The 144,179-nt window shown below is 36.4% G+C and overlaps 2 long non-coding RNA genes across 2 annotated transcripts; one reads left to right on the top strand and one right to left on the bottom strand.

Moving 5' to 3' along the window:
• Window positions 1-42,377: 42,377 nt before the first annotated feature.
• Window positions 42,378-89,003, top strand: LOC133251028 (uncharacterized). The gene is made up of 4 exons (XR_009737491.1): window positions 42,378-42,522; window positions 46,743-46,882; window positions 63,475-63,539; window positions 88,863-89,003. It is a non-coding gene; the product is annotated as an uncharacterized LOC133251028 (long non-coding RNA).
• On the bottom strand, window positions 46,002-141,863 carry LOC133251029 (uncharacterized). Its single transcript, XR_009737492.1, has 5 exons — window positions 141,226-141,863; window positions 128,947-129,108; window positions 52,944-53,030; window positions 49,015-49,087; window positions 46,002-46,300 (listed from the first exon to the last, which is right to left on the bottom strand). It is a non-coding gene; the product is annotated as an uncharacterized LOC133251029 (long non-coding RNA).
• Window positions 141,864-144,179: the final 2,316 nt, after the last annotated feature.

The raw sequence follows: 144,179 nt of genomic DNA, 5'->3' as shown, positions 1-144,179 counted from the left end.
TCCATATGGGAAAAGAAAAAGTAAAGTTCTCAATTTTGCAGATGACATGATACTTTACATAGAAAACCCTAAAGACAGTATCTGAAAATTACTAGAGCTAATCAGTGAATTTAGCAAAGTCACAGGATACAAAATCAATACACAGGAATCACTTGCATTCCTATAAACAATGAAAAATCAGAGAAATTAAGAAATCAATCCTATTCACCATTGCAACAAAAAGAATAAAATATCTAGGAATAAACTTACCTAAGGAGACAAAGGAACTGTATACAGAAAATTATAAGACACTGATAAAAGAAATCAAAGATGACATTAACAGGTGGAGAGATATACCATGTTCTTGAGGAATGGTTTATCTTTTTTATATTAAAAAAAAAAAACTAGTCGTAGTTTAATTGATCTTTGCTAATGTTATTCTGGTCTATATTTCAATTATTTCTACTCTGATCTTTATTTTCTTTCCTTTTACTCATATGAGGCTTAGTTAGTTCTTCTCTTGCTAATTTCTTGAGGTATAAAATTAGGTTCATTTCAGTTCTTTCTTTTTTACTTATTGTCAGCATTTATGGCTAAAAATCTTCCTCTTAGCAGTGCTTTTGTTGCCCTCTGTGAGTTTGATATATTGGGTTTCCATTTTTATTTGTTTCAAGATATTTTGATTTCTTTTTTGAAACACTGATGGTTTAGAAGCATGTTGTTTATCTCCACATATTGGTGAGTTTTCCAGCTTTCCTCTTGTTACTGATTTTTACTTTCATATGATTGAATTTTGGAAAAGATGCTTAGTTATGATTTCAATATTCTTATAGTTTATAAAACTTGATTTGTAATCTATCATGTGATTTATCCTGGAGAATATTCCATATGTAATTTAAAAGAATTTGTGTTCTGTTACTGTTGGATGGAAGGTTCTACAAATGTATGTTAGTTCCGTTTGGTCTAAAATTTGGTACAAGTCCAGTGTTTTCTCATTGGTTTTCTGTCTGGAGGGTCTGTTTTGGGAAGTGATATTTTGAATCTCCCTGCTGTTATTCTGTTGTTGTCTATTTGTCCTTTCAGATTGGTTATTATTTGTTTGGCTTATTTGAGTGCTCTAGTCTTGGGTACTACATACACATTAATAATTTTAGCCTCCTAATGAATTGACCCTTTTAAAATTATATCATGATCTCATTTGTCTCTTGTTATAACTTTTGGCTTAAATTCTTCTTTTTTCCCCTGATATAACTGTAGCTACCCCTGTGCTCTTTGTGTTTTCACTAAGGAATATTGTTCCATCTTACAGCAGTCTAGTTTATGTTGATAACAACTTCAAATCCATAAAAAACTATTCTTCTGCTCCCTCCTTTTTTGATGTTATAATTCAATTCTTTTCATATTGTTTATTCACTAACATATTACTGTAGTTAAGGTATTTTAATACTCTTGTTCTTTGATCATTTCACTATAGTTAAGTGTTTAACACTATCACATCATAGTATTAGAGTTCTGAATTGAGTGTATCCTTAGCTTTATCATTGTGTTGCATGTTTTTATATGATTTCATGTTACTAATTAGTATTCTTTCATTTCAACTAAAAGAACTCTTTCAGTATTTCTTGTAATACAAGTCTGGTGTGATAGACTTCCTCAAGTTTCATTTTTCTGCGAGAGATTTTGTCTCTCCTTTATTCCTGAAATACAGCTTTGCTGGGAAAAATATTCTTGGTTGGCAGTTTTTTCTTTAAGGACTTTCAATAGATAATTTACTTTCTCCTGCTCTATAAGTGTTCTGCTAGAAATCTGCTGACACCCTATGGGAGGTCCTTTGTAAGTTATAAGCTTCTTGTCTTTTGCATCTTTTAAGATCCTCTCTTTGTCTTTGATTTTTAATAGTTTTGTTACAATGTGTTTTGGAAAGGAATCTCTGTAAGTTGGTTTTGTTTTGTGACCTATGAGCTTCATGAACTTGGATATTCAGATCTCTTCCCACATTGGGAAGTTTTCAGTCATCATTTCTTTAAATAAGCTTTCTGACCTTCTCCCTGTCTTTTCATGGAACTCAAATTATTTAAATATTTTTTCTTTTAATGATACCCCATAGATGAAGCAAGCTTTCTTTAATTAAAAAAAATTATTTTTATTCTCCTCTGACTAAATAATTTCAAAGGCCTTTCTTCAGTCTCACAGATTTTTCTCTTTACTTGGTCAGTTCTATTGTTGATGTTCTTTTTTTTTTTTTTTTGCATTTTCATTTAATTCATATTTCCTTCAACTGCATGTTTTTTATTTGATTATTTTTTATGATTTCTATCTTAAAAACTTCTCATTTTGTTTGTATATTTTTCTTTTGATACTGCTGAATTCTCCTTCTGTATTTTCTTGGAACTCCCTGAGCTTTATTGAAACAGCTATTTTTGTTGTTGTTGTTGTTTTGTTTTGTTTTTTTCTGGTGCACTGAAACAACTATTTTGAATTTTTTACTTGGTATATTACAGATTTTCATGTCTTTGTGTGTGGCTATTGTGATCCTTTGATTGTGTTATTGTACTTTGATTTTTCATATAAGTTTTGCATTGCTGTCTTTGTACTTGAAGTGGCAGTCACTTCCTTGAGTCTTTACTAACTGTCTTTGGGGTGAGAAATAACCTCCTTCAGCCCTGCTAGTGATTCTGAGGCTTTCTTCAGTTCAGTTCAGTCATTCAGTCATGTCCGACTCTTTCCCACCCCATTTCAGTTTCAGTTCAGTCTCTCAGTCGTGTCCGACTCCATGGACTGCAGCATACCAGGCTTCCCTGTCCGTCACCAACTTCCAGAACTTACTCAAAGTCATGTCCCTTGAATCGGTAATGCCATCCAACCATCTCATCCCTTGTCATCCGCCTTCTCCTCCCACCTTCAATCTTTCCCAGCATCAGAGTCTTTTCCAGTGAGTCAGTTCTTTGCATAAGGTGGCCAAAGTATTGCAATTTCAGCTTCAGCATCAGTCCTTCCAATGAATATTCAAGACTGATTTCCTTTAGGACTGACTGGTTGGATCTCCTTGCAGTCCAAAGGAATCTTCAAGAGTCTTCTCCAACACCACAGTTCAAAAGCACCAATTCCTCAGCTTTCAGCTTTCTTTATAGTTCAACTCTCAGATGTATACATGACTACTGGAAAAATCATAGCTTTGACTAGACAGACTTTTTTAGACCTTCTACAGATACAACTGCTCCACACCTCTTGCTTTTTCTTGTTTCAAGATTCATAAGCTCATATCCTGCAATATACCAGGCTGAGGGCTGACAGCCTCTCTTCTTGTTTTCCCAAAACTCAAGTTTGTGATCTCTCCTTAGCCTGCAGATTTGGCCAGCTTTTTACATGCATTCACTAGCTGTCTTCCAAAGTTTACTGTTACAACTGCCATCTGAAGCAAACACAGGGAGCTAGCTATAGGGTGGGATGTGTGTAGATGAGGAACTTGGAGCACTGGTGGTACTCATAAGCCAGTTGAGGGGATTAATGGGTAAGGCATTCTCAGTGCCTCATGAACAAGTTTATTCTTGATAGAATCAGTGACAAAAAATATCTACATTCTTTTAATATTCCCTGAGAATTCTATCTTCTCTTCCCCCTTTTATTTCTTGCACACTACTCATTTAGCTCATGATCAGTGCTCTGAATGGGACTAGAGAGAAATAAGCCCATTTGGCAATCTGCAATGCAGCTAGGGAAGCTGGGCACTTACTTGCTATTTCTCCTTTCCACCTGTAGGATAAACCATGAGCCAAAGATAATTTCTCCTGGTACTAAACTGTGCAACCTTGGGGGAGATATGATCTAGCAAAGTCAGACTCTCCCTTACCTACTCCAACACATGCAATTTTATTTATTTATTTATTTTTGACCCAAGAGAGTGCTGATACTTCTCCTCCAGAAATATGGACTCCCTCAAAAGCTGTGTTACCTGTGGGTAATTAAATTAGTTGTCTCCAGAGATTCCCAGACCACAGCTTGCAGTAACTGAAGTTGGCTCATGGGCTACTACAAGATCCATAGCCAGGACCAAATCCTGTCTGCTTATTTCCCAATGCACTGTTGGGCAAGATTTCTGCTGGGTCCCTTGGCAAATGGTGCTGGATCCCACTGTCCCCTCAAAGGCACTTTTGTTTTTAGATAGATGCTGAATTTTTGTTTGAGATAAGGGATACATTTTGCCATGTGATGCTCTTGTCACTCTGAAAAGCTTTTTCTGAGTGTTAAAAACTTCATTGGTTATGAAAGTAATTATTAAAGTATTATAAAAGATGTTATAAAAGCAAACATATTCTTTGTTCATTCAGCAGCAGTAATTGTTGTAACATTTGAGTCAACAGCAGAACTCAGAATGCTTAGACACCAGTTTATAAGATTTATTCCCTAGAGCTCCTAAAGTCTCAGTTTGATTTTAATTCTTGAATTCTCTAATCATCATCTTGTAAATCCCTTAAGTAGTTAATACTCTAATAGTCACAATCTCTTGTTTTCCTGTCTTATATGAAAGGGATTACTTAGAATACTGTACTTTCTCACATAATTTACATACTCATATGCCTTCTAATTGAATCTTTAAAACTGCCTCTTTAAAGCTTAATTATATTCCATAATATAGTATATCTGAATTGTTTTTAAATTGTTCTGGGTCAATTTTAAGGTACTAAAGTTTGTAATGGAACACAACTAAGCTATATTCTTGACTTAAAAGCATAATTTCAACTATTTCAATTTGTCGGTTATACACATCCAAAATCTTTAACTGTGTTCATGTTTGTTTAGCCTATCATCATGGATTTAGTTGTACATTAAATTTGTAGATCTCTGTTGTTTAATTAAGGGCTACCATTAAGTGCACTGTTTTCATTTAAATTGTAAGAATAATATTTATCTTTACATTGCCTTGAGCTATCCCTCCATTTGCTTGTTTTTTATTAATAGGCATTATGTTTTAGAATACTTTAATATTTATAGGGCTTCCCTGGTAGCTCAGCTGGTAAAGAATATACCTGCAATGTGGGAGACTTGAGTTTGAATCCTGGGTTGGGAAGATCCCCTGGAGAAGGGAAAGGCTACCCACTCCAGTATTATGACCTGGATATTCCATTACATGCATTGTTTTCATTTAAATTGTAAGAAAAATATTTATCTTTACATTGCCTTGAGCTATTCCTCATTTATTTATTTATTAATAGACATTATTTTTTAGAATAGTCTAATATTTAGAGAGAAATTAAGTAATGATAAAATTCCCATATATTACCCTCTTACAGTTTTCACTTCTATTGTCTTACATTGGTAAAATTATAACAGTTAAAAAATATTGATACATTATTGCTAGCTGAAGTCTGTAGATGATTCAGTCCTTAATTTTTACCTAATACCCATTTGTATTCCAGAATTCTATCCATGATATCACACTGCAGTTAATGATAATCTTCCCTTAGATTCCTCTTGGGTATAACAGCTTTTCAGATTTCCTTGTTTTTGAAAACCTTGACAATTTTGAGGAGTATCAATCAAGTATGTTGTAGGATATCCTTTCATTGGAATCTGTTTGATACTTTTTCACATTAGACTGAGATTATGAATTTTGGAAAGCAAAGTCACCAGGGTAAAGTGCCATTTCAGCATATATCAACATAATTTATGACCTTTGACATTGACTTTGATCACATGGCTAAAGTATTGATGGTTTTGTCAGGTTTCTGCACTATAGAGTTACACTTTTATTTTCTCCTTTTTATACTGCACTCTTTAGAAAGAAGTCACTTTTAAAGTGAAATATCTATATAATTTACTTGAAATTCTTCTACACGGAAAACTTTTTCTTCTCATTTGTTATTATTTCTATATATCAGCATGGATGTGTAACATTTTTTTATATATAGGATTATAATGCCTAAGTGAGTGAAGTCACTCAGTCGTGTCCAACTCTTTGCGACCCCATGGACTGTAGCCTACCAGGCTCCTCCCACCATGGGATTCTCCAGGCAAGAGTACTGGAATGGGTTGCCATTTCCTTCTCTAGGGGATCTTCCCAACCCAGGGATCCAACCCAGATCTCCCACATTCCAGGCAGACGCTTTAACCTCTGAGCCACCAGGGAAGCCCCCAATATATAATGCCTACTTTATTAATGCTATTGCTCAATGTTTCCCATCTGGGCTATTGGGAATCTTTCAGTTGTCTCTTATTCCCCTTTGACATACTTCACTTTTTTGTGTATGGGTGCATATTTGATTACTTCATTGTTTTATGACATTATTGGCTTTATAAAATGCTCCAGGCTCTTGAATATTTTTAGGCCTAGTTCTAGAATCAGACAGTTCTCAAGGATCTCTTATTTTGTTATTTATAAGGATTTATTAAAATTAGAGAATGGTATCAGGCACCAAGATCTGGATACTACATATGTTTGTTACTATTGGGTGTCATTTCTTCTAAACTCTTTCAGCTCAGCAGATAGAGCAAAGAAAGATGTTTGTGTGTTAACCGATGTATATATTTACATATATCAGTGAATATTTCTACATGTAAAGCCATTCTTAACTATATTAAGATAAATATGAAGTTTGCTGGGGCTTCCCTGGTGGTCAAGTGGTTAAGACTCTGCACTTCCACTATAGGAAGTGCAGGGTTGATCCCTGGATGAGGAACTAAGATCCCACATGCCACACGATGTGGCCAAAATAAAAATAAAAACTAAAACAATCTAAAATAAAATATCTTCAACAAATGGATATGAAGTCTGCTGATATTCCCAATTCTAGTATGTTACCATATTGTTATTCTGGCCTCATTTCTTGCTTATCTGTAAATTCCCACTCCAACAATGAGAAACTTGGATCCTGTTATCTGTCATCTATTTTCTTAATTGTTCAATTCCAGTGTTTATGAATAACAATATCAGAATTTTTCATCTGTACTTCTGTAGTAAACAACCTTTTGAAAAGAGTACAGTGCTTATACACAGTTCCTTTTGCCTTTGGTCTTATATACTCTACACATTTCCAAATTTACTCAGGTTACCACCTTTCCTATATTGCCTTCAGTGAGATTGTACTAGTATATTGATTCTTTTGTTGCATTCTGCATGCTTTGCTAGTATTTATCAAACATCCCAAGTGGCTTTTTAATATTTGCATAAGCTAAGGTTCATTCTGCTATTAAAGTTCCATGTGTTTCGACAAATGCATAAGGTCTGTGTTCACTACAAAACACACAGAACAGTTTCATTGCCCTAAAAATAACTGTGCTTTGCCTGTTCTCCCTCTCTCTTCTCTCTGAACCCATGACAATCACTGATCTTTGCACTATCTTTATGGTTTTATCTTTTCCACAATATTATGTAATTTGAATCATAAATAAGGTAGCTTTTCAGAGATTTCTTTCATTTTGTTGTTCAGTCACAACTGAATTTTTTGCGATCTCGTGGGCTGCAGCATGACAGGCTTCCCTGTCCTTCAACATCTGCTAAAGCTTGCTTAACCTTGTGTCTGTTGAGTCGGTGAAGCCATCCAACCATCTTGTTCTCTGTCATCCCCTTCTAATCCTGCCTTCAATCTTTCCCAGCATCAGGGTATTTTCTAATGAGTCAGCTCTTCACATCAGGTAGCCAAAGTATTGGAGCTTCAGCATCAGTCCTTCCTATTCAGGACTATTGACTGGTTGGATCTCCCTACAGTCTAAGGGACTCTTCAAGAATCTTCTCCAACACAACAGGTCAAATGCAACAATTCTTCAGTGCTCAGCTTTCTTTATGGTCCAGCTCTCACATCCATACATGATTATGGGAAAAATCATAGCTTTGACTAGACAAACTTTGGTGGAAAAGTAATGTCTCTGCTTTTCAATATTCTGTCTAGGTTGGTCATAGCTTTTCTTCCAAGGAGCAAGTGTCCTTTTTTTTTTAGCTTCCATTAAGTATGTTTTTTCTTCTTTTTTTGAGCAAGTGTCTTTTAATTTCATGGCTGCAGTCACCATCTGCAGTGATTTTGGAGCCCAAGAAAATAAAATCTGTCACTATTCCAATTGTTTCCCCATCTATTTGCCATGAAGTGATGGGACTGGATGCCATGATCTTTGTTTTTTGAATGTTGGGTTTTAAGCCAGATTTTTTTCTCTCCTCTTTCACTTTCATCAAGAGGCTCTTTAGTTTCTCTTCACTTTCTGCCATCAGGGTGGTGTCATCTGCATATCTGAGGTTACTAATATTTCTCTTGCAATCTTGATTCCAGCTTGTGCTTCATCTAACCTGTAATTTCACATGATGTACCCTGCATATAAGTTAAATAAGCAGGGTGCAAAATATACAGCCTTGACATGCTCCATTCCCAACTTGGAACCAGTCCATTGTTTCATGTCTAGTTCTAACACTTGCTTCTTGACCTGCATACAGATTTCTCAGGAGGCAGGTCAGGTGGTCTGGTATTCCCATCTCTTTAAGAATTTTCCACAGTTTGTTCTGATCCACACAGTCAAAGGCTTTAGCGTGGTCAATGAAGCAGAAGTAGAGGATTTTCTGGAACTTTCTTGCTTTTTCTATGATCCAACTGATGTTAGCATTTTGATCTCTGGTTTCTCTGGCTTGTCTAAATCCAGCTTCAACAATGCAAGTTCTCCATTTACATAATGTTGAAGCCTGGTTTAGAGAATTTTGAGCATTACTTTGAAAGTGGACATTTTGAGTGTAGCACTTTCACAGCATCATCTTTTAGGATTTGAAATAGTTCAACTGGAATTCCATCACCTCTACTAGCTTTGTTCCTAGTGCTGCTTCCTAAGGCCCACTGACTTCACATTCCAGGATGTCTGGCTCTAGGTGAGTGTGAGTGGTCACGCCTTTGTGATTATCTGGGTTGTGAAGATCTTTTTGTACAGTTCTTCTGTGTATTCTTGCCACCTCTTTGATTAATATCTTCTGCTTCTGTTAAGTCCATACCATTTCTGTCCTTTATTGAGCTGATCTTTACATGAAATGTTCCCTTGGTATCTCTAATTTTCTTGAAGAGATCTCTAGTCTTTCCCATTATGTTGTTTTCCTCTATTTCTTTGCAATGATCTCTGAGGAATGCTTTCTTATCTCTCCTTGCTATTCTTTGGAACTCTGCATTCAAATGGGTATATCTTTCTTTTTCTCTTTTGCCTTTTGCATCTCTTCTTTTCACAGCTATATGTAAAGGCCTCCTCAGACAGCCATTTTTCCTTTTTGCATGTCTTTTTCTTGGGGATGGTGTTGCTACCTGTCACCTGTACAATGTCACGAACCTGCGGCTATAGTTCATCAGGCACTCTATCAGATCCAGTCCCTTAAATCTATTTATCACTTCCACTGTATAGTCATAAGGGATTTGATTTAAGTCATACCTGAATGGTATAGTGGTTTTCTCCACTTTCTTCAATTTAAGTCTGAATTTGCCAATAAAGAGTTCATGATCTGAGCCACAGTCAACTCCCAGTCTTGTTTTTGCTGAGCGTCTAGAGCATCTCCATCTTTGGCTGCAAAGGATATAATCAATCTGATTTTGGTGTTGACTATCTGGTGATGCCCAAGTGTGGAGTCTTCTCTTGTGTTATTGGAAGAGGGTGTTTGCTATGACCAGTGCGTTCTCTTGGCAGAACTCTATTAGCCTTTGCCCTGCTTCATTCTGTACTTCAAGGCCAAATTTGCCTGTTACTCCAGGTGTTTCTTGACTTCCTACTTTTGCATTCCAGTTCCCTATAATGAAAAGGACATCTTTTGGGGTGTTAGTTCTAGAAGATCTTGTAGGTCTTCAAAGAACCATCAAATTTCAGCTTCTTCAGCATTACTAGTTGGGGCATTGACTTGGATTACCGTGACATTGAATGGTTTGCCATGGAAACGAACAGAGATCGTTCTGTCATTTTTGAGATTGCATCCAAGTACTGTATTTCGGACTCTTTTGTTGACTATGATGGCTACTCCTTTTCTTCTAAAGGATTCCTGCCCACAGTAGTAGATATAATGGTTATCTGAGTTAAATTCACCCATTCCAGTTCATCTTAGTTCGCTGTTTCCTAGAATGTCGATGCTCACTCTTGCCATCTCCTGTTTGACCACTTCCAATTTGCTTTGATTCATGGACCTAACGTTCCAGGTTCCAATGCAATATGGCTCTTTACAGCATTGAATCATGCTTCTATCATGAGTCCCATCCACAACTGGATGTTGTTTTTGCTTTGACTCCATCCCTTCATTCTTTCTGGAGTTATTTCTCCACTGGTCTCCAGTAGCATATTCGGCACCTACCAAACTGGGGAGTTCACCTTTCAGTGTTCTATTTTTTGCCTTTTCATGCTCTTCATGGGGTTCTCGAGGCAAGAATACTGATGTGGTTTGCCATTCCCTTCTCCAGTGGACCACATTCTGTCAGACCTCTCCACCATCACCTGTCTGTCTTGGGTGGCCCCACAGGGCATGGCTTAGTTTCACTGAGTTAGACAAGGCTGTGGTCTGTGTGATCAGACTGGCTGGTTGTCTGTGATTGTGATTTCAGTATAAGATTCATACTATAATACATACAGATAAGTTCACATATATATACACATACAGATAAGTATCATACTAGATCAAAATTAGAAAAGGTCAGTTTCCAGAAAAAACCTGGAAAAGGTCAATTTTCATTCCAATCCCAAAGAAAGGCAATGCCAAAGAATGCTCAAACTACTGCACAATTGCACTCATCTCACACGCTAGTGAAGTAATGCTCAAAATTCTCCAAGCCAGGCTTCAGAAATATGTGAACTGTGAACTTCCAGATATTCAAGCTGGTTTTAGAAAAGGCAGAGGAACCAGAGAGCAAATTGCCAACATCCACTGGATCATGGAAAAAGCAAGAGTGTTCCAGATAACCATCTATTTCTGCTTTATTGACTATGCCAAAGTCTTTGACTATGTGGATCACAATAAACTGTGGAAAATTCTGAAAGAGATGGGAATACCAGACCTTCTAACCTGCCTCTTGAGAAACCTGTATGCAAGTCAGGAAGCAATAGTTAGAACTGGACATGGATTAATAGATTCATTCCAAATAGGAAAAGGAGTATGTCAAGGCTGTATATTGTTACCATGCTTATTTAACTTATATGCAGAGTACATCATGAGAAATACTGGGCTGCAGGAAGCACAAGCTGGAATCAAGATTGCCGGGAGAAATATCAGTAACCTCAGATATGCAGATGACACCACCCTTATGGCAGAAAGTGAAAAACTAAAAAGCCTCTTGATGAAAGTGAAAGACGAGACTGAAAAGTTGGCTTAAAGCTCAACATTCAGAAAACGAAGATCATGGCATCTGGTCCCATCACTTCATGTCAAATATATGGGGAAACAGTAGAAACAGTGTCAGACTTTATTTTTTTGGGTTCCAAAATCACTGCAGATGGTGACTGCAGCCATGAAATTAAAAGACGCTTACTCCTTGGAAGGAAAGTTATGACCAACCTAGACAGCATATTAAAGAGCAGAGACATTACTTTGCCAACAAAGGTCTGTCTCATTAAGGCTATGTTAGTCATCTATGGATGTGAGAGTTTGACTATAAAGAAAGCTGAATGCTGAAGATTTGATGCTTTTGAACTGTGGTATTGGAGAAGACTCTTGAGAGTCCCATGGACTGCAAGGAGATCTAACCAGTCCATTCTAAATGAGATAAGTCCTGGGTATTGATTGGAAGGACTGATGTTGAAGCTGAAACGCCAATACTTTGGCCACCTGATGCGAAGAGCTGACTCATTTGAAAAGACCCTGATGCTGGGAAAGATTGAGGGCAGCAGGAGAAGAGGCTGACAAAGGATGAAATGGTTGGATGGCATCACTGACACAATGGACATGGCTTTGGGTGGACTCCGGGAGTTGGTGATGGACAGGGAGGCATGACGTGCTGCGGTTCATGGGGTTGCAAAGAGTCAGATAAGACTGAGCGACTGAACTGATCTGAACTTTGCTAGCATGCTGTCATCTTCATATCTGAGGTTATTAACATTTCTCCCAGCAATCTTGATTACAACTTGTGTTTCGTCCAGCTCAGCATTTCTCATGATATAGTCTGCATAGAAATTAAATAAGCAAAGTGACAATACACAGCCTTGACATATTCCTTTCCCTATTTGGAACCAGTCTTTTGTTCCATGTCCACTTCTAATTGTTGCTTCCTGACCTGCATACAGATTTCTCAAGAAGAAGGTCAGGTGGAATTGTATTCCCATCCCTTTAAGAATTTTCCAGTTTTTTTCTGATCCACACAGTCAAAGGCTTTGGCATAGTCAATAATGCTGAAGTAGATGTTCTTCTGGAACTCTCTTGCATTTTTGATGATTCAATGGATGTTGCCAATTTCATTTCTGGTTCCTCTGCCTTTTCTAAATCCACCTTGGACATCTGGAAATTCACAGTTCATGTACTGTTGAAGCCTGGCTTGGAGAATTTTGAGCATTATTTTACTAGTGTGTGAGATGAGTGCGACTGTGCGGTAGTTTGAGCATTCTTTGGCATTGCCTTTCTTTGGGATTGGAATGAAAGATGACCTTTTCCAGCCCTGTGGCCACTGCTGAGTTTTCCAAATTTGCTGACATATTGAGTGCAGTACTTTCATAGCATCATCTTTCAGGATCTGAAATAGCTCCACTGGAATTCCATCACCTCCACTAGCTTTGTTCATAGAGATGCTTCCTAAGGCCCAGTTGATTTCCCATTCCAGGATGTCTGCCTATAGGTGAGTGATCACACCACAGTGATTATCTGGGTTGTGAAGATCTTTTTTTGGATAGTTCTTCTGTGTATTCTTGCCACCTCTTCTTAATATCTTCTGTTAGGTCCATACCATTTCTGTCCTTTATTGTGCCCATCTTTCCATGAAATGTTCCTTTGGTATCTCTAACTTTCTTGAAGAGATCTCTAGTCTTTGCCATTCTATTGTTTTCTCTATTTCTTTGCACTGATCACTGAGGTAGGGTTTCTTATCTCTCCTATTCTTTGGAACTATGCATTCAAATGGGTATATCTTTCCACTTCTCCTTTGCCTTTTGCTTCTCTTCTCTTCACAGCTATTTGAAGGCCTCCTCAGACAACCATTTTGCCTTGTTGCATTTCTTTTTCTTGGGGTTAGTCTTGATCCCAGCCTCTTGTGCAATGTCATGAACCTCCATCTGTAGTTCTTCAGGCACTCTCTATCAGATCTAATCCCCTGAATCTGTTTCTCACTTCCACTGTATAATCATAAGGGATTTGATTTAGGTCATAACTAAATGGTCTAATGGTTTTCCTTACTTGCCTCAGTTTAAGTCTGAATTTGGCAATAAGGCATTCATGATCTGACCCTTATGGCAGAAAGTGAAGAACTAAAGAGTCTCTTGATGAAAGTGAAAGAGGAGAGTGAAAAAGTTGGCTTAAACTCAACATTCAGAAAACTGAGATCATGGCATCTGGTCCCATCACTTCATGGCAAATAGATAGGGAACAATGGAAACCATGACAGACTTTATTTTCTTGGGCTCCAAAATCACTGCAGATGGTGACTGCAGCCATGAAATTAAAAGACACTTGCTCCTTGGAAGAAAAGCTACGACCAACCTAGACAGCATGTTAAAAAGCAGAGACATTACTTTGCCAACAAGGTCCGTCTAGTCAAAGCTATGGTTTTTCCAGTAGTCATGTATGAGATGTGAGTGTTGGACTATAAAGAAAGCTGAGCTGAAGAATTGATGGTCTTTTGAACTGTGGTGTTGGAGAAGAGTCTTGAGAGTCCCTTGGACTTCAAGGAGATCCAACCAGTCCATCTTAAAGGAAATCAGTCCTGAATATTCATTAGAAGGACTGATGATGAAGTTGAAATTCCAATACTTAGGCCACCTGATTCGAAGAAGTGACTCATTGGAAAAGACCCTGATGCTGGGAAAGATTGAAGCCAGGCTGAGAAGGGGATCACGGATGCAATGGTTGGATGGCATCACTGACTCAATGGACATGATTTTGAGTAAACCCTGGGAGTTGGTGATAGGGAAGCCTGGCATGCTGTAGTGCATGGGGTTGCAGAGAGTCAGACACAACTGAGCGACTGAAATGAACTTGCTAGCATGTGAGATGAGTGCAACTGTGTGATAGTTTGGACATTCTTTGACATTGCCTTTCTTTGGGATTGGAATGAAAACTGACTTTTGCAGTCCTGTGGCCACTGCTGAGTTTTCCAAATTTGCTGGCATATTGAGTGCAGCACTTTCACTGAATCATCTTTTAGGATTTGGAATAGCTCAGCTGGAATTCCATCACCTCCTTCTTTTACTTAGATATGTTTAAGTTTCTATTATTATCATTTTTTTTTTTTTGTAATCTGATAGATCGTTTCTTTATTTACAGTGTAATATTTCATTTTCCAGATGTATTGCACGTTGTTTATCCATTCACCTATTGAAAGATATCTTGGTTCCTTCTGCTTTTTGGCCATATGAATAAAGCTGATATAAGTATTCTTGTACAGGTTATTGTATGTACATGAGTTTTAAACTCAGTTGAGTAAAAACATTGGGTCATGATTAGTGAATTGTGTGGATGACTATGTTTGGTTTTCTAAGATGTTGCTAAACTATTTTGATACTTTTAGTTCAAATATAGCCTTACTGATTTTCTTCCTACTGGATCTGCTAATAACTGAAAGAGGAGTGTTAAAGTCTCTAATTATAACAGTGGAGGCCTTTCCTTGTATATATTTGATATATGTTTTAAATAGGCAAGTTACAATTGCATATTGGTTTTGTTTTTTTATGCGTTCTGGCAGTCTCTGACTTTTAATTGGTATATTTAGACTATTGACATTTAAAGTGATTGTTTTATGTTAATATCAACAACATTTGTGACTAATTTCTATTCACAGCATTTGTTCTCTTTATTTTTTATGTTACATTCTTTTTCTGCTTTCTCCAGTTTGATTTGAGCATTTTATGATTCTGTTTTCTCTCCTCTCTCAGCTTATCAATTAAGCTTCATTTTGGTTGTTGTAATGATGGCTTTAGAGCTTTTAGTGTACCTTTATAACTAGTGTAATTCAGTTTCAACCAACACTATACTGTTTCACTGATAGTGCAGGTTTTTTCTAACTGAGTGTTTCCAGCTTCTCCTCCCTGTCCCTTATAATACTACAGTCAGACACTAAACCATATAACCACCCATTACTTTGGTACTATTATTCATTTGGACAAATTGTTGTATATTAGATCAATTAATAAGAATACAAAAAAATTTGATTTTGCCTCATTGAGCTGTTCTCTGACACTTTTCCTTTCTTTATGTAGATCTGAGTTTTGACCTATGCCATTTTCCTACTCTCTGAAAAATGTCTTCTTAACATTTATTGCAAGCTTGTTTGCTAGAGACGCAACCCCTCTGTTATTTTTTTATCTTAGAACATCTTTATTTCTCCTTTATTGCACTTTTGAAGTATATTTTTAGTAGGTATAGAATTCTGGGTTGGTGCATTTTTTTTCTTTCAAAAGTTTAAATATTTCACTCTCTACTTGTTTTCATGCTCTGAAATGGGAATTTTGATGTAGCTATTATTTTTGTCCCTCTATAGGTAAAGTGTTTCTCACCCCTTGGAATTCTTTTGAGATTTGCTCTTTGTCTTTGGATTGGTTTTCTGTAATTCAAATATGGTTTGATGTAAATTTTTTCAATATCCATTTGTCTGAATGTTCTCTAAGCTTCCTTGATATATGTTTTATATGTCATTAATTTTAGAAAATTTTCAGTTATTACTACTTCCAGTATTTCTTCTACCTCTTCCTTTATTTATCATATTATTTCTGTCACTTTGAATTTTAGTTTGAGAATTTTCTATTGACATATCTTAAAACTTAATGATTATTTCTTCAGTCATGTCCAACTTACTGATGTACCCATCCAATATGCATTCTTTAGTGCTGATTCTAACATTTAATTTTGTTTGTTTTTCCTTTTTTTTTCCTCTCCTTATACTGCCCATCTACTCTTGCATGTTGTCTAATTTTTCCATTAGAAACTTTAACATATTTAAATAACATAATCATAGTTATTTTACAATCCCTATTTGATAATTCCAAAATTGTCAGCTTCTAACACTTCCTTTGTCTCTTTACACTGTCTTTTTTTTTTTTTTTTAAATAACATTTAGCCTGCTTATTATTTTGTTGCAAGCCAGGTGTTCTATCAGGTAATGAAACCTGAGACACATGGGCAATTCATGTGAGGTTTACATTAACCTCGTTTGGAATTTGCTTGTGTTTAATGTTTGCTGTAGCTGAAGGTACCAGAGGCTTCGGATTCCTCCAGTGTCCTTGTTATCCCTCTTGACTTCAGACCCACTAAGATCTAAATCTAAATAGGTTATGTTTTACATTTATTTCAGATATAAACCACTGTTGTTGCATGGATCCTGTTATGTCATGATGGTAAAGTGTGGGAGAAGGGAAAAAGTCTTCAGGTATCTTTTAGTGGGCTTGAATTACTGTGTTGTGACTTTCACAAGTGTTTCTCAGCATTTTCCACCACCTAGGTGAAGCATGAAATTAGAGGGGGCTTGAGTTGGCTAGTTGCTCATCCTCCACAGTGGATGAGGTTCTGATAAAGTCTTTTCCTTTGAAAAGTAGGCTTTTGTTTTGGAGAACATTCTGGGCATCTTTCACAATGGCTGTTTTTGCCCTCTCTTTGCCAGAAGGGCAAAGCAATTTTTCTTGACTCTTTAACATTAAGAATTTGTGAGATTTATAGAGGTAAAAACCCATGAAAGTGAGGGTTGTATGATTCTGACATGGCACAGAAGCTGCTGAATTTTTATACTGTAAAAACACTTGATGAATTACAAAGGCTGAATGTGTAGTAGCTTGAGAGAGTGCAACTCCTCAACCTAATTTCTGCTTTTTAAGACTGAAGTGAAGGGAACCATAGTGTGAATGGATTTACCATCCTAGCTCAAAGAATATATCAGAGTGCTAGGAACATTGAAGATGCTTGTTAATACATGTATCTGCACATACTGTGCTTCCAATCACTAAGCACCAAGATTTAAATATTTAAAGTAATTTGTTGATCTGCATAATCTAGAGATAGATATATACCGTAGAATGGCTCTACTGGGATTTCACAGTGGGAAAAACAGTTAGATTGAGAAAACTTGTTTCCAGTAGTCTCAATGCATTTCTCGTTGAGAAGAAATGAAGTATTGGTGGTCATACAGACACCTGGTGTTTTGGGTCAAGGCAACTGACAGATGTATTTGGGAATCTCAGTCAAACATATAACAGGAAGGTGGCACTAGATGTCAGAGTCCATGTCAATAGAGTGGGAGAATTTCAAGGAGAAAGTTCATAAGGAGAGTATTATAGATTGAGAAACCCTGAAGCAGTTATATACTATGAGAAGTTGGAGATTAGAGACAGGGGATTTTTATTCTGGGGGTCTTTGAATATATCAACACATGCAGTCTGGTCCACATGAGCATCTGGCCTATATTTGGCTTACAAAAAGAAGTAGAAGGATCAAAAAATTTTGCCTGCATGTGGCATAGTAGAATAAATAAGCACAAATAAAAATATATCCTATGAAATATTTTAAATCAAAAAGTATGGAAAAATACATTTTAAGAACACCTGGAGCTGTTATCAAGATATTAAAATACCAAAATTTTAAATGTTAAAAATAGATTTCAAAATGTTTATAATAATATAGTTGCCCCTAGAGTTTCTATAATCATCCATCAGATGAGCAATCACTTGCAGAAACATCATTATCTATCATTATCATGGAAAATTATGTTAAGTTGTATTATAACCAGCTCTTTGGTCAAATATACTGATTTCTAGGTTTGGAAAATTGAAAAAAATTAAATTACTGTGCAAAGAGTAATATTCATAGTTTGTAGATATACATATTCAGATAATCTTTAGACATCACTTCATTAGTTTATTCTATCTTGAGCTTTAAAAAAATTTCTGTGTAAAGAATAAGACCAACTTTTCAAGAATATCACAATGTTTGTCAATAGACTCTAGGGTCTGAAAGAGAAAATGTTTACTCTCTGACTTTTTAGAGACCTAAATGCCAATCTTCAAAATTTGGTGTTGTGATGTGGTACCACAGTTTATTGGATCTTAATATTTTTATTACATGTTTGAAAAGCTTACATTTTAAAAGTTATCAGCAATTTTTGCCTTTAAAGTAGAAAATTAAATAGTAAATTCCTTTAGGGGCATACTCTGTTTCTTAGTGTAGAAAGGAATTTCAATTTTGAAGTGATAGACTTCTTAGGTTTGTCTATCAACAAATTGGTCTTAATAGGATAAGAGAATTGTCACTGGGGTCAAAAGCAATGTGGGCCTCTAGTTCTAGGGATTCTGAAGCTGAGTGTACTAAACTCTGAATAACTGTTTCTAATAATATTTGGTGAATCTATCCATCTCTCAGGTAAGAGAATTGACAGAAACCATCCTGAAAGGACAGCTCCATCTAACAGAACAGAGAGCCAATAACTAAGACAGTGGCTGAGTAGCAGATGATGCCATACAATCTTAGACAAAGAGTCATCTGCTCATGAATCAAGGTACCTGATGAACTGTAGTATAAAGGAGTTTCTTACTGTTATTCATAAAATATTTACCAGTGACCAACTTCACAATCCTCATCATCACTGGCTGTCATCCACAGCTCACAGCAGTGCATCATACACCCAAAGGCTAGAGAAACCTCTAAAGTCATGATTGTGTCATGTAGACATTTGAGGTTGACATTTTTTTTCTATATTTGGCCCTCTCTTCATTCAGTGATACAGCAACAGTTTTCATTATAATTACAGAACATTATTATCATATCATATTATCATGCAAAAACACCTTGCAATCTACTGTCATACTTACATATCAATCCAAGCTCCCATTTCTCTACCTCCTCTCCATGTATGCCAGTTCAGAGTATGGGACCTCAGCAAAATTGCTTAAATTCAGTTGTACCTACCACATGGGATTCTTATGAGTATCGTAAGAAACATCATTTCCTTTCATCCTGCCAGGTGCACCAAGTCAAGTACTATCATCTCCATTTAAATTCTACCAAATTCTTTGCCTCTGGGTAGAATTTATGTTTCATTTATGAATTCCCTAGTACTTTTGGAAACCACCATAGCTTATCATACATAATTACTTACTTCCTCATCTTGTTCAATTAACTATGATTTAATTACTTGCCAACATCCCTTGGATCATAGAAAAAGCAAGAGAATTCCAGAAAAACACCTACTTCCGCTTCATTAGCTACACTAAAGCCTTTGACTGTGTGGATCACAACAAACTGGAAAATTTTAAGGAGGTGGGAATACGAGGCCACCTTTCCTGCCTCTTGGGAAATCTGTATGCAGGTCAAGAAGCAACTGTTAGAACCAGACATGGAACAATGGACTGGTTCCCAATTAGGAAAGGAGAACATCAAGGCTGTATATTGTCACCCTGCTTATTTAACTTATATGCAGAGTACATTATGCAAAATGTCAGGGTGGATGAAGCATAAGCTGGAATCAAGATTGCCAGGAGAAATATCATAACCACATATATGCAGATTACACTACCCTTATGGCAGAAAGTGAAGAGGAAGTAAAGAGCCTCTTTATGAAAGTGAAAGATGAAAGTGAATAAATAGGCTTAAAACTCAACATTCAAAAACAAAGATCATGGCATCTGGTCCCATCACTTCATGGCAAATAGATGGCGAAACAATGAAAATAGTGACAGACTTGATTTTCTTGGGCTCTAAAATCACTGCAGATGGTGACTGAAGCCATGAAATTAAAAGATGCTTGTACCTTGGAAGAAAAGCTATGACCAACCTAGACAGCATATTAAAAAGCAAAGACATTACTTTGCCCACAAAGCTCTGTCTAGTCAAAACTATAGTTTTTCCAGTAGTCATGTATGGATATGAGAGTTGGACTATAAAGAAAGCTGAGCACTGAAGAACTGATGCTTTTGAACTGTGGTGTTGGAGAAGAGTCTTGAGAGTCCCTTGGACTGCAAGGAGAACCAACCAGTCCATCCTAAAGGAGATCAGTCCTGAGTGTTCTGATCAGTGGAAGGACTGTTGCTGAAGCTGAAGCTCCAATATTGTGGCCATCCGATACAAAGAGCTGACTCGTTGGAAAAGACCCTGATGCTGGGAAAGATTGAAGGCAGGAGGAGAAGGGGACGACAGAGACTGAGATGGTTGGATGGCAACACCAACTCAATGGACATGAGTTTGAGTAAACTCTGGGAGATGGTAAAGAACAGGGAAGCCTAGTGTGTTGCAGTCCATGGGGTCGCAAAGAGTCAGACACGTCTGAACAACTGAACAACAACAGTATGATTTCCTTAAAGAGAGTGATCATAACTTTTTCATGTTTATGTGCCTAATATCTAGCACAATACATGGCATATAGGAGATTTTCTTTAACTATTTGTACCTTGAATGAATTATAATATTGGAATAGTGTTTTGCAATTTAAAGAAGCTATTTTCCTTTCATTGCCATAGCTGCTATTTCCTGATTGAAGTTCTTAATATAAAAGAAAGTTCTAGGAAATAAAGAAGTAGATGTTTTACACAAGGGATAAAATATTAACAACAGGCGATGGAGTGATGATCAGAATGTAGGTTTATGGTGTTAAAGAAAACTGTATTAAATTTAGTTATTAAGTACATACAGTATTTCTTAAAAATACTATATATTATATTTGGAAAAGTATATGTTAGCAGAAATAATAGATTCTAAGTTGATATAAAATGCTATAACTTGGCCCATTTGAGAAATAAAGATTATGGTGATTTGAATCAAGGAAATAGTAGGTTGTATCCATTTAAGTATCCATAAAGTCAAGGTAAATAAAAGACAAATGGTGATCAATAGATTTAGCAGGGGTTCCAGTTGAGCCTCACCCTTTTAGTCAGCATTCCTGAGATTCCATGTTATGAGTTCTCCCATCATGTTACTGTAATTTAGTAGGTACAGATCAGATCAGATCAGATCAATCACTAAGTCGTGTCCGACTCTTTGAGACCCCATGAATCACAGCATGCCAGGCCTCCCTGTCCATCACCAACTCCCGCAGTTCATTCAGACTCACGTCCGTCGAGTCAATGATGCCATCCAGCCATCTCATCCTCTGTTGTCCCCTTCTCCTCTTGCCCCCAATCCCTCCCAGCATCAGAGTCTTTCCCAATGAGTCAACTCTTCGCATGAGGTGACCAAAGTACTGGAGTTTCAGCTTTAGCATCATTCGTTCCAAAGAAATCCCAGGGCTGATCTCCTTCAGAATGGACTGGTTGGATCTCCTTGCAGTCCAAGGGACTCTCAAGAGTCTTCTCCAACACCACAGTTCAAAAGCATCAATTCTTCAGTGCTCAGACTTCTTCACAGTTCAACTCTCACATCCATACATGACCACAGGAAAAACCACAGCCTTGACTAGATGAACCTTTGTTGGCAAAGTAATGTCTCTGCTTTTGAATATGCTATCTAGGTTGGTCATAACTTTCCTTCCAAGGAGTAAGCATCTTTTAATTTCATGGCTGCAGTCACCATCTGTAGTGATTTTGGAGCCCAGAAAAAGAAAGTCTGCCACTGTTTCCACTGTTTCCCCATCTATTTCCCATGAAGTGATGGGACCAGATGCCATGATCTTCATTTTCTGAATGTTGAGCTTTAAGCCAACTTTTTCACTCTCCTCTTTCACTTTCATCAAGAGGCTTTTTAGTTCCTCTTCACTTTCTGCCATAAGTGTGGTGTCATCTGCATATCTGAGGTTATTGATATTTCTCCCGGCAATCTTGATTCCAGTTTGTGTTTCTTCCAGTCCAGCGTTTCTCATGATGTACTCTGCATATAAGTTAAATAAACAGGGTGACAATATACAGCCTTGACGAACTCCTTTTCCTATTTGGAACCAGTCTGTTGTTCCATATCCAGTTCTAACTGTTGCTTCCTGATCTGCATACATATTTCTCAAGAGGCAGATCAGGTGGTCTGGTATTCCCGGTATCACACAGAATTGTAGGACTCTCATATTGGAGGAATGAGGTTCAGTTCAGTTCAGTCACTCAGTCATGTCCGACCCTTTGTGACTCCATGGACTGCAGCACACCAGGCTTCCCTGTCCATCGCCAACTCCCAGAATTTACTCAAACTCATGTCCATTGAGAAGGTGATGCCATCCAACCATCTCATCCTCTGTTGTCTGTTTTCCCTCCTGCCTTCAATCTTTTCCAGCATGAGGGTCTTTTCAAATGTGTCCGTTCTTCACATCAGGTGGTCAAAGTATTGGAGTTTCAGCTTCAGCATCAGTCCTTCCAATGAATATTCAGGATTGATTTCCTTTAGGATTGACTTTTTGGATCTCCTTGCAGCCTAAGGAATACTCAAGAACTTATCCATCACCACAGTTCAAAAGCGTCAATTCTTTGGCGCTCAGCTTTCCTTATAGTCCAACTCTCACATTCATACATGACTACTGGAAAAACCATAGCTTTGACTAGACTGACCTTTGTTGAAAAAGTACTGTCTCTGCTTTTTAATATGCTCTCTAGGTTGGTCATAACTTTTATTCCAAGGAACAAGCATCTTTTAATTTCATGGCTGCAGTCACCATCTGCAGTGATTTCGGAGCTCTCCACCCAAAAAATGTCTGATACTTTTTCCACTGTTTCCCCATTATTTACCATGAAGTGATGGGACCAGATGCCATAATTTTAGTTTACTGAATGTTGAGTTTTAAGCCAACCTTTTCACTCTCCTCTTTCACTTTCATCAAGAGGCTTTTTAGTTCTTCTTCACTTTCAGCCATATGGGTGGTGTCATCTGCATATCTTAGGTTATTAATATTTCTCCCGGCAATCTTGATTCCAGCTTGTGCCTCATCCAGTCCAGCATTTCTCATGATGTTATTCTGCATATAAGTTAAATAAGCATGGTGACAATACACAGACTTGACGTATGTCAACTCCTTTCCCAATTTGGTACCAGTCTATTGTTCCCTGTCTGGTTCTAAGTGTTGCTTCTTTACCTGCATACAGATTTCTCAGGAGGCAGGTCGGGTGGTCTGGTATTCCCATCTCTTTCAGAATTTTCCACACTTTATTGTTTTCCACACAGTCAAAGACTTTGGCATAGTCAATAAAGCTGAAGTAGATGTTTTTCTGGAACTCTGTCACTTTTTTGATGATCCAACAGATGTTGGCAATTTGATCTCTGGTTCCTCTTCCTTTTCCAAAACCAGCTTGAACATCTGGAAGTTCATGGTTCACGTACTGTTGAAACCTGGCTTGGAGAATTTTGAGCATTACTTTGCTAGCGTGTGAGATGAGTGTAATTGTGCAGTAGTTTGAGCATTCTTTTGCATTGCCTTTCTATAGGATTAGAATGAAAACTGACCTTTTCCAGTCCTGTGGAGGAATGACATAGCACCCTCATATTTTAGGAGAGATGGAATGACTGGCAAGTTGTTCCAATAAAGTGAGAAAAAGTGAAACATCATACAGAGAGGCACTTGGATGGTTATAGGAATAAAAGGGAAGGACATGCTTGCAGGCCTTAAAACATCCTGAATATAGTTATTTGTTACGTCCAATGACATAGTTAGACAGCGGAAAGAAATCATGATTCCACATACCTTTCCCTGTCCAGCTTTACACCATCACTACTTGGAGGAAGCCCCTCAGAAGAGTGGGATAGAGAACTAAATGGACACCTATATGACCCCACACCATATTATTAACTAGTTCACAATTTTTCTTCCTACTTCTCCCCAGCTATCAGTCTCCCATAATCTACTAGTCTTTCTAAAGACTACTCTGCTTTTTAACATTTATTATTCAGATCATACACTATGCATTTGAATTATAGTCAACCTCACAAATATTTAAAAATTTTTACTACCATTTTTCAGATAGTAAAATTGAGGATGAGATATCAAGTAACTTGTCCCTTGTTAAACAGTATGTAAGTTGAGAAGTCACAATTTACAGGTCTAGGAAACTCAGCAAGCTCTGCTTCTTATAGTACTGAGTGCTATATCCCAATAAAGCACTCTCTGGTTCATTTCTCTAAATTCTTCAAATATCTAGTGTAGTATTTCAATATAATATGTTTTAAATTACTTTTTAAAATGAGACAGCAAAATGTTCTACGTTCTTTGTAAAATAACAATTGTTTGATTGGGTTTCTTTGGTGGCTCAGTGGTAAAGAATCCACTGGCCAATGCAGGAAATGCAGGTTTGATCCCTGGGTCTGGAAGATCCCTTGGAGAAGGTGATCACAACCTACTCCAGTATTCTTTCCTGGGAGATCCCATGGACAGAGAAGCTGGTGGGCTCACAAAGAATCAGACATAACTTAGTGACTGCAGTAACAATTGTTCAATCAAAATAACTCTTCTGATTTTTTAAAGGGTACTATTTGTTCACTGTGCTATAATCATACTCTAATTTTTTTAACTAGTGTAAAATACAGAAGTCAGAATTGTGCTAAATTACTATTTCTGAATGTTAACATGGAAAAATTTTTGAAGTCATTAATTTAAAGGCAATTCTTTTTGGGCCAAAACTTTCAAGGAGATTTCTGTGATTGGCATAAGAAAATATATCAATGAGATGACATATTTCTTGTCCAAATAATAGTATACTTTCATTGTCAAAAAATTAGTCACTCTGAGATCACCAGTCTATACATTGTGAAGAATGACGAAGTCTTGAGTACCATGTGGCAAACAATCCTGATATATTTGATCATCTGCATGAATATGTGTCCAAAGAGGCAATACAAACAGTAGTTGGACCTGCAAGTACCGCTGGCTTATGACCATTTAAGTGACTGATTTAACTGCTGTCTGGTTTATCACACTACTACCACTGTGCAATGGCACCCCACTCCAGTACTCTTGCCTGGAGAACCCCATGGATGGAGGAGCCTGGTAGGCTGCAGTCCATGGGGTCGCTAGAGTTGGACACGACTGAGCGACTTCACTTTCACTTTTCACTTTCACGCATTGGAGAAGGAAATGGCAACCCACTCCAGTGTTCTTGCCTGGAGAATCCCAGGGACAGGGGAGCCTGGTGGGCTGCCGTCTATAGGGTCGCACAGAGTCAGACACGACTGAAGCGACTTAGCAGCAGTAGCAGCAGAACCACTGTGTGAACTAACAATAGTTCAAATAGAAACTGGATATTTCAACCTCGACATGTATAGAAAGCCTTTCAGTACTTTATAAGTGAGTAAATGGCAAATTTGTTTTTATTCGGCCACTATATTGATTAAGTAATTAGGAAGTTTCCTCATATATTTTTGGATATTGGCTGTTACCATGATTTGAAATAACAACATTTATGTAAATAGCATAATCTCGGAGGCTTATTTTCAGTTAAGTAGGATCTAAGCTATGGGAAAATAAAGACTATTGTGGGAACTACTGATCTATTCATCACAATGTGGCATTTAAAAATGCAATCTTGTTGAAAGGATAACCTGGGGGAGCTATTTTGTGTATTTAGAGATTTGTTTGGAAATAATAAATTTCCAAAATTTACTACCTTAATTGTTCTTTTTTCTAAATTAATATTGTTTTACTTATTAAAATGACTCTGTTGCAGCTAAATACCAAAACCTTAATAATGACTCCTGTTTACAGTTTATAATACTGTGAAGTGATCATAGGGTTGCTTAAAAAGTGAAATGATACTAATTATATGATCATATCTGATATATTGCCATATCTAAACTTCTTTAGCTCAAAATGGATTTATCACTTTTATAGAAACTATAAAAGTGAGGGACAGTGTAAAGAAAAAAAGATCAGTTTTACTTCCACTAATCATTAGAATAATTAACTATAAGTGTGTTAAAATAGGGGAATTAAACACAGTTCTGCCAAAACTGGAGACAATAATGTTTTTGCATGGTTGTGTAAGGTTAATTATCTTTCAACTGTAAATACAGTAGAATTTTTTCTACATAGGACAAATTACTTTTGGGAAAGTTACTGCATTCTAAGGGGCCAATATTTTTTATGTTTAACTATAACAATTTATAATTGATTCAGATGCTTGAATAATTCATTAGAATACATGGGACAGTATGGATATTTCAAAGATTAACTTTCAGGACCCAGAATCTTATATGACTAAAGGAAAATAGATAATTTCCATTTCTGAGCCATAACAGCAATAAAATCTTTTTTAATAACTAAAGTGTTATAATGGTGGCCCATTAATGAAAATAAAATTAGATTTCATATGATTATTGGGTCCGACACAAAATGTTTCAAACGTAGATAAAAGTATTTATGGAAAAAACATTGATAATGATTGAAAATAGATTTAAAATTAACTTAAAAATTTAAATGAGTACAGTAATTTTAGTACAAGGTTTTAAATTAAATTTTTACTAGTTTATTTTATAATTACCATGTTCATTGTAGACAGAGAAGAAAATAGAAAAAAAAAATCATCATTTATTATCAGATCTCTGCCATCTTGTCCTTCCATCTCTTCCACTGCCTCCTTTAAATTGACCAACAATGGCCAATCTAGACACCCAAATTCTGCTCTCAGAATCCCAATTCTGTATATTTACCTGCTTATTAAAGAGCACTAGAACATATCCCAAATTTGTGCAGAGAATGTCAGTAAGACATACACTGGAAAGGGACAGTTTTTAAAGAAATTCAAACACGACTCCATCAACATGGAATGTACCCTATAATGTAACCAACAACTTAGATTTTTTAAAGGTACCTAACAGATTAAAAAATTTCATAAAGGTATGCAAACTTTCTTCCACTGAATTTTACCTTCTCTTATCTAGAATCAAGGTATTTCCCATTTTGAAATAAGTGACAAGATGGCAAAAGTGAAGCTAGTAAATACTTCCTGTGTGTACATGCTCTGTCGTTCAGTTGCATGTCTGACTCCTTACAACCCCATGGACTGTGCCCTCTGGGCACAACTGTCCATGGAATTTTCCAGGCAAGTATACTAGAGTAGGTTGCCATTTCCTTCTCCAGGGAAATATTTCCCAAGGAGATAAATTTGTTTCATTTTTTAATTTTTAAAGACACTGGCTTAAGGATCTCTCTCTTGGTTTATATTTAGTTATCAAATATAACTAAAAGGTAGAACTCAGATATTTTCTTTAAAAACCTGTATAGCTTAGTTTATTTCTATCAAGGACATTTTTGCTTATAGAACTTCTTATCAGATCAGATCAGATGAGTCGCTCAGTCGTGTCCGACTCTTTGCGACCCCATGAATCGCAGCACGCCAGGCCTCCCTGTCCATCACCAACTCCCGGAGTTCACTCAGACTCATGTCCATCGAGTCAGTGATGCCATCCAGCCATCTCATCCTCTGTCGTCCCCTTCTCCTCCTGCCCCCAATCCCTCCCAGCATCAGAGTCTTTTCCAATGAGTCAACTCTTCGCATGAGGTGACCAAAGTACTGGAGTTTCAGCTTTAGCATCATTCCCTCCAAAGAAATCCCAGGGCTGATCTCCTTCAGAATGGACTGGTTGGATCTCCTTGCAGTCCAAGGGACTCTCAAGAGTCTTCTCCAACACCACAGTTCAAAAGCATCAATTCTTCCGCGCTCAGACTTCTTCACAGTCCAACTCTCACATCCATCCATGACCACTGGAAAAACCATAGCCTTGACTAGACGAACCTTTGTTGGCAAAGTAATGTCTCTGCTTCTGAATATGCTACCTAGGTTGGTCATAACTTTCCTTCCAAGGAGTAAGCGTCTTTTAATTTCATGGCTGCAATCACCATATGAACTTCTTATGGGTGTACTCAAAATTTTCTATCAAGTAGAAAAACTATTTTTCCCTCAGTTTTCAAGCAGTGTGATCTCCAGAGTAGAGTTTGTGAACTAGTCAAGTCCTTGAAGTACCAAAACTTATTTATTTTTATCTCATTTATAATTTTGTTTTACAATGTAGATATTACAGAAAAGTGTTAATGCCACACTGGTTAACACTTTAAAAATATATGCCTGTGATAAATTGAATATATTTTAAATAGTAGAGATAAGCATTACCAGAATTGAGTTTGATAACAGATAAATATAGACAGAGACTATTGCATAGTGATGTCCCTGAATATGGTGGCTGCATTTTTTTTCAAGGTGTATGTTTTTAAATTTGTTTTTGTTGCTTAGAATGTTTTTTTAGAGAAGTAGTGAGACCACATACTTTCATCAGCTGTAGTTTTGAACTGCTGGTAATGTAATGGCTGCTGAGCAAGTAGGAGGAGGCACTGAATAGCTACTCAAATTAGGGTCTGAGAGAAAATACAGATTTACAAATACTGCTTCTTATTAGAATGTGCTGCCAATCTGGTAATACAGATTTAAAATTTTGCTTGCTGTGCTTAATTAGTTAATTTCAATAATGAGTAATAGTGTTTATCTTCTCCAATGAGTGGCCTACAGCTTTATTCAGCTGAGGACTGAGTACAGCACAGAGCAATAGTAACATATGTTTATCTACCCAGAACAGACTAATAAGTCAGTTGGCATCATGGGATGATGAATATTACCTCCTACCATCATCAAAGCAAGTTTTTTCCCCCCCCTGAGGTTTAGAGAGTAGATTTTTAAAATTTATTTATTTTTTAATTGAAGGATAATTGCTTTACAGAATTTTTTTTTTTTTTCTGTCAAACCTCAGCAAGAATCAGCCATAGGTATACATATATCCCCCTCCCTTTTGAAACTCCCTCCTATCTCCCTCCCCATCCCATCCCTCTAATCCAATACAGAGCCCCTGTTTGAGTTTCCTGAGCCATAGAGCAAATTCCCTTTGGCTATCTATTTTACATATGGTAATGTAAGTTTCCATGTTACTCTTTCCATACATCTCACCCTCTCCTCCCAGCTCCCCATGCCCATAAGTCTATTCTCTATGTCTGTTTTTCCACTGCTGCCCTGTAAATAAATTCTCCAGTACCATTTTTATAGATTCTGTATATATTCATTAGAATATGATATTTATCTTCCTCTTTCTGACTTAACTTCACTCTGTATAATAGGTTCTATGTTCATCCACCTTGTTAGAACTGACTCATATACATTCCTTTTATGGCTGAGTAATATTTGTGTATATATACCACAACTTCTTTAGCCATTCATCTGTCGATGTACATCTAGGTTGCTTCCAGGTCCTAGCTATTGTAAATAGTGCTGCAATAAACAATGGAATACATGTGTCTTTTTCAGTTTTGGTTTCCTCAGAGTATATGCCTAGGAGTGGGATTTCTGGGTCAAATGGTGGTTTTATTCTTAGTTTTTTAAGGAATCACCATACTGTCTTCCATAGTGACTGAATCAATTTACATTCCCATTAACAGTGCAAAAGCATTCCCTTTTCTCCACACCCTCTCCAGCATTTATTGTTTGTAGACTTTTTGATGATGGCCATTCTGACTGGTATGAGGTGATATCTCATTGTAGTTTTGATTTGCATTTCTCTAAAAATGAGCAATATTGAGTATCTTTTCATGTGTTTGTTGCCCATCTGTATGTCTTCTTTGAAGAAATGTCTGAGTCTTTTTCCAACCTTTTTATTGAGTTGTTTATTTTTCTGGTATTGAGTTGTATGAACTGCTTGTACATCTTGGAAATCGATCCTTTGTCAGTTGTTTCATTTGATATTATTTTCTCCCATTCTGAGGGCTGTCTTTTCACCTTGCTTATAGTTTCCTTTGCTGTGCAAAAGCTTTTAAATTTAATTAGGTCCTACTTGCTTACTTTTGTTTTTATTTCCATTACTCTAGGAGGTGGGTCATAGAGGATCTTGCTTTGATTTATGTCGAGTGTTCTACCTATGTTTCTACCTAAGAGTTTTATGTTCTGCCTAAGAGTTTTATAGTTTCTGGTCTTACATTTAGGTCTTTAATCCATTTTGAGTTTATCTTTGTGTATGGTGTTAGGAAGCGTTCTAATTTCATTCTTTTACATGTAGCTGTCCAGTTTTCCCAGCATCATTTATTGAAGAGGTTGTCTTTGCCCCATTGTATATTCTTGCCTCCTTTGTAAAAAAATAAGGTACCCATAGGTACATGGGTTTATCTCTGGGCTTTCTATCTTGTTTCATTGGTCTATATTTCTGTTTTTGTGCCAGTACCATACTGTCTTGATGACTATAGCTTTGTAGTATAATCTGAAGTCGGGAAGGTTGATTCCTCCAGCTCCATTCTTCTTTATCAAGACAGCTTTGGCTATTTGGGGTCTTTTGCATTTCCATATGGATTGTGAACATTTTTCTAGTTCTGTGAAAAATGCCATTGGTAATTTGATAGGGATTGCATTGAATGTAGTTTGCATTTTGTAGTATAGTCATTTTCACAATAATGATTCTTCCTACCCAGGAAGATGGACTATCTTCCATCTGTTTATGTCATCTTCAATTTCTTTCATTGGAGTCTTATAATTTTCTGTGTACATTTCTTTAGTCTCCTTAGGTAAGTTTGTTAGATATTTAATTCTTTTTGTTGCAATGGTGAATGGGATTGATACCTTAATTTCTCTCTCTGATTTTTCATTGTAAGTATATAGAAATGAAAGTGATTTCTGTGTATTGATTTTGTATCCTGCAACAAGGCTAAATTCACTGGTTAGCTGTAGTTATTTTCTGACACTATCTTTAGTGTTTTCTACGTACAGTATCATGTCATCTGCAAACAGTGAGAGCTTTAATTCTTTTCCAATCTGGATTCCTTTTATTTCTTTTTCTTCTCTGATTGCTGTAGCTAGGACTTCCAAAACTATGTTGAATAATAGTGGTGAAAGTGAACACCCTTGTCTTGTTCCTGATCTTAGGGGGAATGCTTTAAGTTTTTCACCACTGAGAATAATGTTTGCTGTAGGCTTATCATATGTGGTCTTTACTATGTTGAGGTAGGTTCCTTCTATACCTATTTTTGGGAGAGTTTTAATCATAAATGGGTGCTGAATTTTGTCAAAGGCTTTTTCTGCATGTGTTGAGATGATCATATAGTTTTTATCTTTCAATTTATTAATATGGTATATCACATTGATTTGTGTATATTGAAGAATCCTTGCCTCCTTGGAATAAACTCAACTTGATCATGGTGTATGAGCTTTTTGATGTGTTGCTGAATTCTGTTTGCTACAATTGTGTTGAGGATTTTTGCATCTGTGTTCATTAGTGATATTGGCCTGTAGTTTTTTGTGTTGTCTTTGTCTGGTTTTGGTGTCAGGGTGATGGTGGCCTCGTAGAATGAGTTTGGAAGTGTTCCTTCCTCTGTAATTTTTGGAAAGAGTTTTAGAAAGATAGGCATTAGCTCTTCTCTAATTGTTAGACAGATTTCTCCTATGAACCCATGGTCCTGGGCTTTTTTGGGGGGAGATTTTTGATCACAGCTTCAATTTCAGTGCTTATGATTGGGTTGTTCATAATTTCTATTTCTTTCTGGTTCACTCTTGAAAGATTGAACTTTTCTAAGAATCTGTCCATTTTTTCCAGGTTATACATTTTATTGCCATATAGTTGTTCATAATAGTCTCTTATAATCCTTTGTATTTCTACATTGTCTGTTGTAACCTCTCCTTTTTCATTTCTAATTTTGTTGATTTGATTCTTCTTTTTTTCTTGATGAGTCTGGCTAAAGATTTATCAATTTTGTTTATCTTCTCAAAGAACCAACTTTTAGCTTTATTAAACTTTACTGAATAGATACAAAAACAAGATCCATATATATGCTGTCTACAAGAATCCCACTTCAGACCTAAAGACACGTATAGACTGAAAGTGAGAGGATGAAAAAATAAATTTGCTTCCATGCAAATGGGAAGCAAAAGAAAGCTGAAGTAGCAATCTTCATAACAGACAAAATAGACTTTAAAGTAAAGAAGATTATAAGAGATAAGGAAGGACACTACTTAATCAAGGGATCAATCCAAGAGGGAGACATAACAACTGTAAATATCTATGCACCCAGCACAGGAGCACCTCAATACATAAGACAAACACTAACAAATATAAAAGGAGAAATTGACAGTAAGACAATAATAGTAGGAGACTTTAACACCCCACTTCAACCAATGGACAGATTATCAAGACATAATATTAATAATGAAGCACAAGTCTTAAATGATACATTAGATGAAATGGATCTCATTGATACCTTCAGGGCATTCCATCCAAATCCAGAAGAATACACCTTTTTCTCAAGTACACATGGAACATTTTCCAAAATAGACCACATCTTGGGTCACAAATCAAACCTCAATAAATTTAAGAAAATTGAAATCATATCAGGCATCTTCTCTGACCACAATGCTATGAAACTAGATATCAATTACAAGAAAAAAAAAACTGTAAGAAACACAAACACGTGGAGATTAAACAGAATGTTTCTGAATAACCAACAGATGCCTGAAGAAATCAAAAGGGAAATAAAAAAATTTCTAGAAACAAATGACAATGAAAAGACAACTCAAAACCTATGGGACATAGCAAAAGCAGTTCTAAGAGGGAATTTTATAGCAATACAATCCTACCTCAAGAAACAAGAAAAACATTGAATAGACAACCTAACTTTATACCTAAAACAACTGGAAAAAGAGGAACAAAAATCCCCCAAATTACTTAAAGAAATCATAAAGATTAGAGCAGAAATAAATGAAAAAGGAAGAATCAAAACAAGTTCTTTTAAAAATAAATCAAGCTAGATTTGGAGTAACCATTGAGTGGCTCCTTAATCTCACATAAACACAAGTAAAACACATGTACAAGAATTATGGCCTGAGTATTTCCGATTGCCACTTTTTGCATTTCACTGTACACTTGGGTAGGATTTCTCTTGAAGAGCTACAGCTGTGGGCTCTACCTGGAATCCTGGGGGTTGTGGCTTTTACATTTGCAGTTATACTGGATACTATCTGTTTACAGGATAGACTGCTAACTGACTCTGCATTCTCAAACCAAAGCTATTGGGTAGTATGCCACCATCATTCTTCTCTTAAAAGCTCTGAGAAACTTAACAGAAAGGACCAGCAATTTTATGTTAATTAATCTATTCAAATTTTCCATTGGGGGGGATTTTCAATTTGGTAACATATTTTTATAAGGAAATCTCTCATTTTTTAGAACTTTTCAAATGCATTGCCATAGAGTTGCAAGTATTACTTTAATCATCTTTTCTCTATCTCTTTTCTCTTAATGTTATGTGTTACTTTCTGTCTCTCTTCCCTTCTTTCCTCCCTTTTAACTCCTTTTCATTAACAAGAAGTTTAACGATTTTATTCTTTATTACCAAACAATTCAGGTTTTAAATTTATTCTTTCTAATTTGGGTTATGAATTGCTTCATTAATTTCAGCTTTTATCTTCATTAATGTCATTTCTTTCAATGTATTACTTGTTTTGCTTATATGTAAATTAATTTTTTTTCATTTATAGTCTTTCTTCTTTAATATTGAAAGAATTAAATGTACATTTTCCAGCATAGTTTTTACTGTGTCTCATGGGTTTTCAGTATGAAGAATTCTATTTTCAATGACTTTGAGATGATCTGCAATTTTCTATTGATTTCCTCTTTGATCTGTGGGTTATCTAAGGGTCTGTTTCTTAATTTTTGATAGATTAAGATGATTTGTCACTTTATTCTTTAGTCCTAAATTTATTAGATTCCGATCAGATTATCTAGTGTATGATTTCACTTTTCAATTTGTATAGTTTCTATATGCCAAGGAAAACGATTTCATGTTCTGTGTTTTATGAATGTAACAAAAAAATCTTTATTCTCCATTTGAGGGATTTAAAGTTTTATATTTGCATGTGTGTGCATGTTCAAGATTATAGGTTTTTTAAATTAATTTCTTACATACTCTTCTCTTCCTCTATCCCAGCTGTTATAACAAAATACTATGGACTCAGTCGCTTATTAACAGTAAAAATTTATTTCTCACATTTCTTGAGTTTGGAAGTCCTACGTCAAGGTGTCAGCATGGTCAAGTGAGGGTAATAGAGTGCAGATTGCTCTCTTCTCTCTGTATTCTTATAAAGTGGAAGAGGAGAGGGAGATCTCTTGGCCTCTTTTATAAAAACATTAATCTTATTAATACGGGCTTTTGCCTTCATGACCTAATCCCACTTCAAAGCCTCCACCTACTAGTACTACCACATTAGACGTAGGATTTCAACGTGTGATTTTCAGAGAGACATAAACACTTAGATCATAGCAATCTTTACTGATTTTTGCCTTCTAGATATGTACAAGAAAAGAAGAGGGTTATTCTAGTTTCATACTCAAATTTTAATCGAGGTTTATGTTTTTTTGTTTTTAGTTTTGTTAGCGTTTGCCTCACATATGATCTGCTATTTTGTGTGGCACAGAGTTTTGGATTGGGTTTTTTCATAAATTGTAAATTTTATTGTTAAATATTTTGCAATTTCATCATCAATTCTCTGAACCTTAACTTTCACCTTGTCTGATGCTGTTTTATTACTGTTTGCATTTTCTCTTTATCTCCTTATTTTTAATGTTTCTTTCAAGCATCAAATAGCTGTGTGTTTATTTTTTTAACATAATCTGATGATCTCTATATTTTAATGAGGAATTCAAATGCTTCACTTTCAAGATAATGATTAATATGCCTTATATCCTCTTCCTTATTGTAAGTCTGCTATTTATTTTACATTGTAGTTTTTTGTTCATTTTTCTTACTATTGTTAATTTCATTATGTATTTAATTTCTTTTGTTAATTTCAAAGTTCTCCATATTTTTTAATGCAATATTTACTTTCCTTCCATTGTTCTCTAGATCTTCTGGACTTACTCTCTCAACTATTTATCTTTTCCCTGTTGTTCATTATATCATGTGTTTTTCTCTTTGCTATAAATTATTATTTTTTACACTTGGTTATTCAAATTTTTCATTGTTATTATGCTGCTTTTTCTTAAAATTTATTGAATCATTTGGAAACCCAATTCTTTTAAGATCCAGAAAAATTTTCCCCCATGTTTGATATAGTATACTTGAACTTCCTTAAATGTGCTCTTCCCCAGTCTTAAATAGTAAAATTTTTGTCTGGATTGTCCACAAGCTCTATTTTGTGGTCTGATTTATCTTCCTCAAAAAGCTCCTGGGAGCCTAGATATAAAATGCTATTTTTCTTAGTTGCCTTCTTGGGACTCTGATTCACTTGTGTGAGTAGCTTAAGAGGTGGCAACCTAACCAGTGGTGAAAGATAATTTTGTCATGACCAGCTATAGCTGAAGAAGCAGATAGGTTCCCAGGTGTTTGCTGAGGCACTTAGTGGAGACTTTCCTGCTTTTCCATCTATTTACATTCTTTCTGTATATAGAGAAGTCATCTTTCACTTCATTCTTGGCACCTTCTGAATAACAGAAGATCAGAAATACTGGAGGGAGAGGAGGCAGTGTTGACTTTCATTAAAGAATATCACAGATTTCTTCAAGCCACTGCTTTCTACTCCTCAGCCTAGGGCTCCCCAAAGCTGGTCTTCAGACACTCATCCAGCCACTGGGGTGGAACCACTCCTAAATCTTCTCAGCTTGAACACTGAACTTCTTTTGAACCAAGAAGTTATAGGGGAATGGTAGGGAATTTGTTCCCTTTCAATCTCCCCACCAAAAATGATTAGATTTATTGCTAGCTTTAGGGTCTTGAACTTGGGTGAAATGTGCAGAAACATTTGTTTCATCCAGCTTTTATATATGCAGTGAGCTGATTTTGTTTTTCCCCCTAGCTTGGTGATTACCTGTGCTCCAATTCTGAAGCAGAATCTGTCTGTGTTTGGCTTTATAAATGCTCAGTATTTCACAAACTCATTCTAACAGTATCAGTCACTTTATAGCAAAACCTTTACAAGTTATATATTAAGTTTGATTTTTTAAGTGAAAATATAATTTTTATATAATTTTATAGGTCATAAAGACCATCCAAAGTTTAGATCTAATTAGTTAAACTTACCTTTCATAGTGTTATAGAAAAAATTAATTTTTCTCATTAGTATTCATGATTTATAATAAATAAAAGGAGAGAAGTGGCTGCATGAAAATATAATCTCTGTCAGCTCAGTGGCTGGACTTTTAATTATGAAACATCCTCCTCTGTGTCAAAGAATATTGTCCTCCTTCACATTGTTAGACTGTTAATTATTATTATTATTATTAGATTCTCTTCATTATTTTCTTTTGACTTTCTCCCTCTAATCAAAGTTTGTCATTGTGAGAATAAGAATATGCTTTGGAATATTTATGATGATATTAAAAAAATCATCTAGCTAATTTAGAACTTTGAATAGCAAGAAAGTTTAGTTATATCATTGAGAAAATAAAAGTCCACTGGAAAAAATAATATCTCAGAAACATTAATGATGTTTTTATATAGCACTTGATGTTTCTTTCCAGTACAGTATTGATATTTTAAAAATCCACCACACCAGAATCAAAGAGAAGAAATCATCCCCTTTGTTCTTTTAACTCAAGTTTTGCTGTATTTATTTCTTTAGTAAAAATGTCCTTAACCCTTTCTTCTGGAATATTCCTAGTTATTCCAAAGGGTAAACTCTGGGAGTTGTTGATGGATAGGGAGGACTGGCATGCTGCAGTCCATGGGGTCACAAAGAGTTGGACACGACTGAGCAACTGAACTGAACTGATTCCAAAGGTACGCTCCTATTTTCAAACCTCCATCTGATTTTTCTTATGTTATTTTGTACAAGATTAATCTAAAAATAACCCTTTAATCAACTTCCCATAGAGCTCCCCTAACTTCAAGAGACAGCAATTTTTTAAAAAAAATTATATGAAGAAATAAAAGTATATTTAGGAGAATCTTAGAGTTTGTGGAAGCCTAAGTTTGTAGTTAGGGTGGGCTACATCATGACTTGATATATGTGCTGTTGATAGAAGTATTAAAATAATTATAATAACAATAATTTGTTAATAGCTATATTATATAAAATATATAAATTATGACATCAAAAACCAAAATATCTATAGGAGTGTAAAAATATTGAGCATTTACATGTGTTCAAAGTTAAGTTGTTATAAGCTTAAAATAGATTGTTATAACTATAAGTGGTTTTACATAAGTTTTTGGATTGGCCAAAAAGTTAGTTCATTTCTTTCTATAACATCTTGTGAAGGAACCTAACCTAGTATGAGGTAACCACAAAATAAAAAATTATAGTAGATACACAAAAGATAAAGAAAATGGAATCAAAACATATTACTACAGAGAATCAAGAAAGAGATCAAGAGATGAAGACAGGAACAAAGGACCTACAAAGCAGCCAGAAAACAATTGACAAAATGACAATAATAAGTTCATACCTATCAGTAAGAGATATAGAGTGGCTGAATGAATTACAAATAAGACCCCAGTTATATACATACAACAGACTTACTCCAACCTTAAGGACACATTATGCTAAAACTGAAAAGATGGAAAAAGATATTCCAAGCAAATAGAAAACAAAAGAAAGCAGAGGTAGCTATTCTATCAGACAACAGGGATTTTAAGCCAGTTACTGTAACAAGAGACAAAGAAAGTCATTATATAATATAAAGACATCATCAATTCATCAGGAAGAATATCACTAGTATTTATGACTTCCACATAGAAACACCTACATATAATATATAAAGCAAATATTAATATACTGAAAGGGGGAAATACTGTAATAGAGTAATAGCAGAAAATTTCAATACCCCACTTTCAACAGTGGATAGATTATCCAGATAGAAAATCAATAAGAAAATATTGACAAACTATTAGGTTTGATGGACATTGGCTCAGATGGACTTAACAGACAATTACATAACATTTCATCCAACAGTAGCAGAATATATATTCTTATCAAGAACATATGGAGCATTTTCCAAGATAATTAACATGCTAGATGACAAAACAATTCTTAGCAAATATAAGAAGATTGAAATTGTATCAACTGTCTTTCCAACCACTGTAGTATGAACCTAGGAATCAGTAATAGAAAAAAGAAAAACTAGAAATTGACTACTCTGTGGAAAATAACATACTCCTAAAAAACCAATGACTCAAAGAAGAAATTTAAAAAATCTTCAAACAAATGAAAATGGAGACACAACATACCCAAACTTATGGAACAGAGAAGAATCAGGATTAAGAGGGAATTTTATAGCTATAAATGTCTATAGACATTAGATTAAGAAAGAAAGAGTGAGGATTCAAATACAATTAGAAATGAAAGAAGAGACATTACTATTAATACCACAGAAATACAAAAATGCATGAGAGATTATTATGAAAAAGTTGTATACCACAGAATTGGATAATCTAGAAGGAAGAGATGTATTGTAGATATATAAAACCTACCAATACTGAATGATGAAGAAATTGAATATCGGAACAGATAAATTATAAGTAAGGAGACTGAATCAGTAATCAAATATATCCCAACAAACAAAAGCCCAGGACAAGATGGTTTCCCTGTGAACTCTAATGAACTTTTATAGAATTTATGCCAATTCTTCTCAAACTCTTCCAGAAAATTGCAAACTAGGGAAGATTCTCAAACTCATTTTATGAGACCAGTATTACTGTAATATCAAAGCTAGATAAAGACTTCAAGAAAGAAAATGATAGGCCAATATTCCAGATAACTATAGATGCAAATTTTTTTAAGACAATAGTAACAAATCACATTTGACAGTATATTAAAAAATATCATGCACCATCATCAAGTGGCATTTATCCCTGGGTTGCCAGGGTGGTTCAGCATACACAAATCGATAAGTGTTATACATCATGTTAATAGAATGAAAGATAAAAATCACATGATCATCTCATTGAAAGTGAAAGTGGAAATCGCTCAGCCATGTCGTACTCTTTGCAGCTTTATGAACTGTAGCCTGCCAGGTTTCTTTGTCCATGGAATTCTCCAGGCAGCTCTACTGGAGTGGGTAGCCATTGCCTTCTCCAGGGGATCTTCCCAAACCAGGGATTGAACCCAGGTCTCCGGTATTGCAGGTGGATTCTTTGCCATCTGGGCCATCAGGGAAGCCCAAGAATACTGGAGGCTCTAACCTATCCCTTCTCCGGGGGATCTTCCCAACCCAGGAATTGAACCAGGGTCTCTTACATTGCATAAAGATTATTTACCAGCTGAGCTATGAGGAAAACTTGATCTTCTCATTAGATGCAGAAATATGTATCTGAAAAAATTCAACATCCTTCCAAAATAAAAATTATCAACAAATTGGGTATCGAAGGAATGTACCTCAACATATTAAATTTATATCTTACAAGCCCATATTAACATCATAGTAGTTAAAGGGTGAAAGCTTTCCTGCTAAAATTAGAAACAAGAAAATGAGGCCCATTGCCAGCACTCATTTTTACTAGGTACTAGAAGTTTTAGCCTGAGTAAGTAGACAAGAAAGAGAAATAAAAGGCATTGAATACAAAAAAATTAAAGCTATTAGTATTTGCAAGTGCTATGATCTTATGTAGAGAGAACCCCAGTCTCCCGAATTGGAGGCAGATGCTTTAATCTCTGAGCCACCAGGGAAGCCCTAGAGAACCTTGCTGCTGCTGCTGCTATAAGTCGCTTCAGTCGTGTCTGACTCTGTGATATCCCATAGATGGCAGCCCACCATTGCCTGGGATTCTCCAGGCAAGGACACTGGAGTGGGTTGCCATTTCCTTAGATTCCATTAAAAAAAAAAAAAAACAACTCTTAGAACTAATAAATAAATTCAGTGCAGTTGCAAGATCAAAATTGAACATGCATAAGTTTGTTCTGTAAGTCTGTCAAACTGTTTCTGTTTTGTAAGTTCATTTGTATCATTTCTTTTTAGATTACACATATAAAGGATGTCACATGATATTTTTCCTACTCTGACTTATTTCAGATTGTCAGTATGACAATATCTAGGTTCATGCATGTTGATGTAAATAGCATTATTTCATTCTTTTTAATGACTGAGTAATATTCCATTATATGTATGTTCCATATCTTCTTTATCCATTTTTCTGCTACTGGATATTTAACTTATTTCGGTGTCTTGTCTATTGTAAACAGTGTTGTGATGAACAGTGGGGTGCCTGTATCCTTTTAGATCTATGCCCAGGAGTGGGATTGCAGGGTCATTTGATAACTTTATTTCTAGTTTCTAAAGGAACTTTCATTCTGTGCTCCATAGTGACATTGTACAGGAGACAGGGATCAAGATCATCCCTATGGGAAAGAAATGCAAAAAAGCAAAATGGCTGTCTGGAGAGGCCATATAAATAGCTGTGAAAAGAAGAGAAGCAAAAAGCAAAGGAGAAAAGGAAAGATATAAACATCTGAATGCAGAGTTCCAAAGAATAGCAAGAAGAGATAAGAAAGCCTTCTTTAGCGATCAATGCAAAGAAATAGACGAAAACAACAGAATGGGAAAGACTAGGGATCTCTTCAAGAAAATCAGAGATACCAAAGGAACATTTCATGCAAAAATGGGCTCGAAAAAGGACAGAAATGATATGGACCTAACAGAAGCAGAAGATATTAAGAAGAGATGGCAAGAATACACAGAAGAACTGTACAAAAAAGATCTTCAAGACACAGATAATCACGATGATGTGATCACTGACCTAGAGCCAGACATCCTGGAATGTGAAGTCAAGTGGGCCTTAGAAAGCATCACTACAAACAACGCTAGTGGAGGTGATGGAATTCCAGTGGAGCTGTTCCAAATCCTGAAAGATGATACTGTGAAAGTGCTGCACTCAATATGCCAGCACATTTGGAAACCTCAGCAGTGGCCACAGGACTGGAAAAGGTCAGTTTTCATTCCAATCCCAAAGAAAGGCAATGCCAAAGAATGCTCAAACTACTGCACAATTGCACTCATCTCACACACTAGTAAAGTAGTGTTCAAAATTCTCCAAGCCAGGCTTCAGAAATATGTGAACTTCCAGATGTTCAAGCTGGTTTTAGAAAAGGCAGAGGAACCAAAGATCAAATTGCCAACATCCGCTGGATCATGGAAAAAGCAAGAGAGTTCCAGAAAAACATCTATTTCTGCTTTATTGACTATGCCAAAGCCTTTGACCGTGTGGATCACAATAAACTGTGGAGAATTCCTAAGGAGATGGAAATACCAGACCACCTGATCTGCCTCTTGAGAAATTTGTATGCAGGTCAGGAAGCAACAGTTAAAACTGGACATGGAACAACAGACTGGTTCCAAATAGGAAAAGGAGTATGTCAAGGCTGTATATTGTCACCCTGTTTGTTTAACTTATATGCAGAGTACATCATGAGAAACGCTGGACTGGAAGAAGCACAAGCTGGAATCAAGGTTGCCGGGAGAAATATCAATAACCTCAGATATGCAGATGACACCACCCTTATGGCAGAAAGTGAAGAGGAACTCAAAAGCCTCTTGATGAAAGTGAAAGTGGAGAGTGAAAAAGCTGGCTTAAAGCTCAACATTCAGAAAACGAAGATCATGGCATCCGGTCCCATCACTTCATGGCAAATAGATGGGGAAACAGTGGAAACAGTGTCAGACTTTATTTTTCTGGGCTCCAAAATCACTACAGATGGTGACTGCAGCCATGAAATTAAAAGATGCTTACTCCTGGGAAGGAAAGTTATAACCAACCTAGATAGCATATTCAAAAGCAGAGACATTACTTTGCCAACAAAGGTTCATCTAGTCAAGGCTATGGTTTTTCCTGTGGTCATGCATGGATGTGAGATTTGGACTGTGAAGAAGGCTGAGTGCTGAAGAATTGATGCTTTTGAACTGTGGTGTTGGAGAAGACTCTTGAGAGTCCCTTGGACTGCAAGGAGATCCAACCAGTCCATTCTGAAGGAGATCAACCCTGGGACATCTTTGGAAGGAATGATGCTAAAGCTGAAACTCCAGTACTTTGGCCACCTCATGCGAAGAGTTGACTCATTGGAAAAGACCCTGATGCCGAGAGGGATAGGGGGCAGGAGGAGAAGGGGACGATAGAGGATGAGATAGCTGGATGGCATCACTGACTCGATGGATGTGAGTCTGAGTGAACTCCGGGAGTTGGTGATGGACTGGGAGGCCTGGCATGCTGCAATTCATGGGGTCACAAAGAGTTGGACAGGACTGAGCGACTGATCTGATCTGATCTGATCTGATTGTTCATATGAATACAGACAGTCTTTGGTGCCTCAGAAAAGCCTCAAATACCTGAAAGCGAAAGTGTTAGTCTCTGAGTGGTGTCCAGATCTTTGTGACCCCATGGACTGTAGCCGGGCTCCTCTGTCCATGGAATTTACCAGGCTCAAGTATACTGAAATGGGTAGCCATTCTTGTCTCCAGGGTATCTTCCCAACCCAGGGATGGAATTCAGGTCTTCCTGCATTGTGAGCAGATTCTTCACCATGGAGCAAGCAGGGTACCTAATTAATAGTTAAACCTTTTAAGCATGTCAGTCTTTTCTCTTCTCTTTATAATAATCCGTAAGTAATTAGTTTCTGTGATTAAATTATTGATTAAATTAACTAATTATTACTGACAAAGAGGAGCAATTTAGAAATTTCAGATAAACATGTTTCTATGACAAATAAAATGAGAGGTACAATTAGCCCTCATTGTTCTGACAGGTAAACTCTCTTACGTAGCTTTTTTTTTTTTTAATTAACATTTCTTTTTTATAATATAAACCAAAATAATATCACATGCAATCTTTATAAATGTCTGTACATTACATTTTATCACTAAGATCATTGCATTTGTCTTTTAACTTTGTCTAGATTTCTCAATATATTCCAGATAAATTATTCCTTAATTTAAGATTAAATTCCTTAATAAATCCTCATTAAATGCTAGTGCTTAACTGGAATTCCTGATTTTGTGCTTGTCAAAAACTTCAGAAAAGTATATTTATATTCTAAAGGAATTAAGTTACAGTGAGGAATGTATATTCATTTAAGAATTTTAATTCTGTGATGCAAAAATAACATTTCAATCTCTATATAATACAGGCCAAAGAATCTGAACACATTCCCTGGTAATGCAGCCACCTTGATGAATAAATTCATGGGATTGTTCTTCTGCCCTTTTGAGTAGTTCTCTAGCTCAATAAAACCCTAATCATACCATACACTCTCTATAGGCCAATCCAGAGCCCTGCTGAACTTACTATAAGCAGTTATCTGAGCTTTTGTCATCAGTAGGATCAGATAGGTGATGCATGAAAAGAACAGTGACTAGCGATGCCCATGACCTTGAGGTTTAGATTAGCTATCGATTGCCATATAAGTTTAGTCTATGCTTTGTTTTTTAGATGTTGCACCAACTGCATTGCTTCACTCATTAAAATTTATCATTTATTATAGTACATTTATCCCAAGATGACTAGGTTTATGTGAAACTTAAACACTCTCCCACAAACTTTCTATCATTTTTATGAGTACTGATTAAATTTGAATTTTTAATGTTATGCTATTTTCTAAGCATTAAATAATCTAAAATATATTGCTTCACTTCATGTTATGAGAATATCATGCAGAACAATGTGTTTTTGACCGATTAGTACTTTTTCACAGGAGCATTGTGACTTAACTAATATTTGGGGGGTTTTGCCTAATGAAATGGAAAAAAAGATTATAGTCGCAAATATAAGCAGTTATTTAACTACTTGGTACAGATTCTAAGGGGGTTTCCCTAGTGGCTCAAATGGTAAACAGTGCCCCTGCAGTTCAGGAGACCTGGGTTCTATCCCTGGTTCACAAAGATCCTCTGGAAAACAAACGGCTACCCACTCCAGTATTTTTGCATGGGATCCTCTGTCCATGCGATGACCAAAGTGACCAAGCATGCATAGATGCTAAACAGGCTTAGTACAGTCTCTTTTTAGCAAGTGATAGACAATTATAGTATTTTTCCAATAGTTAAGTTCAACAAGATGAGGCAGATTTATATGAAAAACAAAATCTTTTAAGCAGTCAGAATTTTAGGAATCCCACTTTATCATACTAAAAGAACATAAATCCCCCAGATAAAGCTTGTGTTTTGATTGTCCTATTTAGAGAGAGAGAGAGAAGAGACGGGGGAGAGGAGGGAGGGATAAGGAAAGGAAGAAAGGAAAGAAGGGTGAAAGAGGAACAGAAGGAATCATAAATCAAGCGGGAAAGCTGGGGAAAATGGACTAGTTAAGAGTAGACAGTTTTTAAGGCACAGTTAATAATTGAGAATTCTGATTTTCCAATTTCACTGTAAGTTCATTGGAATACTACCATCTGAGAGATTTGAATCAAAAGGCTTCTAATATCACAATGTGACATTTTTAGACACAAAAAAATTGGAAACAAAGCAGAATTCTTACAGAGTCAAACAGTTTCACATTCTGTTGTTCCTTTTAGTTTTGCCTATTTTTGTATGGAAATTAACTCCAACAAACTAAAGCTATGTCTAGAAGGGGTCTGGGAACATCATATCAGAACCTGATAAATTCACCCAAAGTTCAGCTTTACAGTGAGGCTGTGTTTAATCAGTGCTTCCTAACTAGTCAAGGAGCTATTTCATTCCAATGTATTCCATTTTGGTAAGAAGTATATATAAAAGGAAAACCATTGTTTATTATGATGATGCATTCACATTTTAAAAAATGTTACTTTCTAGTTTATTTTTCTCTTAATGAATTGCTGTTGAATTTTGTGTCTAGGAAGGTGTAACTGCATTTAGGTGGGAAATCTGTTATCTACATGGAATAACTCTTCTCTGCAAACACTGTATTTTTTACACCTTCTACATAAGAAACGTCTGAAACTTTTATACAGACACACACATATCTTATAGATTTATATGCATATGCACATATACATATATATTTATAGATGATGAAACACATCTTATGAGTTAGAGTCAATAAAATGATTAAGATTTTATAGGTAAAATATTTTCTTCACTTCTTCACTATTTGGAGTCTGAGGCAGATGTTCCATGGAAGCAGATTTTAAGCAGAATATAAGGCAGAACTTTCTAACAATAGAGGGGTGAAATTCTATTTAAACCATGCCTGGGGATAAAAAGTGTGGAGGGAAATAGAATGAAGGTGAATAGAATAATTTAGTAAAATTTACTGTTTTAACCTTAGTGAGATTTCCTCAGTTTTCACTATGGATTATGACCCTCTTTTATTTTGCCATTGGGTAAGTAATTCAGGCTATAGATGCAGACATAGCCTTTTTAATATAACTACTTGGTTTGCCTTTGAGGAAAGTGGTAATTCTCCCTGACCTGATAACCCCCTACTAAATGCTGTTTTAAATAGCCCACGTCCATGAACAAGAGAATTAGCTTCATTGGGTCAAAACACATTTAAATTCATTGAAATAGAATATCCTTTCAAGTTTATAAATGAGAAATGTTAACTAATTAAGGGATATCATTGCCGTGTCATCCTTCACTGTTTGAAAATGACAACTAGCGAAGTTAATCATAATGCAATCAGTGATGGTTGGTTTCATCTTCTATTAGTGAGATATAATGAAAATCAGTGAGGATCCAGGAGTTAATGAAAGGATTCCACTTAACAAGGAAAAGAAATGAAAGATGGCTTCTTAATATTCATTCTAAAATAACTAAGCTGAAAACTACTCTTGCTACTTTAGCTCAAAATATCCATAATAATTACTATTTATTCTCAACTTCTTATGTGTTAGACAAGTGTGTGTTAGTTGCTCAGTCATGTCCAACTCTTTGCAACCCCATGGACTGTAGCCCATCAGGCTCCTCTATCCATGGAATTCTCCAGGCAAGTATACTAGAGTGGGTTGCCATTCCCTTCTCCAGGCAATCTCCCTGACTCAGGGCTCAGACTCTGGTTTCCTGCATTGTGGTCAGATTCTTTAACATCTGAACTACCAGGGAAGCCCCTTATGTTAGACAAAGTGCAAGGCAGTGATGATGTTATTACATTTAATCTTCACAGCAATCGTATAAGTTTAATATTATTATCACTATTTTCAGATGAGGAAAATAAGTCTTGAGGAGCTGAATTACTTGACCAAGATCACCAAATATAAAGTGGCAGAGAGAGAAGTGAGAATCAGATCTCTGACATTCAACAGATACCCTGTGACCTTATTGTATACTGCTCCTGTTGGTCATCTTCCTTTTGTTCTTATTCTCTCATCTCCTCATTTTTCAGTTGTAGGTCTAAAAATCAACAGTGTGGAAGACTTGTCCAACATGGTATTTTCTGCTAATGGCTATTACCTACAGAATTTATTTCTTAAAATACAAAGAGAGTTATAGCAATTCATTAATTTATGCAAGAATCATATGTCAGACATCTCATATGTGCTGAGTTTAAGTTCTAGTGATTAAATGATGGATAAGTTACTATAGAATAAGAAATAACAATGTTAATTCAAAAACATGTTTATATTATAAAAATAATGTTCTTGTATGCTTTTCTCTAAGTATCATTATCATGGAAATATTTGTATTTAAATATTTTAGCAGCTCTTTGAACTAAAAGATATTTCTTCAAAGTATTTTCATTCCAGTGATCTTATGTTTTAGCTATAAGATATTGTCAGATCATTTTCATTCAATGTCACCCTGTATTAATTACTTGAATTAATCACTATCCTGATCCATTAGTATTTCTCCTAAGACTGAACTTGCTAGAAATAATTACAAATGTTATTTGTCAAACTTGTGTTCTCAGATCCTTGACTTTAAGAGAAAAAAGAAAGAAATGACTGTTAGTCATTGCTCTGGTATATACTCCTGAATTGCTCTGAGAGAAAAGCACAAGACAAAGAGTGGGGGAAAAAAAATGCATACTCATCCAACCAGTATGCAGAGGTTAGTATACTGGTAGGATCTTAAAAATAATGATCAAATTAAAGCCTGTTAAAGAATATCATCCTTACATCATTTTCTAATTTAAAATCATTATCTTTAAGTGAATGGACCTTCTTTTTCAAAGTAATTCCACATTGATGGGCTATGTTCTTGCCTCTTGCCAATTTGTACTTTTCACAAACATTTTTAATGATGGATTCAGGCATATTGAACATACTTCTGATAAGAACACAATAAGATGTCTTTAGGCTATCATCAAATATGAGATATCATTGGATTAGAAGTGTGTATTCTAAATTATGTTTTCTAAGTCTGTAAAGAGGTGGGAAAAAATGTTTTGCAGCTTCTTGAGTTGAATGATACAGTTATTCAATGATAGGATGCAATGACATTTGGAAAATTTTATCACACGTTGGGTCTGTTAATCAAATAACATACTCATATATTCATCATTTTATGAGCAGTTATTTTATTTGCTTTACAATCTCAGAATAATTCTTCTACATCTTAAGAATTACAAATTGGAAAATAAATTAGTTATAGTGTCTGCTTATTTTAATTATCTCCTTTTAAATTTTGTATCAAAGAAATTTTTACTTTCTACATTTTATCTATATTTCATTCATTGAAGCAAAAACATAGTCTTTCACTTACTAGTTTAGATGGTCAGAAGTATGTAATCAGCAGCAAGAGATCATTGAATAATTTTCATAATTTTAGAAAAAATTAAGAAATATCAAGAATATTCTAATTTCAAGTTTCTAGTGTTAATCTAGCCTGTAAATTAAAACTTTACAATTGATATTATCTTTTTATTTAAAAACTTGGGAAGTTTTACTCTACTATAATATTTGTTCTAGATCATCTGTGATTTTATAAAATTAGGTAGTTCTAAATCTGATGAACTTTAGATTTTAAAATTCAGTGGTCTGCCTGAATTTATACACCTTATTTTGTTGTTTTAAATTATATTAGTTTTCAATTGCTGCTGTTACTGATTATTACAAACTTAGTGATTTAAAGCAACACACGTTTATTTTCTCTCAATTCTGTTGGTCAGGACTCTGGAGGGGTTTAGGCATTGTCTTTGATCTAGGACTTACATGGCCAGTCAAGGCAGTTGCTAGCCTGGACTCTTATCTAGATGCTGTGGGAGACACAGATTGTTGGACGACTTCAGATGTATGCATTTAGAAAACTGCAATCCTTAGTTCCTTGTGGGCTGTCAGCTGTAATGGATCCCTTCCCTCCCAGAGGTCTCTCTCTTATTATTGCACATAGGCTCAGTATGCCACTAATGGCACAGCAAATTTGTCTCACTGCTGTACTCTTTCCAACCTCCTTACTGCCACATATTATTATTCCCAACAAGAAAATTTCTTTTTTGCTTTTAAGGGTTAATATGATTAATTTAGGCCTGTGTTTTAAGTTCAGTAGTCTTAATTATATGTGCAAAATCCCTTTTTCCTGGTAACATAACATATTTGCAATTTCTAGGGTAAGAACCTGGTCATCTTTGAAGGTCGTCTAGCACAACAAGCACAGGTTTTCTGTTTGTTTGTTTTGCACAATTTAACATCTCTGATGAATTTTAAATTCAATTGAGTGTTATAATTTAATTATTTCTGCTATTCATATTATACATAATACAGTGTATACACTGTGATGTTGTGCTTAGTCACTCAGTCATGTATGACTCTTTGAGACCCCATGGACTGTAGCCCATCAGGCTTCTCTGTCCATGGGGATTCTCCAGGCAAGAATGCTAGAGTGGGTTTCCATGCTCTCCTCCAGGGTATATTCCAACCCAGGGATCAAACCAGAATCTCCTGTACTGCAGGCAGATTCTTTACCAACTGAGCAAGCAGGGGATCCCATAATGTATACATTACTGCTTCTTATATATAGTATAATGATATGTGTTACCATGATATATTAGAATCTGTGAAAAAATAATTTTATGTTACCCTTAAATAACATGTAAACATATGAAGAACTGTCAGAAATTGTAAAAGACAAATGTTCCAGTAGAAAATTAGACAGCTGAAATTAACAAACAACTCACAAGAGAAATAAAAAAGAAAATATTCTGTGCAAAAACTTCATCTATACTAGAAATCAGGGAAGCATACCTTAAAAGAAGTCCAAATTTTCATCCATCAAATTGTCAAAACTTTCAGGAGATAATACCTATTGTTCATGAGACTAGAAGGTAATAAGTTGGAAACAATTTTGCAGGTCAGTTTTGCAATATGTATCATGACTTCAAAGTCTTTAAGAACATCAACTGTAGTTTTTTTCCATTGAGATATTCTAAAACTTGCATAAAGATTTATATATTTATTCCATATATATATACATATATATATTTATATATATATATAAAGGTGCTCAGCTTTCTTCACAGTCCAACTCTCACATCCATACATGACCACTGGAAAAACCATAGCCTTGACTAGATGAACCTTTGTTGGCAAAGTAATGTCTCTTCTTTTGAATATGCTATCTAGGTTGGTCATAACTTTCCTTCCAAGGAGTAAGTGTCTTTTAATTTCATGGCTGCAATCACCATCTGCAGTGATTTTGGAGCCCCCAAAAATAAAGTCTGACACTGTTTCCACTGTTTCCCCATCTATTTCCCATGAAGTGATGGGACCGGATGCCATGATCTTCATTTTCTGAATGTTGAGCTTTAAGCCAACTTTTTCACCCTCTGCTTTCACTTTCATTCTTTTTAATGTCTGAGTAATACTCCATTGAGTATAGGTACCATAGCTTTCTTATCCATTCATCTGCTGATGGATATCTAGGTTTCTTCCATGTCCTGGCTATTATAAACAGTGCTGCGATGAACATTGGGGTACATGTGTCTCTTTCAATTCTGGTTTCCTCTGTGTGTATGCCCAGCAGTGGGATTGCTTGGTTGTATGGCAACCAATTTCCTTAAGAAATCCCAGTTTCTTAAGGAATCTCCACACTGTTCTCCATAGTGGCTATACTAGTTTGCATTCCCACCAACAGTGTAAGAGGGTTCGCTTTTCTCTACACCCTCTCCAGCATTTATTGCTTGTAGACTTTTGGATCGCAGCCATTCTGACTGGTGTGAAATGGTACCTCATAGTGGTTTTGATTTGCATTTCTCTGATAATGAGTGATGTTGAGTATCTTTTCATGTGTTTGTTAGCCATCTGTATGTCTTCTTTGGAGAAATGTCTATTTAGTTCTTTGGCCCATTTTTTGATTGGGTCATTTATTTTTCTGGAATTGAGCTGTAGGAGTTGCTTGTATATTTTTTGAGATTAGTTGTTTGTCAGTTGCTTCATTTGCTATTATTTTCTCCCATTCTGAAGGCTGTCTTTTCACTTTGCTTATAGTTTTTTTTGTTGTTGTTGTACAGAAGCTTTTAATTTTAATTAGATCCCATTTGTTTATTTTTGCTTTTATTTCCAATATTCTGGGAGGTGGGTCATAGAGGATCCTGCTGTGATGTATGTCGAAGAGTGTTTTGCCTATGTTCTCCTCTAAGAGTTTTATAGTTTCTGGCCTTGCGTTTAGATCTTTAATCCATTTTGAGTTTATTTTTGTGTATGGTGTTAGAAAGTGTTCTAGTTTCATTCTTTTACAAGTGGTTGACCAGTTTTCCCAGCACCACTTGTTAAAAAGATTGTCTTTTCTCCATTGTATATTCTTGCCTCCTTTGTCAAAGATAAGGTGTCCATAGGTGTGTGGATTTATCTCTGGGCTTTCTATTTTGTTCCATTGATCTATATTTCTGTCTTTGTGCGAGTACCATACTGTCTTGTCACTGAGATTTATAAAGGACAAGTTGGGTGAAAGACACTGACGTGGAGGGAGAGTAGTAGAAGAGATCGTCAGAGATCAAACTGTGTAGGACTTCCAGGGTATTAGGGGTAGGAGTGCTATTTTACATAGGGAAATATATACTGTGATTGCCTTAATCTTATCACATCACAAATCTGTTTATTTGTGATGTGAAAATGAATAGCAATGTGGATAAGAGTGGAGGCAGGAGACTGCTAGGAATCTTTTGTAGGATGTGGTGGTTACTGTAGTGGTACAAAAGGAAGAAATGCTGAGTTGAATCAACAAAGGGCTTCCCTGGTAGCTCAGCTGGTAGATAAAGAATCCACCTGTAATGTAGGAAACCCTGGTTTGATTCCAGGGTCAGGAAGTTCCCCTGGAGAAAGGATAGGCTACCCATATAGGACATGTTCAAGAGGCAGAGTTGCCTTTGTATTGACGGGAAACAGAAGTGATGGTAGGGTTGAGGAAAGGAGATAATGTGGAACACCTGGGAGGTAATAAATAGTCTTTTTGAGATGAATCTGAGTTTCTCTTTACGTTTTTGGAAATGGTTGTGATAAGGCTACTAATGCACTTTTTAATTTTAAATCCAATTAAGAATTCGCAATCCTTTTCTCCCTGGGCCCCTATGTAGCTTTTGGCACATAAAATCAATTTATTCTTTGGTTTTGTTTCTCTACTGTTTATCTCATTTTCCTTTATGGGTCTTCTGATGCTACTTGTCCCTTAAATGTTGTGCTTCTTTACCCCAGAGTCTCTTCATTATTCACTCCACAATGTCTTCTAAATATCAGTGCTGACAACTCCCAGTTTGTGTTCCCAACACAGATATAATTCTCCCAGCAGCCATATATATATATATATATATATATATATATATATATATATACACACACACACACACACACACATATATACACACACACACACACACCAAACTGCCTGGTAAACATCAGTGATTTGAAGTGCTAGAGGCATTGCAATATGTCCAAACTCAAATTCCGTTTTTTTTTTTCCTATGTTCAAATAATGTTCTTTCTCTTTAGTTCTTTATCATAGGAGTTACCCACCACCCACATGGGATTGGGTGGTAAATTGAATCACTGGCCTCAGTTCTTCATTTTCTTGGATTGGTGTCGTATGCACACACCCTTGCTGTGACTCCATGGTGGATACAGTTGTTTTACCACTTCTTGACTTCACACTCCACCACATGACTTTGTTTGGCCAATGCAATGTTGGTATATGTGACCTAAAGGCTTAAAAGTCCATTGGGCTGACTTTCTGCTTTTTGTGATAAGAAAAGGATTTAGGTAGGTGTTAGTCTAAGGAAGATGAGAGACATGTGAAGTAGATTGGATGATTGGACCCAACCTAACATTTACAGTCAAGTCCAGTTGCGCTCAAGCTACAGCTGCAGGTGTATAAGCAAGAAATAATTGTGTCCTGTTATCCACCAGAGAGATTTAGTGGTTGTTACTTGTCAGTTGTTGACTCATACAAGGCCCGAATGAGAGGCTGGCAGCCATCCTTGACTCTCCTTTTTCTGTTGACACTCACATGGAATAGTATCTACATCTTCCTGTTTTGTTTTCTCAGTATCTCTTATAATTCACTGCCTTCTATGATCTCATATCCCTTGACATCCCTTGATTGGGCTACTCCATATTTTATTACTGATTTCCTTGGCTTTAGTTCAGTCCTTTTCCAGTTTATCGTCCTCATGCTTGGTAGAATGATCTTTCTTGAAAGGCAAACTGATCAAGTCAGTCTGGTATTTATAATCCTTCAAAGACCTCCCATAAATAACCCGTTCATATAAAATCTGAATTATTTAGCACACACTGATCCTCAAAATCCAGCCTTCCCCTAACTGTCCACCCTTATTTTTGGCATTTATCTTTCATCCTTACCTTGAACTCCAGCATTACCATGCTCATTTTCAGTTTAAAACTATTCCAGATCTCCCTCACGTCTTTTTCACACCTACTCTCACTTCTATGCTTACTTTATCCCTACCATTCCTTCAATATTAAGTAATGCTCTCTCCACAAAGTTTGTCCTGAGTTCCTCCATGACTCTGCCCTTGCCTCTGTTTAGGAACCCTGTGGTGTGTGTGCGTCCATGGTAATCGGTGGTCACTTTTATTGGAGCACACAGAATAACTGATTAATTTCTCTTCTTAAAACTTCAAATGAACCTTTTCTGTACTTTGTTAATGTGTCTACTTGCTTACCTTCTATGCAGCAAATAATTTTAAGGCCATGACTGATTCTTTTATCTCCTGTATTTCCACATGTTACCTGAAACTTCATAAACATAACTGGGAGAAAAAGAAAGAAAAGAGAGAGATATTAATTAATTTTAGGAGAGAATTCTGGGGCCCAGAAAATTTAATTTATAGTCTCATTGTTGTTCAATCAATAACTGATGAGAAGAAAGATCATCTTCTCCTTGAGTAGTACTTTTTCTTCTCTACCATGTTGACTTCTCAATAAACATTTCTAAAAGGGGACTATGTAAATTATTAGGCCTCTGTTTTAAGAAAAAGTTATTTGCAAGAGCACATTTTTTATTAAAAAAAAATAGAACTTATCCTGAAAGGCTATCTATTGTCGTCTCTGTGGGAGACGAGTCAATAAACTTTGAAAAACATCAGTAAAAACAAGTCATGGTTAAATAAAGAGTAACTTGGTACTAGGAGAATCCTCTTGTAATACAAAAAACACATCCTCACTACCTTTACATATTGATAAAATTAAGTGATCAAACCTAAGTAACTTCAAAACTCCATCTCTAATTTATCCCTTTTAAGTCCTCTTTCCATTAGATAAGCTTTTGACAGTACATTCTACTCATTCGTTCACTTTTATGAATATTTTGTTGGTGTAAAGCAGTTTTATGTTCATAGCAAAATTGAGAGGACGGTACAGAGATTTTCCAGAAAGCCCTGGCCCCCACACATGCATAGCCTCATGCGTTATCAACATCGCCTGCCCAAGTGGTACATTTATTGCAGCTGACGAACATTTGTTGACATATCATAATTACCCAAAGCCCATGATTTACATTATTCATTCTACTTTTTAAAATAAATTGACACATGTATACCTGTGATGGATTCATTTTGATATTTGGCAAAACTAATACAATTATGTAAAGTTTAAAAATAAAATAAACTTATGTTTTTCCTTCTGGCTTACTTCACTCTGTATAATAGGCTCCAGTTTCATCCACCTCATTAGAACTGATTCAAATGTATTCTTTTTAATGGCTGAGTAATACTCCATTGTGTATATGTACCACAGCTTTCTTATCCATTCATCTGCTGATGGACATCTAGGTTGCTTCCATGTCCTGGCTATTATAAACAGTGCTGCGATGAGCATTGGGGTACACGTGTTTCTTTCCCTTCTGGTTTCCTCAGTGTGTATGCCCAGCAGTGGGATTGCTGGATCATAAGGCAGTTCTATTTCCAGTTTTTTAAGGAATCTCCACACTGTTCTCCATACTAACGCATATATATGGAATTTAGAAAGATGGTAACAATAACCCGGTGTACGAGACAGCAAAAGAGACACTGATGTATAGAACAGTATTATGGACTCTGTGGGAGAGGGAGAGGGTGGGAAGATTTGGGAGAATGGCATTGAAACATGTAAAATATCATGTAAGAAACGAGTTGCCAGTCCAGGTTCGATGCACGATACTGGATGCTTAGGGCTAGTGCACTGGGACGACCCAGAGGGATGGTATGGGGAGGGAGGAGGGAGGAGGGAGGGGGTTCAGGATGGGGAACACATGTATACGTGTGGCGGATTCATTTTGATATTTGGCAAAACTAATACAATTATGTAAAGTTTAAAAACAAAATAAAACAAAATAAAATAAATAAATAAATAAAATAAACTTAAAAATAAAATAAAATAAATTGAGCCAAACTCTCCAACTTCTGCATTCCTGATTCTCTGGCATTTGTATTATACTTTCATGGATGAAAAAATGTCATCTGCCATCTTTAATCAAAGGATGTAATGACATTCAGAGCATCAGTCACTGCAGCCACACCCAACTGTATACCCTGAGGGGATTCAACATGGAAAAAAGAAAAAGACAGGATACTGGCCCTAGACAGCTAGGAAGCCCAGACTCTTGTATCTTCCCAAACATAGAAAAGTGCTAAATTTATTATCTTGAGACGTTTGTTTTTTCTTTAATAATATTTTGATGTTTTGACTACCTAGTTTGTCACAAAAATTGTATATCCAGGCTCCTCCCTTACTTCTTTGGAACGGTGCCTCAGAGCTATCTGAGAAACTGTCTTTTGGATTTAAGCCTTCAGTTGCTGCTGCTGCTGCTGCTGCTAAGTCGCTTCAGTCATGTCCGACTCTGTGAGACCCCGTAGATGGCAGCCCACTAGGCTCCTCCATCCCTGGGATTCTCCAGGCAAGAACACTGGAGTGGGTTGCCATTGCCTTCTCCAATGCACGAAAGTGAAAAGTGAAAGTGAAGTCACTCAGTCGTGCCCGACTCTTAGTGACCCCATGGACTTCAGCCTATGAGGTTCCTCCATCCATGGGATTTTCCAGGCAAGAGTACTGGAGTGCGGTGCCATTGCCTTCTCCAAAATAAAACAGAATTCTCAACTTTTAGACTGTGCAATTTTTTCAGCCAATACCTTCCCTGAGATATCATCAGTCAATAATGTTCCTAAAGCATCTTATCTGTGCTTGTACTTAAGTTTGTTTGGAGGCATATGTTTATGTGTATTTACATGTTTGTTGGATCTGTGTCCTCTTTATTCTCAGGTTCCTGGAAAGTAGAATTATGTGTTCCTCTTTCTTTCCAGTGTTTCCACATCAGGCTTCATACATATAGATTCCTTTTCAATTAGCCATTAACTGAGAACCTTAGGCATGTTAAATACTGAAAATGATGTAAAGAAGAATGAACTGAAGGATTGAGGGAGTAAAATCCAGAAACCTTATACTGTATTAGTTAATAACCTGAAACTAAAATTTTGAACTGCTCCCTCATGGTTCAATTCTGATTTGACTGTAAAACAGTCCCCTCTATTAATTAGTTTGAGAAATAGCTGCTATACTCTGTGAAATAGCCTAGAACTGTAAAATTGCATTAGTCTGAAACTATAAGCATTTCCCTTGAAGTTACTTTAAGGAAATCCCTCTACTGTACCTCATAATAGGAGATACATGTAGGAAATGATTAAATAGCAGTGTCTCTTGACAGTCAAATGACATTTCAGTAATAATTAATTCTTTACACTTCACTTGTCAGAGCAACTTGGTTTCTTCTGTAATATATCTGGGATTCTGACTCAGTGGTGTGGTGATGATGATGCTAATGCAACCACGATACTGTGTTCTTTAGACCCTTATGTACTTACCACTATCTTGGTCATTATCACCTTACCTCCTGATCTTTAACATGCTGTGAAAGACAGAGTGTATATTATTAATTTGTCAAATCAGAGCTTTACTTTTTTCCAGAATTTGGTTTGCTTCTACGAAATTCTATTTTTTTTTTTTGGCAATTTTTACATATTGGAGTGGCCACTGGGTAATAAAGATAAATTGACATTATCTTAGATTTTCAGAAATTGGTGATATAGCCAAAGAGATGGCCCAGAATAAGAAACCTAACTGTGATGAGAGATTATTTCAGAGTGAAGAGAGGAGGGAAAACTTCATAGAAAGGGCAGCTTTGGAACTGGACTCTGAAAGTCTAAATGTGGCCTAGATGTGGCATGAAGATAGAAGGCTGACAACATGGAGTCCCGTTGTTGTCAACTCATCTTCTCTTGTTATTTTGCCCAGGGTAGTCCAATAAATACAATTTCTATCCAGTTATTATAAAAAGTCTCATGTTGTCATTTTGCCTTACAAAAAAATGTTGGTGTTTTTTCCTTGGGAAGATTATTTTACAATATTGATCATAGTTTCTTTAAAACAGAACTGACCTCAGAATCTAGAATCAAACTTATAAGATTTGATAAATCAACATAAAATGGGGCTTATACTATTCCACGTTTATTTCTTTTCTGAAATATACTGTTGGGATATGGAAAGGAAATAGATCAACATTTCCTCCTGTTTCCATTTTATAGTGACACTCAATTTACTGATTACCTTGAAGCACCAGACTCGTATCAAAACCCCTTGTCATCTTCACCTGACCCTAAGTCACTAAACTGATCATTGCTTTTCAGAATAAGCAGGGACTTTTCAGCATCAATAACCCTCTATACCTGAAGATATTTACTCACTAAATACAGTGAGTAAAAAGATAGTGAGTGAAGTGTATACTCACTATCTTTACACTCACTTGACTGTAGCTTCAATGCATGTGAGTGTTGGTGAGCACTTGGTGTGTTCATCTTTTTGGTTTGGTTAGTTGAGCTGTTTCTCCATAGATCTTTCCATGTAAGGATTCTGAAGTTTCAATAGGAAATACATTCAATATTATTCAATAAGCAGGTTAGCAATGAGCCAATAATTTGTATCTTTTATTCTTAAATTACTTTTTAATACTCTGCCAGCATGTAATGATACTATGAGTCAGGGAAAAATTTAGTTCCCCTATGGAAATGGTTTCTTCTTCATATAATATATCCAGGAAATAGTGAATAATCTGCTTATTTTTTTCAAAAGGATGATAGCATGGTAAACAAACAGAAAACAGAAAAACCAAACCTTGGCATTTCAACTGCAGAATTTCATTTAGAAAATGCAACTCCTAACTAGGCTAATCCAATCTTCACATTATCTGAAAAATGAGTATTTTACACTGGGCTGTTTAAGGCAAATATTTCCATGGGGTCTATTTATTGCCCTTCATTGACTTTCTGTCTTGCCAAGTCAATTTGTAGTCTAACTATCCAGAAGATGATTCTCTTCACAAGAGAAAATATGTATATTATATCACATTCTTCCTTTCATAACAATTGGCTTGTTTATAATTAGCAAGAGCAAGCTAATGACCTAAATGGGCACTGAAGTTACAATATAAAGTTTTGTTTTTAATAAATGTAGAACATAAAAATTAAACTATTATTTCAAATGTGGAGTTTCAACGTTCTTTAAAACAGTTAGTATAGGTTCTGAAATTCCATTTTGAAAAACAAATAAAATAAGATGAATCAGCTATAATTTGTTTCCATAGTCTGAAATAATTATCTTAGCTAGAAAAATCATTATTTCTATTTAGCCAATTCAAAAGCTTATTTTTCAGTATGTTATTGTAAAGGAAACCTATAGTCTACTGATAATGAAAACTCATCTTAGAGTCATAGAATTTGGGCTCAACTCTTGGCTCAACTAATATAATCTCTGCAATCTTAAGAGTATTTAAACCAGTTGAGTCTTGGTTTCTTCCATCTTAAAAAAAGTAGTGCTTCCTAATTTACAAAGGTTTCTCCTATGGCTTCAAATTTAGAGCTTTGCAACATTTATTTTCTGATTTCCTAACTGTAATTAAAAGTGTTATATTTTGCATACTCCAGGGTAAATTCCCATTGGGATATTTTTATCCATGTTTGTTGACTGAAAAACTAGGCACACCTTAAAATTTGAGATATATTTTATTAGGCATAAATTTTTAGAACTTCAAACCTGGCAAACAGCATTTCAAGTAACCCCTGGAGAACTGCTCTGAGGAGGTGAGGAGAGAAGTCAGGTTTTATAGAAGTTTTGCAACAAAGGGCAGGTAGTCTATACATTAAGAGATTATTGTTAATTAAAGAAAACCAGACAACCCGAGTTGAGGAATTTAGCGCTTTTTTGTGTGTGGAAAGATGCAAAAGTCTGGTCTCACTAAACCATCCCTTTAATATAGACCTCAGCTATCTGGGGCCAGTATCCTGGATTTTTCACATCCTGTTTGCTTGGGGACTCACCTTAGGAAGTGGCTGTAGTCTGATGATTGCTAGATGGCAGGTATTCTTTTCCTTCCTGTGTTCTTTCAGGGATCACCTTATCATGTTGGAGGATTGCAATCGCTAATGCCTTTGACATCCTTGTTTACTAATACGGCAGGAAATATTCCACTTCTCACGTATCAGAGGAAGATGTAAGATGAACTTATTTTTGTCAGCGAACTGTTTCCAACTATGACTTCTTGAGAGTCCATTATCTCTGCCCTGCTCAAATCCCTACAGTCAGTGTACTCATCCCCCAGGTGCCGTGGGTACTGTGGGTACTACTAATTGCTCATTGTCCTTCTTCCCTCCAAAACCCCCAGTTAAAGACCACTAACACAAGAATACAGTGTCAGTCCCCTTGCCTCAAGGTGGAACCAACTCTGACTTCGTTAAAGTGCTCCAAACCTGTCCAGAGGATTAGGCTGCAGGTAGAGTTCAGTTGAGAATAGAGTTCAGTTTTTTCTCCTCTCCCTGAGCCTGCTCTATGTAAATTGGGCTAGCCAGGAAGGCTGTTTGCTTCACTCAAGGTTCTCACTCCAGTCCTCAGACCTTCCTTTGTTCTATTTTCGAGGGCTTTTCTGGCCACCGCCATTCTGGACTCCTTTTTTGCTATTCTGCTGCTGCTGCTGCTAAGTCGCTTCAGTCGTGTCCAGCTCTGTGCGACCCCATGGACTGCAGCCTACCAGGCTTCTCTGTCCATGGGATTCTCCAGGCAAGAACACTGGAGTGGGTTGCCATTTTACTATTCTAACTACCTAAAATTACCATGCCAGTCCTAGGGCAAGGAGCATGCTGAGGTCAGTAGTTTCTCTAAAGACTCTCAGAAGAAGGTATGGTGAATTGGAAATATCAACAGTTTTTAAAATTGTTTAATTTTATTTTGTTTTGTGTGACAAGTTCTAAAGACCCCAGTAACTTCTTCAAGTGGCCATGACTTTAGCTTTTTAATATTTTTCTCTCAAAACCCTAATAGATAACATTAATGAAAGTTGAGAGCAAACTCTCTGCCTCTCTGCTCATTTCGGCCCTTTGCAGCTTACCTGTCTCAGTGCTGTGAGAAGCACAGAAGGCACAGATACATACACAAAGGCACAAATGGAGTATATATTGAAAAATGCAATAAATTTCCTTATGTAGTCTAGGTACTGTGTTCTGAGATTGGTGTTCATTTTCTTAGCAAGTGCTTATGTGAAATGAAATATTTCCTGCCATATTGGTGGGCAAGAAATGTCACAGCCATCAGCAGTTTCGGGCTTCCAGATGTGAATGAAGGCTCCCCAAAGAGAACACAACTCCTGCGATCCAGCAGATGCTGCCACCAGATGATAGCTGAGGAGCTCGGAAGATGGCAAGAAGCATCCGTTCACCAAATTTGCCTTAAGATGAACAAGGAATTAAGGATATAAACAATCAAGAAATAGGATTTGGCCCCAAAAAGCTGAGTTGCATATGAAAGGAATGTATTAAGTGAGCTCAGAAGCTTGCATCTTCCTATACATAGAAGAACACTAAATTCCTTAACTTGGTATCTGGTTTTCCTTACTAGATCATAATCTTTGATGTTCAGATTCCTGCCCGCTTTGTTGCAGACTTGTATATAGTCTGACTCCCTCTCCTGCCTCCTCAGAGCAGTTTTCTCTGGGCTACTGAGATGCTGCCTCCCAGGGTTGGCGTCCTTAACATTTCCACCAAATAAAATTGTTCTCTACTTTCAGATTGTGACTAGTTTTTTAGTCTAATTTTTTAGTCAACACTTAAAAAAATATATATATATATATATTAGTTTAGATTTTTCTCTAGTATTACTTATGAAGCAGTTGTGACTCAAAGTTTTGTTTAATTTTTCCAATAATATAAAATTAACAGTTGATTATGTTTCACATCTTAATTAATGTAACTCCAAATTCTGTGTCGTGGTGTGCCAAGTAAGTGGTTTGAGCATCTTTTTAACAACCCCAAAATATCTCCCTGTGCAAAGATAAGTGAACTGAGATTTTCTTAATCATCCTATCCAAAATATAAATAAAAGCAGTCTCATAAATGTTGCTATTTTTATGGATCTCTACCATACAATCTAATTAAAATATTAGTCTCCCTTCTAATTATGTGGGCTATCACCTCTAAGTTCTACTCATTCAAAAATATGACAGCTGCTGTTCAACCATTGTTTTTAGACAAACACATTTGGGGTAAACAAAGAGAATTCTATCCCTATGGAAAAACTTGAAAATTTATTATTATTGTCCTTCATTGGCTCATTTTATTTCAGAACAATATTCCTTAGGAGGAATGTCTTAAGAGGAAGGTCTCTTCTGGATTAGACGTAGTCACAGTGTCTTCTAGGCTGACCTCTGGATTTTCCTGTTTTATACAAGAATGTCAATTTCAGTGTTCCTAAGTGTCATGTATTTAAATTATTGGTATTTAAAAAAGGATTAGTGAATTTTCAAACTAGGTCAGTTTTAGAACCAGTTTGAAATAATTGGTAAAAAAAAAAATTTACAGTTACAAACCAAATTAGAAAATTCTTAATTTCCCTTCCACCCTAAGGGGTGGTAGTGCAGCTTATGAATATTTTAAGAGCCAGGGTCTGCAGTATCAGCTGCCTAGAGGGGCCAGAAGGTATAAATGAGTGAACTGGGATATGTGTAGAAACAAACAAACAAAAAATGTAGAATCCTAAGCTTGTCTAAAGGAAATATAAATTGTTACTCAGCATCATTTGATTACTGCCTTGAAAAATCAAGGCTACACTCTTATTTAGGACAAGCCAGAAATTCAGATTTCCTTCTGTAATGTTATGATTTGTAAACATTTCTAACTAATTTTAAAAAGTGTAAAATACAATGTGGACTAAACAAAATAGTTCTTTCAGCCAAATTTGGCCTAAATGATACCAGTTTTCAGCTTGTTTTATTAAATGAGTAACTTCAATAGTAGGCTCTAGATTGGTGCTAATTATCTACTGCTTCTTGCTCTCACCTAATCTAATGTGTAACTACCATACATCTAGGACAAGACAATGGAAACTTTTCCTATGAAAGGCCACTAAGTGATCAGCTCTCCTATTAAGGAAAAATAAGAAACTGAATTAAGTACCTAATAGGTTTTTAAAGACTGCATAGTACAATATGGACCCACAAAATCACTTAATTTGGGGGCTACATGCATTTGTTTTATTGTTTAATTTACTAAGTCCTGTTTGACTCTTTTGTGACCTCGTGGACTGCTGCCTGCCAGTTTCCTCTGTCCATGGGATTTCCCAGGCAAGAATACTGGAGTGGGTTGCCATTTCCTTCTTCAGGGGATCTTCTGGACTCAGGGGTGATTGAACCCATGTCTTCTGCATTGCAGGCAAATTCTTTTTACTACTGAGCCACTGGAGAAGCCTAAAATGCATTTTAGTTCCTGGTAATCACTTATAAAAGATGGAGAAGAAAGCTGGAAAGTAATCAGGATAAAAGAGTTAGAGGGATAAAGGAGAAGGCAATGGCACTCCACTCCAGTACTCTTGCCTGGAAAATCCCATGAATGGAGGAGCCTGGTAGGCTGCAGTCCACGGGGTCGCTGAGTTGGACATGACTGAGCGACTTCACTTTCACTTTTCACTTTCATGCATTGGAGAAGGAAATGGCAACCCACTCCAGTGTTCTTGCCTAGAGAATCCCAGGGACGGGGGAGCCTGGTGGGCTGCCGTCTATGGGGTCGCACAGAGTCGGACACGACAGAAGCGACTTAGCAGCAGCAGCAGCAGCGGAGGAGGAAATGGGGAGAATAAGAAAGAATGCCAAGACAATGAAAGGGTTAGATGTTCATAGACTGAGTGTAGAATGTCCTGGCTAAGAGTGTTAAGAGAAAACATTTTTGCTCCCGATGCATCAGAGAAAATTTTCATAGTCCTGGTAGTGGTATTGAGGGAGGAAAGGAATAGGCTGAGCTGACTCCATCTTGAAAAAGAAGGAAACTCCACTGAAACTCTTGCACTTTCACTGAGCTTTGGACCATGTGCCTGGTAGCCATGGGGATAATATACCTATGGCCGAGCTGATGATAAACACCAGATTCCATACCAAGGTCTCCCATCACCAAAAACAATGTAATAATCCCCTATGTAGTCAATCACCTTTGTAATCTTTATGGCACCCATTGGTGTAGGCTGCAATGTATAACCAGCTGACCCTTCTGATTATGAATCATGGCTGTAATCTCTTTGTATCTCCCTTTAACACTTTCCAGGCTAGGTTTAAGGAATTTGGGGATATGGATTTGAGCAGTACACTTAAGGTATATAAGGTTTTCACAAAAGTTGGTCGGGGTACTTGGCTAAGAGAAGATTCTGCCTTGGGCCTGCCGGTGTAATAAACTGCACTCCACCATCTGCATTGTTCTTCTGAGTGAGTTTGTTTTCCTGAATGTGTGGCTGCAACAGTAAAAGAGTAAGCTCTAGAGCTCAGTCCCTGACTCTGACAGTTACCTACCCTGGGACCATGGGCATGTTAACTAACCTCTATACACCTCAGTTTCCTTATCTATAAAACTGACATACAAAGAATATCTACACTTGATGCTTTTTAAGGAATATTTATTTGTAAAGTACCTAGAATAATGTCTGACATAAATGATCAATACATATCATTCATTAATATATTGTTTTAAAATTAAGCTGTAATTATCAAATTAAGTTTTTTCTTTTTAACCTTGGTAAGTTTTTACCATGCTTCAAATTTTATTTCAATTTTTTTTCCAAATTTTATTTATCTTTTTAAATGTAAGGTTTTAGTATTATTACAATTCTTTTATTTATTCCAAATTTTATTTTTAAATACAGCTCCCTCCCTCTTATGACTCTTTGAAGATTCCTAAAGTTGACAAAGGAGTAATATATGTGCACAGGTATGTGTTTTAAGTGTGTGTGTGTGTGTTTTTTTTTTTAATCAGATATATACCAAATAAGATCTTCATTAGTTTGCGTCTGCTTTGGACTTTGTTCTTTCTGCAGAATTACTTTATGTATTTAATTCATAATAGGAACCAAAGCATTGTAATATTACATCTTTGTCTGATAATGTTTACTTTTTCCTACCATCTCCTGTGTTGTGTAGTTTTTGCACAGCTTTCAATTCCGAATGATTAGTTCAATGGATAATTACAACTCAGCCCTGAGTGGACCATTTTATTTCCGCTGTTTACTGATCCTTACAAAGTGTAGATCACTGCTGGATGGCAACAGAGATTGAGTCTCTAAGTGGGATATATTATTAAAGAGGATTACTTGACTGAATTTGTCCACTTGATGCATTAATTAAATTTCTTGATTAATTAATTTCTCTTTAGAGAATCTATGTAAACTCACTAGGAAAACATGACCCCTAACTAATTCCTGATGAAATAATTTAATTTCCTAGGGCAAGCATGTCTTTATTTGGAAGCACTCAATTTTATTATTCTTTCATTTTTTTTTTTAATTAAAAGTATTTTTAGAGACTTTGAAAGAGCAGTCTTAAGTTCACAGAAAAACTGAGTGGAAGGTTCCAGAGATACCCTTTGCCCCCCCAAATAGCATCACCTCCTTCATTATCAGCATCCCCCACCAGTGTGGTATATTCATTACAGTTTATGAATCTACATTGATACATCATAATCACCCAAAGTTCATAGTTTACATTATGATTCACTCCTGATGTCTTACATTCTATGAAAGTGAAAGTGAAGTCGCTCAGTCGTGTCCGACTCTTTGTGACCCCATAGACTGTAACCCATCAGGCTCCTCCGTCCATGGGATTTTCCAGGCAAGAGTGCTGGAGTGGATTGCCATTTCCTTCTCCAGGGGATCTTCCCGACCCAGGAAACGAACCCAGGTCTCCCGCATTGCAGGCAGATGCTTTACCATCTGAGCCACCAGGGAAGCCCCAGGTTTAAATAAATATATAGCGACATACACATCATTATGGTATCATATGAAGTGTTTTACTAATGTAAAAATCCTCTGTGCTTGGCCCATTTATACCTCTCCCCCAACCAACCTTGGCAATCACCAATTTTTTTTTTTGCTTTATTCATATTTTTGCCTTTTCCAGAATGTAATATGGTTGGAATCATACAATACATAGCCTTTCAGGTTGGCATCTTTCATCTAACATTATGCATTTAAATTTAAGTTTCTTCTATGTCTTTGTGACTTGATAGTTAATTTCTTCTTAGCACTGAGTTGTATTCCATCATCAAGATGAACCACTGTTTGTTTATACACTCACCTACTGAAGGACATCTTGGTTGCTTCCTAATTTACTCAATTATGAGTAATTCCTATAAACATCCATGAAGATTTTTGTGTAGACATATGTTTTCAAATCCTTTGGGTAAATTGCAAGAAACATAATTGCAAGATTGGTAAGAGTATGTTTAGTTTTGTAAAAAATTGCCAAAGCTCCTTCCAAAGATTTTTTTTTTCATTTTTAATATGACTTCATAGAATCATTATATTTTTCTAAATAATTTTGAAGTTAATGTGCAGTGGTGAAATAAGTGATACCTCTCTTCTTTGCTTCCATACTTTTTTCTCACTATACTGCTAAAAGGATTCACTTCTACCACCTACGCAAATCAAAGACTAGGTCAAGTCTTTGTATTTCATCATTAAACCATCCCTTTTACTTCACCATCTACATTATGAACTGATTTGGGTTTGTTTTTTTTTTAGTCCTTGCCTTATGATTTATTAAGACTCACAACTCTGGTCCAGCTTCTAAAATTACCATCTTGAGTTAGAAATATGTGTCATAACAATCTATCCAAAGTATTGAAAAAGTAGAAATTCAGTGGCATAAGAACTTAAAATTGACAAAGACTGACAATGGTTGGATAGGTTCTTGGCAGTGCTAGAGATAAAAATGTGTGTCATTATTATCATTTCCACTTATTTCCATTCCTGGAGGTAAAGAGAAATTTTGGAGGTAATTTTAATTTCATATGCTTTGCAGTTACAGTTTGTCCATTTCTCTTAAACCAGTTATATATGTAAGTAAATTGAAAGCAAGACTTATTTAATTCATCAATAACAGAATTTTAAAGGGAAAGTACTGCTGCTTATTTTATTTGTATGCCAACTTTCAAATACACCTTTTATTCCTTCTCTCTCAGAATTCAAAGACACACACACACAAGTTCAGTTGTGTCCAACTCTTTTGATCCTATGGACTGTAGCTGGCCAGGCTCTTCTATCCATGGGATTCTCCAGGCAAGAATCTGGGGGTGGGGTAGCCATTTCCTTCTCTAGGGGATCTTCCTGACCCAGGAGTGAAACTGCACTTGCAGACAAATTCTTTACCATCTGAGCCACCAGGGAAGCCCCCTCCCTCAACCTCCACTGCCTCCACACAAACATATCATTATTTGTAGATTTTGTTTTGTGAAATCACCTACTCAGTAAAGGTTATTAGTAAGCCCCAATTCAATATTCATGATGCATTTATGATCATTCATGAACATCCATCTGCACAGGGTGGAGAAAAATTTGGCATTCCCAGCTGAGACCAAACAAGGCATAACTTTGCTTTCTTCTTTTGGTTCTCATGTTGTAAATGTATTCATGTCACAGATTACTTAATGACATGTTTTTCACCTTTTTTTTTGTTTGTTTTGTTTTGTGATTTTGCTTTTTAAAATGGGTTCCAAATATAATGTTATAGCTCTGTCTGGTGTTCCCAAGTATAAGAAAACTGTGATGAGCCTTATGAAGGAAATATATGTATGAGATAAGATTCATTTAGGTATGAGCTGCAGTGCTGCTGAACCTGAGTTCAAGGTTAAAGAACCAACAATACATATGAAATTAGATGTCTTTAGACAGAAACATGGTCTTCCCTAGTGACTCAGTGGGAAAGAATCTGACTGCAGATGCAGAAGATGCAAGAAACACAGTTAGATCCCTGGTTTTGGAAGATCCCCTGTAGGAAGAAATGGCAACCCACTCCAGTATTCTTGCCTGGAAAATCCCATGGACAGAGGAGCCTGGCAGGCCATCCATGGGGTCAAAAAGAGTTGTACATAAGTGAGTGACTGAGCATGCACAAACAGAAACTCACATAAAACAAGCTTATGTATTATCAGCTCAGGAAAACATGACTGGAAGCCCCCAGGAACCAAATTCTGCATTTCCCTAGGAGTAATAATTCTATATTCACTAATATAGTGTTTGCTGTGCCTTTATAGAATGTGACTATCAGAAATAATGAGAATTGACTGTACATAACTTATTGTGATTTAAATTATCTATTTTACTATCTTAACTGTATAGTTACTCTGTATATACCTATTCATATGCATAAGCACACACATATTCACATACATGTGTATTAATTTTTCACAAGCTCCTTTTTATGCTACCAAAATTTAAGGACCACTGGTTCCCTGGGACATGGAGTTTAAGGAAATGAGACTAAGCAGTTTAGATTCAGTTAGATAATAAAAGTTGTCTAGCATTGTATATGCTTCCCTTGTGGAATAGCAATTCTGGTAGTGGTATCACTTTATTATTTTAATAATAAATCCTTTTCTGGGAGCTAAACAGCCTCCAAAACCTTTCCCTTATGTACCCAGGATCCCTTATTCTCAGTTACTGTTGTCATCTTCTTTGCCAGTTCACCTCCCATTGGTTTTCCTCAGCTGGACTTTATTTAGCAATACCAGCTCATATTATGTCTTAAGCTAGGAAGTAATGATACCAGCAGGTAAAATGAAGAGTACCGTGCCACAGCATGCCACGTCTAGGGCTTTCTGCCATCCTAGAAAGTAGTTAGCACTGCAGTGTGTCATGTTTAGAGGCTATTTATCTTCCTTGATGCAGTAAGTGTAGCCCTTCAGTCTACCTATACCTCAGTACAGGACCACCTTTCATTCACCACGTCTAAGAGATTGCCTTCTCCATCATTTATTTTTATTATTTTCTATTTCCTAATTTGCCCCGAGTAGACTACATAAGTAGATATTCATTCAATTATTCATCCATCCAATAGCTAATGACTGCCACCTACATGTCAGATACTCCTAAGTGCAAGAATAGAATACATGGCAATATTTTCAAAGGGCTTTCAGTTTAGAGTGGAATAAAAAGAAATTAAATAAGGAAACAAATTAAATGATTTGGATTGATAGGACTATGAGAGAAATAAGGTATGGGCATGGAATAGAAAGTAACCAGGATTGAGGTGGGAGGAGGATTGCTTTCTTAATTATGTTGGTCAGGGAAGAGGGAGAGAGATCCCCTAAGAGAGGCTTTGACCTTGCAGTATACTTGAAATAGTATTGAAAAGGCTCGTCAGCACACAAAACACTTACACTTAAACTGTGCTCTAACAATAACCCTGGATATTCTGATGATACATGGTAACTGGTGATGGCAGAAATTAACCTCTCTAAAGACTCTCACAGACTACTAGAGGAAATAATGTAGTTTTAAAATTGTAATTAGAGTAGAAGGGAAGATGTGCCGTAAGAGAAAAAAAAAAGGTCTTTTGAGGAGATATTACTTTCCAGTGTTGTTATTCATTCATTCATTCATGCAAACATTCATTGTGAGAAAGTTTCCTAGAAAAGGTAATACTAATTAAACAGATTTTGAACGAATGGCTGGGGGGTGACTTTCTAGACAGAGGAATTAACAGTGTTTAGAGACAGAACTCATACCTAGATTGTAAAAAGACATAGATAGCAGGCAAACAGTCTGACTTTTATTCCTATTTTATGGGAGTTTTTAAGACAGGAAGTGGCATGATTGGCATTGTGCAGTAAAGCATTTTTACGCTGATATTGAAAGAATCATTGGAGGAGGCAAGGAGCTGAGGAAGCCCTCCAAGTAGGCATGGAAAAATTTTGAGAAGGCTGAACATCACAGAAGAAATGAGAATGGGAAAAGGCAATGCAAGCAGTGACATTTGGAGATAGAAGAAAAAGACCGCTGACTTTAGGAAGACTGAGTGACTTTGTTAATGTGCTTCATGAAGTGTTGAAGCAGGAAAATGAGGGGAGATTTGAAGAGTGCTTGGTTTTGAGACTCTGAGACTAAGAAGATGGCAATGCTGTCCTCAGAATGAGTTAAGAAGAATTCCCTTTGCATCTATCTTCAGGTAGAGATTGTAGAGAATTTATGTAATCTCTCCTCAAAATGTTAGCTAGAATTCATCAGAAATCCAAAACTTATCCAACATTCAAAAATGCATTAATTAAAAAATAATGTAACCCATCACCTCAGTAGACAAAAAAAGATAAGTTGTATGATAGCACTTAATAGGTACAGAAAAACATTGGCCAAAATTCAACATGATAAAGAGCATTTCAATTACAAAAACAGTACAAAGAAAAAACTTCAGCTAACATTATACTTAATGATGAGAAACAATGTGAATGTGCTTTTTCCCTAAGACTGGGACCAAGACAAGGATTTTTCCTCTCACCAAACCCATTCAGCATCATATTGAATGATCTAATTAATGCAGTAAGACAATAAAAGAAATAAAGGTTATAAAGATTGAATTACATGAAATAAAACTTTTCACAGGTGACATGATTGTCAATGTAGAAAATGCAAAAGTTATTAACAAAAAAAACTCCTGAATAAGTGGATACAGCATGGTTGTAGTATGTAAGATTAATGTAAAAAAGACAATTGCTTTTCTATGTACCAGCAATGAAGTTAGAATTTGAAAATGGACAGTTAGAATTTGAAAATAAAGATACAATACCATTTACACTGGCATTAAATGTTTAGATATTTGTCTAACAAAATATGTTCAAGTTATATTTGTGAAAAGCTGCAAATCTCTGATGAAAGTCAAAGAAAATCTAAATAAGTGGAGAGATATTCCAAGTTTATGTTTTGGAAGACTCAATACTGTATTGTTAAAACTTCATTTTTTTCCAGTTTGATAGACTGATACATTGCCATCCCAATTAAGCTCACAGCAGTTGATTTTGTGAACAGTGACCAACGGAGTCTAAAGATTTTATGGAAAGGCAAAAGTCAAAGGAGTGAGATGTTCTGTCTTCAAGACTTACTATTAAGCTACTGTAATCAAGAGACTGTGATATAGGTTGAAAAGTAGATAGATCAATGGAAAACAATAGAGAGCCTAGAGAGAAAACCACCAAATACAGTCAGCTGTTCTTTGACAAAGAAGTGGTGGCAATTTGATGGAGAATTAATAGTCTTAAACAAGAGATGCTAGAGTAACTGAACACCCACTATCTGCATTCAAAAACACCGCTAAACACAGATCTTACATCTTTGACCAACATGTAGCTCAAAATGTATCATACACCTAAATGTGAATGTGAAACTCTAAAATTATTAGAAGAAATCTTAAATGCAAGTGAAAGTTAAAGAATTCAACGTGAAAAGTCTACATACTGTACAATTCCAACTATATAGCTATCTGGAAAGGCAAAATTACAGAGAGAGACTATATAAGAACATCAGGAATTCGTATAAGGGGAAGCATGAATATGTAGGATTTATAGAGCAGTACTACTATTCTGTGTGATACCATAATGGTGGATGCACACGACTATACATTTGTCAAAATCTGTAGTACTATGTATATAACATAATACAAGGATCCTACGGTAACTCTGGACTTTATATATTAAAAATAATATATCAACATTAATAATATTCATGCATATGAACATTATTAATATTATATTATTGTATGTAATATTATGTGACATATTATATATAATGTAATGTGTAACTATAATTATATAATATATAATATATACATTACATATATAATATATAAATATATAATATTATATATTGTGTATATATTGTAATATATAACATATTTATGTTTAATAATATATTTATTAAATAAATATATAATAAATACAATGTATTATATTTAATAACATATATAATTATATAATATTACATATTTATATACTATATATTAACATATAATATAATTTATAATATATATTATATAATGTTATATATATCATGTATAATGTAATTAATAACAATTAATATATTAATATAATATTAATATATATAATAGTATTAATAATATATGTTGGTTCCTCATTTGTAGCAATTGTACTTCACTAATGCACGATATTAACAATAGGAAAAACTGAAAGGTGAAGAGGTGGTTTATGAGAACTCTATGTACCATCTGCTTACCTTTCTGTAAACCTAAAATTACTCTAAGAAAGTAAATTCTATGACTTTTTAAAAACTTATATTGAGTACAGAATAAAAAATAATTTTTTCCATCTTTTCCATTTGGTATTAGATAATTAAATCTAAGTGTTGAAAAAAATCACCTCCAGGCACTGTGTAGAAATACTGACATTGTGAATTTGTAGAAAATAATTGGGATAAAGGTTCCCTGCAGTGGTCTTTGAGCAGCTAGAAGGTACTTTTAGTAGTGCAGAGGAAAAGGGAGGTTCATGATTCAAGAAGGGAAAATTATGTATGCTGAATCGTGAAGATAGTAGTAACTGTGTTGTGAGACAATTCCACTGAATGCAGCGGCTAGAGGTAAAAAGCTTGTAAAGTAATTTAAGTCAGGATTATGGAGAACTTTCAGAGGAGCCCTTTACCCAGTTGGGTGGGCTCAGCAGTTATCTAAAAAAAAGTAGTGTTTAGGGATTAAATAATAGCTATGGGAATGCTCATAGTCCAGTGTCTGCAAAATCTAGGGACTCTATAAATCTTTAATTTCCTTTCACATAACTATTATCATGGTTTAATTCACTCTCACTCAAGATTTGTTATGAACTCTGGGTTAAGTTAGTGAATAACTCATAAGGGCCAACCATTATGGATTAAAATATATTTAGTACTCTTAAGTAAAATTCTTTAAAAAACAATTTTCCCTTCTTAGTTATAATGCTAATTTGTCAATGCATATGACTTTTTTATTTGAATTACAAGCTTCTAAGGGGCATACTATTGTAATTTTATCATTTAAGACAAGCCTATTTATGTACTTAGTGGTTATTGGTTAAATAGTGATTATATATTGATTGAATCATTATGTATTAATTGAACTGAGATGCAACTGAGAAGATATAATTAGAACCCAAACTCATAAACTAAAATGCTCTGTAAATTGGATGTTCTATGCTGTCTTTCACTTTTTGGTCACATAATAACTAAATTATTTTATTTTTCTTAGAGGGTGAGGGTATGGTTATTCTTTAGAAGCTATCTATCACTTGAAATAAATATTTAGCAGTCATATATATACACACACACACACACACACACACACACACACACAGGATTTTCTTCTATAAAACAAAATCTACACGGTCCTTTTAAAAAATACAATTTAATTTTCACATATCCTTGTGACATTGAAACATTATTTGAATGTTTAATGAATATTGGTAGAGATTCATCTAAAACACTAGCCTAAATGATTTACAATGATGCAGAGCCCAGAGACAAGAAAATGAAGAGGTCTCATCTAATGTGGCAAGGCCACTACTATGACTGTATAGTTGCAAGATCGGGAAAATGTAATTAATGAAGAACAAAGTTTCTGTGGGTGCTAGATTGCTAATTAATCTAATCACAGTTAAATCAAGAAGAAACAAAACTTTGGAGGAAAAGAGGCTTTCCTATATTCAAAGGAACTTTTAAGATGGCCATTTCTATTTTTCCTTTCTGTGAGATTTCATTGCATAGCATAATCTGAAATGAGTACTTTCAATGTCTAAAATTCAGTATTCAAACTTTGAATTTCTGAACTTTTTCAAGATTCTTCCAAGTTAATTTCAGCATGGTATTTGTTTTTCAGTATATTAATGGCTTTTTTTTTTTTTTTGCCAAAACAATAATTTCAGAGTACACTACTCACCATCCCTCCAGAGCCTTCACTATTATGATGAGATTTAATTAACTACTTAGATTTAACTCATTAGATGCTTAATATTTAATTCTAAAGTTCAATGAAACTACAGCACAATCAGTTATCTATTAATATATTTGTTTTATGCAAGTTATAAATGTATGTTAAAAATTAGCTCAGATTCTGCACCTTCACTAAACTTTTGACTGTACAATCTTGATACTCTATTCTTGATTCTCTCAGTCACCAGTGTCGTCAGTGTGGTGGTAGTCCTGCCATCATATCTATGACTCATCCTAGATTGTACAGGACAAAAGGGAATATAACTTCAAATAGTTCACTTGACTCAAAGCCCTGAAATAGTTTTAACCCAATCTCCCTGACTCAGACTATAGAAGAGTTAGGGAAAGCAAGAATACACTACTAAGTTCTGATTTTCCTTCATAAAATTACATACACAATCATTAAAATCTAAAAAAAAAAAAAGCTACAATTCCTACCTTGCCATTATTTCCCATCACATCGCATTGCCCAAGAGATGTGAAAGGAGTTATTATGTTAACAAATCCTCTCACAAAAAAATGCAATGTCTCATAAACAGATAATTGGCAAAACTAATACAATTATGTAAAGTTTAAAAATAAAATAAAAAAAAAGAATTCCAATAAAGTATTGCTTGACTTGAACATTATATTTCACTGACACAGCATTGGGTTTCATTGTACGGAATGGGTAATTGACAGAAATTGAAAAGCAAGGTTGTGCAATACAATTCTAATATTGCAAAACTCAAACAGGTTGTGTCACATTCCCCCAAAATATATCCCTGTGTGTCTTACTAAATTTTTGTATCTTCTTAACCACTCCCTCCCCCATCAAACTTGGAGGGTGTGTGTGTTAAAGAGCTTAAAATTAGCAAGCCTACCTTTAAGATCTTGATTATATTGTGGAAAATAGAACAAAAAGTGAGTAAATCAATTTTCCAGGAAACCTGAATAGCAAGGTGAATATGTAGTTGATGGAATCATAAGACCTTATGGGGATTCAGAATTGGTCTGAGGTATTTTTTCAGATTGATGTGAATCAATTTAGAGATTTCTGAGGAAGTTGTTTCTTCAAGAGATTTTTTGTGTGCCTAAAATTAGCTGCAGGCTTCCCTGGTGGCTCAGCAGTTAAAAAAAAAAAAATGAGTCTCCTGCAATTCAGGAGACTCGGGTTTGTTCCCCGGGTTGGGAAGATCCCATGGAGAAGGAAACAACAACTCCGGTATTCTTGCCTGGCAAATCCCATGGACAGATGAGCCTGGCCGGCTACTGTCCATGGGGTTCAAAAGAGTTGTATAGGACTTAGTGACTAAACAAGAACAAAAATTAGTTTTAGTCCACAGCCTGTTGTAGAGCAGTTCTCAAATTTAAGTATTCATTAGTTAGTGAAGTCACTCAATCGTGTCTGTCTCTGTGACCCCATGGACTGGGGGTCCATGGCTTCTCCATCCATGGAATTTTCCAGGCAAGAGTACTGGAGTGGGTTGTCATTTCCTTTTCCAGGGGATCTTCCCAACCCAGAGATAGAACCCAGGTCTCTAGCATTGCAGGCAGACGCTTTACCTTTTGAGCCACCAGGGAAGCCCACCAAATTTAAGTATGTATTTAAGTATATATCAGCATCAATTTGAGGGTTTGTGACAACACAGATTGCTGGGCCTCAATCTTTCAGAGTTGTAGATTCATTGGTTCTAGAATTGGGCCTAAGAATTTGTGTTTCTAACAAGTCCCCAGGTGATGCTAATATTTCTGGTCTGGGGCCCTCACCTGAGGAGCATTAACTGCTCTCAAGAAAGTTCAATCATTGCACAGACACAGAATTGATCAAAGAATTTGGAAATCAACAGAGTTACAGCTCTCAAATGCCTTTTTTATCAATACCTTTCTGAGAATTTCTTGAATTTTAAATCAGCTATCTGGCTTCTGTCTATATCCCTTTAGAGTACAAACCCAAATAACAAGGTTGCTAAATTTCATTCCTTTATCATGTCCTATTCCCCCATCTTCCTGTCTCCTCAGCCCTCAGTTGTTAAACTTTTGAAATTGTTCAGACATATTCACTGACTCAGTTTGGTGCTCTTAGGACCGACAGAAATAGAATATTATTAGGAATTACAGTTTTTAAAGTCAGAAACAAGGAGAATATTTTTCTTTTTTTTTATTTTTTAATTTTATTTTATTTTTAAACTTTACAAATTGTATTAGTTTTGCCAAATATCAAAATGAATCCGCCACAGGTATATTTTAGATAATTATTACTTCCGTACTTCAAATTAATACTTCATACTATTAAAATATATTCCAAATATATTTGGAAAAAATGTTTATTCCAATATTTATTCCAAATATATTTGGAATAAAAGTAAAAAATATATTCCAAATAAAAACCTCTTCTTTGTATCTGTGCTCATTTCATATACAAAGTTTCTTTTAAAACTTAAGAATCAAGCTATAGATTATGTTAACATTTTTTGAAAAATAATAGCAATTTACTTCCTCCAAAAAACTGATGAAATAGAGCAAAAATGCTGATGTTTCTCCTAATACTTACTCAAAACCTTTATAAAAGTTTACTTTATTCAAATGAAAGACAGTGATGCATGGACTGATTATTTAAGATATACAATACTGTTGTATACATAGATTGGCTTTAGGATTTTATCTCTATTTGCATTACTATCCCTTTCCATTTCCCAAATGTGTTTACAAGGTATACACACAACATTTTTCATTTACCTGTCCTCTTTTTCATTATCCTACTTCTAGCCTTTTAATCTTTGCAAACTAAGAAGATATTTGAGTATGTTTTTTATGAACCTATATATGCATATTTTGTTATCTTTCATGTAGCTTTGGAAGGTAAAAATTTCGGATAGTAATAGTACTGTCTGTCAATGCAACATGTACCAGGTAACCCCTAGAACACTTTGGGCACTTAATAACCTTTGTAATACCATTAATGACATCATTATCATCAATCATGGGAGCTGTTCTCAGCTCTGATTCAATTAGTCCTAGCTTAAAAAGGATCTTCTCTTATGTCACTGGTTACTGTTCAAGCCTGATAGCTTCTCGTTTTCAAATACATCTGCTCTCTTTCAAGTAATTTTTGAGTGCCTTCCATACCTTTAATGGCGAAACCTACAGATTAGTGACAAAGAAGTTAATTGAAATGAGCTATCATTTACTAATGAGAGGGTGTTGGGTTCAGCCTGAGAATACTAACCTGCTTCCACATGACTAACCAGGATTTCACAAAAGTAAATCATCACTGAAATATAGTAATTCTCCTAATCACCTAATGATTCTATTTCTTATATATAGACAAATGCACACAGGGTTCTCCATTATCTTTAGGAAGGTCACTCAACAGTTATTAGAGTCAAGTAAATGAGGATTAAGCTGTCCTTCTCCAACACCATAAACTTACCTGCTTATATCCATTCTATAATTATGGAGCAGAAATGTACCATACAAAAAATGAGTTTTAGTGACAAATAATCTACAATGGTGTATAACCAGAAATAATCATTTATCCCTTTGAAAACCTAAAATGTGTCAGAACCAGAAAAATCTATTGAATCCATTTTCATCTATGGCATGCTTTGTTCAAATGAAAATTTATGTGGCAACATTTTATCTAAAAGAGATAAAAGTAAGTGATGTGAATGAAGCCAGATTGGGAAGGTTGGCTCTTTGAACTGCCTTTCCCTCCAGTGGTTCCAAAAGGAGTCCCACAGTCAACCCAGAGGTTTCAAGCAGCATGAAAACTGCTGTATTTGAAGGTTAATCCATGGGCTATTTTTCCTCCAGAGCATGTATCACCATACAACATACTATATATAATATCTTACTTTCTTACAATTAATTCAATGATTAATGTACATTGAGATTTAAGCTGTATAAAGGGAGAGACCTTTTTATCTGCTTGATTCATAGTGTGTACTCAGTGAATATTTTTGTTGAATGAATGAATGAGTATATCCATGAATGAATATATTTCCTAATTATTAGTTAATTAAAGTGATATGTCCCCAGGATTAAAAAAAAGGAAAGATAACAATCACTGATTCAAAAGAACAGATAAAGTAGTTGAAGCAGATAAAATGTCTATAACAAAACATTTAATAAATGAAGCCATTACATAATGGATACCTCTCCAGTGGTACAGGAATGATGTAATCATGTGATAGGGCGGGGAAACTGGACCAAGTAGATCAGAAGATTCACTGGGGAGATGACTAGCTATGGGGCCTTAAATAATTGTCTTAACCTTTCTGGGCCTCAGTTTCCTCATATAAAGTCATGTCTTATAGCTAAGTGACCACTGATATCCCTTGGAGTTGTAGGCAGCAAAGAGATTTTGGACAGATGGAAAAAAATGGAGAGAGTAGCATAGAAACATTTACAGTACTATATATAAAATAAATAACCTGTGGGAATTTGCTGTATGAGTCAGGGAACTTAAACCAGGGCTCTGTAACCAGATGGGTAGGAAGGGGTGGGAGATGGGAGAGAGTTTAAGAGGGAGGGGACTTATGTACACCTAAATGGATGGTTCATGTTATGTCAGAAACCAATAAAATATGGTAAAGCAATTATCTTATATTAAAAAAAATAAATACATGTATATATAATTGAACTAGCTAGGAGACAATCTCTGTGCAAATATGCCTTGAGAATTCAATCAGAAGATAAGCTGTTTTGAGTTCTATGTTACACAACACAGTGACATGGCTGAAGTTTAAATTTGATCAAGTAAAACTGAAGTTTAAAGAAAATATAACAAGAAGAAATTAATTTTCTAAGTATTTTTTTCCAACCCCACGTGCATAGAAATTCCTAAGTGGTGTATTGAAGAAATACCTCAAGTGGCATAACTTTGTCCTACACAGAGATACAGGTACAGGCAAGTTTTAGATCAGTTCAGTTCAGTCACTTGTGTCTGACTGTGACTCCGTGGACTACAGCACGCCAGGCCTCCCTGTCCATCATCAACTTCCGGAGTTCACCTAAACTCATGTCATTGAGTCTGTGATGCCTTCCAACCATCTTATCCTCTGTTGTCCCATTCTCCTCCTGCCCTCAACTTTCCCAGTATCAGGGTCTTTTGAAATGAGTCAGCTCTTCGCATCATGTGGCCACAGTATTGGAGTTTTGGCTTCAAAATCAGTCCTTCTCATGAACACCTAGGAATGATCTCTTTTAGGATGGACTGATTGGATCTCTTTGCAGTCAAAGGGACTCTCAAGGGTCTTCGCCAACACCACAGTTCAAAAGCATTAATTCTTCGGTGCTCAGCTTTCTTTATAGTCAAATTCTCACATCCATACATGACTACTAGAAAAACCACAGCCTTGACTAGACAGTTGACAAGCCAGACATCTAGGATGTCTGGCTCTAGGTGAGTGATCACACCATCATGAGTATCTGGGTCATGAAGAACTTTTTTTGTACAGTTCTTCTGTGTATTCTTGCCACCTCTTCTTTTGTTGACAAAGAAATGTCTCTGCTTTTTAACATGTTATCTAGGTTGGTCATAACTTTCCTTCCAAGGAGTAAGCATCTTTAATTTCATGCCTACAATCACCATCTGCAGTAACTTTGAGGCAAAAAAAATTAAATAAAGTCAGCCACTGTTTCCCCATTTATTTGCCATAAAATGATGAGACCAGATGCCGTGATCTTAGTTTTCTGAATGCGTGAGCTTTAAGCCAACTTTTTCACTCTCCACTTTCACTTTCATCGAGAGGTTCTTTAGTCCTTCTTCACTTTCTGCCATAAGGGTGGTGTCATCTATATCTGAGGTTACTGATATTTCTTCTGGCAATCTTGATTCCAGCTTGTGCTTCATCCAGCCCAGCGTTTCTCATGATGTACTTTGCATATAAATTAAATAAGCAGAATGACAATATACAGCTTTGACATACTCCTTTTCCTATTTGGAACCAGTCTGTTGTTCTATGTCTAGTTCTAACTGTTGCTTCCTGACAAGCATATAGGTTTCTCAAGAGGCAGGTCAGGTGGTCTGGTATTCCTATTTCTTTCAGAATTTTCCACAGTTTATTATGATCCACATAGTTAAAGGCTTTGGCATAATCAATAAAGCAGAAATATACATTTTTCTGGAATACTCTTGCTTTTTCAACGATCCAGCAGAGGTTGGCAATTTGATCTCTGATTCCTCTGCCTTTTCTAAAAGCTTGAACATCTGGAAGTTCACGGTTCACGTATTGCTGAAGCCTGGCTTGGAGAATTTTGAGCATTACTTTGCTAGCATGTGAGATGAGTACAATTGTTCAGTATGAGCATTCTCTGGCATTGCCTTTCTTTGGGATTGGAATGAAACAGACCTTTTCCAGTCCCGTGGCCACTGCTGAATTTTCCAAATTTGCTGGCATATTGAGTGAGCACTTTTTCCAGCATCATCTTTTAGGATTTGGAATAGCTCAACTGGAATTCCATGACCTCCACTACCTTTGTTCGTAGTGACGCTTTTTAAGGCCCGCTTGACTTCACATTCTAGGATGTCTGGCTCTAGGTGAGTGATCACACCGTCATGAGTATCTGGGTCATGAAGATCTTTTTTTGTACAGTTCTTCTGTGTATTCTTGCCAACTCTTCTTAATATCTTCTGCTTCTGGTAGGTCCTTACAATATCTTTCCTTTATTGAGCCCATCTTTGCATGAAATGTTCCCTTGGTATCTCTAATTTTCTTGAAGAGACCTCTAGTCTTTCCCATTCAATTATTTTCCTTATATCTTTGCAGTGAAGAAGGCTTTCTTATCTCTCCTTGCTACTCTTTGGAACTCTGCATTCAAATGGGTATATTTTTTCCTTTTCTCCTTTGCTTTTCACTTCTCTTCCTTTCACAGCTATTTGTAAGTCCTTGTCAGACAGTCATTTTGCTTTTTTGCATTTCTTTTTCTTGGGGATGGTCTTGTTCCTGTACAATGTCATGAACCTCTGTCCTTAATTCATCAGGCACTCTATCACTCTCTCTCTGTTTTTTTTTTTTTTAATTTTATTTTATTTTTAAACTACAATATTGTATTAGTTTTGCCAAATATCGAAATGAATCCGCCACAGGTATACCTGTGTTCCCCATCCTGAGCCCTCCTCCCTCCTCCCTCCCCATACCCTCCCTCTGAGTCGTCCCAGTGCACCAGCCCCAAGTATCCAGTATCGTGCATTGAACCTGGACTGGCAACTCGTTTCATACATGATATTATACATGTTTCAATGCCATTCTCCCAAATCTTCCCACTCTCTCCCTCTCCCACAGAGTCCATAAGACTGATCTATATATCAGTGTCTCTTTTGCTGTCTCATACACAGGGTTATTGTTACTATCTTTCTAAATTCCATATATATGCGTTAGTATACTGTATTGGTGTTTTTCTTTCTGGCTTACTTCACTCTGTATAATAGGTTCCAGTTTCATCCACATCATTAGAACTGATTCAAATGTATTCTTTTTAATGGCTGAGTAATACTCCATTGTGTATATGTACCACAGCTTTCTTATCCATTCATCTGCTGATGGACATCTAGGTTGCTTCCATGTCCTGGCTATTATAAACAGTGCTGCAATGAACATTGGGGTACACGTGTCTCTTTCCCTTCTGGTTTCCTCAGTGTGTATGCCCAGCAGTGGGATTGCTGGATCATAAGGCAGTTCTATTTCCAGTTTTTTAAGGAATCTCCACACTGTTCTCCATAGTGGCTGTACTAGTTTGCATTCCCACCAACACTGTAAGAGAGTTCCCTTTTCTCCACATCCTCTCCAGCATTTATTGCTTGTAGACTTTTGGATCGCAGCCATTCTGACTGGCGTGAAATGGTACCTCATAGTGGTTTTGATTTGCATTTCTCTGATAATGAGTGATGTTGAGCATCTTTTCATGTGTTTGTTAGCCATCTGTATGTCTTCTTTGGAGAAATGTCTATTTAGTTCTTTGGCCCATTTTTTGATTGGGTCATTCATTTTTCTGGAGTTGAGCTGTAGGAGTTGCTTGTATATTTTTGAGATTAGTTGTTTGTCAGTTGCTTCATTTGCTATTATTTTCTCCCATTCTGAAGGCTGCCTTTTCACCTTGCTAATAGTTTCCTTTGTTGTGCAGAAGCTTTTAAGTTTAATTAGGTCCCATTTGTTTATTTTTGCTTTTATTTCCAATATTCTGGGAGGTGGGTCATAGAGGATCCTGCTGTGATGTATGTCAGAGAGTGTTTTGCCTATGTTCTCCTCTAGGAGTTTTATAGTTTCTGGTCTTACATTGAGATCTTTAATCCATTTTGAGTTTATTTTTGTGTATGGTGTTAGAAAGTGGTCTAGTTCCATTCTTTTACAAGTGGTTGACCAGTTTTCCCAGCACCACTTGTTAAAGAGATTGTCTTTAATCCATTGTATATTCTTGCCTCCTTTGTCAAAGATAAGGTGTCCATATGTGCGTGGATTTATCTCTGGGCTTTCTATTTTGTTCCATTGATCTATATTTCTGTCTTTGTGCCAGGACCATACTGTCTTGATGACTATGGCTTTGTAGTAGAGCCTGAAGTCAGGCAGGTTGATTCCTCCACTTCCATTCTTCTTTCTCAAGATTGCTTTGGCTATTCAAGGTTTTTTGTATTTCCATACAAATTGTGAAATTATTTGTTCTAGCTCTGTGAAGAATACCTTTGGTAGCTTGATATCAGATCTAGTCTCTTAAATCTTTTCTCACTTCTACTATATAATCATAAGGGATTTGATTTATGTCATACCTGAATGGTCTAGATTTTTCCACTTTCTTCAATTTAAGTCTGAATTTGGCAATAAGGAGTTCATGATCTGAGCCACAGCCAGCTCCCAGTCTTGTTTTTGCTAGTTGTATAGAGCTTCTCCATCTTTGACTGCAAAGAATATAATCAACCTGATTTTGGTACTGGCCATCTGGTGATGTCCTTGTGTAGAATCTCCTCTTGTGTTGTTTGAAGAGGGTATTTGCTATGACCAGTGCATTCTCTTGGCAAAACTCTATTAGCCTTTGCCCTGCTTCATTCTGTACTCCAAGGCCAAATCTGCCTGTTACTCCAGATGTTTGTTGATTTCCTACTTTTGCATTCCAGTCCCCTATAATGAAAAGGACATCTTTTTGGGGTGTTAGTTCTAGAAGGTCTTGTAGGTCTTCATAGAACCATTCAACTTCAGCTTCTTCAGCATTACTGGTTGGGGCATAGACTTGGATTACTGTGATATTGAATGGCTTGCCTTGGAAATTCATTCTGTCGTTTTTGAGATTGCATCCAAGTACTGCATTTTGGACTCTTTTGTTGATTATGATGGCAACTCCATTTCTTCTAAGGGATTCCTGCCCACAGTAGTAGATATAATGGTCATCTGAGTTAAATTCACCCATTCCAGTCCATTTTAGTTCGCTGATTCCTAGAATGTCAACGTTCAGTCTTGCCATCTCTTGTTTGACCACTTTCAATTTGACTTGATTTTTGGACCTAACGTTCCAGGTTCCTGTGCAATATTGCTCTTTATAGCATCGGACCTTACTTCTGTCAGCAGTCCCATCCACAACTGGTATTGGTTTTTCTTTGGCTCCATCCCTTCTTTCTTTCTGAACTTATTTCTCCACTGGTCTCCAGTAGCATTTTGGGCACCTACCGTCTGGTGAGTTCACCTTTCAGTGTCCTATCTTTTTGCCTTTTCATACTGCTCATGGGCTTCTCAAGGCAAGAATACTGAAGTGGTTTGCCATTCCCTTCTCTAGTGGACCACATTTTGTCAGTCTCCACCATGACCTGTCTGTCTTGGGTGACCCTACAAGGGCATGGCTTAGTTTTATTGAGTTAGACAAGGCTGTTGTCCATGTGATCAGATTGGCTAGTTGTCTGTGATTGTGGTTTCAGTCTGTCTGCCCTCTCATACCCTCTCTCAGCTTCTACAGTTTTACTGGGGTTTCTCTTAGCTTGGAGGTGGGGTATCTCTTCACATCTGCTCCAGCAAAGTGCAGCCATTGCTCCTTACCTTGGACATAGAATATCTCCTCTTGGCTGCCACTCCTGACCTTGGATGTGGGATATCTCCTCTCTGCCACTCGCCAGTCCAGTGCCGAGCAGCCACCAGTAAACCAAATAAGAATTACTGTCTATTTTCTTTAAATCAACTATTTTATGTACAAATAATAAAGATACAGAAAAGTGTATAGAACAAAGTGTGTAGTTTATTAAATTTTACACAGTGTACATGCGTACATAAACCACCACTAGGAAAAAACAAAAACCACCACTAGGAATAAGGAAATTGAATATGACGAGCACTGTAGATATTCAATACTGCTAATTATGACACACCTCAAAGGCAATAGTTATTCTAAATTCCACACAATAGATTCTTTGTTTTTTATTTCCATAAGTGGAATCATACTTTAGGTACTGCTTTTTTTCTTTCACTTAAGCATAAGTTTATGGGCTATAAAACTTCTACTGTAATGACCAATATATTTAGGTTTAAAGAATCTTACTATTTTCTATAAAACATTTGTTCTTTTTTTCCTTATTTTTGCCTTCTCATTGAGTGATCAATATTTTAAAACATCGTTATTCCTTTTAATTATTGTTAATTATTTTTATTTTAGGTACATTTAGTGACTTAACCCTAAATCTTAGTCATAAATGTAATTCAGGATCCCTGTACATTCGTAAAAATTATTTAGAATACCAAAGATCTTTTGATAAGGTGAGCTATATATTTTGATTTTTACCATATTACTAGTTAAAATTTAGACAGTTTTAAACAACAGAATACATAAACATGTATACATTCATCCTAAGGCCAAGAACGCTGTCACATGTCATGTCACCTTGGAAAAGTAATGCTCAAAATTCTCCAAGCCAGGCTTTAGCAATATGTGAACCGTGAACTTCCAGATGTTCAAGCTGGTTTTAGAAGAGGCAGAGGAACCAGAGATCAAATTGCTAACATCCACTGGATCATGGAAAAAGCAGGAGAGTTCCAGAAAAACATCTGTTTCTGCTTTATTGACTATGCCAAAGCCTTTGACTGTGTGGATCACAATAAACTGTGGAAAATTCTCAAAGAGATGGGAATACTAGACAACCTGACCTGCCTCTTGAGAAACCTATATGTAAGTTGGGAAGCAACAGTTAGAACTGGACATGGAACAACAGACTGGTTCCAAATAGGAAAAAGAGTACGTCAAGGCTATATATTGCCACCCTGCTTATTTAACTTATATGCAGAGTACATCTTAGAAACGCTGGGCTGGAAGAAGCACAAGCTGGAATCAAGATTGCTGGAAGAAATATCGGTAACCTCAGATATGCAGATGACACCACGCTTATGGCAGAAAGTGAAGAGGAACTAAAAAGCCTCTTGATGAAAGTGAAAGAGGAGAGTGAAAAAGTTGGCTTAAAGCTCAACATTCAGAAAACGAAGATCATGACATCTGGTCCCATCACTTCATGGGAAATAGATGGGGAAACAGTGGAAACAGTGTCAGACTTTCTTTTTCTGGGCTCCAAAATCACTACAGATGGTGACTGCAGCCATGAAATTAAAAGACGCTTACTCCTTGGAAGGAATGTTATGACCAACCTAGATAGCATAATCAAAAGCAGAGACATTACTATGCCAACAAAGGTCCATATAGTCAAGGGTATGGTTTTTCCAGTGTTCATGTATGGATGTGAGAGTTGGACTGTGAAGAAAGCTGAGCGTCAAAGAATTGATGCTTTTGAACTGTGGTGTTGGGGAAGACTCTTGAGAGTCCCTTGGACTGCAAGGAGATCCAACCAGTCCATCCTAAAGGAGATCAGTCCTGGGTGTTCATTGGAAGGTGCTGAAGGTGAAACTCCAATACTTTGGCCACCTCATGTGAAGAGTGGACTCATTGGAAAAGACCCTGATGCTAGGAGGGATTGGGGGCAGGAGGAGAAGGGGATGACAGAGAATGAGATGGCTGAATGGCATCACTGACTTGATGGACATGAGTTTGGGTGAACTCCAGGAGTTGGTGTTGGACAGGGAGGCCTGGCGTGCTGCGATTCATGGGGTTGCAAAGAGTCGGACACGACTGAACTGAAAAATGAGAGCAAAAAATCAAATTACATGCTAAGTGTTTGAAAATAATTGTCACTGCATGGACCTTGGAAAGGCTCTCCTTTGAGAACTGCTACTTAGAGATCCAGCATAATTACATATCTTCTACTTACAGTGGAGTTTCATCATGAAAAATCCTCCTACAATGAAAATATCATAAATGAAAATGCATTTCACCTAGTTTACCAAACACTAGAGTTTAGCCTATATGATTTAAATATGCTAAGAGCACTTACATTTAGCTTACAGTTGAGCAAAATCATCTAACAAAGCCTATATAGACAAAGCCTATATTTTCAAAAAAGTTTTAACTATCTCATGTAGTTTTTGGAATGCTGTACTGAAAGTGGAAAGCAGAATGGTTCTGTGGGTATAGGATAGCTGTAAGTGACTTTGTTGTTTATCTTCGTGATTGCATAGCCACTTGCCTCATCTCACAAGTCTAATTTCTTCAGTGTATTCTGGAAATTGTATATGAAAGAATGGTAGAGGTTTCAGATGCTGAAATTTTCCATTGGAGAGAGATGATTTTCTCCTCCACTAAAAATATAGAAGTGTGATGTTGTGATGTTCAGTGGAGTCTGAGAGGAGATCACCTCAATCTAGCAAGAACTGAATTAAATAAAGCTGGTTTCAGTTTTAATGACTCAATTTATTTTTGATTCACACTAGATTGAATTCACCTAGATTGTTTTATACACAATCCCAGAAGACTTTAGCAACCATTCTTGTCCTTCAGAAGATTTTAGATCATCTACCTAGCTTCTTGCTTTATGAAATTTTGAAATTTGTCTCTGTGAAGAAAGGAAGTGTTCAGTGCACTGTGCAGCCAGAGGTGGAGAAGCTTTATACAGTCAGCAAAAACAAGAGCGGGACCTGACTGTAGCTCAGATCATGAACTCCTTATTGCCAAATTCAGACTTAAATTGAAGAAAGTAGGGAAAACCACTAGACCATTCAGGTATGACCTAAATAAAATCACTTACAATTATACAGTGAAACTGAGAAATAGATTTAAGGGACTAGATCTGATAGGCAGAGTGCCTGAAGAGCTATGGATGGAAGTTCATGACATTGCACAGGAGACAGGGATCAAGACCATCCCCAAGAAAAAGAAACACAAAAAGCAAAATGCATTCTGAGGAGGCCTTACAAATAGCTATGAAAAGAAGAGAAGGGAAAAGCAAAGGAGAAAAATAAAGATATACCCATTTGAGTGCAGAGTTCCAAAGAATAGCAAGGAAAGATAAGAAAGCCTTCTTCGGGGATCAGTGCAAAGAAATAGAGGAAAATAATCTAATGGGAAAGACTTGAATCTCTTTAAGAAAATTAGAGATACCAAGGGAACATTTCATACAAAGATGGGCTCAATTAAGGAGAGAAATGGTATGGACCTAACAGAAGCAGAAGATATTAAGAAGAGGTGGCAAGAATACACAGAAGAACTATCAAAAAGATCTTCATGACTCAGATAATCATGATGGTGTGATCACTCACCTAGAGCCAGACATCCTAGAATGTGAAGTCAAGTGGGCCTTAGCAAGCATCACTGCAAAGTTAGGGGAGGTGATGGAATTCAGTTGAGCTATTTCAAATCCTAAAAGATGATGCTGTGAAAGTGCTGCACTCAATATACCAGCATATTTGGAAAACTCAGCAGTGGCCACGGGACTGAAAAAGGTCCGTTTTCACTCCAATCCCCAAAAAAGGCAATGCCAGAGAATGCTCAAACTACTGCACAATTGCATTCATCTCACATGCTAGTAAAGTAATGCTCAAAATTCTCCAAGCCAGGCTTCAACAATACATGAACTCTGAACCTCCAGATGTTCAAGCCAGTTTTAGAAAAGGCAGAGGAACCAGAGATCAAAATGCCAACATCCGCTGGATTATCCAAAAAGCAAGAGAGTTCCAGAAAAACATCTATTTCTACTTTCTTGACTTTGCCAAAGCCTTTGACTGTGTGGATCACAATAAACCATGGAAAATTCTGAAAGAGATAGGAATACCAGACCACCTGACCTACCTCTTCAGAAATCTACATGCAGATCCAGAAGCAACAGTTAGAATTGTACATGGAACAACAGACTGTTTCCAAATAGGAAAAGGAGTACATCAAGGTTGTATATCGTCACCCTGCTTATTTAATTTATATGCAGAGTACATCATGAGAAATGCTGGGCTGGATGAAGCACAAGGTGGAATCAAGATTGCTGGGAGAAATATCAATAACCTAAAATATGCAGATGACACACATGTATGCCTTTGGTGGATTCATTTTGATATTTGGCAAAACTAATACAATTATGTAAAGTTTAAAAATAAAATAAAATTTAAAAGTAAAAAAAAAAAAGAATAAAAATAAAAAAGAAAGAAAGTGAAGAAGAACTGAAGAGCCTCTTGATGAAAGTGAATGAGGAGGATGAAATAGCTGGCTTAAAGCTCAACATTCAGAAAACTAAGATCATGGCATCTGGTCCCATCACTGCATGGCAAATAGACAGGGAAACAGTAGAACCAGTGGCAGACTTTATTTATTTGTTTATTTATTTTGAGTCCAAAATCACTGCAGATGGTAACTGCAGCCATGAAATTAAATGACACTTACTCCTTGGAAAAAACTTTATGACCAACCTAGATAGCATATTAAAAAGCAGAGACATAACTTTGCCAATAAAGGTCCGTCTAGTCAAGGCTATGGTTTTTCCAGTGGTCATGTATGGATGTGAGAGTTGGACTGAGAAATCTGAGTGCTGAAGAATTGATGCTTTTGAACTGTGGTGTTGGAGAAGACTCTTGGGAGTCCCTTGTACTGCAGGGAGTTCCAAACTCTCCATCCTAAAGGAAATCAGTTCTGAATATTCATTGGAAGGACTGATGCTGAAGGTGAAACTCCAATACTTTGCCCACCTGATTCGACAAACTGACTGAATGGAAAAGACCCTGATGCTGGGAAAGATTGACAGCAGGAGGAGAAGGGGCCAACAGAAGATGAGATGGTTTGATGGCATCACTGACTTGATGGACATGAGTTTGAGTACACTCCCGGAGTTGGTGATGGACAGGGAGGTCTGGCTTGCTGCAGTCCATTGTGTCACAAAAAGTCGGACACGACTGAGCAACTGAACTGAAGTGAACTGAGAGAGGTAGGTAGGTTACATGTTTGAGGACCCTCTCACTTTCAATTTGGTCACTCCAGCCCCATGCAGCTATTAAAATCTTCTATTATTTGCCTTTTCCTTGTCTAGTATTCTGTCCTCAGACCTCTGTCTGTGACAACCATTAGTAAATGTCTCTAGTAGAAGAGAACACTTGTTCCACAGCCTACTTCTAAGTGTTCCTCAACTCTCTGAAATTTCAGTCATTTTAGTCCTTATTGTTTCAAGTTTTTAAGATCTTGAGTTGTTTATAAGAATTACAGGTGTTGCATTGATTACATTCTACCAATAGAAGCCACCAATACCTCTTCAAAGTTTGATTCTGTTCATTCTCTATCTTTTCCTCCGTTTCCAAGACTCCAATAAAAGATATTTCTGAATTTCTCACTGTGTGCCCTGCATGTACTGTACCTTCTTCTCTTGTGTTTTCTTTCTCCTCTTCTCTCTGATTTTTAGTCTGGTTTATGTGATATACTGATAAATTTTAATTCACCTCTCTTCTTTGTTTATTTAGTGTTAAATTTTAGCATGTATTGTTTTTATTTCAGTTGTTATTATTAGAAATTGAGAGGAAGGGGTAAAGCATCTGGCTTATGATTCTTTCCCTCCTTTTACTGGGGTAATACCTCTGAAAAAGGAAAAAAGAAGCAGGTAAGGTAATATATTTTAACCTTGTAAACTAGGTCTGTAGGTAAAATGACTAATGGTATTTAGTAGATAGAAGTGACTTTCTCTCTAAAATGCCCTACCTAGCTCTCTTCAGCTAAGAATAATCTGTGCCAAATGGAATCCAAAAAATGAAAAATGGCACCCTGGAGGATGACACATAAGTTATATAACTCTCTGGGGGTTCTAAATGAAAGTAGTCTGATTTGATATGCTCTCTATTGTGTGGTGGCGCCTATGAACAGTATTTAGAGGCACCATGAAATGGAGGCTCATGTCTGATAAAGGAATAAAGGATCTGTGAAAGTCATTATTGATGTTCCAGAATCTTCTTTATCTTTTTTTTTTCTTTCTTTCTTTTTTTTTGGCTGTCTGGCAGAAGATCTTGCTTCCCAGGCCAGTAATTGAATCTGTGCCCCTTCAGTGGATATGAAGTCTTAACCACTGGACCACCAAGTCTCTCTTATGCTTTTTGATGGTATCCTTGGCATCATTTAATAAAGCTTGATACTGGGTAAGATTGCTGATTCACATGATTCCTAATTAATAATCTGATTCTGTGTATTATAGTTCTAGGTTTCTATTTGCTAATTTTTGGTGAAATTACCTAATTCATCATATATTTCATGGTCATATTAATCATAATAATTTTAAAGCAATATTTACATCATCTAACAGGTGTTTTCTATTATTTGTACTCTTTGAATTTTGGTAAGCTTTTTATCCCTGGCATGTGTGGTACTTGAGGTTCTATGGTAGACGTTATTTATAAAAAAGTTGAAGAGGCTGTGGATGACGTTATATTCTAAATTTGCTTCCAAAAAGAAGTTTTAGTAGGACCGATGACCTTGTTCCATTCAGAGATTGAGTTGACTTCTGGCGAAGGCTAAGTTTTAGCGTTTGTGAATACTGAGGTTTGCCCTTATCCCATAGCATGGCCTTACATGAGTCTCAACAGAAAGTCTAGGGCTTTTCTGAGGTCATTTCTCCTTGAAATCATGCTATAGTTTTTAGCCCATAACAATGTGATACTGCCATAAGATTTGTTTTGTTTTTTAGCCTTGATCTTTTTATTCAGCTCATGTGGAAAATTAATAAATTCCTTGAGGGAAAAATCAATAGAAATGATGGCCTTGCCTCAGTGCATTTCCCTCTTTCGAGGACCTTGCCCTCACGAGTTTTGAGTTGATTGTTTCCTGATGTCCCTAAAGAATAGATATTAAAAGTATAGTTTGTATTAATAGTTGTTCCAAGATGGATAATTTTTCTGTTACTGACCATTCAGTCATAGCTACAAATAGTAGTCTAGATGGTTTCTTTTGAATAAGGGTTGAGTCTCTGTGTGTTAAGACAGTTTACTTAACACAAGAAATGGAGGTTAAAAAGTTTTGTCTTTCTACATATTAGAAAAAATATTAGTTGCAGTCTTTTCATAATTTAGCATACTTTCCTTGTGGTTGAACAGTAAAATTGCCTTTGAAAACATTTTTACTACACTTTTTAACTTGCAGTATAATTGCTTTACAATGTTGTATTAGTTTCTGCTGTACAACAAAGTGAATCAGCTATATGTATACATATACCCCTTCCCTATTGCATCTCCCTCCCACCCCACCCCCCTATCCCACCCTCTCAGTCATCAAGAGCACAGAGCGAAGCTCCCTGTGCTATACAGGGAGTTCCCACTAGCTATCTGTCTAGCTAGGTAGTGAATGTATGTCAGTGCTAGTTTTTCAAACTTGTTCCTCCCTCCACTTCCCCACCATGTCCACATGTCCATTCTCTATGTCTGCATCTCTATTCCTGCCCTGCAAATAGGTTCATCGGTACCATTTTTCTAAATTTCATATACATTTGTTTGTTTCTTTCTGGCTTCCTTCACTCTGTATGACAGACTTTCGGTCCATCCACATTCCTATAAAATGACACAATTTCATTCCTTTTTATGCTTAAGTAATATTCCACTGTGTATATGTTATATGTACCACATCTTCTTTTTCCATTCATCTGTCAATTTAGGTTTCTCCCTGGCTTTTGTAAATAGGGCTGCAATGAGCATTGGGGTGCATGTATCTTTGTGAATTATGATTTTCTCAGGGTATATGCCCAGTAGTCAAAGATGTTTAAGGACTATCAGGGAGACCCCTTGTACTCTGGAGTTGCCATATAGAATATATCAAGCTGGAGTAGAATGTGAGGTAGAGTTGAGGCTAGGATGTTGATGTGAAGTTGATGTGAATTTGTACAGTTATTGACTATTCTTCCAAGTAGTTAGGATTTTATTCCACATGAAATGAAGAGTAATATGAGTCATACAGGGGCTTCCCTGGTAGCTCAGATGGTAAAGCATCTGCCTGCAATGCTGGAGACCTGGGTTCAATCCCTGGGTTGGGAAGATCCTCTGAAGAAGGAAATGGCACCCCACTCTAGTACTCTTGCCTGGAAAATTCCATGGATGGGAGGAGCCTAGTAGGTTACAGTCCATGGGATTGCAAAGAGTTGGACATGACTGAGCAACTTTACTTCTTCACTTCTATGAGTCATATAACTTATATTGAGATCACAAACCAAAATCATATTATAGTTTAGAAAATAAAAATTAAGAAAGGGTGGTATTACAATTAACAGAATTATTGAAGAAACCAATGAAAGAGTGGAGGTGAGTGAAATTTGACACAGACCTGAGCAAAAGCAGCATCATTAGGAACAGAAAAGATGAAATGGGTTTACATGATATTTCAGGACAATAGGCATTTGCACTCGATTATGTATTGAATTTGGAAAGGAAAGATGACTAAGACACTAACATTAAACTATTTAATAAGATCTTTTAATTTGTATGTTTTTAGAAATTCATCTATATCGAAGAAGGTTGTGGTCAATGCTACCATTGTGAGATCTCTTAGCCTTTCTGAAACTACAGAATCACTCTTAAATAAGACTGAATTCCTTATATGAAGTTAGAGAAGGGGTGGTAGTTCTTTTGTAGAAGAAACATACTTAAATAAAAGACCAAGGGTCTTTGTACTGGTAGCACAGGAGATGCAGAGATGCACGACCAGCACAGTGAAAACCTGAAGTGCTTGGTGAGTGAACCCTGATGAAAGCTGTTCATCACCTCTCTCACTGCTTAGTGATTCAGACCCAGATACAAAGCCAGCTAGCACTGGGGATTTATCAGCTTACAATTATGGCCAAAGAAAAAGACAGATATAGACTAAGAAAAGAGAAGTGATAAAAGCTATGCACTTTCAGCTGAATTCACTATGATGTCTATTTAATGTGCTAATCCTGACAAAGCAGTTAAGATATCAAACTTGACCTGAGGTATTAGAGTGGCACTGTTTAATTGCTTCATGTTTTATGGAGAAATACAATAATTGCTCAGGAGTTCTAAAAACTTAACAGTTTATGGGCAAGTACTTAAAAATATTTTTGTTAGCGTTAAAAGTAATATGCTGCTATTCGAGAAAATTTAGAAAATACCAAAATAAAGGAAAAGAAAGAAATTATACATGATCTTGATTATGTTATTAGAGATAATAACATAACATTTTGTATATAATTTTCCAAATATTTTCTAAAATTATCCAAAGAGGCTTAGATTTATTTAGCATTAAAAACATAATCTCTGGTACAATATTCAATTTTTTATAAATTGAGAGAATAGTTATTTATTTAGTCATTAACATGAATGTGACATAAATGTGTATAATTAAAAATACCTTCTTTTTTCTACCTTAAGTAAAAAAAAAATGCATCCTTCTAATTTAAAAACATAACAAAAGTGTTGCTCTTTGAAATTTGGAGGCATACATTCCTTACTCTAAGGGGAAAAATCTACTGAAACTTGTTAATATATTGTTAACTCTATACTGAATTTAAAGGAACTGTTTTCCTCATAAAAAATACAGCAATCATTTCAGTGATCTATAATCTCAATAGTCCAGGTATAAATTAGAAAATTTTATAAAACTAATGAGTAGATAGGGTTTAAAATGATAAACAGTGCAAGCTGCGCTTTGACATGAATTCATGGCAAACCACTAGATGTTACAGAATTAAAAAAAAATTTTTTTTGTACCTCTATAGCTGCATTAAACACTAAGAGGAGATTCCTTGGGTGATTGGCAAAAGCTACACAATCAGAAGCCACATTGCTTAGAAGAGGAGCACTCTTCCTGGAGTCATTTCCATACTGTCCCACAATCACAAGACATCTCTACAATTCACAGATCACTGATAGGTCATCTCATATATAAAGGCAAATAGACAATCAAGATTCATGTAAAATTTGAATAATGCTATCAGCATAGCTCAGCAAGAAGGAGAACTCAAACCCAAAGACAGCAATTTAACAGACCAGGAAAAACATAATTAAAACAAATAAAAATTATTTTTTCAGATACTAAGTGTTTCAGCATTCAGAATATGGAATCTACAAAAATGTGATTTTTGAACTACAATCTCAGTCAGTTGGCTGAATAATAAAATGACCACAGATAAAGATAGAATTTGTAAATTAAAAGATTAAAAGCATCTCAGAATATAACTGAAAAAACAAAAGGAAAGATAAACAAGAAATTCTGATCTTTCAATTTTCACATAGCAATGATCAAGAGGGAAATAACTGATTGGCAAGTGAAAAATGCATACAAAATAGTAGAAAATCCAGACCTAAACTAAATTTTATTCTCATACTGAAAAAATAATTTGTTCAACAGATAAGGACTACAACCAGATACATGTGATGAAATATTAGCATTTGTTGATTAAAAAATCATAAATGGTTCTAGACAAGGAAAAATAAACAGAAAATAAATGAGAATTCATGTCATACTTTCATTTGCTTAAAAAAGGTACACCATACTAAAATTTGTAAAGGTGAAAGGAAAATAATTTTTATCTTAGAATTATTTGTAGAATTATACACTCATAAATAACAGTGAAATATTTGCATTCATTTACATTTGCAAAGTCTCAGAAATTTTATTACCCATAAATTCAACTGAAATGAATTACAGAAGTATACAATTTAGCAAAATATAAGCAAACAAAACTGTGGAACCTAAGAAACAATAACAAGCTACAAAACCAGTAAATCCTTGATTGTAACTGTTTATACAATTTATTTAAATATTTAAAATGTATTTAAATATATTTAAATGTATTCTACAATGTATTTTAAAAGTGTGTGTGTGCATAATAAAACAACAGAATCAAAATAATACTGGTAATACTGGTTGAGATCAGCATGCGAGGAAATATAACTATAAAACTGTAGCTGGTAGGACATTGGTACTGGGCAGGACATAAACATTCCGACCATAATACTTGTCCTAAGTAACAATAATTTGAAAATGTTTCCATTATCTTCACTGTGAAATGATTAAACCCACAACTTTGACCCTTTACCCTTTCTTTTCTCAAATTCAATATAGGTTTACCTGCTAAAATGTGAATATTTACTGAAGCTGTAGACACTAATAAATATTTTAGCCAATAAAATGAAAGAGAAATCCATAGAGTAAAATAAGTTTTTATTAGTAAATAAATTCTCCAAGATCACGATTTTACTAGAAACACAATGTCTATTTTAGGTATGTCACAACTCAAGATAAGCTATGGGTTGTCATAATATGACCTGATTTTTAAAAATCATGTATTTTTCCTTTGTTCTGCTATATTTTTGCTTTGGAAAATAAAACCAGATTTTATAGTTTAAAAGGAATATATATTTTAATGCATATTTTTAAAAATTTCTGATTTTAGCCAATTCTAAGAAGTAAGGTTCCAATCACTAAAACCCAGTGAAGAGTTGAAGAATAGATCCGTGTAATTATGCTTGTTGCTGTTGTTCAGTCACTAAATTGAGTCTGACTGTTTGTGACCCCATGGACTGCAGCATGCAAGACTTCCCTGTCTTTCACTATCTCCTAGAGTCTGCTCAAACTCATGTCCATTAAGTTGGTGCTGTCACCCAACCATCTCATCCTCTGTCGTCCCCTTCTCTTCCTGCCTTCAATCTTTCCCAGCATCAGGGTCTTTTCCAATGAGTTGGCTTTTCTCATCAGGTGGCCAAAATATTGGAGCTTCAGCTTCAGCATCAGTCCTTCCAATGAATATTCAGGGTTGATCTCCTTTAGGATTGACTGGTTTGATCTCCTTGCTGTCCAAAAAACTTTCAAGAGGCTTCTCTAGCACCATAATGTGAAAGCATTAATTCTTTGGTGCTCAGCCTTCTTTATGGTCCAACTCTCACATCCATACATGACTACTGGAAAAAACATTGCTCTAACTGTACAGACCTTTGTTGGCAGTGATGTCTTTGCTTTTTAATATGATGTCGAGATGGGTCATAGCTTTTCCTCCAAGGGGCAAGTGTCGTTTAATTTTGTGGCTGCAGTTATTGTCCACAGTGATTTGGAGTCCAAGAAAATGCAATCACTGTTTCCATTGTTTCCCCATCTATTTGCCATGAAGTGATGGGACTGGATGCCACGATCTTAGTTTTTTGAATGTTGAGTTTTAAGCCAGTTTTTTCACTCTCCTCTTTCACCTTCATCAAAAGGCTGTTTAGTTCCTCTTCTCTTTCTGCCATTAGAGTGGTGTCATCTGCATACCAGGTTGTTGATGTTTGTCCCAGCAATCTTGATTCCAGCTTGTGAGTCAACCAGCCCAACATTTCGAATGATGTACTCTGCATATAAGTTAAATAAACAAGGTAACAATATACAGCCTTGACGTACTCCTTCCCAATTTTGAACCAGTCCATCATTCAATGTCCATTTCTAACTGTTGCTTCTTGACTTGCATACAAGTTTCTCAGGAGACAGGCAAGGTGGTCTTATATTCCCATCTCTTTAAGAATTTTCCATAGTGTGTTGTGATCCACATAGTCAGAGCCTTTAGCATAGTCAATTAAGCAGAATTAGATGTTTTTCTGAATTCCCCTGCTTTTTCTGTGATCCAGTGAATGTTGGCAATTAATGGTAGCTTTAATGTGATGACTAACACAAGTCAAGGTTCTGTTTATTTTCTAAGTCCTCATAATGTCTTATGTACTTAGGTGGTTTATTAAGGCATTATAGCAGTAAACAAACAGAACAACTATTATCCATCTCAAGGACATGGTGTACAGGTATGAGTCACCATGTAAATGGATTAGAAATTGTACCTATCCAAGCAGTTGTTGAATTCCTATTTTTCTTGCACACTCACCTGTAACCTCCATGAGAGCAGGAAACAAGTCTTACTTTGCTTTCTACTATCTTCCTAGTGCCTGACACTGATGGGCTAGGCTTTCAGTATTTACTGAATTAATGAATAAAGTATAGCTGAATTAGTGAAGTGAATTTTAGTTTAAAATTGTAAAATTATTTGGTGATCATTAAGATGACAAATATTAATATTCTGGCCAAACCCCAGTATGCTATATCCCTCACATTTTCCTTTATTTCCACGAGTATTTAACACATTGTATATTTATCTGTTTATAGTCTGTTTTCCCATTCAGAGTTATGATTGTTAGGGACAGCCTTATGAAGATAAATGTTATGAAACCAGAGACTTTTCCTTTCTACTCTGTACTGCATCCATGCCACTACATTCTGACATGAAAAAAATATTGTGGATGAATACATGAGGAGTTGGAGATAGCATCAGCCACAGTATGACGAGTATTAATACCTCTGACATGTATAAATATTTCTTCATCTCTAGGTCATTTGTTTATTAATGAAAAGCTTACAGCTAGATATAATTGAAAAGGATAATTAATTGTTCCATGTCAATAGGTAGATAGATAGGCTGATTGCATATTCATTCATTTAACTGAGACTTTGGCAATAAAATAACAAATATTTTGGACATGGCTCCTGATGTCCTACAAGTGGTTTGTTAAACATTTATGTTTCAGAATCAGGTTTTTTAGAAATTGGCACCATTGAATAAATCAAAATATTTAAGCTGCCAAATAAATTAACCAAGCGGATTCATAGTTTAATATTTTTCTCTCTGGAACAAAAGAACATTTTGACTACAGTTTGAATTTGGACCAACTAGATACTGAAGAGTAATATGATAAAAATAAATCGTATTTCATTTCCCTTATTCATTTTACTGCATGTAAAGCTGCAACTGATCAGTTATGGTTCAGACCACTCAGTGATGGGTTTTGCTGTCAATATGTTCCTGAGAAATGATATATATGCACAAATATACAATTTCTTTAGGAAATAGATCCATCATGTAGGCTACCATAAACTGGACTGTGTGGGTTTTTTCTTTTTGCATTTTTTCCTGATATCAAAGAGACATAAATAAAATTTTTAGCTATTAATAAAATTGTAAGTATATAAAAACTTGATATTGTCTCCATTTTGACAACGGATTTCTTTTGAACCAACTAAATACCTCTAATATGATAAGAATGAATGATACTTACTTTTTCTTCCATTTATGCAACCTCATATAGAACCAACATTTTACCAAAAGCAGTGCCACTTAAGCAGTATTATATAAAGACTTGAAAGTATAGTTTTAAAAGATTTTTCTTTAATGATTTTAAGAAATGGACCAAGGCACATGAAAGTAAAACACCTGTAAATCACTGTGAAAGAAACAAAATAAACAAAATGAAAAAGGTATTTGAGGACTGGATGTTACAACTTAAGAGAATGCTGGGGAAGACATTTCCTTTTTCGCTAGAATTTGACTAGCACCCCAATTTGAGGACAAAGCATCAAGTAGCTTCTTCTCTAGAGAGAAATGAATGCAATTGGGTGCCAGGCTGGCACTGCTGCCATCCTGCCCAGCATCGCTCTTTACTGTCTATGGGTGCCATCTGTATAACAGATGAGGGAGTAGGAAAGGAGAGACATATAGGTTATCAGTCATTAGAGTTGGATTTGGAGATTCTATAGCTTTGTGCTTTTTCATGTTCTCCAAGGTAAAATGGGTGCTCCCCACTCCAGGAAATTATACAGAGTTCAGTCACGGCACTGGTTTTTTATTATGCATTTATACATTTACTTCTGCATAGAATTTCTGAGCAGCTCTCCATGCCTACTGGAGAAGAATGGAAGAGTCAGTCAAAATTGGCAGGTGAAGAGAAAATATCAGTGGAAATGCCTATATTCCTACATTCAACATGACATAACAAATCAGTTTCCTCCAAGTTACATGGTCACCAAAAAGGTGGCTGGGCTTGTGCCATACCTAAGTGAATGGAGCTTTAACAGGAACATCACAGCAGCAAAAGTTGTAAGCTGTACCAACTAGCTTATGAGCTGAAAGTTACTGGAAGTGCCAAGCAGAAGCCAGAAGAAAATCTTGCACACCACCTAGGTAGGGACCCACAGAGCACACATCTGCAAACTTTATCTCAAGGAGCAAAAGTTAAAGGGGGATGTTGAAGAGCTTGCAGGTCTCCTACATCAAAGATTTGTAGGGTGAAACGTCCCCCGACCAGGCCCTTAACTGAATCACACATGTGCCCAAATAGTAAAATTTTGGATACTGGTCTCACAAAAGACAACAGAACCACTCAGTTTAACCAGGTGAGGAGCTACAGAAGCAGCTACTTAAATCAGAGACTTGCTTATTCCTCTTCCCTCCATGGTGACTGAAAGCACCAGAGGAGGGAGGAAAGAAAGAGGTTGAGAGCAGAAATCCTGCACTGCTTTTCCCAGCCAAGGTTTAAGCTTGATATGCGAGACATGAAATGATGCAGTTGGAGTTTTTCATTAGACTAGATAAGACTTTTTAATAAGACTGATTTAATAAGACTAATAAGACTGATCTGATCTCCATAGTATCTTCCTGTTTTAAGGGATGAGAAAGAAAGAAGTTGGGGACAGTAATAGGAGAAAAATAAAATGAAGCCTTTCCACTGTTGTATTCCCACTGATCCAAAACTATCTCTGTGTCTATCAATAAATCACCGTAATATCTTTCTAAGTCTAGGCTGCTGCTGCTGCTGCTGCTGCTGCTAAGTCACTTCAGTCGTGTCCAACTCTGTGTGACCCCATAGATGGCAGCCACCAGGCTCCCCCATCCCTGGGATTCTCCAGGCAAGAACACTGGAGGGGGTTGCCATTTCCTTCTCCAATGCAGGAAAGTGAAAAGTGAAAGTGAAGTTGCTCAGTCGTGTCTGACCCTCAGTGACCCTATGAACTGCAGCCCACCAGGCTCCTCCATCCATGGGATTTTCCAGGCAAGAGTACTGGAGTTGGGTGCCATTGCCTTCTCCGAAGTCTAGGCAGACCTGAGTTATTCATGCATTCAATCAGGAAACACAATTACAAACTATGATCCCAAAACAAAAACCTACTTTATTTCAAATATATTCCCCTCACCCCCAATATGTACTTCTCATCTCTCTACTTCAAGATCAAGTTTTAATCCATTTATCTACCTCATGATGCTTTTTTTTTTTTCCTGCTCCCTCCCACATTGATCTGATTTTACCTGGAACTCTTATAGTTCTCAGCGTTTATTTAAATTATTCAAAACTAGAAAGTCAGTGTTACTCAGCTATTGCATAAATATGTGAACTGTCTCTTCACATGATACAGTAAACTCTTGGACAGTTGGACTCTATCATGTATTTCTTCTCTATTTCCTTTTTATCAATAGCACCAAAAATGCAACAGACACTGATCTAATGCTTTATATTTTTAGCACTTTGGTGCCCATTTTAAGAAGACAGGAAGGCTCAGGAATTTTTTCTACTCATCTAAAAGTCTTTGTTCTTTACATTTCAGTGCTATGTTATCTACACATAAAAGTGTAAAGTTTTATTTTATTTTGTACCATCTTCTTTAAAAAATGCCTGTTTGCCATACAATACTTTCTGCCACATATTTAGATATTTTTTAATATATTTATCATTATCTGTCTGACATACCATGGTTAATCTTATTAAAAAATTTCTGTATCACTTGGCATTAGTATTTCATAAAAGTATGTAGTCCAGTATGATTTGTTTGTTAATCCAGTCCGAAAAACTCTTTATATGAAGGATTTAAATGTGTTATTATTATATGTTTTTCCCTCTTCCTTCTATAAATTAATTATTTTTAATATTAGCTTTTATCCCTGTTTTATGTTTACACACTCCATTTTCTTTTCTAGAAACTTGAAAAGTTTATGACTTAGGTATATACTCAGGAAGAATAGGATATGGGTTTGATAATGAATTTTTATGCATGGACACGGAAAGAATTCCCTGAAAAAGAAATGTATAAAGGAACAATGATATATAAAAATTAGGTTGTGCTATGATTATACCCAATGAGTCTTATTTCTTCCATGTGTTGGATACATGCATGTGTATGCACATATAATGCTTATAATTGCTAACACTTATGTAATACACTTTCTGAGGTCACTTGCTAGTTATTTAGGAACTGATTTTAGACCATTTAGCTCCCAGGCATGTGCTTTAATCTAAGCTCTATTTATAAATATTTCTGGAAGTCTAATGCCTTATACAGAAAATGGCTTTCCTGAATTTCAAGGGAAAGTGTTATTTACTGGAGCATCAAATCAGACTGAAATAAACCTGGCAAGGATATTATTCCTCAAAATGTCTGTCTATTTTACCTCATCTAGATGCCAAACACACTTGATTCTGTTAATACATGGAGTCTACCCAGTCTTAGAAATAACATAGAAATTTCTAAAAAAAACATTCTTTAATTCCAGACTTTTGTAAAAATATGGTTTTAATTATTTAATGTTGTGCTCAATTCACACCCAGTACATGATAGCTTAAAACAATACATTACTATTTCTCAGAATTCTTACTGGTTCTTCTGCAGATTTTTCCTGGGCTCATTCATAGAACTGCATTTGGCTAAAGTGTGGGCTGTGCTGTGTTGGACAGTAAGATGGTATCACTCACATATCTGGCAGATGTACCTGGCAAGCTGTCAGAAAGGGCTCTTTCTTTTCTTTCACATGGTCTAATCTCCTAGTAGGCTAGTTTGACTTCTTTTCATGGTAGTCTCAGCACATCATCTCAACACAGAAAAAGCAGAGCACTGCAAATCTTCTTAAGATCTAGCATTCAGTTCAGTTCAGTCGTTCAGTCATGTCCAACTCTTTGTGACCCCATGGACTGCAGCACGCCAGCCTTCCCTGTCCTTCACCAAATCCCAGAGCTTGCTCAAATTCATGTCCATTAAGTCAGTGATGCCATCCAACCGTCTCATTCTCTCTTGCCCCCTTCTCCTCCTGCCTTCAATCTTTCCCAGCATCAGGGTCCTTTCCAATGAGTCAGTACCTTGCATCAGGTGGCCAAAATATTAGAGTTTCAGCTTCAGCATCAGTCCTTCCAATGAATATTCAGGACTGATTTCTTTCAGGATGGACTGGTTGGATCTCGTTGCAGTCCAAGGGACTTTCAAGAGTCTTCTCCAACACCACAATTCAAAAGCATCAATTCTTCACACTCAGCTTTCCTTATAGTCCAACTCTTACATCCATACATGACTACTAGAAAAACCATAGCTTTGGCTAGATGGACCTATGTTGGCAAAGTAATGTCTGCTTTTTAATATGCTGTCTAGGTTGGTCAGAGCTTTTCTAACAAGGAGCAAGTGTCTTTTAATTTCATGGCTGCAGTCACCATCTGCAGTGATTTTGGTGTCCAAAAAAATAGTGTCTCACTATTTCCATTGTTTCCCCATCTAATGGCCATGAAGCGTTGGGCCTGGATGCCATGAACTTAGTTTTCTGAATGTTGAGGTTTAAGCAAACTTTTTCACTCTCCTCTTCACTTTCATCAAGAAGCTTTTTAGTTCCTCTTCACTTTCTGCCATAAGGGTGGTGTCATCGGTATATCTGAGGTCATTGATATTTCTCCCAGAAATCTTGATTCCAGCTTGTGCTTCATCAAGCCTGGCATTTCACATGATGTACTCTGCATATAAGTTAAGTAAGCAGAGTGTAAATATACAGCCTTGATGCACTCCTTTTCCTCTTTGGAACCAGTCTGTTGTTCCATGTCCAATCCTAACTGGTGCTTCTTAACCTGCAAACAGATTTCTCAGGAGGCAGGTCAGGTGGTGCTCAACTGTGAAGTCAAGCGGGCCATAAGAAGCATCACTATGAATAAAGCTAGTGGAGGTGATGGAATTCCAGTTGAGCTATTTCAAATCCTAAAAGATGATGCTGTGAACATGTTGCACTCAATATGCCAGCAAATTTGGAAAACTCAGCAGTGGCCACAAGACTGGAAAAGTCAGTTTTCATTCCAATCCCAAAGAAATGCAATGCCAAAGTATGCTCAAACTACTGCATAATTGCACTCATCTCACATACTAATAAAGTAATGCTCAAAATTCTCCAAGCCAGGCTTCAGTAATATGTGAACCATGAACTAACTTCCAGATGTTCAAGCTGGATTTAGAAAAGGCAGAGGAACCAGCAATCAAATTGCCAAAATCTGCTGGACCATCGAAAAATCAACAGAGTTCCAAAAAACATCTATTTCTGCTTTATTGACTATGCCAAAGCCTTTGACTCTGTGGGTCACAATAAACTGTGGAAAATTCTTAAAGAGATTGGAATACCAGACCACCTGACCTGCCTCCTGAGAAATCTGTATGCAGGTCAGAAAGCAACAGTTAGAACTGGCCATGGAACAACAGACTGGTTCCAAATAGAAAAAGTACATCAGGCTGTATATTGTCACCCTGCTTATTTAACTTATATTCAGAGTACATCATGAGAAATGCTGGGCTGGATGAAGCACGAGCTGGAATCAAGATTTCTAGGAGAAATATCAATTACCTTAGATATGCAGATGACACCACCCTTATGGCAGAAAGCGAAGAGGAACTAAAAATTCTCTTGATGAAAGTGAAGAGGAGAGTGAAAAAGTTGGCTTAAACCTCAACATTCAGAAAACTAAGATCATGGCATCCGGTCCCATCACTTCATAGCAAATGAATGGGGAAATAGTGGAAAGAGTGGCTGACTTTATTTTGGGGGGCTCCAAAAATCACTGCAGATGGTGACTGCAGCCATGAAATTAAAAGATGCTCCTTGGAAGAAAAGCTCTGACCAACCTAGACAGCATACTGAAAAGCAGAGACATTACTTTGCCAATAAAGATCTGTCTAGTCAAGGCTATGGTTTTTCCAGTAGTCATGTATGGATGTGAGAGTTGGACACTAAAGAAAGCTGAGTGCCAAAGAATTGATGCTTTTGAACTATGGTATTGGAGTCTCTTGAGAGCTCCTTGGGCTGCATAGAGATCCAACAATCTATCCTAAAGGAGATCAGTCCTGGGTGTTCACTGGAAGGACTGATGTTGGAGCTGATACTCCAGTACTTTGGCCACCTGATGCGCAGAGCTGACTCATTTGAAAAGACCCTGATGCTGGGAAAGATTGAGGGCAGAAGGAGAAGGGGCAACAGAGGATGGGATGATTGGAATGCATCACTGACTTAATGGACATGAGTTTGGTTAAACTCCAGGAGTTGGTGATGGACAGGGAGGCCTGGCGTGCTACACATCATGGCGTAGCAAAGAGTCAGACACAACTGAACGACTGAACTGAACTGAACTGACTTCACATTCCAGGATGTCTGGCTCTAGTTGATTGATCACACCATCATCGTTATCTGCATCATGAAGATCCTTTTAGTATAGTTTTTCTGTGTATTTTGCCACCTCTTCTTAGACCTAGCATTGTAAATATTATTCCTCACTTCTGCTTCAATCTGTCAGACAAATACCAACCTAGATTCCAATGGTGGTAAAACAGACAGCCTTTCTAATGGGATATGCAAAAATCACATAGCATAGTGATGCGTACTAAACTGGGAAATATGTGTGACACATATGTTGGAATCACTTTAGATGACAAAAATTAGTTGAAACAGCAAACATGGACAAACTTTTAATCAAGACTGAAAGAGCTACAAAAGAGAATATTAATTTCCAGTTGTTTCTCTCTATCAGACTGATAAAAATCTCTTGACACAGTATGATAAGGAAAACATCTTTCTGATAATGATGAGGGTTATATTTCTCTTCTTGCACTGTCTGGGTTCTGCTTATTCTCTGATACAGAAATAAGTTCAGTAGGCAACCTTTATTCAATCCTGAGTAAATACAATATATATCAAATATAAATCTGTAAATGATTTACATTTAATCCTTATAATAACCCAAACAGATAGGTGTTATGACAATGGCACCCCACTCCAGTACTGTTGCCCGGAAAACCCCATGGATGGAGGAGCCTGGTAGGCTGCAGTCCATGGAGTCGCTAAGAGTCAGACATGACTGAGCGACTTCACTTTCACTTTCCACTTTCATGCATTGGAGAAGGAAATGGCAACCCGCTCCAGTGTTCTTGCCTGGAGAATCCCATGGATGGAGAAGCCTGGTGGGCTGCCATCTATGGGGTCACACAGAGTCGGACACGACTGAAGCGACTTAGAGGCAGTAGCAGCATGACCTCCCAATTATAGGTGAGAATCAAATAGTCAAGTCAAAGTAACTTGTGAACCTACAGCTAGTGGAATTTGAACCCAGGCAATCTGGCTCCAAGTCCATGCTCTCAACCTTCATGACTATTGCTTCTGTGATCATTCCTGTGGTTTTGTTTTCACCCTTCTCAGTAATTGGATATAGCTTGCTTATATCAGGGCTCTTATTTTCAGCCTACGCTAATGCACTTGTTCAAAATACATACTTGAAATAACATCTTAATCATTGTGAAGCAGCCAGCACCTAGGATAACTAGTCTGCTTGGCCCTTGAGTGTTGTGAGTCTGGTCTGTGTTATACAGACGGGTTATTGAGTTTCTAGACCAGTCAGTCTTCCAGGGCCATCAGTGGGTTGAGGCTAGTCAGGCAATGAAGGCAGCATTGAAAGGTGGTTAAAAATACAGGTTAGAATTCTTGCCCTGCCAGTTAGTAGCTCAGAAACTTTGGGGGTGCTACTTAATATTGGGGATAACAGTTTCTCCTTGATAGGATGATTATGAAAATTAAAATAAATGAGTTTATTTTATAGAAGTCCTTGAGACTCTATCTGGAATGTATTTATTAAATCATTGAAAAATTGTATTCACTTCAGGCCACCCAGCCATGGATAAATGACAGGTCTGAACACTCTACATCTGGAGTTTCTGATGTGATCAGGTGTTCTTCCAGGTATAGGTTTTATTTGTTCCACCTCTACTTCAGTGTATTGGAAATACCGGTCTTCAGGTTGAGAGTTGTCTCTGACACAGCTCAGCCAGACATGGGGTCAGGAGTAGTTTTAGCCTCCATTTTACTACCCACAGAGCTGTTAATTGCCTTGTGGAGAAGGGACTCTTTGTGTTCATTCCCAACCAGTATTACCCACAGAAGGTTTCAGGAAAGAGGAGAGCTTCTTTGACCTGGCCCCAGCCTCGGCTCTGAATGAATGACCTCAGAGCTTTAACCCTTATTAAATCATCCCAGCTTCTCATTATCTACAGAGTTCTACCGTGGATGACAGATCATCAACTCAACAGGCATAGTAGTTTAATCAGTCACTCTTTTCTGCCCTACCTGGGTCTTTTCATAGTGAGCACCAGACTGGTGTAAATCTTGTAATCTGAACTCCAAAATTAGAAAATGTCATTCTCTGACATTTACTGACTTTTGAAATTCAAAGTTACTTAACCAAACTGAATTTCTCTCTCCTCAACTGTAAAATAGAAATGATAAGACAGTACCTATTTAGAATTTTTTTTATCATATCATACTACCTAATATATAGTTAACTTTTTTTAAATGATAGCTATTGTGATCTGTTGGATATGGGAATTGATTCAGTATTTCTCTAAAATTCAGAGGGACCAGTTTTCACAGGATGTATGCCTGTTTACTGGAAGGAATAACTTTATAGAAACCATATTGTGTTACGCTTTAGGGAAAGTGTGTGGAGAAAGAGAAATGTATGCCCATTTGAATTTTGGAAAAACACACTTCAGTATTTCATATGGAAAGAATTTCAGATCTTTGAAAGGGTGACAATTTTGAATTTCTTATTTCAAAGCTCAGATATTAACCAAGCATAAAATGTATAGCATACTGTAAGTTAAATGGACTCTTCTAAAGCCTCTATTTTAATTCATAGTCAGAGTTGGTATTTTTATTGCCACTCTTTAACTTATTACAGGGGTGGTTGTTTTCTTTACCAGTAGTAGGTCTCAGATAACTTCCTAAGCTTCAGCCTCCAAATCTGTTTTAAAAAAATTTTTTCTCTCTGACTTACAGATTGTTAACATAGTCCATTAAAAAAATAAAGAGCCTTAGATCTGAGCTACTTGGAAATAAATATTAAATGCTACAGTATTATCATCACATTGTGAATCCAATACAGAACTATCAATTCCACAGCATTTAAGTGGGCTGTTTAATGTCAAAGGCAGAATTCATGACCCTGACAATTTATCTCACTCTCTCCCCGTTTCTTTCATTTTACAGAGATCAAAACCAAGAGCAGGAGCCTGAGAGAAAGGTGTTGTTTATATACCCCCAGAGGCTAATACACGTAGAATTTAATTCTTAAAATTATGAATTAAAACATTTTTTTAGAAATGACAGTTCTAGAATCTGAGATAAACCTTCAAAATAACTTTGAATTTGACTCTATAGTGAGGATATATACCCATTAGAATTCTGAATTGATTAGAGAAATTTCAAATATTTGAGGATAGGATTAGATAATCCATCATTTTTAAGTTGGCTTAAGTACTTGTGAACATCATAGCAAAAATGTTCATGGCTTTAAATTGTATTAGTTTTCTCTTAGTTAATATTACCTTCAGATATATAATTAGCATTGATCGTGCATATTTATTACAAGCAGAAGTTATAGAAAAATGTAATTTATGCATGTCATCACATTTGACCAGTTAAAAATAGAAAACAGAATATGAAATAAAGAATCTATCAATAGTCAATCTAGTTTATAATACCATATTTAGCTTTGATTTTTTTCATGAAATGAATATTTCTTGAGAATCTACTTTGTGAAACGGGAGAATTTTTGAAATCTTCCCATTTTGTTTTTCTTGAGTTTTGTTAGATAGAATACCACTACTGTCATAATAAAATGTGTTCAAAAAAAAAAAAAAACCAAGATCAAGAATTAAAATGTTTGGTAAATCCTAGATTAAAGAAAGCAAAAAGATTGTTTGTTTTTTTTTTTTAGCTGCAGAATTTTTGATTCTTTTATAGAACTCCCTAAGAAGGGATTCTGGATGTTAAAATTTTTTCCAGATATAAATGGACTTAGACTCTTAGACTCTACTGCAGGAATATTTATTAACATATTAAAGAACCTTAGAACCTTTTTACAGCACTGTAAAAAGCTGTTTCTGAAAAGTTGTCTCTTCTTGTCTACACTTGTCATGGAATAGGTGACTGCACATCCACAAGTCTGAGTTTTTCTCAAAGACAGTATTGGATTTATTTTGGAATGTAATAGATTTTTTTCACTTCAAACACTTTTTTTTTTTTCTGAAATACAATTTTTCCTCCCATGTATTTTTATCTAGGATCCTGTCTTCTAGGGATTAGATACCTTGATATGTAATTATATTGTTTGATATTGCTTAAGATATGGTATATTATCTGTAACTATCAAAGGGCAAGAGATGTTCCTTCAATAAAACCTTAATAATTCCCTCAAGTGAAAATCCTTTAAGATATTTCATGAGTAATTAAAATAATATGTATATGTACTCTTTGCTCTTCCTCAAATGGTTAAGAAATCTTTTGTATTTGTATGCTTGTAGTTTGTGGTTTCAAAAATTTACATGAAAGTATGCCAACCCTTGTTCTTGTTTTTGTTTTTATTGCTGTTTTACTGAGACCACACCATAACATGCTTAATGTTAAGTATTTTGTGATTAATTCATATACTCAATCATGGAACTAAAATTAACTGTTAAGTATAGGAAGTTGGGAAAAGAAATATTTTCTTCTCGGCTGTAGAATGGCATTTCAGGATTACCTTATTAACAAATACCCCAGGATTCCTTCCTTTGTAAAGGATGAACAATGAGAAATTCCAGAAAATGAAATACATAGGAAGAACTTCTTTCTTTGCAGTTCATCTCATTTGTATATAGTAAAAGTTTTGTTTGAATATGATTTAAAATATCACTAAATATGAGACAAACTGTTAATCTTGAAATATAGGTTCATCATCTACACACTTTTACCCCACATTTTAAAATTGCTATTTTTATTTAAATCAGCAAATATGTGAATTCTGAAGGTATTTTGATATGAGATAGGGTTTTTCTTTTAATTAAAAAAAAGAAACTGGTGGTAAGAAATGTTTTCCTGTGAAACAGGAAGAAACTTGGATTGATAATATTTACCTTGAAATGGGCACTTTATAAAAGAGAAGTCCTTCCTGATCCTGCCTAGATTATTTAAATTGACTGGACCTTTGCCACAAAAGTAGACTTCACTGTAGTCAAACCTAACAAAGACTTCATAAGTTAAAGCAAAATGAAACTCTGGTACTATCTCTGTATTAACAGGTGTTGGTGGTGGTGGTGGTTTAGTTGCTAAGTTGTGTCCGACTCTTGCGACCCCATGGACTGTAGCCTGCCAACAGGAGAGGATCCAAATTTTGTGTAAACTATACCTCTGTAATAAAATTTTGCAGATTCACTAATTTAAAATTGTTAGGGTTCTCTCAAGTTTTTTGAGGGAGGTCTATTCCAGTGAGGTCCACCTAGTCAAAGCTATGGTTTTTCCAGTAGTCATGTATGGACATGTATGAGAGTTGTACTGTAAAGAAAGCTGAGTACTGAAGAATTGATGCTTTTGAACTGTGGTGTTGGAGGAGACTCTTGAGAGTCCCTTGGACTATGAGGAGACCCAACCAGTCCATCCTAAAGGAACCGAGTCCTGAATATTCACTGGAAGGACTGATGCTGAAGCTGAAACTCCAATGCTTTGCCCACCTGGTGTGAATAACTCACTTATTTGAAAAGACTCTGATGCTGGGAAAGATTGAAGGCAGAGGGGAGAAGGGGATGACAGAGGATGAGATGGTTAGATGGCATCACCGACTCAATGGATATGAGTTTGAGTGAACTCTGGGAGTTGATGATGGAGAGGGAGGCCTGGGGTGGTGCAGTCTATAGGGTCTCAAAGATTTGGACGTGACTTAGCGACAGAACTGAACTATTCCACTGAGGGAAATTGCAGCTTGAATGTCAGTATGTCTATGGTAAACATCCCTTCATATATTATAGTCAAATATCATGAATGATGTCTACTAGGAAAGCATTACAATAGAGGCCAGGAGAGCTTTGCCAGCGGAGATTAATCTGCCTGGATTACAGTTTCCTCATACAACACAGGCAAGTGTGCACTGGATAAAATTATCTCTGAGGTTCCTTCCCACTGAACAGTTTCTATTTTTTCACTGAAGAAGTCATCACTTCTGGAATGAGGAGAACTCCATGTTAATGTGGAAGAAGCAAATAAACTGGATAAACTAATCTGGGAACCCTACTTTACATGATTAGTTCCTGGCATCGAGGTCTATATATTTTTTCCCACGACTATAGAGTTGTTGATTATTTTCAGAGGTCTCAATTGGAAAAGGTCTGGTTTTGTCTTGTAGTAATATTCTCAATATTCTTACAAATAGCTGTGAAAAGGAGAGAAGCGAAAAGCAAAGGAGAAAAGGAAAGATATAAGCATCTAAATGCAGAATTACAAAGAATAGCAAGGAGAGATAAAAAAGCCGTTTTCAGTGATCAATGCAAAGATAGAGGAAAACAACAGAATGGGAAAGACTAAAGATCTCTTCAAGAAAATTAGAGATACCAAGGGAATATTTCATGCAAAGATGGGCACCATAAAGGACAAGACCACCTGATCTGCCTCTTGAGAAATTTGTATGCAGGTCAGGAAGCAACAGTTAGAACTGGACATGGAACAACAGACTGGTTCCAAATAGGAAAAGGAGTTCGTCAAGGCTGTATATTGTCACCCTGTTTATTTAACTTATATACAGAGTACATCATGAGAAATGCTGGACTGGAAGAAACACAAGCTGGAATCAAGATTGCTGGGAGAAATATCAATAACCTCACATATGCAGATGACACCACCCTTATGGCAGAAAGTGAAGAGGAACTAAAAAGCCTCTTGATGAAAGTGAAAGTGGAGAGTGAAAAAGCTGGCTTAAAGCTCAACATTAAGAAAACGAAGATCATGGCATCCGGTCCCACCACTTCATGGGAAATAGATGGGGAAACAGTGGAAACAGTGTCAGACTTTCTTTTCTGGGGCTCCAAAATCACTACAGATGGTGACTGCAGCCATGAAATTAAAAGACGCTTACTCCTTAGAAGGAAAGTTATGACCCAACCTAGATAGCATATTCAAAAGCAGAGACATTACTGTGCCAACAAAGGTCCATCTAGTCAAGGCTATGGTTTTTCCTGTGGTCATGTATGGATGTGAGAGTTGGACTGTGAAGAAGGCTGAGCACCGAAGAATTGATGCTTTTGAACTGTGGTGTTGGAGAAGACTCTTGAAAGTCCTTTGGACTGCAAGGAGATCCAACCAGTCCATTCTGAAGGAGATCAGCCCTGGGATTTCTTTGGAAGGAATGATGCTAAAGCTGAAACTCCAGTACTTTGGCCACCTCATGCGAAGAGTTGACTCACTGGAAAAGACTCTGATGCTGGGAGGGATTGGGGGCAGGAGGAGAAGGGGACAACAGAGGATGAGATGGCTGGATGGCATCACTGACTCGATGGACGTGAGTCTGAGTGAACTGCGGGAGTTGGTGATGGACAGGGAGGCCTGGCGTGCTGCGATTCATGGGGTCGCAAAGAGTCGGACACGACTGAGTGACTCATCTGATCTGATCTGAACAGAAGCAGAAGATATTAAGAATAGGTGGCAAGAATACACAGAAGAGCTGTACAAAAAGATCTTCACAACCCAGATAATCATGATGGTCTGATTACTCACATAGAGCCAAATATCCTGGAATGTGAAGTCAAGTGGGCTTTAGAAATCATCACTATGAACAAAGCTAGTGGAGGTAATGGAATTCCAGTTGAGCTATTTCAAAACCTGAAAGATGATGCTGTCAAAGTGCTGTACTCAATATGCCAGCAAATTTGGAAAACTCAGCAGTGGCCACAGGACTGGAAAAGGTCAGTTTTCATTCCAATCCCAAAGAAAGGCAATGCCAAAGAATGCTCAAACTACTGCACAGTTGCACTCATCTCACATGCTGCTAAAGTAATGCTCAAAATTCTCCAAGCCAGGCTTCAGCAATATGTGAACCATGAACTTCCAGATGTTCAAGCTGGTTTTAGAAAAGGCAGAAGAACCAGAGATCAAATTACCAACATCAGCTGGATCATCAAAAAAGCAAGAGAGTCCCAGAAAAACATCTATTTCTGCTTTATTGACTTTGCCAAAGCCTTTGACTGTGTGGATCACAATAAACTGTGGAAAATTCTGAAAGAGATGGGAATACCAGACCACCTGACCTGCCTCATGAGAAACCTATATGCAGGTCAGGAAGCAACAGTTAGAACTGGACATGGAACAACAGACTGGTTCCAAATAGGAAAAGGAATATGTCAAGGCTGTATATTGTCACCCTGCTTATTTAACTTCTAGGCAGAGTACATCATGAGAAACGCTGGACTGGAAGAAGAACAAGCTGGAATAAAGATTGCTGGGAGAAATATCAATAACCTCAGATATGCAGATGACACCACCCTTATGGCAGAAAGTGAAGAGGAACTCAAAAGCCTCTTGATGAAGGTTAAAGAGGAAAGTGAAAAAGTTGTCTTAAAGCTCAACGTTCAGAAAACGAAGATCATGGCATCTGGTCCCATCACTTCATGGCAAATAGATGGGGGAAACAGTGGAAACAGTGTCAGACTTTATTTTGGGGGGCTCCAAAATCACTGCAGATGGTGACTGCAGCCATGAAATTAAAAGACGCTTACTCCTTGGAAGGAAAGTTATGTCCAACCTAGATAGCATATTCAAAAGCAGAGACATTACTATGCCAACAAAGGTGCATATAGTCAAGGCTATGGTTTTTCCAGTGGTCATGTATGGATGTGAGAATTGGACTGTTAAGAAGGCTGAGCACCGAAGAATTGATGCTTTTGAACTTTGGTGCTGGAGAAGACTGTTGAGAGTCCCTTGGACTGCAAGGAGATCTAACCAGTCCATTCTGAAGGAGATCAGCCCTGGGATTTCTTTGGAGGGAATGATCCTGAAGCTGAAACTCCAGTACTTTGGCCACCTCATGCGAAGAGTTGACTCATTGGAAAAGACTCTGATGCTGGAAGGGATTGGGGGCAGGAGGAGAAGGGGACGACAGGGGATGAGATGGCTGGATGGCATCACTGATTCAATGGATGTGAGTCTGAATGAACTCCAGGAGTTGGTGATGGATAGGGAGGCTGGCGTGCTGGGCTTCATGGGGTTGCAAAGAGTTGGACATGACTGAGTGACTGAACTGAACTGAACTGAACTGAATATTCTCAAATAATTTCTAAGACAAGAATATGACTACTAGTGCCAGATCATGGATGAAGGGGTAGGAGTCTTATAAAAGATCTTGGAGAAGAAAAATAAGGAAGAACAGGAAACCATCCCATTATTTGCTTCCTCTTTTATAATTCCTGGAATTGAAAACTTTACCTACTCACTGAGTCTTATGAACATGGTGTCTTTGAAAGTAGAATAAGTAAATTGTCTACCTTAACAGGGGTTTTCCCTTTTAATGCTAGATCAGTAGGTCTAAAAGTTATATGAATATTGTTGGTATGTTATGAAGCTCTTTGGGGGGTATTTTCCCCCCACAATCAGTATAAAGATCAAGTTCTTTGTATCATCTGTTCACATATGTGAATGTATATTAAAAAAAATTCTTCAGAGGTATGCTAAATCTTTACCTTTGTTTGATACCAAGTTCTATTTTTTTAATGACTTTTAAAACCTGTAAGACAGCCTTTATATATAGTTTTCCTCAAAAAAAAAAAAAAAGTTATGCTAATCCTACTAGATTAAGAGTTTAATGGAGGTAGAAAGTACGTCTTATTTCTCACCCTGCTCTCAAAACCCATTTAAGCAGCTGATATCAAGGAGCCAGATTAATTAAATTTTGATTGAAAAAATAATTTCTAATAAATAATTTCAAACTGTAGAGCATTTCCCTTGTTCAAAATGTACTTTGGTGGCTAGAAATCTTATCTTCTTCAATAACAGAAAAATAAAGTAAATGTGATACTGAATATGATTCATAAGTAGAGCAGTGGAAATATTATTTATAATTCTGTCTCCTGTCAAAATAATAACTTTTAACATTTGTGTGTGCATGCTAAGTTGCTTCAGTTGTGTCTGACTCTTTGCAACCCTATGGACTGTAGCTCTCAGGCTTCTCTGTCACGGGATTCTCCAGGCAAGACTACTGGAGTGGGTTTCCATACCCTCCTCCAGGGGAATCTTTCCAACCCAGGGATTGAACCCACGTATCTTATGTCTCCTGCATTGGCAGGAGGGTTCTTTACTACTAGTACCACCTGGGAAGCCATTTAACAATTGAGGTTTTATGAATTTTTCAAAAGTAGTTCACTCCATAAACAACTGTGTCTTTGTGTTTCAATTTTATATAATATATATGAATGCATCTTTTTACAATCATTGAAAAAATTAAAGTATCTTTAATCTTCAATAGCTCTCCATTTTTTTAAGAGAAGTGTTAATTTCCATGATTGGCAATAACAAAACATTAAAAACTGTCTCGTGTAGTTTTCAATAAAGCAAATATATACTGCAGAATAATAGTCTCGAAGGAAGGAAAAACAAGTATCTGATTGAAATAGCCTTTCAATATCAGTATGATGCATTTTTGTTGGATAGATTGGACTGTTGCACATAGATTAAATTTGACAGGATACCAGACTGTTGCCATACTTTTAGTTTTTAATTCAGTACCTGTTTTTGATAAATGTAGAGCAGAAAAATTTATTTTTTTATTTTTCCTTACGGAGAAAACCAATTGAATAATATTTCAAAACTCTGCCATGACTGTGTACCTGGATTACATTATTTTATAGATAGCTGGGGTTATTTTAGCCTTGACATTTCACTTGTTCTGAAAATAGTGATGATACATGGACTGGTACGGCATAGAGCTCCCATTTTTCTTTCCAAAAGTGTAACTTGATTAGCCTTTTTATCCACCCAAGACTACTGCCCAGGAAGCCTTCTGTGTCAAGGCCAATGCAGCTTTGATGAAACAGCATCTCAAGGTATTATGGTTTAAATTCTGGGCAGCAGTGGGAGGCAGATGGTTTCCTGGTCTTGCCATTCATCCATATTTGTCCTTTCCTTAGATAGGGATGGAGAAGGATGTTTTAACTGGGTTCTAGGTACTTTGTGTGCCCTTTGGGGACAGAAGAAATCCAAAGAAGATACATGCACATATGGTTGAACAGGGACAATAAGAAGAGCTGGAAGTGACACGAAGCTTTATTTCTACCCTGGCATCACCAGAACTCCAGGGCACATATGCTACTGTGTCAAGTAACAAATATAACTTCTAACAAAAATCAAGAAAGGTTTTTAGAATAAAACTTCAAGTTATGCAAAACTCTGAGAGGACAGAGCCAACAAAATAGGTCTAAGAATAAGCGGAATGTTAGTTAAGCACAATTTTTCTGTGAATAACAGCTGAAGTAGTTGATGGAAAAGTCGAGGGATCAGTGATCTTTAGTGTTTACATCTGAATATACTTATTCATTTATAACTTAGTCCGTCTGAGTCCTAATACCTGCCTTGACTTTGGTAACCTGGGCTTTATTATTTTTCTCAATTTTTATTAGAGTATAGGTTGCTTTATAATGTGTTATTTTCTGCTGTTCAACAAAGTAAATCAGTTACACATCTACTTATACCCCCTGTTTTGGGGGGTTTCCTTCCTATTTACACCACTACAGAGCGCTGAGTAGAGTCCCCTGTGCTCTACGGTAGGTTCTCATTGGTTGTCTGTTTTGTACACAGTAATGTATGCATGTCAACCCCCATCCCCCAGTTTATCCCACCTCCCACCCCCTCTTTTCCCTTGGTGTCCATATGTTTACTCTTTACATCTGTGTCTCTACTTCTGCTTTGTAAACAGGTTCATCTGTACCATTTTTCTATATTCCACATATATGTGTTAACATACAATATTTATTTTTCTCTTTCTGAATTACTTTAGTCTGTATGATAGTGTCTAGGTCCATCCATGTCTTTGCAAATGGCACAATTTTGTTCCTTTTTATAACTAAGTAAATTGCATTGTACATATGTGTCACATCTTCTTTATTATTAAGCACTGTGTGGGGTGGAGCAGCTCACCCTAACTCCTGGCAGGATGGCACATTCACCTTTGCAGAGCAATCTCCCAAATCAACACTTAGGGTAACAGAAGAGATCACCCACTTTACATGATGGAAGACTCTATCAGGAGTAGGATTCTGGGACAGGCAGGCAACAAATAACCATGCAAGTCAATCTGAAGTATGCAAAAAGCTCTACCGGTCCCAATAATAATACAGAAAACTGTTTTGTTATATAAACAAGAGATTAACTCATCTCTTTTTTTCATTTGTATTATATCTCAGGAAATTTAAATGGTTCACACTTAATTTTTAAAATATCAGATCAAAATGGATCTGAGCCACCTTACAGAATCAACAAAGAATCAGTCAAAGAATCAGGAGTGGCTTGAAGGATTTTGGCTTTTCCATAATACCTGTTAACACTCCTCTTCTCCTTCCCGCAACTCCAAAAAAGAACAAGTGAATTTATCATCTAGGTAAAGCAGTGTTTGCCATGCATGGTTCTGAAACATGTATTGTAGCCTCTTCTGTTGACACTAGATTGACACCAAAAAGCCTCTCCTCTCAATAAAAATGAAGACACCAGGGGGGATAACAGGAGACTCGGAAAAAGACATAGGACTCCACTTGCCCTAGTGGCCACTGTATCCAATCCCTTTGACTCCTTCTTTCTCCTCCTTTTTTTGAAGACATTTATAGACTTGAGCTTCCCTGGTGGCTCAGACTGTAAAGCGTCTGCCTATAATGCAGGAGAACCGGGTTTCATCCCTGGCTTGGGAAGATCCCCTGGAGAAGGAAATGCCAACCCACTCCAGTACTCTTGCCTGTAAAATTCCATGGACAGAGGAGCCTGGTAGGCTATAGTCCATGGGGTTGCAAAGAGTTGGACACGACTGAGTGACTTTACTTACATCTTTTATAGACTAGGACATGTACAAGACATTTGCTATGAATACCTCAGGATTTTGTATATCATCATGAAATCACCTTTCAGATATCCAAGAACTGATCTAGCTTGCCTATTTATCATTGTTATATAACTATACAATACATAGTAAAATAATTTTTTAAAATTTGCTTATAACAAAAATATCACTTATTCTATAGGTAACACCTCTTTTCATTGACATTACAGAACAAATATTTTAATAGGGAAGTACATTTTACCACCATACTCATGCAAGCTTTCCCCTCCAATCAATGGCCAGTTGCAAACTGAAGGCTAAAATTTCTGCAAGCAGCTATGATTCTTAATACTATGAAATCAATTATGGGATCGAGTGTCAAATATGGAAAAGCACAGAGAAGGAGGGAGGGCTTCTCTGCCTGACTGAGACTTGTCATGTATTTAAGGGAGGAAAATCCACAAACAGAACATATCTATACATTGGATGTAGTTTTATTGGCTGAGTTTAGGTTAAGACAATCTATGGCGCATATTGATTATTATGTTCCTTTCCTTTTCTCTCTTTAATTGAAAAATCATTACTGTGGTAGATAATTCCTTTCTTTACAGAATTTTGAAAACTGCAGCATGAATAGTTTATATTGTGTATAGCTATGGAGGAATGTTTAAATTGTCAGTGGGTTGTGTCACATTTCAGGAAAAAAGCAAATCACACCTCTGGGGAAAAAAAACTTGCCATTATCAAGGATGTTGTTCCCATGGTACCATTGATTTTGTCCAATGGTAGCAGCCTAAAATTTCCATAGAAACTGGATCTGACAATGACTGTTAAAAGTGCAGTTCCCCATAGCAATAACATTTGAATTAAAAAGGAAGTGTAAATTGCCTTGTTATAATATTTTCCCAAAGAGTCCATATTCTCACAATAATTGCATTTCCTTGTCATAAGCAATTTTATTACACTGTGACCTGCTGCTCAAGAGAGTAACTTTACAAGAAGGCTTGAGATCACCATTAGCATCATCCAGGGGATTCATCCATAAAATTAAAAAATTATAATGCTTACTTCGTTTGATTGTTAGGGATGAATGTCTGTAAATATTCCAACAGAAACATTTCAAAAACATTTAGTTTTTCCTTTCTTCCTTTCCTGCTTCATTTCTTCCTCCTTCTATCCTTCCCCTCATTCCTTAATTCTTTTTTCTTCCTTCTCTCTTTCCTTCACTTACTTTTTCCCTTTCTTCCCTCTTTTACATCTTTCTTTGCCCTCTTTCATCCTCAGGCACCTGAGGAGGAAGAACATCCAGAATTGGATCTTGTAGTCAAAGAGGAATCAGAGTATCTCTCCTTTCCTCTCACTTTCTGATAGAGTCTAACATATCTAGTCATTGGTAGTCTGTGGCTACAAGAAAAATAACTGAACCAAATTCCTTCTAAGGTAACTAAGAATTTACTGTATGCAACCTATGAAGCTACAGCCCTTCTGCAGTGCACTGCAGCCTTACTCCACTGGCCAGAGCAACTCAGGAAGAGCAGAAGAGCAGGAAGAAAGCCAAGCTCTTTCCTTCCCCTTATAGTAATATGTTGGTTATCTCTTTCCTTTAATGGTGTCAGGCAGGGATAACAGAATCTGGTGAAAAAAACTCTGTGCAGACTTGACTAGTAACTTGAACCAGGAATAAGAAGAAAAATTAGTCTGTTGCTTCCATTTGTCTGACTTCATTCATTCATTTTATCATTCACTCTCACAGCAGATGCTTCCTGATTCCTTATTATTTGCTTATACCTCTAAGCAGTACCATTTACCTATTCCCTTCCATTCTCCATGTAATAACTCTTCCTGGACTTCTCCAAAAGTTTCTTGTTTGTTCTTTTTTTTTTTTTCTTATTGTCCTTTTTTCCCTATGATCAACTCTTTCCTCCAGCCCATCCTACAAGCCTGTTGCCAGGTCAGACTTGCTAAGGAACTGTGTGCATACTGTCATTCCCATTCTCCTGAACTTGCACAACCCTCCCAGCTCATAATACAAAAGCTCTTTAAGCCTTGAATTTGGGGTCCTATAATCTGGGTTTAATGATTCTACCTTTCAAATACCATATTCTTACAGGTGGCGATAGTGGTAAAGAACCCACCTGCCAGTGCAGGAGACATAAGAGACAAGGGTTCAATCCGTGGACTGGCAAGATCCCCTGGAGGAGGGAATGGCAACCCATTCCAGTGTTCTGGCCTGAGAATCTCATGGACAGGGGAGCCTGGTGGGCTACAGTCGACAGGGTCGCAAAGATTCGGATATGAATGAGGCGATTTAGCACTCACAAAGACAGCTGCACACAGAAACCAGATTGAACCATTTGTTCTTCTCACTCCCCGTCGTCCTGGCTCATTTTGTCCTCTCCACCTGGAGTGCCCTTTGGCTCACAGATCCCACTGGAAGATCTTCCTAGTTCACCTCATTGCCAGATCGCCCTTGATCTTCCCCTTCTCATTCTCCAGCTGCAGGTCATCTCTGTCTCTTCTAAATCCTACCACACTTTATTTCTCTCATAACCTTTTACCCTTTCTATCTAACTTTGTAGTTTTATATATTTATATACATGACTTATCTGCCCATGTAGAATATAAATTCATTGAAAGCAGAGGGCATCACAGAGTTGCCTTTATAATCCCAACAATGTGCTTTATACATAGTCTTCAGGTGAGAAAATGGATGCCTGCACTGCAATTTCATTGGTCATTTTAAGAAGACATGTTAAATAATGACCCTGTTGTTAATTTCAGCAATAAGTAATATTGTGGTCCAGTAAGAGCCTTGCTTTTCAAGCTTTTGACGTCTTTTCTTGACAGTACACATTGACAGGTCCATCAATTCTAGCAAGATTAGATCCTCTGCAGAACCATAACCTTTCCTTGGTACACAAACTATTGTGCATCAGCAACTTTAGTGACTGTAATGACTATTACCAATCAGAATAAAGAATGTTTTCATCACCCAGAGCAAGGACATCTTTTTCTCTTCATTATATAACAGTCTTCTTGAAATGCTTTATGTTTCAAATAAAATTCACAAGTTTAAAACATCAGAGGATAAAAAAAAAAAACAGTAATACAAAATGTCCCTCTTACCCTATTTCTCTTTGCCCAGCTGATAGTACACCCATAAACAGATATTTCTATGTTAGATTCTTGTGTATCTTTCCAGACAGGTTTTTATGTATATAAAAGCAAATGTGATTATATTATTTTCTGTTTTACACCAATGATGCTATACTATACATACTCTGGGAGAAGGCAATGGCACCCCACTCCAGTACTCTTGCCTGGAGAATCCCATGGACGGAGGAGCCTGGTAGGCTGCTGTCTATGGGGTCGCTAAGAGTCGGACACGACTGATCGACTTAACTTTCACTTTTCACTTTCCTGCATTGGAGAAGGAAATGGCAACCCACTCCAGTGTTCTTGCCTGGAGAATCCCAGGGGCAGGGAAGCCTGGTGGGCTGCCGTCTATGGGGTCGCACAGAGTCGGACACGACTGAAGCGACTTAGCATGCATGCATGCATATGTACTCTTGTACATTTGTGCTTTTTACTTAAAAAATTTGTCTTGAATATTTTCCTAGACCAACATGTACAGTGTACCTTATTACATTGTGTGATCATACTATAATATATTTGTGTCAACAATTTATAATTAGCTTCTTTATAAACTTTGCTACTATAATCTGTGCCACAATTAATAACTTTGTGTATACATTGGTTTATGTGTATGTGAAAATATGTATAAGAAACAATCCTAAAAGTGGAATTGGTTGCTCATAAGGTGATTACCTAAATAATTTTTGATAGATACTTCAAAATTGTACTCCATAAAAATCTGTACCAATTTGTACTTTCATGAACAATAAGTGAGTGTTTTAAACATTTTAAAACAAGTTTGTTTTAAAAATCTTGCAGTTTTGTCAAGCTGATATTTACAGATGACATCTCTGTTTTATTTTTTTTTTAATTTTATTTTATTTTTAAACTTTACATAATTGTATTAGTTTTGCCAAATATCAAAATGAATCCGCCACAGGTATACATGTGTTCCCCATCCTGAACCCTCCTCCCTCCTCCCTCCCCATATCATCCCTCTGGGTCGTCCCAGTGCACTAGCCCCAGGCATCCAGTATCGTGCATCGAACCTGGACTGGCAACTCGTTTCTTGGGCCAAAGAACTAAATAGACATTTCTCCAAAGAAGACACACAGATGGCTAACAAACACATGAAAAGATGCTCAACATCAGTCATTATCAGAGAAATGCAAATCAAAACCACTATGAGGTACCATTTCACACCAGTCAGAATGGCTGCGATCCAAAAGTCTACAAATAATAAATGCTGGAGAGGGTGTGGAGAAAAGGGAACTCTCTTACACTGTTGGTGGGAATGCAAACTAGTACAGCCACTATGGAGAACAGTGTGGAGATTCCTTAAAAAACTAGAAATAGACATCTCTGTTTTAGTACAGAAAGAATCTTCATGAACTGGCATGTCATTCTTGTGCAGAAACTATGATAATTTTCCTGTATCACTCTAATTCTCGGTATATGTGCCACAGAAGTGAGCACTCTGATGGCTTGTATTTTCCTTTCTGTTATTGAGTGAAATCAATGTATTTCCTTAACACATTGTGTTTAAGAGCCATTTGTCAATTTTAACTTTTCTCATTAAAAACTCTGTCTCCTTTGTCTATATTTCTCTTTTTCTCATTCTTTTTTTTCCATTGTTTGAAATTCTTTATAACTTAGGGATGTGTGACTTATTGGCCTTTTTTGTTGGTGATAATTTCTTTTATGGATTCTGAATTTTGAGTCACAGAAAGATTTTTTTCTCCACTGAGATTGTAAAGTAATTCTCCCTCTTCCTCCTTTTTTTTTTCCTCCTGGTAGCTTTTATAGAATCACTTCTTTACATTTCAATGTTTTAACTATTTGAAATTGACCTTGGTGTGTATCTATTGAAACTATTTTTATACCAAAACCATTTGTACCTAGTTCTAGGTATATATCATTCTTTTGATTTTTAATAGACCAATACATTTAAATATTATCTAAAACTTGATTCTCTTCCATCACAATCGATGTCACTAGCATCTACACTTTTTTTTCACACCCCAGAGTCCCAAAAGGCATCCCGAGAGCAAAGCATCTCTTACTCTTTATACTTATTAAAGCAATGCATCTTTTTTACTACTCTTTCATAAGTATCTCCTTTATCTCTCTTCTCTCCTTGCTGTCATGACCCTGATCTGAGTTACCATTGTTTCTTGCCTAACCACAGCAATAATCTCTTAACCAGTCCCTCTATATTCATTTTTGTTCCTTCTTGATTCTTTCTTCATACTGAAGCTGGACTTATTCCATAACATTTCTCTCTTGAATCTGCTCAATATCTTGCCATTGTTCAGAAAAAATTTAGAATTCTTCACATGGTCTTGAAGATTCTGAACGATATGGTTGCTGCACAGCATTCTCAACTTGAGCCACTGTCCTCTTTGTTTTCTCTATTGCAGCTGACCCAGTAGTTTTTACATTCCTCAAACACACCATTCTTCTTTAATCATCTTATGAAATTTGCACATATTTGTTACCTTTGCTTGAAAAATGTACTACTACCATTTCTTTCATTAATAATTCTTTCCTATCCTTTGGAGTTTGTATTTAAAATCTATCTCAAGTAAGCTTTTTCATAGTCACCATTTATAGATCCTTTTGGTAGCTCTCTTTGCTCCATATAATAGTTAAGTTTATAATTCAATAATTAATTGGGCAATTAATTTGGTGATTGTTTTTCATATTAAAATGCAGCCTCAGTGTGGATATCTGGCTCACTACTTAATCCTCAGTACCTAGTGAGCTGACTGTCCATGCAACAGTTCAAAATACTGAAAGAAAAACATATTTTCAAGAAAAATATAATAATTGTTGGATCATATCAGATGCCTCATCACTGCTATTAGGCATTAACTCAATAGGGTGTGAGATGACAATGCTTTTGATACATTTTTCAAAGTAAAATACTTAAAGTGGCTGTGACATGCCAATCTGAAACGTTATGCAAAAAGCATGTTTGACTTGATTTATAGAAATTATAATTTCTGGGATGAATTAACAAATATTAGTTTACAAAGGTAAAAAAAGTACTCCACAAACAAAATTTAATACAAAATTAATGTTATGCAAATTTTATGCAAAACATTGTATGTAGTGTTTCAGTTTTGCCCTGCTGCTGCCGCTGCTAAGTCGCTTCAGTCATGTCTGACTCTGTGTGACCCCACAGACGACACCCCACCAGGTTACCCCGTCCCTGGGATTCTCCAGGCAAGAACACTGGAGTGGGTTGCCATTTCCTTCTCCAATGCATGAAAGTGAAAAGTGAAAGTGAAGTCATTCAGTCGTGTCCGACTCTGTGCGACCTCATAGACAACAGCCCACCAGGCTCCTCCGTCCATGGGATTTTCCAGGCAAGAGTACTGGAGTTGGGTGCCATTGCCTTCTCCAGTTTTGCCCTAGGTTAGGTTTTAAATAGATATGATGTTTCATTACTTTGCTTTGAAAAGTGATTTACTACTTTATCTATAAAGCATATAGTTTGGTAATTGAGCACACATTTTTCAGAAGGAAAATATTGTAGATACATGTAATTGAAAATTAAAACCAAAGCTATTACTGCTGCATAGTTTCAAAAAGGTTTGTTCACTAGAATAAACCTGGGGATTTTTCTATAAATGAAAAAAAAAATATTCTAATGTCCTGCATCCAAATCACCAATAGGTGACAAAAATTTCAAGTTAAAGGATATTTTTACATCTTCTTGAGATTTTTCATACCTTAGAGTATTTTTTAGAATAATTAAAAAAAAGATTATTGGTTGTGACTTTCTTGGTCAAAATTTGACAATTTTAAATTCAATCTAAAATTTGACAAACTAATTCTAAAATTCACATATTACAGGACTAAGAACAGCTAACTAAGGCAATTGTAAAGAAGAATAAAAAATGGGAACTTTATTATGAAACTTTAATAACTAAAAGTTTGTTACTAGTTCTGGGAAAGACCATAGGTAAACCAATAGGCAGAAGGGAGCACAGAAAGTCCCAACCAAAATGGGATATATGTCAGTTGCAAGACAAGGAGGGAATACTCAGTGTCAATGAGGAAAGTGATTATATTCACAAGCAGGGGACCGGGGGGTGGGGGTGGAGAGATACTAGATTTCTGTTGCACTCTACAGAAAAAGAAGCCCCGGATAGACTCAAGATCTAAATGTACAAAGTAAAAAAAAAAAAAAAAAAAGCCCTTAGAAAAAAGGACCATATATTTAGAACCTTAGGATTTGTAAGGATTTCTTGTGCAAGACAAATTTATAGAAAATTAATACATTAAACAACTTTTACACACCAAAGATACCATAAAGAAAAGTTAAATGAAAAAACTAACACCAAATTAGAAATTTTTACTAACCAAAGACCTGGCTGAATCTAGAATCTACAAGAAATGTTAAGAATTACTAAATAAGACTAACAATCTAATGGGTAAAATTATCGAAGAATGTGAACAGATAAAGGCTAACAAACATAGAAATATCCTCACTTGCAAATAAAGAGTTGCAAAGTAAAAAATTCATAGAAATAAAAGTAATGAGATGTTCTCATAATTGTCATATTTTCATTGTATTGTATGGTCACACATTTTAAAACATGGAATTCTAAGTCCTTTTTGAGGATGTAGTACTCCTCATATATTTCTGGTGGTAATGAAAATGGGTACTACTTTATATAGCAAAAATGGGGATGTTTAGTAACATCAAAGATACACACACACACACACACACACACACACACACACTCACACACAAACATTCTACAACCCATGATTTCCACTTCTAGATAGACTCTCTCTATAGACTAGAGGAATTATAACACATATTTGAAAGAGAATGGAAACAATGAAGTTTACTGAAGCTTTCTGTATGACAGTAGAATATTGAAATTAACTTTATTGCCTATAAACAGCAGATTGATTGCAAATTTAAAGTAGACTCATGCCATGGAAAGCTAATTAGTAGTTTAATTATAAATAGAGCCACATGAATATATGTAGATAAATCTTTCTATTTTTAAAATGTTTATTGAAGTATAGTTGATTTATAATGATTCAAACGTATAGCAAGGTAAGTCAGTTAAAGAGAGAGGGGCTTTCCCTGGTGGCTCTCTGGTAAAGAATCTACTTGCCAGTGCTGGAGACATGGGTTCAATCTCTGGGTGGGGAAGATCCCCTGGAGAAGGAAATGGCAACCCATTCCAAGTATTCTTGCCTGGGAAATCCCATGGACAGAGGAGCTTGAAGGGCTACAGTCTATGGAGTTTCAGAGTTGAGCATGACTTAGCGACTAAGCAACAGAGAGAAATGGAGAGAAAGCGGGCTGCCTTGCTTCTTTTATGTTTTGTTATGGTAAGCATAATTTGCCTAGTCATGGTAAATACTGCAAACATCCAAATCAATACTATAAATTGATAGAAACACAGAGGTGTAGTGAATGTGTAAAAACATGGGTAGAAAAAGAACCTAAACACCTTAAGTACAGTTGTTAACTCTTGAAAGGGAAGTAGGGAATTAAATCGTTAAAGGTGCAAATATTGTTAAAACTATATAATTAGTTTTAAAATTAAAAGATCTGAAACAAATATGTCAAAACATGGGGACTTTTAAAATCTGACATAAATATTTAATTTTTAAGTGTGTTTACAACATTTCACAAGTAAAATGGATTTAAATAGAAAGATGTTTTATCTTTAAAAACTGCAAATGTTTAGTAAATGATAAATTATAATATAATTTTTCTCAAGGCAACATTTCTGATAAAGGTACTCAAAATACAATTTTAAAGTTTTTTTAATTAGACAGCATTTCTTTTAACAAATTTTGATAGTTACACTTGACTTATGTTTACTCTCTTCTTTTTATCAAAAATCTGCTTTTGGAAAGGAGCTGATCACATAATTCACTGATTTTAAAAATGTAGTTTAAAAAGATTAAATATAATCTGTTATCTCTCCCACAATTATTTGCATCTTGCAACAGAAATCACAAATGTTTATTTCCATCAAAGGAATGGCAAGCATAAGTACAGACCAGTAAGATTTTTCTGTAGTATCATTAGTATTGTTAAACCATTTCACATTTGAAATGTTCCACTGTAGCTACAAATTAGATACAATTAACTTCAGTATTTTACTGTCATACAGAGAGCTACAAAGCTTTCTCCCTACAATGCAGGGAGAAAAAGGCAGTACCTGAAATACCTTAGCAATGCAACCAAAATGCATGAATCATGTTTTACTTCGTTAAGAATTCCAGGCACATGTTCAAAAAAATATATTGATATTTGATGGTTGCAGTTCACAGACAAATCAGTTTACATTCAAACAAAGTAACTCACTACTGAACATATTGGCACATGGTTGGGTAGGCTTAGAAGAGATCTGCTCAGAATAGAATCTATAGGATTAAACCCATTTGATTAACAATAGAAATACCTGTTCTTTCTATGGTGAGTCATCAAATTAGTTTCTTTCAAGCATGTTCTTAAGCTGTTTAGGACCACAATGTCGACTTTAGAACTATGTGCGAAAGAGTGTTACTCGCTCAGTCATGTCCGACTCTTTGCGACCCTATGGAGTGTAGATCGCCAGGCTCCTCTGTCCATGGGATTTCCCAGGCAAGAATACTGGAGGGGGTAGCCAGGAATGCACTCATAAGTAAATTAAATCTTAAACTGTACATTTTTATGAGAATATATATATATATATGTATATGCGTTGCTCTTCATCCTGTTCCTGACGCCAGTTGTCTCGCTGTATCTCACTGTGGGCACTGTTCATTGAACCCATGGTAGACAAGGTGCAAGCTAATAGGCTGGAAGAAGACTCGAGGAGCCATAGGAACTGCAGACACATTTCTCATCTCAGGGCAACAGCCATAGCATAACCTACCACAACACAACCTCTCTCCTGGCTGACACAGCAGTCATAGCATTAGACACACTATATCATCTCCACTCATGGCTGACCCAACGCACACAGCTGTGATGCAGCTGTAATGCCAATGCTTTTTTTTTTAGGTGGCGCTCACATACCCCTACAGCACAAAGTAGCCCGTGACCAAGCAAGTACCTCGTGAAGTGCATGTGCAGTGCTATAAATGATCTCAATTGTAACACAGTCATTACTTACAAAACATTGGGCCAGAGAACCTAAAAAGGCCGTCATGGCTAATTTCCTGTCTCCCCACAGTGTATGTGTGTATATACATATATATATTTTTTTCATTAAGTTCAAGACTTAATTTTCTTATTTTGAGTGCATTCTTAATTTTCATTCCCGCCTTTGTGATTAAGTTTATGATTTTCCTTTTTTTTCTAAGTTTAAATTTGCATCTTTTTAAATGTAAGAAAAAAAATTAAAGAAAGGAATTCATACTTGATAATATTTTCACTAAATATTTGCTTTTTTTCTCTCACTTTTTTGTTTTCTCTCCACTCCTGCCGTTTCATATTTTGTTTAACCATTTGATGTGACACTAACCTGAAAAATGTTCACATTCACCTCATGAGAATAAGTATATAATCACACCTAGAAATATTTTATATTCAGACTTTGGGGTTATAAACCTAAAGTAATTTTTCTTGTGTAATTTAATACACACAATATATTCCCACATATTACTGAGAATATGAATTTAATATTTTTTATTTTTTCTGCTCTTTATTAAGGTAAATCTAGTTTACAGAGGCACATTTGCTCAAATTCCTTGGAATAATCTCCTTTCTAACTACAGAATGCTGTCCTTATTCAAGTGATTTTTACTGTGACTGGCTCCTGGTTTAGAAAGTTCTCAGTTGTCTAATATTGAGGATTCAGATTTCTTCTGTCAAAAAGTATGTGGTCTCTGATCAAAACGCTTTCAGTCCAAAAGAGAAAGAGATTTTATCCAGCTTTCTCTCTGCTTCTTTGTCTCACACAGGTCCTCTTTCTCTCTCTCTATCTCCCTCTCTGTAGTTTGGTATTAATTCTGATTCTAGTTAGCCAGGAGAAGTAGAAGGCAGGTCACTTGAAAGGCAGTCTCTCAGTGGAAATGTTCACAGCTTAGTCAAGCACTTTCTTTTAGTTACATTGTTTGAGACAGTTTCCTGCCTATACTTTGCTGAAGCAGCTGGGAGAGGCCTTCTTCAGAACAGAGCTAAAAGTATTTTTCATCAGTAAGAAAGACAGTCCTGTGGGCCCTAGGTCAATTAGAGGGCTATCATATGGACAGGGAATTTTGCCATTGTGGAAAACTTTATGTCTTTCCTAGGCTTTACCTGTAGCAGAAATCTGAAATCAATGAGGGCATTGCCTTCCTGCCCTAAATCTGTTTCCATACTAGCAACTTCTTGTAGAAATGGTCCCACTTTTACTTAAAGAAGTATTGATATTCGGGCAGGATGACCTAGGATATCTTTATCAGTTACTAAAATATTTAAATACTTTCACATTGATCGTTCCACCACTTACCTTCACACAAACCATCAAATAAAAGGGTGAGGCACAGTAACAGTCTTCTAGAGGAAAATATTTTGATTGGCATCTGAGTTTTCAAATTCTTAAACATTTTATTAATGCCTCAGTTGACCCCACAGGAAGCTCTGAAAATCAAACGATCCATCATGTTTCTCATTGGAACAAGGTGGCCAGGCATATATATAACTCTCGCTGTCAGTCACTAGAGTGTGATGACTCAGGAAGGGCATGATCTTGAAGTCTGCTTTCTGCCGCTGAGGCAGCTTCCAAGCTAGCTTGTAGCTGAAGGGTTTCTGCTAGTGAGACTCCCATTCACAGTGGCAAGAAGTCCTTCTCTGAAGGGAGATATGGATAGCACATTCCATGTCCATCACAGATCAATACTATCGTTTATTACACGACCGAGTAAAGATTAATGGGCTTTAGAATGGTCCTGTTTTTAAAAGATAATCTCAAATCAAATTTTTAGTAGATGCATGACGTGTTTAACTTGGGCTTCCAAAGAAATTAGGCCTAAAGGTATGTGGGATTAATACCTTCCTCTCGTTTAAGAATTGTAGTTGTTTTTCCATTTCTCAAATGACTTCCTTTTTTGCCTATTTCTTTTTCATTTTCTCTACTCTCCTTGTAAAATACCCCTCCTCTAAATAAATAACAAATAATAAAATCTAGAAAGAGTAATAATATCAGGGTACGGTTAATGTAGAATATAATAAAAGTGTAACCTTTTGGAGTCACAGATTTTGGAAACAACTTGGAGATTCCTTGATTACTGTTCGAGTCTTTGCTACCCACGGACCATACCCTGCCAGGCTCCTCTGTCCACGGAATTCTCCAGGCAAGAATGCTGGAGTGGATTGCCATGCCTTCCTCCAGGGATCTTCCCAGCCAGGGATCAAACCCGTTTCCCCGGAATTGGCAGGCCAGTTCTATACCACTAGCACTACCTGGGAAATCAGTTTCATAGTTGGAATTAAGCATTGTTACTGAGTTTTCTCTGCTTGCTCTGCTCGCTATCATTTTTCTCAGGCATCCCTATAGACTAGAAGCAAATACCTAGGAAGATCTTAGACATTACCATCTCTATGAACCTCTCGTCAATTAGAATACAAACCCTGAAGTAAAGTTTACTTTCTATACTTTACTGGATGTTGCAGCTCCAGGACAGCCAGAGGGAAGAGAAAAGGGCCAAGAGCACAGAGAAGGGAGTATGGATAAAAGGTGGCAACTGAGGCTACTTAACAAGAAAAGAAAACTGATTTCTGTCACTTCGAATATTGCCTGAGAAGCTGACTAAGGCGAGGAAGGACAAGAAGTTTATCTTCTTCCTTCTGGTCCCCTGTTGCTTGCTGTTCACCATTTGTCCCAGGTCACTAGTCTCCATATTTGCAAGGAACTGCTTTATGTAGCCCCAGCTGGATGTCACGGAAAAAGCCAAGCCCCTTTCACCACAGCAGGATGGTTCATTCACATTTGGAAATTGTAACTAGAGCCAGACTCCCCACAGCACCAGTGGCATTGTAATGGAAGCTGTGTGCAGTGCTTACCTTCATCTTTGGAAAGGCTGAGGCAACCATAGTTGTCAGGAGACAGGGCCAAAAGCCTCACTTGGGGCTGCGTGCCCGGGCAAGCCATTCTGGCCTAGGTTGAACCTGGTTGAGGGGTTGCTGTTGGTGATCCAGAAGAGCAGCTCACTCAGCTAAACAAACCTGGGAATTCACACAAATTGGGTTCACTGTAAACTACTTGATAAAATTCCAAACGGTATCATATTCACATAAATAAAAACCAAGGGTCTTATGAGTCCTGGGTTATTAACTCCTTATAAAAATTCAGGGGAGGAAATCAGCTTAGAAATAATGGAGGCGAGTTTCATCATATTATTGTGAAAAGAACTATAAACTTACTTACTCAAAGTTACAGAGAACTCTTGAAATCACAAAGCAGAACTCAGGTCTATGGATTCATAAGTAAACAATTTTTATTCACTGAACTGTACTGCCTCTCATTTCATATACTCAAATCTTTAGAAAGATATACTTAGCACAGAATATTTGTCAAAATGATATACATCTGACCAGCTTTATGAAAAAAAATATACATTCAAGGAAATAGGCATAGGAAAAGGTAAATTATTAACATTGTGGAAACATTTTCTGATAGCACAAATTGAAATACTTCTAGTTACATTAGAATAATATGTTAAATATCTGACAATGACCTTAAATTATCCAGTTCATGGAATTGTTAATTTGGTGTTGATGTGCTTTTACCTTTCCCAATTTGGAACCAGTCTGTTGTTCCATGTCCAGTTCTGTTGCTTCTTGGCCTGCATACAGATTTCTCAGGAGGCAGGTCAGGTGGTCTGGTATTCCAATCTCTTTAAGAATTTTCCACAGTGGGATGTGATCCACACAGTCAAAGACCTTGGCATAGTCAATAATGCAGAAGTAGATGTTTTCTGGAACTCTCTTGCTTTTTCGATGATCAAACAGAAGTTGGCAATTTGATCTCTGGTTCTGCTGCCTTTTCTAAATCCAGCTTGAACATCTGGAAGCTCACAGTTCACATACAGTTGAAACCTGGCTTGGAGAATTTTGAGCATTTCTTTGCTAGCGTGTGAGATGAGTGCAATTGTGTGGTAGTTTGAACATTCTTTGGCATTGCATTTCTTTGGGATTGGAATGAAAACTGACCTTTTCCAGTCCTGTAGCCACTGCTGAGTTTATCAGATTTGCTGGCATATTGAGTACAGCACTTTCACAGCATCATCTTTTAGGATCTGAAATAGCTCAACTGGAATTCCATCACCTCCACTAGCTTTGTTTGCAGTGACGCTTTCTAAGGCCCAATTGACTTCTCATTCCAGGATGTCTGGCTCTAGGTGAGTGATCACACCATTGTGGCCATCTGGGTCATGAAGATCTTTTTGGTATAGTTCTGTGTATTCTTGCCACGTATTCTTAATATCTTCTGCTTCTGTTAGGTCCATACAATTTCTGTCCTTTATTGTGCCCATCTTTGCATGAAATGTTCCCTTTGTAGCTCTAATTTTCTTGAAGAGATCTCTAGTCTTTCCCATTCTATTGTTTTCCTCTATTTCTTTGCACTGATCACTGAGGAAGGCTTTCTTATTTCTCCTTGCTATTCTTTGAAACTCTGCATTCAAATGGGTATATCTTTCCTTTTCTCCTTTGCCTTTAGCTTCCCTCCTTTTCTAAGCTATTTGTAAAGCCTCCTCAAACAACTATTTTGCCTTTTTCATTTCTTTTTCTTGAGGATGGTCTTGATCACTGCCTCCTGTACAATGTCACCAACCTCCATCCATAGTTCTTCAGGCAGTCTGTCTATCAAATCTAAACCCTTGAATATATTTGTCACTTCTACTGTATAGTTGCAAGATTTGATTTAGATCATATCTGGATGGTCTAGTGGTTTTCCCTACTTTCTCCAATTTAAGTCCAAATTTTGTAATAAGGAGCTCTTGATGGAAGTGAAAGAGAGTGAAAAAGTTGGCTTAAAACTCATCATTCAGAAAACTAAGATCATGGCATCTGGTCCCATCACTTCATGGCAAATAGATGAGGAAACAGTGAGAGACTTTACTTTTTTGGGCTCCAAAATCACTGCAGATGGTGACTGCAGCCATGACATTAAAAGATGCTTGCTTCTCGGAAGAAAAGCTATGACCAACCTAGACAGTATATTAAAAAGCAGAGACATTACTTTGCTAAGAAAGGTCCATCTAGTCAAAGCTATAGTTTTTCCAGTAGTCATGTATGGATGTGAGAGTTGGACTATAAAGAAAGCTGAGAGCCAAAGAATCAATGCTTTTGAACTGTGGTGTTGGAGAAGACTCTTGAGAGTCCCTTGGACTGCAAGGAGATCCGTCCAGCCCACCCTAAAAGAAATCAGCCCTGAGTATTCACTGGAAGGTGAGTATTCAAGAAGCCGAAACTCCAATACTTTGGCCACCTGATGTAAAGAACTGACTCATTGGAAAAGACCCTGATGCTGGGAAAGATTGAAGGTAGGAGGATAAGGGTATGAGAGAGCTTGAGATGATTGGATGGTATCACCAACTGGATGGACATGAGTTTGAGCAAGCTCTGAGAGTTGGTGATGGACAGGGAAACCTGCTGTGCTCCATTCATAGGGTCACAGAATCGCACACTACTGAGTGAGTGAACTGACTAATCGGGCTTTTCCCTAAAGAGACCCACTGAAAGTATGTGCAAAGCATTGTACATGTGTGCATTTTCAAGAACCTCAGTGTCTGTTAAAGGTTAAAAGGTTAAATAAGAAGAAGAGGAGGAGGAGCAAGAGGGAAAAAAAAAGAAAGCCTTTATTTTACTGCCTTCTTTTATCTAGTAAGTCTTAGAAACCCAGAGAAGTGACAACATTGTCAACATCATAAGATGAGTGTGGGGTAGAACTGGGACTAAATTACTGGCTCTGTGACTCTAAAACCAGGGTGATTCCCACTAATGAAGACCTTCCTTAGGGCATTTTGGACCATTAACTTCCCCCCGCCCCCAGCATATCTAAGACTGAGAGACTTGGGTTCTACTCCTGGGTCTGGAAGATCTCCTGGAGAAGGAAATGGCAACCTACTCCAGTATTCTTGCCCAGAAAAATCCAATGGACAGAAGAGCCTGGCAGGCTAGAGTTCACGGGGTTGCAAAGAGTCTTACACAACTGAAGCAACTCAGCACACATGTAAGTGTTAGAAGAACTAAGAAAAGAGATGGAATTTTTATTATTTTCTTTAAGACAGCTTACAGGTCAAATGTCTGTAATTTTGTAAGAGAAAAGTGAAAACCTAGGAGCCTTTCTCAAGATGGCAATCTATTAATGACAACTCTGAACCAGACTCTATGATTCTAACTTCCTTCTGCTCATGTTACCATGTATTATTATTGTATCTAAAAGGAATAATAAGCAGAAATTATTGGAAAGCATTTATATGTCAGTTGTATATTCACAAAATCAACATTTATGAACTTGTTTTAGTTGTAAATTGCCCTTTGTGAGACAAGACAAAGTAAGAAGAATAATTTTTATATAATTGAAACTGATTTTTTACTTTTTTAAATTATTTTTTAATTGAAGGATAATTGCTTCACAGAATTTTGTTGTTTTCTGTCAAACCTCAATATAAATAAGCCATAGGTACACATAATGTCCCCTCCCTCTTGAACCTCTTTCCCATCTCCCTCCCAATTCCATCCTTCTAGGGTAATACAGAGCTCCTGTTTGAATTCTCTGAGACATATAGCAAATTCCTGTTGGCTCTCTATTTTGCATATGGTAATGTAAGTTTCCATATCTTATCTCATCCTCTCCTCCCCTTTCCCCATGTCCATAGGTCTGTTTTCTATGTCTATTTCTCCACTGCTGCAATGCAAATAAATTCTTTGGTACCATCTTTCTAGATTCTGTACATATGTGTTCATATATGATATTTCTCCTCTTTCTGACTTGCTTTACTCTGTATAACTGGCTCTAGGTTCATCCACCTCATTAGAATTGATTCAAATGCATTCCTTTTCATGACTGAGTAATATTCCATTGTGTATATGTACCACAACTTCTTCATCCATTCATCTGTCAATGGAGATCTAGGTTGCTTCCAGGTCCTAGCTATTGTAAATAGTGCTGCAATAAACAATGGGATACATGTGTCTTTTTTCAGTTTTGGTTTCCTCAGGGTATATGCCTACGGGTGGGATTGTGGGGGCATATGGTGGTTTTATTCCTAGTTTTTCAAGGAATCTCCATACCATCTTCCATGGTGGCTGTATCAATTTACATTCCCACCAACAATGCAAGAGGGTTCCCTATTCTCCACACCCTCTCCAGGTTTATTTATTGTTTATAGATGTTTTGATGATGGAAAGATGCTTACTCCTTGGAAGGAAAGTTATGACCAACCTAGATAGCATATTCAAAAGCAGAGACATTGCCAACAAAGGTCTGTCTAGTCAAGGCTATGCTTTTTCCTGTGGTCATGTATAGATGTGAGAGTTGGACTGTAAAGAAGGCTGAGTGTTGAAGAATTGATGCTTTTGAACTGTGGTGTTGGAGAAGACTCTTGAGAGTCCCTTGGACTGCAAGGAGATCCAACCAGTCCATTCTGAAAGAGATCAGCCCTGGGATTACTTTGGAAGGAATGATGCTAAAGCTGAAACTCCAGTACTTTGGCCACCTCATGTGAAGAGTTGACTCATTGGAAAAGACTCTGATGCTGGGAGGGATTGGGGGCAGGAGGAGAAGGGGAAGACAGAGGATGAGATGGCTGGATGGCATCACTGACTCAATGGACGTGAGTCTGAGTGAACTCCGGGAGTTGGTGATGGACAGGGAGGTCTGGCGTGCTGCAATTCATGGGGTCACAAAGAGTCAGACACAACTGAGCGACTGAACTGAACTGAAGTGATTCTGACCTGTGTGAGGTGATATTTCATTTTAGTTTTGATTTGAATTTCTCTAATAGTGATATTGAATATCTTTTCATGTGTTTGTTAGCCATCTGTATGTCTTCTTCAGAGAAATGTCTGTTTAGATCTTTTTCTCAGTTTTTGATTGGGTTGTTTATTTTTCTGGTATTGAGTTGTATGAACTGCTTGTATATTTTGGAAATCAACCCTTTGTCAGTTGTTTCATTTGCTATTATTTTCTCCCACTCTCAGGGTTTTCCTTTCACCTTGCTTATAGTTTTCTTTGCTGTGAAAAAGCTTTTAAGTTTAATTAGATCCCACTTGCTTACTGTCAGGAAGCATTTAACAGGAGGCTTCCTGTGTGCTGTTTTGGATCTGTCATGAATCCTCTGTTCCTTATTAATTCCTGAATATTCAGGAATTAAGAGGAGTGGCAAACTGCTCCAGGGGCTGAGGAATACATGCATTTCCTTCGTTAGTTTTTCCATATGTTGATAAGTAACTATTTACGACCCTCTGCCTTTTTATGAACCATACGGTAAAAATGATTATTTACAACCCTCTATCTCTGATATGGATTGCCTTATGTTTCCTTGATAATTTGTAAGTCTGGACTTTTGATCTTTATCTTGCTGAACAAAGCTACCTTTTAAGACAGTATATATACCCACACTGTATTGAATGAAACACTTTTGTTCCATCAGAGCTTGGGTCCCCGTGTCTTTCTTTCTCTCTCTCTCTCTCTCTCTCTCTCTGGCTAATTCTCTGGAGCGTAGAAACCCATCGTGCTCACTCTCTTGCCCGGGCTTCTAAGACCCTCTCAAGAAGGTGCATTGTGCCTTCACCCCCTCGAGAGGGCGCCCGGTGCCTTCGTGAGCAACACAAGCCCTTGTCAAGGGCTTTTTTGGTTTTCTGCATAAACCAAAGAATATCAGCCTCTTTCTGTCTCTCTTTTACTTTCTTATCGTTGACTCCAGACCACCAGGTTCTGGTCCATTAAAGGACCTCAAAAGCTTATTTTTGTTTTTATTTCCATGACTCTAGGAGATAGGTCATAGAGGATCTTGCTTTGTTTTATGTCATCAAGTGTTCTGCCTATATTTTCTTCTAAGAATTTTATAGTTTCTGGTATTACATTTAGGTCTTTAATCCATTTTGAGTTTATCTTTGTGTATGGTGTTTGGAAGTGTTCTAATTTCATCATTTTGCATGTAGCTGTCCAGTTTCCCCACCACTTATTGAAGAGGTTATCTTTGTCCTATTGCATATTCTTGCCTCCTTTGTCAAAAATAAAGGTACCCATAGGTACATGGGTTTATTTCTGGGCTTCTTATCTTGTTCCATTGGTCTATATTTCTGTTTTTGTGCCAGTACCATACTGTCTTGATTACTGTAGCTTTGCAGTATAATCTGAAGCCAGGAAGGTTGATTGCTTCAGCTCCATTCTTCTTTCTCAAGACTGCTTTGGATATTCAGGATCTTTTGTGTTTCCATATGAATTGTGAAATTTTTTGTTCTAGTTCTGTGAAAAATGTCATTGGTAATTTGATAGGGATTACGCTGAATATGTAGCTTGCATTTGGTAGTATAGTTATTTTCACGATATTGATTCTTCCTACCTAGGAAGATGGAATATCTCTCCATCTGTTTATGTTGTCTTTGATTTCTTTCATTGGTGCTTTATAATTTTCTGTATACAGTTCTTTTGTCTCCTTAGATAGGTTTATTCCTAGATATTTAATTCTTTTTGTGCAAGAGTGAATGGGATTGATTCCTTAATTTCTCTTTCTGATTTTTCATTGTTAGTGTATAGAAATGCAAGTGATTTCTGTGTATTGATTTTGTATCCTACAACTTTGCTAAATTCACTGATTAGCTCTAGTAATTTTCTGATAGTAACTTTAGGGTTTTCCATGTAAAGTATCATGTCATCTGCAAACAGTGAGAGCTTTAATTCTTATTTTTCCATCTGAATTCCTTTCATTTCTTTTTCTTCTCTGATTGCTATAGCTTGGGCTTCCAAAATTATATTTGATAATAGTGGTGAGAGTGGACACCCTTGTCTTGTTTCTGATCTTAGGGGGAATGCTTTCAGTTTCTCACCATTGAGAATAATGTTTGCTGTGGGCTTATCATATATGGCCTTTAGTATGTTGAGACAGCTTCCTTCTATGCCCATTTTTTGAAAAGTTTTAATCATAAATGGGTACTGAATTTTGTCAAAGGCTTTTTCTGCATCTACTGATATTATATATGGTTTTTATCTCTTAATTTATTAATATTGTATATCACATTGATTGATTTGTGTATATTGAAGAACCCTTGCATCCCTGGAATAAAATCAACTTGATCATGGTTTATGAGCTTTTTGATGTGTTGCTGAATTCTGTTTGCTAAAATTTTGGTTGAGGATTTTTGCATCTATGTTCATCATTGATATTGGCCTGTAGTTTTCTTTTTTGTGTGTGTTGTCTTTTTCTGGTTTTGATATCAGGGTGATGGTGGCCTTGTAAAATGAGTTTCTAAGTGTTTCTTCCTCTGCAATTTTTTGAAAGAGTTTTAGAAGGATAGACATTAGCTCTTTTCTAAATGTTTGAAGAATTCTCCTGTGAAGCTATCTGGTCGTGGCTTTTGTTTTTTGGGAGATTTTTTTATCACAGCTTCAATTTCAGTGCTTGTAATTGGGTTGTTCATAATTTCTATTTCTTCCTGGTTCAGTCTTGGAAGACTGACGTTTTCTAAGAACCTGTCCATTTCTTCCAGGTTATCCATTTTGTTACCATATAGTTATTCATAATAGTCTCTTATAATTTTTTGCATTTCTGCATTGTCTGTTGTAACCACTCCTTTTTCATTTCTAATTTTGTTAATTTGATTCTTCTTTCTTTTTTTCTTGATGAGTTGCCTAAAAGTTTGTCAGTTTTGTTATATTCTCAAAGAACCAGCTTTTAGTTTCATTAGTTTTAAATTATTTTTAATAACTAATTATTAATACTTATTTTATTAGTTGTTTCTTTCATTTCTCTTTTTGTTTATTTCCTCTCTGATCTTTATGATTTCCTTCTTCTGCTAATTTTGGGATTTTTTAGTTTTTCTTTTTCCAGGTGTTTTAGATGTAAAGTTAGGTTGTCTATATGAAGTTTTTCTTGTTTCTTCAGGTAGGATTGTACTCCTATAAAATTCCCACTTAGGACTGCTTTTGCTACACCCCAAAGTTTTGAGTTGTGTTTTCATTGTCATTTGTTTCTAGGAATTTTTTTATTTCCCTTTTGACTTCAGTAACCTGTTCATTATTTAGAAATGTATGGTTTAATCTCCATATGTTTGTGTTTTTTCATTTTTTTCTTGTAATTGATGCCTAGTCTCGTAGTGTTGTGGGCAGAAAAGATGCTTGATATGATTTCAGTTTTCTTAAATTTACTGAGGTTTCATTTGTGACCCAAGATGTGGTCTATCATAGAGAATTTTCCGTGTGCACTTTGAAGAAGATGTATTCTTCTGCATTTGGATGGAATGTCCTGAAGGGATCAATGAGATCCATTTCATCTAATGTATCATTTAAGACTTGTGTTTCCTTATTAATTTTCTGTTTTAATGATCTATCCATTGGTGTAAGTGGGGTATTAAGGTCTCCTACTATTTGTTACTATCAATTTCTCCTTTTATGTCTGTTAGTGTTTGTCTTATGTATTGGGGTGTTCCTATGTTGGGTGCATAGATATTTACAATTGTTATGTCTTTCTCTTGGATTGATCCCCTGATCATTATATAGTGTCCTTTCTTATCTCTTATAATATTCTTTATTTTAAGGTCTGTTTTGTCTGATATGATGATCACTATCCCTGCTTTCTTTTGATTTCTATTTGCATGGAATATATTTTTCCATCCTCTCACTTTCAGTTTATATGTGTCTTTAGATAGACTACCAGAGAACTCCTATCTCTAGGGAGTAGCAAATAGTGAGAACTCCCACAAAGGGAACACTTGAATACAAGACCCAGCATCACCCAACTACTAGTAGAATTCTCTGTGGAACACCTCATCCAAACCACAAACAGCACAAAAATGCAAACAAAAATCATCAGCAGACAGGATTATCACCTCACTCAGCCATGTCCATTAAAGGAAAAAAAAGCTCAGCACAAATCTTACCATTTATTTATGCAGCTTACACAAACCACTGGACCAACCTTAGGAGGGCAGAAATCAAAAAGAAGAAATAATTCAACCATGAAGCCTGGAAAAAGGAGACCTCAAATACAATAAGTTTAAAAACAAATAATGAAAGGCAGGGATATACTATGCAAATGTACAAACAAACTAGAAACACAGAAGTCCAAATAAATGAAGAGGAAATAGGCAAACTACCTGAAAAGCATTCAGAATAATGATAGTAAAGTTGACCAAAACCTTGAAAATAGAATGGAGAAAATGCAAGAGTCAATTAACAAAGATGTGGAAAAATAAAAGAACAAACATACAAACAAACAACACAATTACTGAAGTTAAAAATATTCCAAATGGACTCAATAGCAAAATATCTGAAGTAGATCAGTGAGCTGGAAAATAAAATGGTGGAAATAACTGCTGAAGAGCAAAATAAAGTAAAAAGGATTTTAAAAACAGGATAGTCTCAGAGACCTCTGCTGCTGCTGCTGCTAAGTCAGTTCAGTCATGTCCAACTCTGTGCAACCCCATAGATGGCAGCCCACCAGGCTCCCCCATCCCTGGGATTCTCCAGGCAAGAACACTGGAGTGGGTTGCCATTTCCTTCTCCACAGAGACCTCTTAAACACACCAACATTCAAATTATAGAGGTCCCAGAGGAAGAAGAGAAAAAGAAAGGGATGAGAAAATTTTTGAAGAGATTATAGTTGAAAATTTCCCCAACATGGAAACGGAAATAATCAATCAAGCCCAAGAGGCACAAAGAGTCCCATACAGGACAAACTCAAGGAGAAACATTCCAAGACACATACTAACCAAACTAACAAAGACTAAGCACAAAGAAAGAATACTGAAAGCAGCAAAGGAAAAACAACAAGTAACATACAAGGGAAACCCCATACATTTAACAACTGATCTTTCAGCAGAAACTCTGCAGGGAAGAAGGGAATGCCAGGATATATTTAAAGTACTGAAAGGGAAAAATTTACCAAGATGACTGTACCCAGCAAGGATCTCATTCAAAATTGATGAAGAAATCAAAAGCTTTTCAGACAAGCAAAAGTTAAGAGAATTCAGCACCACAAAACCAGCTTTACAACAAATGTTTACAACAATTCAAGGGACCTTATATAGTCAGGAAATAAAAGAGAAGAAAATGATCTACAAAAACAAACCCCAGACAATTTAAAAAATGGCAAAAGGAACATGTATATCAATAATTACTTTAAATGTAAATGGATTAAATGCTCCAACCAAAAGACACAGACTGGATGAATGCTGTCTACAAGAAACTGATTTTTTAAACTGAAAAATATTAGTTAGCTATGGTGACTCTATTTTTTCAAAGATGTAGTGAGAAACAGGCTATTAATCCTAAGTTCAGTCACTCAGTCGTGTCTGACTCTTTGTGACTGCATGGACTGCTACACACATGCTTCCGTGTCCATTAACTCCTGGAGCTTACTCAAGCTCATGTCCATCAAATCTTATCCTTTGTCATCCCCTTCTTCTTTGCCTTCAATCTTTCCCAGCCTCAAGGTCTTTTCCAAGGAGTCAGTTCTTCGCATTAGATTGCCAAAGTATTGTTCCTAGACTACATATAAATAAGTTTATTTGGTATAAATTACCTGATTATCTAGCAAAGCTCAATTAATTTTGCTTCTACATCTGTCACTTACAAAAAAAAATTTTTTTGAAGTAGTTTACTTTTATCCTTTAATATAGATTTAATTTTTTACCCCTAATAACAATTCTGATTTCAAACTGTATTTCAGCATTCTCTCTTAAGGTACAAACCTAGTATTTTAAGAGTTGGTGTCTTATTAGGGACTGTTTGTGGACCAGTAAGGTTTTTGAGTTTTTCTAAATTCTTGGGTTCTGTTTTCTTTCAAGGCAAATTCACTTCTAGTCATTACATTCCATGGTCCTTGTATTTCCTTTATGTTTTTGCTGCAGTAATGCTGCCTAAATGCTGCCTTTTTTTCTTCATCTTCTTCTTACCTAACTTGGTGATGTGACAATTACCCTTTATTTGTACTAAAACTGCAGAGTAAGTTCTACTTGATTCATCCCTTATCTGAAAACTGTCTTCCCTTTGAGATCCATGTCGATAATTGAATTTCTGTAGCACATGGACTGGGGGTAGAGAAGGCTGCAGAGCCCCAGATGGGTTCAACAGGAATCTGTGGTCTCTGCATCTGATTGCATCCAAGCTTTGTTACATGTCCCGGACCTGTACTCATTTCACAGTGCCTGGGAGGCATCCATGTCCAGTTTGGGAATGGCCCCTGACTTCAGATAATTTCCCTAACTCAACTCAAAGAAGTTGACCCATTCACCCTGGCCAGTTGTTCTCTCAATACAGTCATTTCTATTTGCCAACAATAGAGGAGAGAAATACATGCATTACATGTGTTTTGCCAATTGAATTAAAAGTCTGGGGGGTGGGTTTGAGGAGATAGGAGGGAAGGATCTCTGTCAGCAATGCCTGTTTCCAATTTGCTCTCCAATTCTTGCTTATGTATTTCATCTTACAACTTCTGTTTGATTAAATTGTGGTTAGTTAGCTCTGAGTATTTTGTGGGCATGTTTAGATTTCCCCTAACAGTTTGATATCTGTTAGGGAATCATCAAAATGGTAATGTACAGTGGTTTTCCTTGTCCTTTGCAGGGACTCAGGAGAGGGCAAGTGGAAATATCCACCTCCTCCCTCTTCCAGAATCCCTAATCTCATGCTGTGTTTTCTATTAGTCTCCTGAGTGAAATGATTAGTGATATTTGGGGAGGGGGAAGTACTGTTTTCTTATCTAATCCCCATCACACTTACTAACACAAACTGAGCAGAATTCAGAGCTGCTTAGACTGCCCCAGATCAAGACATAGCAACATTTTGAAACTTCTATTAAGTTCTTTTCTTGCCTTCTAATCATTGTGCTGGTACAATTTTACTAGGCTTAGTTTTCTGTAACTATTTTTTTTTTCCCCGTCTTTTTTGGGCAGAGATACTTTGTCATCTTGACATCAGTTTACTATCTTCAAGTTAAAGTCTGGAGAAGATAACTTTTTAAATGACTAAAATATGAAAATATTCACAGAGACACTATTATAGTCAGTGCTAATGGACAAAATCTACCAAAAGAGTAAAAGCAATATTAATACTCTCTTAATGTTTTCACCCCATGCATTTTTGTCCTCATATCTCTGGTCTATTTTTCTCACCTGGAATTGAAATAATGAGAAAGAACAAGTTTCCTGGTCTCAAGAGATATCCCTCAATATGTCATATTGTTCTGATTATGTGAAGGGAAGAGAAAGCAGAGACCATGTAACTGAGAAGGTCCCATCAAGTAAGATTCTGTTTTCTCTTTCACTGTGTCCCCTGGGTAGTCACAGCATATACTATGAAGGTTCTTAGAATGTTCTGGAATCCTAGTGTCTTGTTTTCCATCAATGAAAGGACTTGTTAATCACTAAGAAGGGAATGGTTAGCATGATCAGCATTCTGACAAAAGACTTGCTTTGGCTTCCACTCTTCATTCCAATACACACACATTTGGTCATCATGGACTACAGTTACCCTCCAAACGTGTAACTGGAGAAACAGTGTTTAGAGTTTCCTTTTATAGTTTGGCTTCCCTCGCTGAGATCCCTTCCGTGCCTATATTAAAATCTTTCTCTGGAAAAGACGATGGGCACAGTCAAGGAAGTTGATCTGTTTCACTGAAGGCAATACCTACTGTTACTAAAGAGTAGAACTGGAAGGCAGATGGCTTTCTAGTTCAGGAATTCAACCAAGTCTCCTAGGCTGGCTTTGCTGCCAAGACTCCAATATTCTTCACAGCATACAGTTACATCAATTTAATAGGTGCCTCACACAAGAGCCAGTTAGGAATGTAATCTTTTTTTTTTTTTTTTCCCAACAATGAGTTTCCCTGATTTCATCAAAGTGCCAAGCAGATAGTTGAATTAAACTGCTGCAATAATATCACATTGTCAGAACTGCAAGGTGCAACTTCACAGAGGAATTGGTACCTTTAAAATACTTAACAAGGCTGCACACATGCACACCGGTAGGTGTGTGCATGTGAAATTCCCTCCATTCTACTAAATAAAGAAGTTGTGTAATAATTGTAAGGGTGACATTCAATTCCTAAGAAAGTGGTCATTATTAAGATTTATCCCATGTTTGGTGAATGCAGTAAAAGATAATGCGATCTAGAAATTATTGGGACAAAATAAAATATATTAAATATTATATTTAAATATATATATATTAAAAATAATTTATATAACAGAACTGGGCCAGAGTCACTGTTTAATAAATGGCAATTATTATTATAATAAGAATTCTAAAGGCCTTTCTTTTTTAGCTGTTGTCTTTATATAATGCTAATTTCCAAAAAAGTACTTAAAGGCAATATTCAATAGAAAATACTTTTAAAAACCATATAGCCATTTAATAAAAGCTGAAAAAGAGAGGGACAAAGTTATATTATAAGGTATTTAGGGGTAAATAGGCTACAGAATCATCCAGAAAATAATGAACTAAGGAACTCTTTGGCTATTGAGCATAAAACTTACCTCTGAGTTTCCTGGAAGTCAAGGAAAGAAGAAAAACATAATGAGTTATAGCTTTGATGGATAAATAACAATGACTCATACCAGTTTCTCAGAATAGACCAGTGTTACCATATCTACGCAATCCATCAGAAATTTTTCCTGTGGATATTTATTTAAGTAGTATGACCCACTTCTGTCTTTGGGGAGGTCTTTTGCATGGTTTATGTAAAATTTCCATTCTCAAGTATCTTTGTTGGGAAAATAATTACATAGTCATCCTCTTTAGCAACAGAAAAGGCTACTGAAACACAGGAACTCAAAAAGGAGGTTTTTTTTGATGCCTGAAACATATTATCTCCAATTGAATAAAACAGGATATGCAATTACAAGTACATAATTAGGAAGAAAAGAAAACATTTCTTTAGAGTTAAAAATAAATCACAAAGAAATTAAAACTTTTAAAGGTACAACAGACATTAACTACTTGCTATATTTTTTCCTATATTTGTTGTCCGTGTACTCTAGAAACAAGCATCTAGAACATTTTTATTGAGGTATAATTTTACACATTATATGAGTTTCAGTTGTACATAATAGTTTTATTATATCATTATCTGTAGAGAAAATAACATGATTGGACATTTTCATTATTAGTGGTAGTTTTAAGAAATTTACTTGAACTTTACAACTTGTTTGTAACATCATTCCTTTTTAGAATTGTTGTCAAATTTGGGAAATCCCTATCAAGGTTCTTTCATATAAGAGCTGTAAAATTTCAGGAAATTTATATTTCACATTTTCTTGGCAAACTAATCTTAAATATTTCTTAAACTGACAGCATACATTGGTTGGGTCTTCTGAGTGGCACTAGTGGTAAATAACCTGCCTGCCAGTGCAGGAGGCATGAGACGCTGGTTCAATGCCTGAATCGGGAGAAGGGCATGGCAACCCACTCCAGTATTCTTGTTTGGAGAACCCCATGGACAGAGGAACCCACCGGGCTACAGTCCGGGGGGTCACAAAGAGTTAGACGTGACTGAAGCAGCTTAGCACTAGTAAATACAGTGGTCAGCATGTCAGCAATGCTTTGGTAACAGTGTCAGGTGGATTTTACTATCTTTGTTAATGTCAGTTATTGATGTTAAATCATTGGGGGTATCAGGATGTTAAATCATTTAAGAAGTCTAAATATTTTCCCAGTGTATTTGGGAATACGTTCATTAACTGGATTATTGAATGATCCAAGAATCCATTATTTCTCTGAAAGGTTTATCTCTTCCACTTCAGGACTTACTGCTTTGGATATAATCTACATGCTATTTTGTCTAAAATTTCCAGAGTTAGCAAAAGAAGAGGTGTTAGATATACAAAATAATATCTGAAACATTGAGACATGAAACATGCAACTTCACATGCCAACTCAGTAACCATTTATAGTCGTGCTGTGAGTCTGTCTCCTGCAGAGACGGAAATTCTCACAAATCTATTTCCCTCCATTCTCATGAAATGGGAAAACATAAAGTATGGTGGTTGCTTACATTGTTTATGCTGTTTGGTTGAATCTTTTCTTGGCAGGTAGAAACATTATATTCACTTGGCACCCATGAGAACAA

Source organism: Bos javanicus, chromosome 7, assembly GCF_032452875.1.
Source record: "Bos javanicus breed banteng chromosome 7, ARS-OSU_banteng_1.0, whole genome shotgun sequence".
Classification (NCBI taxonomy): Eukaryota; Metazoa; Chordata; class Mammalia; order Artiodactyla; family Bovidae; genus Bos; species Bos javanicus.
The sequence above is the reverse complement of the archived record's forward strand: the minus strand, read 5'-3'. Positions and strand labels throughout refer to the sequence as shown.